At 37.6% G+C, this 117,442-nt stretch overlaps 3 protein-coding genes across 6 annotated transcripts; 2 read left to right on the top strand and 1 right to left on the bottom strand.

Moving 5' to 3' along the window:
• The first annotated feature begins 4,487 nt into the window (after window positions 1–4,487).
• On the top strand, window positions 4,488–8,712 carry LOC148084281 (NXPE family member 3-like). The gene is made up of 6 exons (XM_087786067.1): window positions 4,488–4,577; window positions 5,464–5,790; window positions 5,864–6,162; window positions 7,119–7,189; window positions 7,895–8,101; window positions 8,165–8,712. The coding sequence occupies exons 1-6, from the start codon at window positions 4,488–4,490 to the stop codon at window positions 8,710–8,712; spliced, it is 1,542 nt and encodes a 513-aa protein (XP_087642193.1).
• A 3,218-nt stretch (window positions 8,713–11,930) lies between these two features.
• rergla (RERG/RAS-like a) lies at window positions 11,931–15,274 on the top strand. Of its 3 annotated transcripts, none has more exons than XM_087787377.1 (5): window positions 11,931–12,063; window positions 12,129–12,203; window positions 13,157–13,230; window positions 14,630–14,740; window positions 14,839–15,274. In XM_087787377.1, the coding sequence occupies exons 1-5, from the start codon at window positions 11,967–11,969 to the stop codon at window positions 15,031–15,033; spliced, it is 552 nt and encodes a 183-aa protein (XP_087643503.1). In that variant the 5' UTR covers window positions 11,931–11,966; the 3' UTR covers window positions 15,034–15,274. The 3 variants fall into 3 exon arrangements, with proteins under 3 accessions (XP_087643503.1, XP_087643501.1, XP_087643502.1); XM_087787375.1 differs by having other exon boundaries at window positions 14,630–14,772; XM_087787376.1 differs by having other exon boundaries at window positions 11,932–12,063; window positions 12,147–12,203; window positions 14,630–14,772.
• A 5,472-nt stretch (window positions 15,275–20,746) lies between these two features.
• arhgef39 (Rho guanine nucleotide exchange factor 39) lies at window positions 20,747–65,736 on the bottom strand. Of its 2 annotated transcripts, none has more exons than XM_087787370.1 (12): window positions 65,706–65,736; window positions 63,163–63,334; window positions 61,185–61,279; window positions 55,517–55,637; window positions 52,699–52,817; window positions 45,518–45,588; window positions 37,700–37,828; window positions 29,323–29,552; window positions 25,023–25,108; window positions 22,766–22,892; window positions 21,913–21,992; window positions 20,747–21,797 (listed from the first exon to the last, which is right to left on the bottom strand). In XM_087787370.1, exons 2-12 carry the CDS (start codon window positions 63,307–63,309, stop codon window positions 21,758–21,760), a joined length of 1,245 nt encoding a protein of 414 aa, XP_087643496.1. In that variant the 5' UTR covers window positions 63,310–63,334; window positions 65,706–65,736; the 3' UTR covers window positions 20,747–21,757. The 2 variants fall into 2 exon arrangements, with proteins under 2 accessions (XP_087643496.1, XP_087643497.1); XM_087787371.1 differs by having other exon boundaries at window positions 20,747–21,794.
• Between the last annotated feature and the right edge of the window lie 51,706 nt (window positions 65,737–117,442).

Here is a 117,442-nt window from a genome sequence, read left to right as displayed (position 1 = left end):
AGTGTGACAGAGGAAAAGTGTGGGCCTTTGTGACCCAACCCTGGATGAAGTGGAAAATGACGAGGGTCAGTTTATCTTCTTCAAATATTATTACAACGTTACATTCTTCTTGGTTTTATAAGTATACACATATATCTAGATGGATGTGTGTGTGTGTGTGTGTAGGTGTGTGTCTATGAACTTTTCACTCAAGTCCTGTTCATCAGTGACATGTTGTGAGGCAACTTTAGAATCAGATTTTCAAATATAGAACCCAAGAAACGTAGTTTTTTCAATGAGTTTAGCTAATTAACTAGTGGTTGCGTCATAGCTCAGCAGCATTCTTCACACAGACACACGTAAGAAACGGAAAAATAAGAAAAATAATGTTTGCACACTGTTCTAGTCACACATTACCAGGTGCTCATTTGTAACGGCTGGAGAAACTTGACAACTTGAAACATATAACTAAACATAGCTCCACCCTTTATTTAACGTCTCAACAACATGACTTCGATCGTTCGTCTCAGTGACCGGGTCGCTCAACATTAGAGTTACAATTGCACAAAGACAGGTGAGGCTCAGCTCGTCGCTGCCTCGCCTCTGGTTTAAACTCGGGAAAATCACATCAGTTACAAATATTACATTTACATTAGTGGATATCAAAAGTAGTGATGGGATGATGAAGCTTCATGAAGCAGTGTCATGTTGTTTAGAGGTCAGTAGGTGGCGCCATCAGTTTAAAAATTATGTTTCATTAGAACAGTTGTTCAAAACAAAGGCAAAAAGAGAAGAGACCGCCATCTAGTGGACTCTGAGAATAATGACACTGCTTCATGAAGCTTCATTGGATCATCACTAATTAAAACACACTAGCAAACCGTAAACAATTGTTTATGCATCTACAAATATTTATGTGAAAATATAAGCCCAAAGTAAAAAAGTAAGACAAAATTGTTAATTTAATTCTGAAATATTGTTCCTACGACATAAACTTGTACAGAGATGGAGCCTAAATGATGAAAGTAATAAAAGGAGACAGTCAGAGTATAAAAGAAAATTAATAAAACAACTAACAGCTCAAGAGTCTTTTATTTTACATTATCACTTTTTTTCCTGGAGAATAAAGTTGCGTTTTTTAAACAACCCATTCATTTATGAAGTATTTTACTTCACAATTATTTGGAAAGTAAATATTCATCTCTGTAACAACATTATGGTCTGTAATAGTTCTGTGTAAATATTCTGACGTTTAATAAAATACAATGTTAGATCTCTTTCTAGTCCAACAAATCGTAGAAAGGGAGGTAGTACATTTCCTAATAATGTATTTTATTGTGGCTAATATCAAAATATATAAATATATTTAAAAAATCATTTGTCATTTTAGTCACCAATCATTTTTTTGTTACCATGCCATTCACAACTAGTTCAATATTTTTTGGCCCCTTATCACCCCCGTGAGCAGACTCAATGTTAAAAGAATCATTTCATCACGATTGTTTGCATTTAACCCGGAACTCTGTTAGTCAGTGATGTCACTGGATTAAGTGAGAGACGCACTAGACTGGCAGGAGGTTTGATGCTGGAGGCTACAGACGAGTTCTCTCAGACTTTCTTAGGTAAGTGAAACAATTTCATCCGACGTATGTTATGGCAGCATTGATCATTTATCAGTATTTGTTGGTGATTTTTTGGTTAAATTATATATTTGATTATGACGTCATTATCAGTGCCAGTTAAACATAACATCAAACAAGAAGAAAAATGGCAGAAAATGTGTCAATAAAAAAAAAAGAAAGTTGAACAGACAGAGTGTTAGTAAGAAGAGAGAAAGAAAGATAAGGAGACCAATAATGAATATAATATAGTGGGAGATTCAGAGGAAAAGGTGGAAGAGCTGCAGGTTTCATATGATGAAAATATTGATATGCTTCAGTGTGTTATTTTGTTTCTTTTTTATTATTATTTGTAAAACTGTTGGATGGATATTTCGGATATTTCTTTCATATTTAAATAAATTGCAGTAAACCTATTGATGTTACATGATTTTTTTTTTTAATTAAATAAATATGTGGCCTTTCATTCTATATGCTACAAAGATGTCAGCACGTCCAGAAATGGTTCAGGTTAATGGAAACGGAGTTTAAGGTCATCCAGGGCTGGAATATTCTGCCATTGACTCCACCCGTGGTTTTGAATGAATGAATAAAGTAAATGTTACGTCATTCACAATAAATGTTTTAATCATTAAAGCTTTATTGTTTTAATATCATTTTTTACTTGCGTTCAAACTAGTCTAAAACTGCCTCAGGAGGAGATTAGAAAATATCGCTCACACATGTTTGTTATTCACTTGAAATTGTTCAAAGGCGGTGCATAAGTTGTCATGGATATAAATATACTAGTAATATATGAATTTTAACAATAATAGTAAGTAAGTAATAAGTAGTAATTAGTAAAGCGCCTTTCTTGACCAGGAGACATTGAGACATTGAGCAGTGGGGGCAGAACTAGGTAAGCTTTTCGCTTCTCCCGCTTTCCCTTTCAGACATGTACTGTATTATTTGAACCAAGATGAAATGTGATTATGATGTTATAAACTTATACACGTTTATTCTGCTCGTTTTTACATCGATTCCTTTGTTCAAGATCAGTAAAAGTTGTTACTTAACACATTGTTAAGAAAATGATTACCTACAATTTTTAAATCCTTAAAAAAAAAATAAAGATTTAATCATGTGTACTTCGTTACCTCTTCAAAATTGTGCTGGTCCTTCATATGCAATATGTAGTTTAAGAGGTATCTTGATGAGTGGTTATTAGAAACATACAACAACTTCTTCTCTGTTCTTCTTTAAGGCAGAAGAACCTGAAGAACCTTGAATCATGAAGAAATACATGATCGCTTGCATGAACGGGGTCATATTCTTGATTTTCCTGAGGATCGGGTTTTGGATTCTGTTGTCACTGAACCAAGAAAGCAACAAGGTAAATGTCACAAAACATGTTTTGATTATATTGATTGAATGAAATGATATTGTTAACAATATAAGGAGGAACCTTCGTTGGCGTGCTAGGATCCGAAAGTAGGCGAACCCCTCTAGCATCCCATATAGGAGAGCTTGTAATCTTTTTTCAAAGTCTATGGATTCTCCATCATCAATACCGGGAGTCTCCACCTCCAAGGGACTCGTTCTATAAACAATGCGGGGCGTAATTACAGCTGGCTGGATTTCAGACGAGGGATAACTTCATAAAGTAATAAGTTCAAAGCATGGTCATGATGAGGGACTCACTGCATCTGGGGGAGGAGAGCTAACCCTTGTGTTGTCTCTGGGTCGATGTGACCCGATGGCCCGAAAACAAATGTGTCATCCTTGACCCAGAGAGAACACAAAGGTTCAGGGTAAGATTTTGGCCTCGGCGCAATAAAATAATTTTCAGTTTAGAGTGTAGTGTTACGTTAGCAGTTGGTAGTATCACAGGACAGAACTCTCTTATCTGTCTTCTCAAGCTAGGGTGTATTCCTCCGCACACCCTGGTTTCCTACCGAACTCGCTAGATTTTAATCTGTGCATGACCAGTTCATCTACATTTGTGCCGCGCTACAGGCTGGCCTCCTGTCCAGGGTGTCCTCCAACTCTTGCCCGAGATAAGCCAGGATGGCTCCCGTCATGTGTCGAAATGCACAGTTCATCCCGAGGACAGGCTGGAGAACATGTTCAGTGGCTCGCAATAGTATTCTTGAACTTTTCCACATTTTGTCACATTGCACGCCACGAACATGAATATATCTTATTAGAATTTAATGTGAAAGACCAAAACAAGGTGACACACAATTATGAATTACAAAGAAAATTATACGTGATTTAAAAAATGTTCACAAATACAAAACTGAAGTGCAGTGCAGTGTGCAAAAGTATTCAGCCATTACTTTGTGGAGCCGTCTTTTGCTGCAAATAAAGCTGCAAATCTTTTGGTGTATGTCTCTACCAGATTTGCACATCCAGAGACTGAGATTTTTGCCCATGCTTCTTTGCAAAACAACTCAAGAATAGAGATCAGATTAGATAGAGAGCGTTTTTATGAAATGGTAGTTTTCAGATCTTGCCACAGATTCTCGATGGGATTTAGGTCTGGACTTTGACTGGGTTCATTCTAACACATGAAGATGTTTGGTTTTAAACCATTCCATCGTAGCCCTGGCTTTATGTTGAGGGTCGTTGTCCTGCTGGAAGGTGAACCTCTGGTTTTCTTCCAAGACTGCCCTGTATTTGGCTCCATCCATCTTCCCATCAACTCTGACCAACTGTCCCTGCTGAAGAGAAGCCACCCCAGAGCATCTTGCTACCACCACCATACTTGACAGTGTTCACATACATAACATTTTGCATTTAGGCCAAAAAGTTTAATTTTGGTCTCATCTGACCAGAGCACCTTCTTCCACATGTTTGCTGTGTGCTTCACATGGTTTCTGGCAAACCGTTAAAGGTTTTCTTTTAACAATGGCTTGCTTCTTGTCACTCTTCCATGAAGGCCAGATTTGTGGGGTGCACCTGAGTTGTGGATCTCTGCAGTTGGTCCAGGGTCACCACGTAAGTTCAGGTGGACGGCCGTGTCTTGGTAGCTTTGCAGTCGTGCCAGACTCTTTCCATTCCCAGATCATGGATTAAACAGTTGCTCTGTGAGATGTTCAAAGCTTGGAAAAATGTTTTTTATAGCCTAACCCTGCTTTAAACATCTCCACAACTTAATCTCTGATCTATCTGGTGTGTTCCTTGGACTTCATGGTCCTGTATGCTCCCAAATATTCTCTCAATAAACCTCTGAGGCCGTCACAGAACCGCTTTATTTGTACTGAGAGATTACTGAGTAATTAGGTTAGATTACACAAGGGTGGATCTATTCAGCCATTAGGTCAACATTCTGTCATTCAGTCATCAACGCCTGAAGGCAATTATTTGCACTGGATTACTTCTGCACTTATTAGTTTTTTCATTTGTGAAAACAAATTATATAATTATAATTATCCTTGTAATTCACAATTGTGTGACACCTTGTTTTGGTCTTTCACATTAAATTACATATATAAGATATATTAATGTTCGTGGCTTGTAATGTGATAAAATGTGGAAAAGTTCAAGGGGTACGACTACTTTTGCAAGCCACTGTATATTCAGGGAAGTAGTCTCATTTAAGTGGTCGAGGATGGATGGAAGTAGCTACATGACGCAATGAATCAATATTCAAAATGAATTGCAACTCGGTCGATATATTGTTTCAAAGGTGAATTACCTCCATTTTTCTCTTGTCAAGAGTAAAAAAAAAATCTAATCTCCACATTTATTTTTCTTTTAGGGACAGAATTTTGCAAACCCACTGACAACAAAGAATAAAACCAAAAATATTGTTCTTCCCAAAAATACTCATAATACAACAGGAAATGTTGGTTCTTGCACATTTTCACTTTCCTCTGCCCAGTATTCCCTCAAAGAGCAACTCATTTTGGACTCAATAGCTTGGCCTCAAACACCTCTCACGCTCGGCAATAAGTCCACTGACGCTCTTGCCAGTAGTTTTACTATCGACAGAGGAAGTCAAGGGTGGCGTGTTGGGGACGAGCTGGCGGTGAGAATTACGATGATGAACTCTCCGGGCGACCCTAAGAAGACGGGAGGTGATGTCATAGTAGCCCGGATGTTGAACAAGAATCTCAAGGCTGGTGTAGCCGGACACGTCATCGATCATGAAAACGGCTCCTACACAGCCTCGCTTCCTCTACTCTGGGCCGGCAGTGCCTACATCGAGGTGAGGCCATGAAAACCTCTTTAACTTGAGCGTGAAAGTCTTCGATCTGTGTTTAATCTTTCGGTTCCGACAGGTGATTCTTCTCCACCCCAGCGAGGCGGTCGCGGTCTTAAGACGACTGAACCAGGACAATCCAGACAGAGTTTACTTCAAAAGTATTTTCCGCCTGAAATCCGTCTCCGAAAAGACGACGTGCAACTACTGCCTGCGACCCGCCAACATGCCAGTGTGCGACTTCACCGACGTCCACAAAGGGGAGCCGTGGTTCTGCTACAAGCCAAAACATCTGGGCTGTGAAACCAGAATCAGCCATTCTTCAGGAGGATTTCTGTTTATAAGTTTACACACTGGTGAAAATAATCTTTTCAAAAAGTGAGCTTGGATATCTGTGTTACGATACACATTTTCAATCTACAGCAGGGGTGGGCAATTAAAATTCTTCAAGGGCCACATTCAATTATGTGAATGTTGTTAGGGGCCGTCAAGCAAAAAGAAAGAAGAGAAAATCCATTAAAAAAAAAGGACATTCGTCATAAGGCTGTGACTTTTATTAAGCTAAATAAGCTGCAATTTTATTCTTGTATATATAGCTTTTTTTTTTTAAAACATTTCTTCAACTAACTTTAAAAACATATTTTGAGGGATTAATATATACTTAAAAAAATTACACGCAAAAAGGAGGGGAAAAGTACATTAGTGTTGTAATGTGAAAATGTTAATCTATAATAAATACAAAAAACATTTTTTAATGCATTAGAACAATTTGTACATGATCATACTTTTATATTACGAGGGCCGCATAAATACAGTCAAAGGGCCACACTTTGCCCGGGTCTGATCTACAATAATGTATGAACACAACTTTCATGACTCAGCAACTTCACAAACGGGGTGTTGTTTTGGTCACCAATTAAAAAATAAATAAACATTTTTAGTTAAATATTAAATCTCATCTGATCAAGTATTATTTAACCCTCGTGTTATCTCTGGGTCAAGGTGACCCGAAAGCCGAAAAAAAATGTGTTTGTGGTATCCCTTGTGTTGCCGGAGAGGTCGTTCACCTTGACCCAGAGACAACACAAGGGATACCACAAACACTTTTGTTTTTCGGGCCGTTGGGTCTTTTCAAACGTATTTGATTTTGTCGATATATCCGTCACAGTGCCACCCCTCAGAATTCCCTGCACATTCTTTATACCCCGAATTTTTTTTTTAGCATAAAACACATTTTTCCACAAAATTTCCCTTAGACCTTGTTTATACTTGATTTACATTCAGCATATATATATATATTGATACATTTCCTGATCCGTGTGTAATGGTTTCAGCGACGTCACCATGAAAGTGAGACTCAGCTCTGAAGGACCAGCGTTTGTGAACGTGTCGCCACAAGAGAAAGGTAACTGGAGTGGAAATGATTTAACACTGGTGATGGTCTGATGAAGCGTCATGAAGCAGTGTCACGTTGTTTACAAATGATGTGATGTTTCATTAGAACAGATGAAAATAGTGCAGAGACCGCTATCTAGTGGACTCTGAAAATAATGATACTGCTTCATGAAGCTTCATCAGACCAGCACTAGTTAACGCAGCTATGCTGATGACACACAGCTTTACATAGACATTGTTATTTTACTGGTTTTCAAACACCTTCATGGTATTCCTTTGTATCTCATTGGCTTTGACCAACAGACTCTTCAGGTCTTTTGACTGTTTTTTCCCAACAATATATATATGACGAGTCATCATTTCACGGTTATGTCAATCGTCTTTGGAACAGTCCAAGCGTAGAAAGTGCGGCAACGACTGTTACATATCTTTTAAATCTGGCTTTTAGCTGATTTAACCCGTGTACTCTTGTTCCAGAAGTACTTTCCTAATACCTCATGTGAAGTAGTCTCTATTATTGATTGGTTGAAATTCAATTAGAGTTTTTTTTATTGCTTTTATTGTGTTTTTACTGGTTTAATCTTAGGTCCGAAATATTTCATTCAAGGTATGTTCTGCTTATGCTATTTTTAATAAATTATATAAATATAAAATCTATCATGAGTTTGATTGTCACATAGATATTTTAACCATCTAATTAAATGTTCTTCTTTAGGTCGATCACAACTACACAAAACCAGCGACAACTTTGGACATTCTGGGTTTTACGTCAACGACGAGTGGCGGGCCCTGGAGGGGACCACAGTTCAGCATTTTAACAACTCGTCTGCCATGGGTGAATGTCTACATGGAAAGAAGATCTACATGTACGGAGATTCCACCATCAGGCAGTGGTACAGTTACCTCGTTGCTCAGCTACCAGGTACTTCACCATTTATAAAATGTGACGACAAACATTGTTTCTTAATGTTTCATTTTATTTAAGGTCTCCTAAACTTTAACTTCCACAACGGCCCGAAGACTGGACCTTACATGGCGACTGACTATGGAAACAACATCATAGTGAACTATCGCCCTCATGGCGTTCCCATTCGTATCGATAGTATCTCGGTCAGAGAGGTTCCTTATATTGCGAATGAGCTCGACGCCCTTGAGGGGGGACCGAACACAGTCGTCATTTTGGGGATCTGGGCTCACTTTGGTTCGTTTCCCGATATAGTGTACCTCAGACGCCTGCACAGCATTCGCAAGGCAGTCGTAGAACTGCTGAGCAGGTCCCCGAGCACCCTGGTTGTAATCCGGAATGGGAATATAAAAGAACTGTCCGTGCATAAAGCAGTTTTCAACAGCGACTGGACCACTATGCAGCATAATAAGATACTTCAGGCCGTCTTCCGAGGCGTGAATGTTCGTTGGGTGGACGCCTGGGAGATGGCGTTGGCACACAGTGCGACTTTTCAGCTTCATCCTTTACCGCCTATAGTCAAGAACATGGTTGACGTGGTCTTGTCCTACATCTGTCCTGTAAAGTGACAGTAGGTGTTTCTGATTGACTCTGTTTGGTTGAGCATTGGTACAGAAATATTGCTTTTGTTTTACGGAGAACTGTTTTTTCATAGTTTGGCCGGGGGTGCGACTTATACTCTGGAGCGACTTATGTGTGAAATTATCAACACATTATTACCGGTATATCATTTCACATGTTATTTTCCCACTAAACCGCAAGAGGGCGCTCTAGGCCTGTGTTGATAATTTCGACATAGAAGAGGAAGCGCCGCGTCTTCTACCTCCGGAATTAGCGGAGTTGTTTAAACGTGACACTGATGATGAAGATTTCATTGGATTTTAATCATTTGGAGTTATGGATGGTTACGGATGGTTTGGTAAACTTCTTAGCATGTTATTTATGCTAGAGTTATCTGAATAACTCTTAATATGTTATGTTAATACCAGGCACGTTCTCAGTTGTGTCATGTAACGTAAGCATACCGTACAATTATTCAGCCTGTTGTTGCCTCTATTCAATTTTTTATTTTAAATTGCCTTTCAAGATGACATGTCTGTTCTTGGTGTTGGTGGTAGTCAAATAAATTTCCCCAAAAAATGCGACTTATATGTGTTTTTTCCTTCTTTATTATGCATTTTATGGCTGGAGCGACTTGTACTCCGGAGCGACTTATAGTGCGGAAAATACGGTATGTAAGTTGAATATTTACTCTCCATCCATCCATCCATCCATCCATCCATCCATCCATCCATCCATCCATCCATCCATCCATCCATCCATCCATCCATCCATCCATCCATCCATCCATCCATCCATCCATCCATCCATCCATCCATCCATCCATCCATCCATCCATCCATCCATCCATCCATCCATCCATCCATCCATCCATCCATCCATCCATCCATCCATCCATCCATCCATCCATCCATCCATCCATCCATCCATCCATCCATCTATCCATCCATCTATCTATTTCAAATTCTAAGGAGAAAGTCTTGCAGGGGTTTACTACAGTAGGATGAGTTTTTTTTTACTTATTATTCTATATTTATTTAACTGTGTGTGTCACCATTTGATAAAATATATATATATATTTGGCTTTATAACCAATAGCTGTCAAGTCTAACATTTCTTTAAAACTATTTTAAGATAGTTTCCATCAACAGCAGTCTGGCATCACCCGTCAGAGTTGGAGACTTCTGGCCTCTGAGGCTAAATATCGCAGCCGAGAGCTTCTTCCGGTTAACAGAGACTAAAGTGCTTTTAGCACCAAAGTACAAACACAACTTGTATGTTTCATGGAAAAGATTGAGATAAAGCAGGGAATTACATAACTGTCGGACCAGCTGATCCCAAGTCTGATATCAGTGGTATAAACAGCCTCCTTTCTCATGTTTGTAGAAGGCGATAAAGCGAGCGGAGGAAATAGTTTTCTTAAAATAATGTCTGATAAAGAGGAAAAATGTATGATTTTACGGCTGACGTTGCCTCCTCACACGAGAAGCAAATGAAAGCCTGTTCAGAGTAGAACAGAAGGAAAGAGAAGACAAGCTCAGAAGAATATGCCAACGGTGTACTGATAAGACGTGCTGTACGTTTTTAAATAAAACATTTTTTTCTCAAGTGTTTTCATAGTCAAGATAAACTGCCACAGAAATACCTCCCACTGAAGCGCTTTCATAGCAGTGGGTGGGTGACGGTGGTTTTACTCATTTCCATCAGACCAATTTTTTGAATACTTTACAAACAAAACATGACACACCTAGCAAATATGGAGGAAATTAATTGTTCTAATACGTTCAGTTAGACACAATATATAATATATGAAACAATGTTGTTTATCATTCAAAAAGTCAGGAAGAAACCTCCAAAAATGTACTTTCTTAGTTGGTCTTTGTTTTCTCACTCAAATTTTGCGGAGCAATACCTGACAATGACGGTCTCGCATATTATGGTGTGTAAAAAATAGTGACCGGTGTTATTTTTTCAGTCTTCCCTGAGAAAGCTTAACAAAGTCACAGTGCGTTATGAGCCGCCTTAAGGAAGTCGATTGCCTGCTCCTGACGATACAGTCCAACCAAAACCAGACCAAGTAGGTGAGAAACTAAGCAAAAACAAGTCGTTCATCATTAAACCAACCTTTGTGATTATACTTCGAATCCAAAGGGTGGAAGACGAGGTGTACACGTGTGACCAAATCTACTTAAGATTATCCACAGTATGAAGTCACGATCGGTTCATTGCTTTTCTTCTAGCCGTCTATTTCACCGCTGGTTTCACGGTGGTTGAGTCTGTCCCAGCTTCTCAGGGTGAGAGGCAGGAGAACCCAGCAGTGTCTGAAGAACTTCATAAGGCGTGAAAAGATAGACCATCATTCGCACTGAACAAATGAGAATCAGTAATTCAGTGGGAGGAAACCAGAGTCCTCGGTCAAATCCACACATGGGAAACACAACACATGGTGAAAATCTGTCTGAGGATCACGAAGCTCTGGGACTGAAGTTTGCATTTCGACGCTCAGTTCTCTGTTGACGTCTCAGTTCCTCACATCAAGAGTGTCTGGGGTTCCATCTGTTGGTACCGACGTCCAAACTCAGACTTTAACAGAGCGAGTGGGCGACCAATGACGCTCGACTCAAGTGACTCATCCAACTGTGAAAACAACAAACAGCATGATTTGGGATGATGGGAATTATTTGTCCCCTTACACCAAGTACATAAAAATTGTCATAATCAAAATTATTTGACGGTGTTGTTAATTCTCTCTGTCGAATTGCCATTTAGATGCTTTTAGAGGCAACAACACCTACATTTTTAATACTGTTAAGTGTTTTACTGTCTTGTTTTTATCGTCTTTAGCTTGTTTTTGTCTATATCCCGTGACATTTTTATTCCTGCAGGCTTTTCCTGGATTTTTTTTGGAACTCCTGTGTTGTTCTCGGCGTTATCTTGATCTTTTAAGTCTATATTTTATTGAGTATTATTTTGATTGTTGAAGCACTTTCTGAGCCTTGTCTAGAAAAACCCTCTTTAAATATAATTTACTTACTTACTTAAAACTGTAGCAACTTAAGATTTGTTGACCAAATGTAAAGTTCAATACAAATAAAATGTATTACTATCATTAATTTCCTCTTCATTTCAGTGCGACGTTATAAAATAAACATGAGTGGAAGGACACGCCCCCCCGCCCCGCGGATGCTGACCCTCGGGTCCGCTCGTGCATCCTCGGCAGTGCTCGTGCGGCTCCTGCTCTGACTGAGGGCTCAGAGATAACATGACGTTCCACAGACATCTGCGCTCGCATCGCACCGTCGACGACACGATCGAGACGAAGATCGCGGTGCTGGGCAGTGCAGGGGTCGGTAAATCAGGTAGGAGGGTCGAGGGTTCGAATGCTTTATGGAGAAGTTTATTTTCGTCCTTCATTGTTGAGAAGAAAGTTCGTGTGTTGCAGCTCTGATCGTTCGCTTCTTGACCAGGAGGTTCATCGGCGAGTATTCTTCTTCTGCAGGTAACTCGTTGTGTGTCAGTCTTTTAACACGTGCATGACTTGAAGAGAACATATGAATATTTACATTTAAATTAATTTAAAAGACAATCCGGGTGTTCTGACATAAATAATTTGGGGGTTAAAATATCTGTTAATGTACTGTCATGACTGCAATATATCCGTTTTCTTTGTGCATATAAATCCAAAACATTTCACATTTAATCTGAATTTATATATTGAAAATCAGTAATAATATGCATTTTACTTTAGAATATTTATTCTGAGCTTTACTGCATTTGCTGCTTCCAATGAAAAATCTTATATTTTATGAATCGATTTTTAAACTGTACCAAAGTTCAATTTGATCAGAGAAGCAATACTTTAACTGAAGTAAAATATTTAAGAAACCACTCTTTTGGCCAAAGACTACAAAAAACAAACATGCAACTTCTATTTTTAATAGTTTTAATTTGAAATAATATTACACACATAGTATTCCGTTTCTGAATAAAAACCGGCTCAGTTATTCATTATATTCCAGGTGAAAGTTGTATTGAATTGTTGCTATGGAAACGGATGAGCAAACGACTATGGATATATATTTTGTAGGTTCTAACACGAGGTCTCAGTGCAGATATCACCCATCTCTTGTTCAGGGAACAGTTACGACTCCTTTACCCGTAACAGTGATTTTACTTTCAGAGCTCAATAGAGCTTTGTTCAAGTAATCTTGCGTTCATCTCCACATTCAGGTTCAGTGACTAAATGATGCATTTTCTCTTCGACCTTGGTCACATGAATGGATCCCTTTGTCCCCCCGAAAACACACCACTGATCCCGGTGATGTTGAACTCGCTGACATCAGGGGTTCATTTCTGACATGAAGAAAGCAAGGATCAGTTTTACTGCTGGTGCTCCTCACGTCTTGTCCACTTCTTCTCCTGACCTTTGTTTGTTTTCTCTCCGCACGGCAGAATGTATTTACAGGAAGCGTCTGGCAGTGGACGGGAGGCAAATGAACCTAGAACTCTATGAGCCCTGTTCTCAGGTCAGTTCCACTGAAAAAATATGTCCTTCATAAACTGACGGCCTTAAAATGCAGCTAATGTTAAAACCCAACTCTTTGACTCACTAACATGTTTCAAATGTTGAAGTCTTCGTCTCCAAGATGTAGTGAGTCCTTCATCATGACCATGTCTTGAAGTTAGTACTTTATAAAGTACTCCCCCGTCACAAATCTTGGCAAACGAGAGGTTACGAGTGGAGTCCATTATGACATAATAATAAGCTAAGTCACTTGGACAAACCTCGATGTTTGACCAATCACAGCAGAGTGGGCGCGGTTATGAAATAATAATAATGAAATCATTTATTTCGGTTACGGTACAAAAAACACATAAATTAAATGTTCTCATCACAAATGGTAAACAAGATTTAATCTCCAGAAAAACAGTTTCGGTGGGCGGGGCTTAAGCACATTTTCTAATGTAAATATTTCAATAAAAACAGAGTTTTGTAGAAATCAGACGCATACGGATGATACAATAGAGTCCAACATCTATTAAAGACACACTTTAATCAACACATTAATTGAACTTTAAATTTTTCAAGATAAAAGCGAATGCAATAAAAAAATTTTAACATGAAACATGAGGGGTCTAAATGAAAGTTTCCTTTTTATCAATTTCCCCATTTATCTTCCTGGTAAAATACTTGACATACTTTAGTCATGATGGAAATTAATAAAATCGCCGTCTCCCACTCACTGCCATTATAGTGATTCAGTCACATGACCCACTAAAGTCTTGCAGTAAAAATAAACCCTTGATGGAACCGCTGGTGCGCCATTTTGTGAGTCGAGCCTATTCTTTACTTTGACTTACATTTGCCGTTTTTATTTATTTCCCGTTTCATGCGTCATATCAAGCAGTAGTGATAAAAAGAAAACATCGACGTGAAACTTTTTTAAGGTTTATGGTTCACAGACAGAAAGATACTTTGTTTTAATTCAAGCAGATATGCTTACAATGCTAGTATTAGCCTAACATTAATAAAATGCTAACTGGAGATGCAAACTTCTTTATGTATTCTTTCTATTTGAGCTTATTTTCCTCATACTGGCCGAAACGAAACTGAATTACTACACTTGATTTACATACATGTTGCTATGCTGACTAGTGATGGTCTGATGAAGCTTCCGGAAGCAGTGTCATGTTGTTTAGAGGTCAGTAGGTGGCGCCATCAGTTTAAAAATTATCTGATGTTCCATTAGAACAGTTGTTCAAAATTAGGAAAATAGTGCAGAGACCGCCATCTAGTGGACAAAATAATGACACTGTTTTATGAAGCTTCATCAGACCAGCCCTAGTGCTAACTGAGGCTAGCTAGCCATGACAGAATACTTCCCCCACATTCATTTTTACTGTTTGTCTGGGCTTCTGTTTCAGTCCAGTAAGTTCTCCCCGGGCGACCTGATCCACTGGGCCGACGGTTTCATTGTGGTCTACGACATCAGCGACCGCTCGTCCTTCCTCGCCGCCAAAGCCGCCGTCCACCAGGTCAGACAACTTCACCTGAAGTTTACCAAAAGGTAAATTCAATCTTAGAAACACGACCTCACAACACCAAGACTGAGTATTTCTCTTCTCACCTCCAGGGACTCGGAGTGCGTCGTCTTCCTGGTGGGCAACAAGCAGGACTTGGGTCACGTCAGGGAGGTCACGAGGGAGGAGGGTCAGTGTCTCGGCAACGAACTTCGCTGCCAGTTCTACGAGCTGTCAGCGGCGGAGCAGTACCAGGAGGTGGCGCTCATCTTCTCCAAGATGGTGCACGGCACCGGTGCCGGCGGTAGAGCTAAGGAGTGCAGGAGACGCCCCAGCGGGTCCAAGTCCATGGCCAAACTCATCAACAACGTGTTCGGCAAGAGGAGGAAGTCGGTGTGAGACGACTTTGTGTTTAATGTTAGGATCCTGTGTTTACTTCTGTAACACAAACTGTACTTTCACTGTGACTCCTTTGTTTCTTTGACTCTTCTTTGACGTGTTCGCTCAGAGCTGCTCTATGAGCTCCACCCTGTGCATTATAAATACAGTTTTTTTACCAAACATTCCAAACTATCATTGTATTCGGATTTCACAAGGTCAGGTCGAGGGGGCAGCTGCTGAAGCTAAGAAGCTCATAGATGCACTTATGCTTGAAATTTTGAAATTGCATTGGAAATAAAAGGTTGACCAAAATTAAAAGTAATGAAGAGGGACAATATCACGTAATAAATCAATTAAAAGAGTGTAATATAATAATTAAAAAAGAGTTGTATAAAAATGAAAATCAACTTCCATGACAAGCTGACCATAAAACAACAGTAAAGGTGTTTTTTTTGATTATTTTTAAAAAAAATACAAAGTAATAAGAAATATTTTATAACAAATAAAAAAAGCTTTTTTAATGTTAAAGGATAAACCAAAAAAAAAGTGATGAAAAAATGTATTCATTACAAAAACATGACAAGGATCATAAAAAAGATGACTATGTATAAAAATATATAATAATAATAATAATAATAATACATATATATATATATTTGCAAAACAAAATCCAAAAATAATTAACACTTAAAAAAGTTCCATAAGTCTAAGGGAGAAAAATAGTTATTTGAAAATGTTAAATAAAACGAAGCAGACTTTATAAAAAACACTTGCAAGGGTTCGTGATTATGGACATTCGATCGCCAGCTGCTGTAAAACTTGCTGAATTGATGGAGGGATTCGAGCGTTACTTGATCCTGCCGCGACCTTTACCTCCGACCTCCTGAATATGAATTCTGTCTTGACTTGCTTTAGAGAAAACTAGTGAACTTCAATAGATGAAAAACACAATTGCAATCACGCTCCGTCCATATGATAACTAGTGATGGTTTTATGAAGCTTCATGAAGCAGTGTAATTATTTTCAGAGTCCACTAGATGGCGTTCTCTGCACTATTTTTCTTTTACTTGAACAACTGTTCTAAAGAAACATCATTTTTAAACTGATGGCGCCACCTACTGACCTCTAAACGACATGACACTGCTTCATGAACCCATCACTAGTTAAAATTGAATTCTTCGTATCTGCACAAATTCTCAACATTTTAAACAGATAGTGTTGCTGGAAGATTTGAAAATCCATTTCTACAGTCACCGTGTGTGTTAATCCTGAAGTTAAATGATAAAGATCGACGATGGTCGTGAAAAGAAAACAGCAACAAACTCTTGACAATCAAATCAAGTAGAAGACGACAAACATTTAACACACATTATCTTAAACTTCAAGATACACATTTATTTTCTCACAAACATTTGAATGTGTCCGCTCATTATTATTAAATTGATTAAAATATCTTTCCTCATCTGAGATGAGGAAAAAAAACATCAATTCAACAAAGGATTTTCTTTGTTTTTTGCCCTATAATCCATGGTTAAGAATTTTCAAATAAGTAACATAATACCGTCGGAGATGTTTGGTTCCTTAAACCCAGGAAGACGAAGGTCTCTCTGACCCACATGTGGTTCTGGTCAGACCCTGATGAGTCCGGCCTCAAAGTACGACTTCCCCGAGTCTTTAAAGCTGCCGGATCTGCATCCTAATCCTCTCAAAATCCCTCCATCCTGCTTCAACTAGTTCTGATCCGAATCAAGATCCAGCAGAAGCTTCAGGACTGATTCCTCAACACCTGTGCGGGTCAGGTATGATGAGGATGAAGACGGATGGATGATTTGACGAACATTCTTAGGCTTTATCTTCTCAACTCGAATCACGAATACACGCTCATCAATAACTGCAGGAATGTTTCATCCAATCACTGATCTTTCATGTCTCTGACTCCATGATTAACCCACGGATCTATGACATCATCTATGACATCATCTGACCAGGACCTCTGATCTGACGTCCGACTTGGTTTAATCTGAGACAACGCGACGAGATGGACACCATGGCAGGTCAAATACACATACATACGAGGCATTCACATGTTCTTCAGATGTTGAACTCATTCAGCAGCTGGTGGTTCATAAGCCTTCTGACAGAATTATGACCGGGTCGAGGGGGCAGCTGCTGGAGTGAAGAGGCCGAGACTTGCGTCTTCCTAGAACCCTTCATCAACACTCTATAGATGCACTTATGTTTGATTTTGAAATTCCATTAAAAATCAAACAAGGTTGAATATCACAAAGAGAGACAGTATCAAGTACGTCAATTAATTAAAACAGGATTAAATAATATATTTATTTTTAAAAGTGTAATTTGAAAGGAAAAACAATAATCAAATTTATTTTTCACCGTAGACATTTAAGACATATATTTTTTAATTATTCTTTTTAATGCACAAATCATTTTTAACATTACTTTTATTATAAGAAAAAATACACTTATATATATTTTTTTCAATTTATTTCTTCGTTATTTTTTTCTCATATTTTATCCAATCATAATTTTCAATTTTGTTTTATTTTTGAATTCGGAAAATATGCAGTATGTATTTAACAAATAATACCAGTTTTATCTTAAATGTATAATACAATACCAAAATATACATTTTTTTCTTCTTAAAATCACTTATTTTACTCCAGTATTATTGTATTTATATCTATATTTGATTTTCTTTGACATGAAATATACAAGTCGTCGTCTTTTTACTGTAGCAAAAAAATAACGCATTAAGCAAATGAAAAAGATCAATTTATCTTTCTCTGCGTTTTAATGTAACACAAATGTAACAAAGGTCACTTCCTCTGTAACCGCTCGTGTGACGAAGACATGTTCAAGTATTAACGTATCCCAGCCGTGACTCACGTCAGTTCAGAGGCTAAACATGAGTGAGTGAGTCTGAATACATTGACTGAGTTAACGCTGATGTTAGGAGCAGCGAGGACGTGCTGTCACAGTGGAGCAGTGGAGAAACATTTGAGACCAAAAGTAAATAAGTAAGAGTGAGTAACTGAGTGAGTAACTGACTGAGTGAGTGAGTGACTGAGTGAGTGACTGAGTGAGTGACGGAGTGAGTGAGTGAGTAACTGACTGAGTGAGTGAGTGAGTGACTGAGTAACTGACTGAGTGATTGAGTGACTGAGTAACTGACTGAGTAACTGAGTGAGTAACTGACTGAGTGACTGAGTGATTGAGTGAGTAACTGACTGAGTGAGTGAGTGAGTGACTGAGTAACTGACTGAGTGAGTGAGTGAGTGACTGAGTAACTGACTGAGTGAGTGAGTGAGTGACTGAGTAACTGAGTGAGTGAGTGAGTGAGTGAGTGAGTAACTGACTGAGTAACTGAGTGAGTGACTGAGTGAGTGAGTGAGTGAGTGAGTGAGTGAGTGAGTGAGTGAGTGAGTGAGTGAGTGAGTGAGTGAGTGAGTGAGTGAGTGAGTGAGTGAGTGAGTGAGTGAGTGAGTAACTGACTGAGTGAGTGAGTGAGTGACTGAGTAACTGACTGAGTGATTGAGTGACTGAGTAACTGACTGAGTAACTGAGTGAGTAACTGAGTGAGTAACTGACTGAGTGACTGAGTGATTGAGTGAGTAACTGACTGAGTGACTGAGTAACTGAGTGAGTGAGTGAGTGAGTAACTGACTGAGTAACTGAGTGAGTAACTGAGTGAGTGACTGAGTGAGTGAGTGAGTGAGTGAGTGAGTGAGTGAGTGAGTGAGTGAGTGAGTGAGTGAGTGAGTGAGTGAGTGAGTGAGTGAGTGAGTGAGTGAGTGAGTCAGTGAGTCAGTGAGTGAGTGAGTGAGTAACTGAGTGAGTGACTGAGTGACTGAGTGAGTAACTGAGTGAGTAACTGAGTGAGTGACTGAGTGAGTGAGTGAGTGAGTAACTGAGTGACTGACTGAGTGGGTGAGTGAGTAACTGACTGAGTTAGTGAGTGAGTGACTGAGTAACTGAGTGAGTAACTGAGTGAGTGACTGAGTGAGTGAGTGAGTGAGTAACTGAGTGAGTAACTGAGTGAGTGACTGAGTGAGTGACTGAGTGAGTGAGTAACTGAGTGAGTAACTGACTGAGTAACTGAGTGAGTGACTGAGTGACTGAGTGAGTAACTGAGTGACTGAGTGACTGAGTGAGTGACTGAGTGAGTAACTGACTGAGTGAATAACTGAGTGAGTGAGTGACTGAGTGAGTGACTGAGTGAGTAACTGACTGAGTGAATAACTGAGTGAGTGAGTGAGTGAGTGAGTGAGTGACTGAGTAACTGAGTGAGTGACTGAATGAGTGACGGAGTAACTGAGTGAGTGACTGAGTGAGTGACTGAGTAACTGAGTGAGTAACTGAGTGAGTGAGTGAGTGAATAACTGAGTGAGTGAGTGAATAACTGAGTGACTGAGTAACTGACTGAGTGAGTGAGTGAATAACTGAGTGAATAACTGAGTGAGTGACTGAGTGAGTAACTGAGTGAGTGACTGAGTAACTGAGTGAGTAACTGACTGAGTGAGTGAGTGAGTGAGTGAGTGAGTGAGTGAGTGAGTGAGTGAGTGAGTGAGTGAGTGAGTGAGTGAGTGAGTGAGTGAGTGAGTGTGAAAACAAAACAGCAACAAGTGACTGAAGCTGCAGTGAGATGTTCTGAACACTAGGAGAGCACAGAGGAACAAACAGTCATGTTTCCAGAAGCAGTAACAACTTCTAACATGACTGTCGCTCAGAGAAAAAACCTCTTTCACTCTGGTTACACCTTTATCAAATATTTCATCAGAGAAGAAAGTAAACAAGATTGATAGTTAATAAAATAGTTATTCTACTACATGAGTCAATACTGTTCAAAATTAAACCAACCATTACAGGAAATATGAATAAAATAGTGTAAAAATGTGATGAAGCACTGCTTTAATAATTCCTTGTAAACCACATTTGGAAATGCGACGAAAAGGAAATTTGGCGGGTTGCTAAAACACAATATTTCATTTTTAGGACTTTAAGAATTTGACTTAAGACATTTTAATGCCAATTAAAACCTTATTTTTAGATGAATGGAATGACTTTCAAGATTTTTGTTAAGGATCAGTGGGAACCCTGTTTGATAGCAATAGTCTGGGTTCCATGACAGTCTTCTTTACAAAATAAAAGTGAGTTTTCTGACCACAGTTAAAAACCCATGTAAGGTTTCAATAGAATAGCTCTTCAAAGCAATGGATGACAGAGGAGAGAGTGCCATCTAGTGGGCTCTGAAAATAGACACATAATTATAATTTGGCCGCAAATTTTGTTTGATCCAATTCTGAAAGGTTTTCAATATTTCACTGCCTCTTTCATCAAACAACAGTGACACAGACGGAATAAACCTTGTTTAAGTTTTAACTTTAAAGGCATTGGACATTTGACAAATATTTCATTTTTGTGAACAATAACTGTCGTAAATAAAGACAATAAAGTCAACAATGAGTAAATCATGAAGAACTCGCTAATGAAAGTTAGGGAGGTCAAAAAAACAACATTTAGAATCCTTAATAATAGAAGACACGGTTGCAGCGTACCTCTTCAAAATCAAACGTTCTTTGTCGACATCTTGTGGAAACAAAAGGAAACACTTCAAAAGAAAAGATTTGATATTTTATTCTGAGGTCATGTGATCAGAGTAACAGTTTCAGTCACGGACAGGATGTGAGGATTAGTTGAATTCAACATTCAGATTCAAATACAGATATATTTAAGTGTGTGTTTAGTTAAGATACATTTAAGTGAGTGATAAAATAATAAAGTCACTGAAAGCTGACTTTATGATAACAAAACAGTTTTTTTTACGAGGTAAATATATGAAAATGGTTTAGAAAAGTATAATGCGACATGTTGAAAAAACGTCTAATTTAAAGTCACAATGCCCAGTGTTAGTAAGCAGCACATATGTTCTTGATAAAGTCAAACTAATATTCTTGTCTTTTAGACAAACTTAATGACAAAGATAATTCATTTTCCCCGGATTCAGTGTAACTTCCCTTTCAAGATAAAAAGCAAATCCTTTGACTATTACTCATCTTGTTTAATAGATGCTCAGGCCCGTGAATCAAACACATCAATTATTGCCACTTGTGAAACTCGCTGTTCACGAGATTTACTGTTAATAAAAAAGCCCGGGTTGAGATTTCAGGTTTTATTTGCTACAAGAGAAACACTGACCACTTGTGGCTGATGTGGGTATAACTCGTTGATATTGATTCACAGAAATCTAAAACTAGTCAATTAATGAATATTAAAAAAAAGATATATATATATTGTAATCAACTTTAATCAATTACATTAAAAACATATTCCTCATTCAAAAATGATTTAAAGCCTGAGAGGAATCCTGAGCAATGTTTATAAAGCCCAATAGAATCAAAACTAATTATTAAATCTCCCTTTAAATATTTGTACTAGAGGATTTTGTCACTATAAAGCACATTCATTCAGATTTTTAAAATGCCATGTTTGGTTTGGAAGCAGCTGAAAGATAAATATAGGTATTGCACAGAAGAGGTAAAAGGTTAAAACATAGGAATACATGTGTGACATTCGTCATATTCTGAAGTGAAACTCTCAGAAAGACTAAAGGCTGAGAGTGAAAGTGATCCTTCAGAGGATAACACAGCTGGAGGTGGACGCCTCTGAACTGCTGGACACACATTCAAAGAGATGATCAAAACCAATGTGATACAAAACATTCAGTCAAGAATGAATAACTGCAGAGCTTCATTTAGAGTCGCTATGTTCGGGTTCCATGAGCTCACCTGGACTGTGCAGTGTCAGGCTTCATCCTCTTTGGGGCGCTGCTCTCACTTTGAGGAGCAACACTGGCCTCCACACTCACCTGGAACAAGAAGGAAATGCATCATCAAAGAGGAAACTGTCACTCAAAACCACATGTGTACAAAAAAATAAAATATATATATTTCTAATATTATAAAAAGAATATTTAATATGTAGGTTTCTCATCAACTACCTAAGGGGAATACAATACGTTTGTGAACAATTTTGAGTACAGATATTTAAATAAATAAATAAATATATATATATATATATATATATATATATATATACTTTATTGAGTAGAAACAAATAAAATAAAGATCATTTTGAAAAATACCAAAAAATAAATACTATATATAACAAATATAACCACATCACAAAAGTTAAAACACAGTTAACAAAATACTAATAATTCTTTTTTGCTATTTAAGCACTTCTATATATCGCTTTAAATTTGTAGTTTTGGTTCATATGAGTAACTAAATAAGAAAGTAAATGCAATGTTAATTCAATTTAGTAAAAAAATCTATTACTACATTATAAACATGCTTGCCATGGTTGAGGCCAATTATCTTGAGCTAACAACAAATCATTCTGCCATGCTAATGATTTATAATTGACTTTTTGTACTTTTACATAATCCATATTTTATATAAGGATCATACCAATGTTGATTCAATTTTCATTTAATGCTTTAAACTACTCAAAATTACTTCCACTATTTTTGACAAATTCATCTTTCCTAAGCTTAAAACAAAGTTAAAGAGCAGTTTATTATTATAAACACATACAATATCTTAATATTCGTCAGTATGTCGAGGTGAGACCACATACCATGTTCCTCTTTCTACTCGGGTTGTTGCTGCCGTTTGGTGCCTCCAAGTTTTCAACTGCTGAGTCAAAGTTTTGTGCGCTGAACTCCTCTCTTCGGTGGATCACAGTCTGCTTGGACTGCAACTTCCTGCAATACACGTGAATAAAGTTATTGTAGTATTAACAGTCTCATCATAGTCTTGACCACTAGGCCACCAGTGACCATAGTGAGGTAGGATTCCTGAGTTCTCAGAATGAAGGTGTATATTTAGCCACCCCAAAACAGTCACGTTGATATAATAAAGAAACATTTTTGTGCGTTATTACAAACTCAGCACAAGCACAAGCCATACATGTGACTGTGCCTTGAAACCTTTGTTTCTTCTGTTATTTAAAACAAATTCGTTTTGTGAGTTATTTTGTATGTGATGTTCATGTAACCGTCTTTTAGAGGTAGTGTAATAAAACCCCTTTTTGTATTTTTACACTTCCGTCTCTAAGCATATAAATCAGCATAACATAAAGAGAAGGGAAAATCCAAATATTAGAAGAGATAAAGTAATGAATATTTGAACAGAGGAAAAATTGTGACAACTTCATTAAGTCTTTTTTTTATTAAATAAACCATTTTGTTGCCGAGGCCTGGTGATGACAGCAAGATAACATCACTGCAAGACCTTTTCAATAATTAAAAAAAGCTTTAAACTGACGGAAATCAAACAACGGAACATTCTAATACATGTTAGACCGACAGATTGAAGGTCACAAAAATACTGGTCCAGTCTGGTCCCCGGATCTTTGGTTTAAGTCTTGGATCCGTACGTCAGATGGTCTCACATCAGGGTTGTGGATGCGGTCGACGTCGCAAACATAAAGGTTAGTTTGAGTTTAATTGTGTTACGATCCTCTTCTCTCCTCATTGTTCAACTAGTGTGGAAGAGAATTGACCTGGTTGCTAAAGAAGTCGCTCGCTGAGGAGGGAAAATAAGGGTCTATTTGAATGTAAAAGTAATAGCAGTAGTAATAATTAAATAAAAAATACTTTGAGTTGAAGACTGACTAATGAACGCAAGGTGCCAAATGAGCCGACAACCATGAATGAATCATCTAAGACTGTCAGTGCTGGACTTGTGTAGTCTTTGTTGAATCAATAATTCAACTTGGTCTGGACACACACCCTTCAGCCCTGCTCTCCCCGGTGGTGCCCGCCCTGCTGACCCCTGCTCTCCTCCGCCTCGTCCTCTCCTCGGCCCTCCACTGCTGCTAATTACACTCCCCGGAGTTCCCCGACGCTCGGCTCGCAGCTGCCCCGTCTGCCGGGTGGTCTTTGACAAGCTCTGCTCTCTGACAAACTGATGAACTAATCAGCCCGGTCGGGGACGTGGGGTCGAGGCCCTCGGCGTTGTTGGTCCCCTCCAAACTAGCGTTTTTTTTTTTAACCAGGATCTTCCTCCAGGAGGCGAGACAGATTCCTGAAGTCTGACTGATCAATGTTGAGGAGAGAGTGACGCCCGAGAGACGGGGAGTCCTGAGGTGCACGGAATCGTACACCATCAAGCTCTCCGGACCACATTCGGACAAAACATACACTCTTTATCATTTCTCGTTATTTTGGAATTGGCAATTGTTAGAGGGTAGTATCGAAAACTAACTTTGCCATAACAAGTTCCTAACCTTAAACCTTCTTTCAAGGTCAAGGTGACCCAGAGGCCTGAAGTATGTTTGTGGTATCCCTTGTGTTGTCTCTGGGTCAATATGAACGACCTCCCTGGCTTCCATAAATACACATGCCGTGGTGGAGGTCGTTGGGTCACCTCGACCCTGAGAGAACACAAGGGTTAAAGTAGCAATAAATGAGGTTAAAATATTGTTTCTGGCGCCCCCAGTGTCAGAACAGTGTAACTGCAATCATGATAGAAAATATTAAAATGTGAATAATAACTTTGCTTTAACTTTATCTCTGGTGTGAGAAAATTGCTTTAAATGTAATTTAATTAGTTTAATATTTTATTTTTTTGTTTTAATAATCTATCTATCCATCAATCCATCCATCTATCCGTTTATACAGAGTTGTAGTTAGGATTTGCATCTACAGTAAAACATTTAGTTTAAAAAATGTAAACCTTATATAGGACCAATTATAATAAAAGCATATTCAGTTATGCTTATGTGATACTATTTAACAGAAAATCATCTGTAGAGAGCAGTTTATTATTTTACAACTTCCTTTTAAATTCTTAAAGAAAACGTTGTGGTCGCACGTATGACTGGTACTTACTTGATGGCAGAGCTCAGGCTTTGGTGCCAATCATTCAAATCTTCTTGGTTCGACATCAACATAAGTTTGGCTTTGGGGAAAGTCAGCTGCAGGAAAGAAGTGAGAACATGTTTGAGCTTGAATATTGGAATTCATATTTTGGAGTGTAATACTGTAATCTAATCCATCCAGTCATCTTGACCAGGAAGAAGCTCACTTTGGCTTCTAAACTACCTAAAATGCTGTGTAGAAGAGCAGGACATTTCCCTTGACTTTACAACTATTTAACATTTGTTAAAAATATGCATTAGACAAAATCTAGAAGACTTGCTTGTCTTCTATTGAATTTCAGGGTTTAGTTGTTTTTTCCAGTCTTTTCCATTAGGATTTAATAGCACAGACATAAGGCATGAAGGGTTTTGACCCTCTGTGTAACCACTGACAGGCTGGTGTCCGGTTAACAGTGTTCACGCGACCCCAATAAGGGACCATCGGGGGCTTGTTGATTTAAATCAAGATAATGCAGTACTATATCTGACCAGTAGGAGTCAGGCTTCACCAACAAAAACACAGTGACATGGTCTGTCAGAGAAGACTACTGGTGCACTCAGCGGGTACTAACAGCTAACATTTGGGAGGAAAAATGACATTTATGTATATTTAAAAAAAAAAGATATATATATTAATCTAATGTGGAATAAATTCATCTTAACGTTGGCTATTTGTTGAGGTAGCCACTGGTGTTGCTGGGAAGGCAAATGTTTAAACTCTGATGTCCTTTAAGGTCAAGAAAACAACAAGAAGCCACGTGTAAACAAGGATTACCACTCAGCTTGTGCTCACGTTGCTAAAAACAGCCTCAGACTGTACATGTCAAACACGGCGAACAAACACCGCGGCGTAATTGCACCAGAAAAGCTCTTAAGGAAGCTCAAAAACAGGGTCTTTGCTATATTAAATGACCTCTCACATTTACCTGGGGCTGTGGTTTGTGCACAACTAAGTCGATCGGTACCAAAGTTTGCGACTGCGCACAGCAGGATCATCTTAGATAACTTATCACTTCCACGGAGGGCGGGGGGTGGAGAGTGGGGGCAGTCTTATTAAAAAGATTAAGATTTCAAATGTACCATCATCAAAAGAATTATCTAATTAAAGAGTTCAGTGAATGGGGCCGAATTTCATGATATTAGGCGCTCGCCACTCGCGGCTGATTTATGCACAAATAGATTCTATTCCAGCGCGGTAATTAGGGATTTGTCAGGAAATCTGACCCTCTTAGGTAGAAATTACTTTGTATAATAAGGACGACAGCGCACCGAGACTCATCCCGGCACATAATTTAGCTTGATTATTTATACATCAAAGAGAATCTGTCAAGGATGTGGGAAGAGATTCAAGGAGCGAGGCTGCAGACGAAGAGAGGGAAGACAGATAGAAGAAAAGGAAGACAAATAAACAGGCGGCAAGAGGGCGGGAATTGTGGAAATTTTAATAAAAGCTTTTTTTTTTTTTTTTAAACTTTGCATATAGATTGCCATGGCATTTACAGCTGTCAAATTTAATTTGGCTTTAATTCTTCATGGCTGTGGATGAGGAGGGCCCTGGAGTGCTGACAGCCCTTTTCCTTGAGCTCAGGTAGGAGCGCGGGATCAATAATGTGTCCTTATGAGAAATTACACGTAATACTATTGAGTATGCACCGGGGCCTCGGCGGGATAAGAGGCTAATGAAATGCCATTTCTGCCATTAGATAACGTGCGGAGGGGCCGGCGCAGGGCAGCGACAGGCTTGAGGAAGATGTATTTACTGGAGTGGCCGGAAGAGATGGATCTGCAGCTTAATCTGATCCAGTGAAGGAGAGCTTCTCCTCAAGTGGTTGGCTGGCGACACATGGCTGCCCATTAACTGTCAACTTAAATGTGAAGATCATTTGTCCGGCAGAAAAATAAAAGGCAAATGAAGTAATCTTTGGCTGTTCACCTTTTTTTTTTAAGGTTTCGTGATTTATCAGACAGCCAAGAGAGACCGATGCTCAAGATTAAGGGAAGTATTTGGACTACGTTTAGAAAAGAGCAAAAATCATTTTAATTGGAAAGACAATCTTGTTGAAATAAATACTTTAACTTATCCTGGAGGGGTCAAGAAGGGTACTTAATCCAACATTCTGCCTGACTGTATACCGGACAATATAATCTATTTGTATTTGAACTTCATTATAACTTTTTAAAACATTAAAAAACCTTCAAGATTTATTGATTTCCTTTTACAATTATATTGATGCCAATTTATACTGAAAGTATCTTCGTGAAGGTTAACATGTTGAAATATTATTAAGCAATATAAGTTATTTATGAAATAAAACAATATTACTATATATTTATTGTCATTTAGCTTTTTTTTTTTTTTTAATCTGTTGTTGTAAATTATACTATTACCGAACTTACATTTTAAAATATACAAAAGATGTCCACACTCTTTTTTTTTTATTTTAAGTTATTTTACAACCTCTCATGTCGAATTATTCTTATCATATTCCCTTAAGTCCCTTTGTTAATGGATAAATAAAAGTCTAGTCTCTTTTCAATAGTCAAAGTAAGGGATACGCCATAAACAACTCTTTATAAAATAAAAATAAAAATAAATGAAATTGAAAATTAAAGTCTAACCAAAATGTAATAATTCTCTCTCTTTTAAATCTAAGATACTCAATTTTCTTATCACATATCTCTTTGGGTTAGTGTCTGATTAAATACATTTATTCTTTATCAAAACTGATATGGCGCATTTCCACGGGAGAGACTCTGGATTTCCCCCTCATAGCACATTTAATTTTCTTTATAATTGTTTTCTGTTTTACTACTCTGTTGTACAGTGTTTTACTCTTTAAGTAAAAGTACTTAACTCTTGTGTTATCTCTGGGTCAAGGTGACCCGGAGGCCTGAAAACGAATGTGTTTGTGGTATCCCTTGTGTTGTCTCTGGATCAAGGTGACACACACAAGACGGGTGACCAACGTGTCACCTTGACCCAGAGATAACACAAGGTTTAAATCACTTGCAAGACACTAAGAATGACTTGGAGAGCTGGGCTGCACATTGTAAATCCTTTAGAAGTGATTTTCACAATGTCCAGTAATGGTCAAAGTGTCACGGGTGAGACCAAACAGCACAGAGAACAGTAAAGCCATGAAAAACTCATCTCTGTGCATCACAGCGCAGCACATTAGCAGCGGAACATAAAGAGCTCTATTTCAGCTGGAGCATCAGTCCGGATGAATATTGATACCAGGCAGCACTGGCACTAAACACTCGCTGCATAAACGCTTTGGTTACTTGCTCAATGACGCGCGACTCGTTCCTTTGAATGTTTCATGACAGCAACTACATCATTTAGAGACAATTTGTCAGCCAGCAGCTGTACTCAGACCTGGGAGACGGATCAGACGGAGAGGAAAGTCGCATTAAAAGTTTGACTTTTGGGCTACTTCAACAAAACGTGATCGGGGAGACGAGGAACCGGGGAGTACGGGTTTGTTGTCTGACAAGCCGACATAAATGCCATTAACATTTGGCAGATGTGGAAGGAAAACCATCCAACAGATTTTACGTCACTTCTTAAACTGCAGAACATCAGGGCCAGAACTAAGACAAATCAAAGCAACGTGCATCAAAAGTGGAGAATTAAATAATGCTGGTGCTAAAAGCTCACTCATGTGTGTATTCAAATCTATGAGCAGATGTTTGTCCACCTGCTGTGCAGCACACACACAAGACATTTTGTTCTTCAATTAAGTTTTTATAGAATATTCCATATAATAACACAAGTTTAATTTACTAACATCTGTTCCAAACTACTTCCACTATTAGGAACAACACTAACAAACAGACCAGGGAGCTGAAGCTGCACCTGTGTAGATCAAATGAACAACAAAGTTTTCAACTTCAAACCACATTTTCCCCTCACTTTTCGAAACGGACGATTATAGAGTGTTCGCCTTGTTTTTTAATCTTTAAATATATTTTATTCTTTTAAGCAAAATATTTTTCTTATACTGCTAGAAATCAACTTTGATTTTATCATACATTTTAGGAATTTAAACAATTAATTGTATTATCTATAATGTTATTATAGGAGTATTTTTGTAAGTAGTTAAAAGTTGTCTTTATAAACTGGAAATGATAAACAAAGTGAGAATATATCACCTCAAGGTTTATACTTATACTACAAGGTTTATGTGGTAACAAATAGGACTTAAAGTTTAGTTTTACTCAAAGAAAACTAGTGAAACAAGGTTTTGAAATTGTTTTTGAACACTCACACTGAGAAGTCCACCCTTACTCCTGGTGTGGCCAAAGACCTTTTCCAGAGTGCACTCTTTCAGAGGGAAAGCCTGCTGTCCGATGAACTTGTCGCCGTCGGTGGGATGTAAAGAGCTGCAGCGCTTGGCCTGCAAGAGCACGTCCGAGAAGAGGAAGAACATCTTTGGCTTGACTTCGGCGCCTTTAGTTGGGACCACTTTGAGCCAGCCTTCACGGATATACCATCTTCCTGCAAAAAAACAAAGAAACAACAATCATGACTAAATATGTAGTGATATCTCTTAATCCTGAAAAATATAAACCGTGAGAATGATCCGAAGTCTATACATTCACATTACATTTATCTAGAAGATCATACTAAGCGAACACAACTGAGTGAATCACTATAAAAGGTGTCAACATCTACATGTGTTTATTGTACTTATACAGGGTATAAAATGTTTCTTAAATAACAAAAAACAGTGCAGCTTTGCATGCGTGCGCAAGTACCTATAGTCAGGGTGGCGGAGTTATACTACGAGAATTGCGGAGTAATACTAAAATGACTCGTGGTACTGCTTTGTAGGTTTTGTAAGTGCCGTGTACAAGATCAAGATCAATGAATACATTAGGCTTATATGGTGCGCTGTCATTTCTTTTTATTTAACTATTTTAAATATTTAAAATGGGTCAACAATTAAATAAAAAATATATTTTCTGATAACTACTGGAAAGGCCTTTCTGTTATTGGTTTAGGAGTTGTTTAAATGGGGTCATACCCTTTAGCAATTATGTTTCGCAACTGTGTAGAAAGATGGCGTATCGGAGACTATAAATCACATAACCTGTTACGCGACAGTTAGAAGCTTTGGTTAAACGTGTGTTATTGTTGAAACCAAATTACTATGGAGCCGTTCAAGGATATTTTATTAGTCAAATATTTCAGATATGACGTGGATTGCTTACAGGCTAACTCTTCGGTTGTGTAGTGGTAACCATGGCTGAAAACAAGAGGGAAAGTTGCTTCCAACATGTGGAATTGGATTGGCTTTTCCACAAATGACAAACACAGAAGCGTCCATTTGCAAAGTTTGCGCAGAATGAGTTCCGCAGTTCCGAGATGCCAACACAATAGACCTGGTGAAAAGCACTTTGCAGCCTAAGCTAAGAGCTAGCATCAAACCAAAGCAAACCCCTTCAAGCTCCGGATAAGGATGTTTGAATAAAACCAAAATATGAGAAAGACTGATCACCGTGATGACAATAAACTCAACATTATCACATTATAAACTGCGAAACCCTAATTAGCGTCAGTCGCGTTCATCTTGGAGAAAAGAAGAAAATAACTCCAGTTTGTCAAATATACACACTAATTAAAGAAAGACACACCTTCATCTCGAGAAATGTGCTGCTCATTCAAAACTTCTCAAACATGGCTTTAATGCATCTCTAATATGCAGAAAATCCACTTATTGGAGAAACATACTTGAGGGAAAAAAAAAAGGCACATGTCAGTAGATCTCACTCCACCAATCAAGGTTTCACATCCGCAGCCGCTCGTCTCATTTCCACGCTTGTGGTGGGAGTCTAAATTAATTAGGCTGACACCGTTCCTGCTTAGATCTTCTACTTTTAACTATTTTTAAACTTTGGCTCCTGAACCCAACCTCCGCTTACGACTCCCTGTAAGCAGATTTGAATTTCATGAAGGCAACTTTTGACTGAAACGAGGGAGATTAATTCGCCGGGATTGACCACCGACGCAGGTTTTCTCGGAGTAAAAGAGGTAATTAGTATCATCTCCTCGGCATCGAATTACAGAAGTCAGACAACAAAAATAATGAGACTCAGCCGCTCTGAAGTGAAGAGATAAATGAGGGCTGTTTGAAGGGAGTAAAGAAGATGACAGGAAATCTAAGACAGACTCGGCGGGGGGTCGGAGTGGAGGTGTGGCTGCTGATGAAAGCTCTCATCTCCTCGCCCGTGATTGGCAGCAGCCTGATGATAGCTAATAAGTAAGAGGCTGACATTTGGCTAGATAAGATGAAAATTCTACTTGGGTCTGGGGTGTTTTTGTAATTACCCCCAGCCAGTGGCCTGTGATTACAGGTGGCCTGATGGCTGGAGCTGTGCCTCTGGGGCTGGCACAGGACATTTTCAGCAACAGACGAGCTCAGCGAGATTAAGTGGTGGGGCCAGATGGGGGTCAAATTGCTTTTGAAATGCCATGGGTCCCAACCGGAAAAATAGTCTCGAGACATGCCACCACTTTCTTATAGTTGCTTTATAAAGGGTGGGGGAGCTGTTGTGAAAATATTAATATAATACCCAGCATTCCTGCATGACAGGAAGATATAACTAATTCAATTCATTTGAAAATGTCCCTCTTATGCTATTTATATATATTTTTGAGAATTTTAAAGCGATAGTTCACCCAAAATTCAAGCTTCAAGAAAAAATAGTGTGTATTATATAGCTTGTGTTTGACATCTTAGTGCAAGAAAAACGATAACCTCTGTATTGTGTGTTGTATTACTTGTTTAAAAGTTTGAGGTTAGCTATAGACTGAGGTTACTAGCGAGTAGTATGTGTTAGAAAAATGATAATTCGTAATTGTATTGTTTGAGATTTTGAAGCTTACCCATAGAAGTTCAGATTCCACGTCTGTATATGTAGATTCTGAATAATATAATGGTTTGTAAAAATATTGTTGTTCCCTTTACTTTCACACCATATCATGAAAATAAATTTGAGTCATGTGACAATCTGCAATGGTCCAAATGAATAAGGTCTAGGACCTGGACCAGACGGCTGTCCCCATGGTTACAATGTGTATTAACAGAGGGGTTATCAAATATCTATAACATGAAGTATTCACCTAAAATAGTAATGGTGAATGTAGGCTTACCTTCGCTGAAATTGTAGGTATTAAATGATTCAGTCTATTTTCCAAAACATTTTGATGCAATCCGAATTAGTGCCATTGAACTGGAGATTGTCCTGGTAGAATTCCAATCTCTCCTAGTAGAGTTCCGGACTCTACTGGATTCCAGTCTCTACTGTGACATATGTCCAGCTTACTGACACTGGCTATATGTTTCAATTGGGATACACCTTTAGCTGTGCTGTGTTAGCTTATTTAAGTTTTTTGCAGACAATTTCTCATGTCGAGGCTTCACAAGATGGACGGACGTTACAGACGAGCACCAACAAGGTATTTGGATGTTTTAAGTGTCTCTTTGGATGAAGATCAAGACAAAGACAACCAAGCTCCAGACGCCACCGCAACAGCATGGATTTACATCTTTGTCCGACATGAAAATGGATTACTCTGAAAATCCCAACACTTAGTCGACATAAGGGTGAGTAGAAATTGATTGAAATTGGAATTTTGGGTGAACTAAACCTTTTACTGTTGGAAATTCAACACAAACACCAGTATAGTTAATATGATATTAACCATTAAATCAAACAAGCTAATCAATATTAACATTATATTAATGACATTGAGTTGTTTCTACAACAGAAAAAGTTATGTTACTTCTAATTTTGATAGACTAGTTCATCTAATTTGTCACGCAACTGGTGGTAACATATGGTGATACTATAATTGGTCCCAACCCCCTTAATAAGGTAATAAATTCCATTAAGTAACCCTGAAAAGACAACGTAACGTAAAAAAATTTTCAGGTGACTATATTTTGAAGGTCATCAAAAGAATGCCAAAAGTCTATGTAGCAGTCATCTGAGAAAAGGGTGGTTACCTTGAAGAAAGGAAGTTTTTAGTTATTTCACACTTTTTTGTTGAGTTCATAATTCCACATGTGTTCATTCATAGTTCTGATGCATTTAGTGAGACTTTATTGACTAAATCATGATAAAACATCATCCTTGCTTAAGACAGATTGTATTTGTTTTTGATTATTTCATTGATTGTTAACTTTTTTTGAATTGTTTACTCACAACACTCAACCTTACACAGGCCTCTGCACTGGGTAAATGCATTTTTTAAACATTCTCTAATAATTACTTTGAGCGTAACAAGTGACTTAATGTAACTGAGTTAGTTTTGAAAAGAAGTAACTGAGTTGGTTTTGAAAAGAAGTAACTGAGTTAGTTTTGAAAAGAAGTAACTGAGTTACTTTTGAAAAGAAGTAACTCAGTTACTTTTGAAAAGAAGTAACCGGGCTAGTTTTGAAAGAAGTAACTGAGTTACTTTTGAAAAGAAGTAACCGGGCTAGTTTTGAAAGAAGTAACTGAGTTACTTTTGAAAAGAAGTAACTGAGTTACTTTTGAAAAGAAGTAACTGAGTTACTTTTGAAAAGAAGTAACTGAGTTACTTTTGAAAAGAAGTAACTGAGTTACTTTTGAAAAGAAGTAACCGAGTTAGTTTTGAAAGAAGTAACTGAGTTACTTTTGAAAAGAAGTAACTGAGTTACTTTTGAAAATAAGTAACTCAGTTACTTTTGAAAAGAAGTAACCGGGCTAGTTTTGAAAGAAGTAACTGAGTTACTTTTGAAAAGAAGTAACCGGGCTAGTTTTGAAAAGAAGTAACCGGGTTAGTTGTGAAAGAAGTAACTGAGTTACTTTTGAAAAGAAGTAACCGAGTTAGTTTTGAAAAGAAGTAACAGTTAGTTTTGAAAGAAGTAACTGAGTTTCTTTTGAAAAGAAGTAACCGAGTTACTTTTGAAAAGAAGTAACCGAGTTACTTTTGAAAAGAAGTAACCGAGTTAGTTTTGAAAAGAAGTAACCGAGTTAGTTTGGAAAAGAAGTAACTGAGTAACTTTTGAAAGAAGTAACTGAGTTACTTTTGAAAAGAAGTAAGCAGTAACTCAGTTGTTTAATTATTTTATGTAATTCCAGCTTAAGATATTAAACAAATAAACGTTCTGTAACCAACCTCTGATCATCTGTATTTAACTTATTTATATTTGAGAATTCAAGAAACGAAAAACATGGTCACAATCTGGATACGACAAACTAGAATTAAATGTGGTAGCAGACTTAGGAAAGTAAACTACTTGGATGTTGACAGCATATACAGTATTTACTTTAGATGACGACAGCTTGCAAGTACTAACTTTTCTGGTAAAAACATGAAACAACAATGTGTTATCTTCTGCGATTCATGCTTGAGCGATAATGTGCTGCATGTTTGCTGAAGCGTCCGAACGCTGCCAGTGTCCAGTGTGCTGAAACTGTCACATTCCAGTAAACATCAAGTGAGCTGACGGTTCAGACGTGAGCGGAGATCTCCTTATGCTCTTTTCACAAGTGAAAATAACTCTTGACTAACAGTCTCACTGATTGAAGATTTGCATATGTAAAAAGTGAGCTTAAATGTTTCAGGAAATGTAATTGAATACGAGAAAAGAAACTGTGATTATTAGTTCATAAAAGTAGTTTTGGAATATTTTGTCTGATTATATATCTAAGTAAATGACTGACAATAATATAAAAATGCATTATGCATATGCTTTTGTTATTTTCTATTTTCATTTATCCATTTTACCCAATCTCCCTGTCTGTAAGTGGAAGAAATCTAGAATTTAACATTGCCTATTTCACTTGTAAATTTCATAAGAGAAATTAATTGAGATAAGAATATTTAAGTGTCTCTTAAATTGATCATGGACCTCTATTTTACTAATCAGTATATGCCTTATACTGTACGTTTGTTAAAATATTTGAATGAAAATATTTACATTAGAAAATGTGCTTAAGCCCCGCACACTGAAAACTTTTATTTACTGGAGCTAAACTATTGTGTACCATAACGATGGCCATTCTACTGTGATGGTGAAGCATCAAGGGTTGTCACTGTGGGTCATAAATCCCGGAAGTTTCCACCTCAAAGGAACTCGTTGTATGAACAAACCGGGACGTGATTACAGCTGGTTGGAGGAGGAGTGAAGACCATTATTACGTCTCGTAACCTTTCGTTCGCCGAGATTTCTGATGAGAAAGACTTTATAAAGTAATAACTTCAAAACTTTATCACGATGAGGGACTAACTGCATCCTTGAGAGGAATAATTGAACATTTGAAACATGTGAGTGAGTCAGGAAAATTGGAATTTCACATTAGTTGTCCTATAAGTATTTATTACCCTATTCTACCATTTCAATTCTATCAATTTTACTAATCAAGAGAACTATAAAACCTGAGGTGTTGTTGGCGTTACCTGCTGAAGGGGGTTCTCTGTATGGAACCCCGAGGCCCCCTGCTCACATCTGACCATCCCTGATGCTTTGAGGCTACGGTGGGTTCAAAGTGCAGGAAGTTCCAAGCACTCATCTCCATGTCCACGCTTTTAAGTTTACCTTGTCAAAGAGCACCTCTGCTCCACTACAAAGTCTTTTGGGCTCGGCCAGGTTGGGGGGTTAGAAACGCGGTGCAGGAAAAAAAGGGAAGAGCTTGATCTACAAAGGGGTGCTGCTCCTCTGAACTCCACATGAATAACGACAGTTGAGTGACAGTCGTGGCAGAATGAGGGCAGGTCAGAATTTGGATGTGAGTGACAGCTATATTTAAAAAATGTTCATGGGAATTGTTAAACGTGTAATTATATCAAATCATAGATTGATTGGGTCAATAATAAAGATGTAAAAAACAGTTTCTATAAGGTCAAAGAAAAGTTAACTGAAAATGAATGAATGAACTTATGGAACCAGGGGGAGAATTAACTCCACAATTAATGGACTGACTAGGAAAAACAAGTCCCTGACATCTAAATATATATATACATTTCTGTTTCCTGGACATTCAATGGTTCTTGAAATCTGGGGCCACACTGTGTCTAAATGAAATTCAACTAAATCCGGGAAAGCATTTCAAAATAACTCTTCTGTTGGCAATGCAGTAGTCTTGTTCACTAATTAAATGACAATCAATAGAACAAAAGTCAAATTCAAAATACTTGCTGTAACAGGGACGAGTAGGCCACAAGCTTAAACAAATATTTTACAGGCCAATTCCATTAATAGTTATTCTCTAAAACTAAATAAATATTTGGCAGGTTAGTTTGTTGGTAAATTCACTTTTTCTTCCCCACTTCGGAACCTTTAGTATTTCATCGACAAAATAAAATAAAAGTTGTCAATGTTGCACAGTGCTGCGTGCCTTTAAAATCGAAATTCCTTCCAATTGTCTTCGCTAGAGACGCATGTTGATGCATGTGTCATTGAATGTGTTCTAGAGAAATCAGATTGTGAAGCAGAAAACAAACGTGAATACCATTAAACAAGGTCTCAAATGTGTCGTCATGATACTCTTTACCAAGGGTTGAAACATTACTGGCCGATGTTAGAAAGCTAACGATATGGGTCTGTTGTGTTTCTGGGATAATTGAGACATAGATGGCGTCAAGACACATGTCTGGCAAATTACGTCTAAACAGAATATCTAGAAGGGTAAGACAGGAAGTTATAAATCTGTTGCCTCTGAGGGGAAACACAGGCGGACTGTCTGCTGTATCGATGTCCCATTGATTCAGGCTTTGTGTCTCACGGACGCCCCCACCCTTCCATCTCCTATGGAGCTACTTAATATGTTTGAGGGGCTGTGGCGCTTCTCATCTGTAAAAGGCAAAGCTTTTCCTTTACCCACATTAGAGGTGATGCTGGTGGGGAGGAAGCGGAATGGGTCGGCGTGGGGCTCTGCGCAGCTCTGAAGTGAGCCTGGTGGGACCGGAGCTTTATTGGCTAGAAAGGGAGCCGAGCAGAGTTGCGAGGGGCCTGAGAACTTGGATGAGAGGAGCTTTTGAAACTTCCCACATCGGCATTAGAGAGATGAGTTGCTATCCCGCGCTCAATCCCGGCTACAGCAACACATCCGCACGCGCACGTATAAAGCACCGCGCCTGCATATCCAAGAAAACAAACACACACTCGCGCCTTCACGCGCACACACACACATCGGCTCATAACTAGACAACACACACAAACAGTCTTTGGCTGCCTTTTTATCTGCGGGTCTGCGAGATGAGACTGGGCGCTAATTGGTCCTAGGGGAGATTGGCAGGGCGAGAGGAGCAACATGGAGGCCAGAATCTCAAGAGACAAACAACAGGAGGGGGAGTGGCAGAAAGAAAAGGGCCACCGCTCTACAAGTAGAGAGAGAGAACCACAGGGAAGAAGAGGAATAATTGAGCGGGGGTGAAAAACTGTCAATAAGGAGCAAGTGTTTGATATTTTTGCAAAGTTGATGTAAAACAAAACAAAATCTATAGATTAAAAGTTATCTACAAAGGGGCCTTCACACGGTATTCAAATGATTTCTCTACCAGACCTCACCGCTACCCCAAGCGTCCCACAGGACGCCACAATAGATGCAGGAAAAGGGTGGTTGCCGGTCCTCGTCGGAGGAGATAAAAGGAATATGTGATCAGAGACAGACCTGCAGCCAACACCTTGGTCTTTCGCCCTTTCAGCAGTTTCTGCACCCGACACAGCTGCAGGTGGTTTTCATGGCGCCGGGTGTTTTCCTGAATGCGCTGAAACACTTCGTCCACAGCAGTCACGGCCCCTGAAGCGAGCACAAACATTTGCATGAGGGCAGAATTTATTTGATAAAAACGCTCATTGATCTCAGTTACATCATCATAACACTTTCCTAACAAGCCGTTTGATCATTACATCCTCAAACCACTACCCGAGCTGTGGCCGACAAACAGAAAAATAGAAGGCTTTTATTGTCACCTCAACATACAGTTAGTCAGTATAAGTCATACCTTTTGAGCATTTGAAAAATTCGTATTAAGTGTGAGTTAAATAGAGCATGTGAGAGTAATGTTCCTGAACTCTCTTGTACAACAAACAACAGGTGAGATTGACCGCTAAAACCTCTACTTAGCTAACGCAGGGAGCGACAAAACTTAAGTTGAATTGCGGAACCCGATTGTAATGCAGAACACCAGATTTCTACATAACAATGTACTTAACTGGACACCTAATGCTCTACCTGTTAACATGCCCACATCATCCAGATCCTCATGTTCCCAGGCAAACAAATATGATAAAGTTGTTGTTATCACCAATTCTTTGGAGTGATAATTTGCGTGCCTAGGCGCCCAAGTCAAGGTCCACTTGTTTATTGGATACAGGCATTTATAAGAGGCAGGTCTCACAGGACATAATTATGTTTTTGAACCTCTGATCCCTCACCAGCCTTTGAGCAGGTGAAGATCCTGAGGCGCCGCTCATTTGTTTCTTTGTGTCCTGAAAAACAGCCGCAGACAGCTGGGCTCGAGCCATCAGCACTGACCCTTCGACTGTAATAGAGTTATCATTCATATCTTCCCCTACAATTCATTTATTTATTGGTGCCAGAGAAATATGTTTGGAAGGTTTCTTTATATACATTATAGTGTGTGAACACTTTACAATTTAAAACTCTTTGGGATTTATGGTCCCTCTTTTTTTGTCACTCAAATGACAAATAAAAAAGAGAATAGATTTATGTAGGAAATAAGTTTGCTACAAGAGTGAAAAATGAGCAGGCAAACAAGAAATGAACATTTTCTACCCGCACGAGGACAAATACAAATAGCAAGCATATGTATGCAGAGATACACACATCATTAGTTAGACTACCGACTGAATGCATTAGTCCACGGAGAGTCGAGAAGCTGTTTGCGATGTAATATGGATGGACCTGAAGCAGAATCGCTAGGGAATTGTAGTCTTCTGTCGATGTGTGGAAGTGTGTTTGTCATTTATCCTCCTTCCACTGAAACGCTGAAAAGTTGTCACATGTCAGAGAAAACACAAGCATGACAGTCAGCTTATGGTTTCCTGATAACTGGAATTGAAACGAGCTTGATACTGCAGAAACAACCATTTATCTTGAATGGACTTCATAAAATGAGAAAAATGAAGTTAGAAATGTTATATAAATAACCTGTTTTTATATAAGGTCCAATTGATTTGTACCTATTAAAAGTCAGGAAAACTTTTTTAAACAATAAAAGTATTGCAACTCTGCATTATAGAAACTAGCGCCGTTTATTGGCAAGAATTTGGCAATACGATAAGTGTCACGATACAAGGGCAAACATACGATATATTGCAATACTGTACAAGAACGAGATAGTTGTACTTGCCCAAGTACGTTACTCTGTATAATTTACAGACCACATGACTCTTGACGAAGTCGTAACTGCTTTTGGTTGTTTTGAAACTAAAATATGTCCAAACATTAGCTTTAAAAGCTACTTGAGTCAACTGTATCCTCTCGTCCTCATTCACTCAGCTCTCACTGGATTTCGGTGTTCATTTAGCTGCGGAGGACAGAATGACTGCTGCCAGCGAGCGGCTGGAAGTTCAATTGCAACAGAATAATGACCAAACGTAGAGAATATTTGCATTTTAATTTTTAAAAAATTGAATTATTTTATTTTACACGCATATAATTGAACTAAAAACCATTAAAAAATATATGGTAAACCATAAAATGCTAACATCCAAGCAAACAAAGACTACACAATAATATATATAAAAATTATAATAATTATAATCAATACAATGCTGTCGAATATCGATACAGTATTGTGGAAAATAATATATATTCAATATTTTATAAAACAACACAACCATAGGAGAAACTTATTATTTTAAAAAGAAGAATTATAAACGGTGTGGATAGCTCGATTAATGTTATTTAATGTTTTGACACATGTTGTCCACTGGAATAAACACAGAAATACAACTTTGTTTTGTGCCTTATCACACAAAAATAGACATATATGCCTCATTAACGCCAAGATGGGACATTATAGTAGCAAAAAGAAATAGATGGTGAGGTAAAGGTAAATAAAGCAGGAATATAACAAGAGTTTAGGAGAACAACCTGAAGAACTACATGAAGAGTTTAATGTAAAATTAGAAGGTAGTTAAATTGGATGGCTTTATTATGCATCTGTTACACAGGTGAACTAGTTTGTGGCATATAATCAGGATGGAAACTTTGGGAAGGAAATCTGGGGCAGCGATGGTGAATTATAACAATCGAAATAAAATACAAACTGTGCTAACCTTTTATCGCAGCTCCTATTATTTTGATATCACACAGCCCCGGATAACAACTTTGAAAGAAACCGATCTAAACCCACACATTCATCTGTATCTGTGTCTTTTAAAACACAAAGCTTTAAAATCTTTGACCTAGATAAAATGGGCAAATCATCAAAACAGACAGAGGCATCCAATTACTTTGCGCCAGCCGCATTAATCGCTGCAAACATTTAGAACGACATCATTAACGCATCCAAAATAACTGCAAACAGCTGGATTGTGATTTCAAGATCAACTTTCCTTCTTTTGTTTTGAGCACTTAGCGGATCCTCGGGGCGACTTGTCGGCACTAAAATAATCGCAGCCTAATTGGCTCGCTTAACTTCACAACAATTACGATGTAAACCAAACAAGGCAAACGGTGTAGACTTTCTCTCCTTTGTTGTACATGTTTGGAATATTTTCCTATGCCTGCTAGAGGAAAACAACAACTTCTAATTACAGAATTCACAGGATGAGTTCTGGCCGAGGCATTAATAATACATCTAGCCCATTAGACAATCTGAGGACGTCTTCTTCATGAAAGTCTTTACAGCACTACAGAGTTTAGACTTCAACGCTTTAACAGTTGCTTCTTAAAGGGCAATGTGTTGATTTAAGTGTCTTAAATAGATGTTGGACCTCTATTGTACTCATCAGTATGTGTCTGTTTGTACAAAACTCTTTTATCATTTAAATTTATATTAGAAAAAATGTACTAAAGCCCACAGAAAACTTTTAGTTTTTCTGGTGATTGAATGTCGTTTACCATGACCACACCCACTCTGCTGAGATTTCCAGGATCAAGGTTTATCAATCAAAGAAGTCTCCAACTCCAAGGGACTCATTGTATAAACAAAGTGGGGCGTGATTACAGCTGGCTGGAGGAGGAGTGAAGCCGTTATTACGTCGTAATGTACTCTGGTAACCTCTCGTTCGCTGAGATTTCAGACGAGTGAGAACTTAATAAAGTAATAAGTTCAAAACATGGTCATGATGATGGACTTACTGCATCTTGGAGAGGAAGACTTCAACATTTCAACAAATGTCAAGTCAGGAGAGTTCAATTAAATTAAATTCTTTTAAAGTTTCATAACATAAAAAAAGTTATCTCAAGACACATTACGTAAGACTATACCTACCTTGGAGAAAAGTTGGGTTTTCACATTAGTTGCCCTTTAACAGCAATTCAAACCTGTTCAAGTAGGTGTGTTTTTGTTAGAGCCCGAAGTAGCAAAACATTTCTCTGCTGTCTACACACACCGGTGTGTTTAATTACTGTACATATGTCACATTTGTATTAACCCCTCTGTTACACCAAGGTCATTTTAGTCTTTAGAAGTAAAAGTAAAATACTGTACAGCCTTGAACTGGCCATATAAATAATTGCTTGTATTGTGCACCAAAAATGTGCACTGATCATTGAATGATAGTGTCAACTGAACAATCCACTTGTAACACGCCTCTGCTGGGACACGTTGCTAGGTGGACATCTCGGTGACACTTCGTCACATGATAGTCACAGACACTTTCGGGAGAGCCGAGACACCAAGGCAACAAATTGTTGCTTTACATCAGCATAAAGTGCGTCTGCCGAGATCCTCTGATCGATGCCAGGATGCATGGAGTGGTTCTTGAAAGAGACAGTTGGGAAAAGGGACAAGTGTGAACTCTCTGTCACTTTGGTGTCGGTATCATGTAAATCCAGAACTATTTGATCACAGTGTTGCGTTTCAGCCGCTTTGTCTCCCTCCAGTAGCAACCCCTTCCCTTTTTCCCTACAAGAATCAGATCCGCAGACACAGGAACAGCAGCTGGTGTAGCTACTAGATCGACTTGGCCTGTTTGATCGGCTCACAAGGTTGCATGTTCGTTCCCAGGTTGGGAGGTGGGTACCTTGTGACATTTCTATGTGGAGTATGTGTGTTCTTCCCGTGTTGCGTGGGTTTACTCCGAGCACCCCGGTTTCCTCCCACATTCCAAAAACATTCAGAGGTTGATTGGGAACTTGGGGATATTCTCCAAAGGTATGAGTATGAATGGTTGTTTGAGTTTGCAATTGTGCAAGTCCTGTTTAGAGTGTCCCCTGCCTTTTGCCCCTAAGAAGCCGAGCTAGGCTTTAGCGCCCTGCTACTCACCATTATAATGAAAATGTCTATTTGCAGCAATCATCGGAACAACCCTGGCAAAGAAACGTATGCAAGCCGCCTCGTGGAAAAACACAATTTAGCCCCAAAACAAAATAACAGACATAGCAAAGTAGGGAAAATAACCTTACACATAACTATACTTTTTTTTTTTAATTACTTAAGTACACTTTTGGGCACAGTTGGGGCACCATTTAAAAAGTAACAGTTTGGATAAAACCTGTAATTGAACAATCCATTGTGACATTGGTCCCTAGTGATTTTCTGATGAAGCCTAATGAAGCAGTGTCATGTTGTAGGCGGTCAGCTTAAAAATTATGTTTCTTTAGAACAGTTGTTCAAAACAAAGGGAAATGGTGCAGAGACCGCCATCTAGTGGATTCTGAAAATAATGACATTGCTTCATGAAGCTTCATCAGTGGTTCCCAACCCCTGGTCCAGTCAGTGAGGCATTGGTACAGAAATTATTCTTCAGAAAATAAATGTCTGTTCTATTGATTATTACTGTCTGAAACATGTTTACTTTTAATTTTTTTTTTTTTTATCTTAAGTAACATTAACCTGTGCCTCATGTTTGTTTCAGACAAGTTTACTAAAACAATAAACCTGTAAACAAGTGAAAATGAGTAAAGAAAAAACTCCTAATTAATAAATCATATATCATAGTTAACATCCTTGAATCTTAAAGTTATGTCTTTTGGCCTGTGAAAGTTAATAAAAAAAAAGTCCTGGCGTCTTTGGCTATTGTTTTCTTTTGCTGTGTAAAGCAGCAAAAGGTTGATGGTTGAATAAAGTACAACACAGCCACAGAAAAGAGTTGAGCAGTGTCAAAGGAGGTTCTACCCTGAACCATAAAGTTGTTTTCTCTGGATACTTTTTTGAAGATTATGCAGGATTGACGGATATTCCCACAAGTTTAAGTTAAAGTTCAAGGCAACTTATTAATAACCAGAAAGGAATGAATAGATGCATTAGTAGTTATGGCACACAGCAAAAGGCTTGAATTCTAAACGTCTGAAGCTTCTGGGCAAGTAAGACTTGGTTACAACTATTGCACCATAGCCCAGCTTCACTTGATGAAAAACACCAGTGAAGCAATTTTAACAATTAAATCTTGCGTCGATGCAATGCCAGGGAAAAAAACAACAACACAGAAGCCCTGGGAAGAAAATAAATAAAACAGACACAGAGCAGCACAAGACAAAACAACAACAATAAAGCCTCTTGTGATTCTATCTACTAGTTTGCTTAATCAGACACAATGCGATTTGTCTGGTGTTTCTTTTTTAAATAATTCCCTTTTCAATACAACCCGGCTGACTTTAGGATGTTTTTTTTCCACACATACACGCACACACCCGACCCTCCATGAAAAAGAAAGCAGTTTAAAAAAAGGATCACTAATGAGAGGAGGAAGAGGAGATGGTGGTGCACATTTAGATATGTACCTTCATCTTAGAGTCAGAGACTGTTTTAATTTGTAAGCAAAGGCAGCAACCCAGCAATGAGATTTTAATTGATACACATAAATAATTCCTTGTGTATATTCGCACTTGAGTCATATTTGGTGTGTTTATTTGACGATTTGAAATGAGTCATTATCGTGATACGCTGGGATGTTGAAGGTTTTATTTATTAATAAAGCTTTCCGCTAAATATCCTCTGATCCATTCCCGGTTAATTATGTCAAAATCCACATCAAACTGCAGCGGAATGTTGAGCTTCGCCTCGCTTTCATTTCTCAGATAGTTGAGTGCTTCTGCAACATTGACAGTAAATGAGGAGTGAAAGTGAAAAAGATCATTTTCCTTTGTTGCCCAAGTGGAGATAATAATCAACACTGTCTTAAGTTATGACAGTTACTGATTGTGCAGGGAACGTCTTCTTATTGGTTATCATAGTTTTAGAATATTTGGAGGTCCATCCACTGATCTGTTACCATGCAGCTTTTCGTGACTCCATCAGTATGAGACGCATCTGACATATTCTTAAAACAGATGAGTCATCCTGGGTGGGTGTTGGTCTTGGGTGCCATAGCAACGAAAATAGTGCTTGATGCAAAGCCATTTTTAACTTTTAATGACTTAAGCATTTGAACAACTTTGAGGGCCTTGATTAAAAAAATTATTAATGATCTTGTTAGTTTACCTTCACATACCAGAAAAAAAATTCAGTTCATCATTTCAAAAGTCTATAGGATCTTCATTTCCAACATTCCCCTCCATTACCCTGCCTGCATTTTATTCTTTACCCCCGATAATTTCTAGAGATTAAAGAACCCCAGTTAACTCTAAAGTTGTTGCTACAGTTCTTAAGCCGGAAAAAGAAAAAAAATCATATACCAAGTCTCGTAAAGCTCATTAAGTAAGATTTTAAATAAATCTTAAATCCCTAAAAAATGGTTATTTTTCATTCATGACTTATATCACATGTGACACTCAAGGCATGGAGGCCAAATCTGGTCTGCAAAGTAGTTCTATGCATCTGACAAGAGCTTGAAAAACACATGGTTACAGTTCACTTAGAATTTAAATACTGTTTTCAAGGAAGATTATACATTTGGAAATATCTACAATATTGATGCAGCTTGAAGTAAAATCTATGAAATATAGGTGTGGCTATACATTTGAATAAAACAAGGTGTGTTGAACAAAATCTATGCTTGATTGTTAATTTGTCTTCAAGAATTCAGACGCATTGCAAAACTGTTCTGTTCAATTTAAAGAAGTGTTGTTTGGTTAATGACTTGGACTGCGTTTTAAATGTTGGTGTTATGCGTCTGTTTCTGGCTGATATCTTGTTACAAAAGAGAGCTCCTCAACAAGCACTGTTAAAAAAAAAACTAATATACAGAGTAACTGTTAAAATATCACGATTCTTGAGTAGATTTAAAGACTAGTAAATGTGAATGAATTGAAAACCACAGCAGATTTTCAAGAGTTTTCCCACCTCAATGTGTGAGTTCGAAACCTAAAAGATGGTCAAATATACAGACAAAGAAAATATTTTTAACTTACTGGAAAGCTGTTGGAATTCTGGGTGTTCCGGGCTTGTGTTGGCAGTTAGATCCTGGAGGAAGTGCATATACCTGTAAAAAAAAAAAAAAAAAAGGTTAACAATGTGAAATAAACACAACTGCAGAAGAAAGGAACATGAGAAACAGAATCAAAAAAATCTGGTCATACATCTGGTCAGACAAAATGTTTCTCCAAAGACGTGAAGAAAGGCGATTGATTTAAGCTGCTGACTGAAGCAGATGAAGGCATCATGCTTCGCTTTTGAAGTCTTCATGATGGTGACAACCTCTGACAGATACAGATGTACCGCGCTCACATAAAGTTCCGCTCCTGATTTCAGTTTTCCAAGTGAGAAGCAGAGCAAGCAGCTAGGTGATGATGAATGATAAGTGACTTAAAAAAAGAAGTACCTCAATTGCATGATTAGTTATTTAGTTTATTTTCATCCATCTTGTGGCAGATGCTACTGAAAGATCTACTCTTTGAACAACCTAACAGATATTTTATCTTACTTTCAAAAAGTTGATCCAAATAATGTTAAATCCTCATAAATCATAATTATAAATATTACATTCATTTCATTCTTTATGTTTCATCTTAATAACCAGTTCTACAGCAGCTCCTCGCAGCACTAGCTTAGGGCTTTTTTCCTATTTGAACCGGGATGACGTGACCTTGGAGAGCATTGACAACGGCCATTGATTTCCTCTGTGTCTGTCTCACAGCCGTGTCTTTGTGCAGTCTGGACATGTTGTAGCGACACAGCGGTGCCATTGAGAGCAGCCATTAGTGATGATCCCGGATCACCTGCCGCACACCACACAACACATCACCATTCCAGGTGTGAGTGCGGGAGTGCTCTTTGGAGAGTGAGTGAGAGTGATCTGATGCCGTAAATGCTCCAGTTAAAAACTATATACATATAAGACACAACATGAATATGCATGATAACTTAATAATTTTTATAATCATACAAAGATTTCTGCATAAAAAGAGTCTAACCACAATTGTTTAACAGGCCCCGATATACATTTGTTGTCAGTATTATTGTTGCAAACTTGAAAAGTAGAATTAAATAACGCTCTTCTTGAATCACATTGTTTAAAAAACACACTGCTTCAAATCACTTTGTGGGTCTGTGTGCGGAAACAAGGAGGTGGAGGGCAGCGCTCTTTACTCCATTACTGATAGGAAACGAAGCGAAAGCATAACCGGCTCCAATTAAGCCTCCTCCAATTAACACTTAAAAAGAGGAATAACATTACTTCCTTCTCTTTGTGTTTCATCTTGTAATAACAAATACATTACAGGCATTATTAGCGGCTGGATGCCCCGTTCCTTATTAAGGAGCAGAGTGGAAAGTCTAATTAAAGAAGCTGTGTAACGTAAAAAAAGAAGGGAGCGGTATAATGAGCATTATTGAGGCACGTTTCTAATAATGTAAATGGAACGCACTCGTTTAGCTGCCCTGCCACGCTCATTAGCGGCAAAGCAAAGAAAAGATAATGATACAATAACTGAACAATATTTATAACAGTTCAGATGTTTGAATGGAGATCGCAGCCAGAGAAGGAGGAGAAGGAACCCAAGCAGACGTAAGCGTGGAGAGGGGTTTCATCCCACCCGCCCCGTCGCAGGCTTGTCAGGTCATGTGAACGTTAGCGCTGATGCCAATGAGGAACAAGACGGAGGGAAATTTCTGGCTAATTATTTTCTTCCCAGACATGAAGTAAATGGGAGAAAATGGGCACCGGCAGGCTTCATGGGTCCGTGAACATGGTGAAGGGCTTGTGGGTAATTACTTTAATATCTTAAATGGAAGGAAATGCACCTCCTTAAAAATACTCTGTGGTGGAAACGTATGCAATTAAAATGTAATAGAAAGGGAATTGAGCAGCGTCTTATCTTTCTTTAAAAGGGCGACAAAGAGGGAATTAAATGAGAACCTATTTAAAGTGTTGCATCAGTCCAGGAGAAAAGTTGTCCGAGTGTGGAAATTGGTGCTGCTTGCGAGGTTAAAGGAAAATATTGCGTGAACTGTACACAAAAAACCCTATAGAATAGGTTCATTTATGTTGATCCATTTTCTTACTTATGTGGATTACTCAGATTTCCGAATGGGTTCAGTTAACAATTACTTTAGAATTGCAAAAGAAACCTATTCAAGGTATTTAAATATTGTAAATTACTTCAAAAGTTTTCGACAGCATCACTCCAATTTATCCTAATAGGGCTTCTAGCAGTTGCGATGGCTATTGTTGAGGGTTTTATTAAATCAGAGACCGAAAGCTGTACTTTTAAATGTTATCGTGGATTGAACTGTAGAATGATGCTTAAATAATAAAGGCAAAATTTAAAGTGAAGTGCAAAAATGACAATTTGGTGCAGCAGATTCAGCAGGCTAAAAAAATAGTTAGAGTTGCTCAACAAATATGTTTTGAAAGACAATTTACTGGTTTACCGACAACAATCCAAATCTTTTGACCCAGGAAAATGTATGTTGGATAGCAAGGACAGGAAACCTGCTGTTTTTTCTATTTGCCAAGCGAAGAGATAACAGATATTGTGCTGCCATGACCCATGATCCCTTGTCGAAACCTCAACTTGAACTTTGCCACGGTTATAAAGACTCAATTGAAGCTTTTGACCAAGAGACCTTCTGAGAAAGTAGTTTTGGAATCAATCTGGGTATCATAGGTTTTACTTGTCATAATAAAAAAGTGTTTTACAGAAGTAATTATTAATTCATACTACATTCACAGTGATGGTGGTTGTAGTTCTATATGGTTGTCGTTCTTTACTATCTCTGTAGTTCAATGGTTCCCAAAGTAGTCTGTGCACCCCACTGAGGGTGTGTGGCGCAATGATAAAAAAAAGAAGAAAAGCAAAAAGGATGAAATACTATATAATAAGTAAAATTTTTTTTTAGAGTGTATCCCTTTTAGTTTTACTTTACATTTTCTGGGAAATGTATAATTATTTTTTTTTTTGAGTAAAAGGCCATTTAAAATGTCTTGAGAGGACAGCAAAAAATGTTTGGATACAACTGATGAAGCCACAGCTGCCCAGGGAAAGTGGCTTCCAATGTGCACAAGACAGCCCTGCCAACAACCGCCATTAACATTCAGACGCATTCATACAGTCAAGGTGGGTCAGGAGCCTTGCCCAAGGACATTATGACAGCAGGAGAAAAAGATTTGCCCTGAATCTCTAAGGTCAAATATAGTTTTTAAAGCTCATGAAATGACCAAGAGCCTTACTGGGTGAAATTTGCATTGAAAAAGTCCACAAAACAATTTAACATTCTCTCTAGCAGACTTAATGTACAAGTCAGGCCTACTTACGAAATAATCGATTCCAATTGCGAAATTCCTTTGTATAACTTTCCTCAAACTTCAACCTTTTTCTTTTCTTTCTTTCTAGACCAGACGATGGAAACATCTCGGCACATAATGCCGTCAATTTAAAACCCAACATCGTGGAATAAAACTACAAACTCGAACATGTTCCGTACAACACACAGGTACACGCTTTTCATTGCTTAGCAAACACGATATTCACCCGGAGACCTTGGGAGTTGAAAAGCCTTTACATGGAGCGAGTGACCCCCTCGACAGGCAACCGACCACTGGGTCATTCTCTTGTTCCGCTAAATGGTGCTCAGCTCAGAGCCGATATATTCCAAGGCCTCCAATTGCTGCCATCTCAATGAAGGCTGAAACTCCATTATTGACATAAAAACGGGCAATACAGGCCGAGATGGCTGCTATTCACTGCCACAATCAACTTGAGACCCCATTACTGTCATAATAGTGAACTCAGAGGGGAGGATGCCGACAACTGCTCCAGTCGGCTCTGGTGAATGCCACTTAATAAAGGCGATGATTTTATTCGTCCCCGAGTAACAACATAAGTATCGGCGCTACAGGCCTTGCTCACCATCCATCATCCTTGAATGGTGATAAGTGACAACAATTTCCGTCTATTTCAAGCCACAGAGCCAGACCAGAGGGAGAGGAGCCAGCCACGGATGATTATCCACCCATGCCACTTAAAATCATCATACAATTAATGACATCCCTGGAGTCTCCTCAGTTTTGCAGTGAACGACGGGCAAATCAATGAGGATGATGATGGGAAGTACATTGAAAAATAAGGGACAGGCTGAAGAGGAAGACGCTGCATCATTGTCAGTGCTACCTGCTGCAACATCCATGCTCCTTATTGTTTCAATTAAATGTTTGTTCATCCGTTTAAATTTTTTTTTTTAACTTTGATATTTTTTTAGAATCACATTTTCTAGTAATAATCACTTTTACTCCCACAAATTTTGGTTTTCTATACCTCATTTAATGTGTATTCACACCATTTTCAAGGTTTCCAACAAAAATGTACAACTGATCACACAAGATATTTATGATTCACAGATGACTATCTCAGACACACGTGGCCTAGCTCTGCACACGCATAGCAAACCCATAATATATACCTATGGAATATGCTTTTTATTTGGAGCCAGCATTGATCATGTGTTTCGCCTTTTTTGGTAATAAACTTTAAAGGTGGGCTGTGTCTTGACAAGAATTTCTGATCAGATGTTTTTTTTAGTATTACACGCAAAGCCAATGTATGTCCAAACATCAGCCTTAAACGCTGCTGAAGTGGACTGGATCCTCTTGTCCTCAGTCACCAGTGGGTTTGAGGGATTTCACTGTTTAATTTCAAAGGTTTAATTGCAACAAACAAAAGAAAAAAAAATTGAACAAGTGCTGTTGATTAACAGCACTTGTCACAGCGTTGATTAACTGTATCGAAGACAATTTTCTGGCGATATATCGTAGCTAAATTTTCTCACACCCCTATTTAAAAGTACCTTTTACAGTACATGTCTCCTGGTTCTGTGTGGCTGAACCCCTCAACCCACTGCACTTTTCTCTGCTAACACAAGCCATCATAGGGCATAAAAATATAAGGTTTGTGTGATCAATTATCTGTGTAATTTTGTTTCTTAAATTCTTACATGGGTGATGTATATGCTGACGTACTCAAAGTCTCTGGTAAATGATCAAGTTTTGAGAGATTTTGGTCAACTTTGAGATTCTTTAGCATTTGCATAAAATATATATTTAGTTTTAGTTTGGATGCATATTGCTATCCTTATCAATTAAAGTCAAATATAGACCATATATGGTCCAAAGCCCAACTTCATTCATATTGTACTGATATTGAAATAAATAAATAAATAAAATGGGGGGAGCAATTAAACATTCCTGTGATTAAATGTTCATTTTTTAATTTGTTACCATCAAGTACTTTTAAAATGGTGTAAAGACGGTGCATACATAAAAAGGCGCTCCATTATTATTCAAGAATATTGTCATAAATATAATTATTTCCTATAAAAATATGTTGCATGAGGATCTTTTGATGGTAATGTTTCTTCAGGAACGTTGTTGAAGAGTTAATGATGAGATGCATCATTAACTCAAAATAAAGCAGCCAACAGAAAGTTTCTATAGAAAACAACAACAACAAAAAAAAAACATTACTTTGAGAGATGGCAGCAAGAAAGCGGAACATAAACAAGATTTGTGGTGAGAAAACTGTCTTAAGATATGAAGGTGAAGGTCGGCTCGTCTAACACACAACTTCTCTTAGCTGATAGATGGAGGCAACATCTCCAGCGCTTGATTGTACATCTGGTGGGATGAGAAGATGAGAGGGGCCTAATTAAGATACAACTAGCAGCTTGATAAACCGGTGTCATGATATCCGCAGCATCGGAAACCACGTTTGCAGACAACTTCTTCCCTTGTTCTGCTAATTAACAAGAGGGATCAAGACCGCATGAAATTACAGCCAACACAAAAAGTGGTGATAAACAAGGGATTTTGACAGTTTCTGGACAGCCCGAGTGCGGAGATGGGTGGTGCATCAAATAATAATAATTACATCTGTCGCCGGGCCTATAGAGTGTAGGTGAAGAAGGTGGCCTGTGGAAGACGAAAACCGCTAAAGCAACTCAGGCGTGAGAAGCAGATGACAGACAGCACCCTCTTAACAAACAGCTTCTTTTTTTTTTTTTTGGCCTTTGCTACAAATAAGATTAGCTTGTAAAAGACCTGATACATCCTTTACCAACATACACTTACTTTGTGTATTTTTATGAAATCAATCCAAATATCCACAATCCAGAAAAACACACTATTGGACCAACTACATTTGCTAAACTTGCTCAGTTGGTTCATTATATTACCGTTTAGAATATTGAATTTAGTGTGTTTTGTCAGGGTTGTTGTTTAACTCGGCTAATAAACAAAAACTATTTTTATTCCATTCACATGCATGATGAAGAAGCTGCTAAACATACACAGCTGCATTGAGTTATTTGAGATGAAGCAAGACAATTAGGAGTTGTGAAAATAGAAAATGTGCCAGAAAGAGATAGTGAAGGAGTGTTTAATGCTTTGAATACTCAGAAATGCGAACGGTGAGTTAAGCACCAAGGCTGCCCAGTTGTACCACACTAGATGAAAACACCTGTACAGAGAAAACTGAATGATAGAAAGTTTATTTTTGTTTTAATTTTGTTGTCATGACAGTCCACAGAATCCATAAAATGTTAGAAATTTTAAATCTAATTGGAGTTGTAAACTCACAGGAATGTTGAATACTGGTTACAATACCTATACATGTACATCTGTTCCTGAACAATAATTTGTTTGATACCAATACTAAAAAAAAACTATAAAATTTACAAATAGAAAAAACAACAACTTTTTTTTTAATTCTGAAAGAAAAAATAAACAATTTCCATTATATACATATAATGAATTTCAAATTTAATTTAGCGTTTCAGTAGTGCACTTTGTAAATTATCACTTTAAGCTGGGTTCTTGGTACCAAAGAAAGGAGCATGTTTCGATACTTGGTACTACCAAAGCCTTTCAGTAGGTTCCACAGCCACACAATCTAAAGAAGGTATAAATAATGTATAAATGTGAATAATGTAATTTAGACTACCTAGAGTGATGAATGGTAGTAGAAGGAATTAGAATAACAATATGTTTTATTCCTTCTGGGATTCAACACGATTTATATGAGAAAGAGAAGTAAATACATTTGAAATAAGTGAAGGATATAAAGATGTACAAATTGATAAGAAAAAGTTCAAGCCTTACTCATCAATCCGCTTGATTGGAAGATCAAGAAATTCCTCCAACTTCTGGTAGTTGAACTCTGGCCTCGACTCCTGCAGTTTCTTAAAACGTCGGAACGCCTTGTTTTTCTTCAGCTGGAGCTGAATTAAAAAAAACACAAACAAAAGAACAACAACAAGTTTAGTTCAATCTCTAGTGTGTGCTCTCCTCTGGCAGATTGTGAGTTAGGAACATTGTTCATCACTGTGTTTGCAATTGTAAGGTGTCTTCAGGCATTAGTCAAGATGTACTTCATAGATCATTGCATCCTGTGTATAAAAATAACCCTCAAAAACGTCAACTTAAAAATAATCTGATACAAGATCTAATGAGGAAGACTTTACAGTTGACAACGTATTCTATTGTGGTTCTACAGCTACATTCACATTTCTTCAGCATTATTCCGCTCACATGGTGCCCATTATTCTAATGAGACACCAGCAGGCTGCTGCACTCCATTCAAACTACCTGCCACAGGTGGAATAGTCCCCTCAAGAAAGCAAATTTAATTGTTTCCTTGGAGTTGAAATTACTTTTCTGAGAATAACTCCACAGACCCACATAAACCAGATGTTGACCTCAACGCGTGTCGACACAAGCCACTCTTTGATAAATACAGGTTCATAATTGCGGAAGCCTGATTCGAGGTGACAAGCAGAAGCCTCGAAATCAACCCAAACACAGCTCTTCAAATTCAACCACTGTTTTTATGATGTGATGATTGGCATGAGCTTGTCTCTCCGACACATCCGTGCCGACATGATGTGCAAATGTATATTTAATGACATCTTCCGCCGCAATTCTCAGCCACTGTGGAGCCGCGCGACGACTGACAAGGATATGATTTGGGGAGGTCTGTCAGACCAAGGGAGCTCATGATTTAGGGGTTGTCATTGGAGATGTCATGTCAGTTGTGGTTCGACACGCTGCATGTTTTGTTATTGCTGGAAGAAAAACGGGAATAGAAAAGGTGCAGAGACCTACCCACGTAGTTAGGTTGAAAAAAGAGAGATGTTTTCTGGACATTGGACCACTGACAACCCTTATACGTATATTTTTACTAAGGTCTCCATGAGGATTTACTGCTCACTTCCAGTTCCAAGCCATCGGTTGTGACAGTATTTAACTTTATCGAGCAAGACAAGTTTCAGTGCCACGTCCTTCTTGTCAGTGGCAAAGACAAAAGTCCTGGTCAACCGTTATTACAGCCAACCTCCTGAGACAATCCTGGTCATTCTATGGCCTACTTCTCTTTCATTGCCGACCAATAAAGCTCTTCCTACTCCAGCAATCTACTTAAACCATATAATAGTATTCAATCACATAAGTATGCCTGCAAATGCATGGTGTTTTTGTGATTCAATTAACCCTTGTGTTGTCTCTGGGTCAAGGCGACCCGAAGGCCAGAAAAACAAACATGTTTTTGGTATCCATTGTGCGGCCACCGGGTCACCTTGACCCAGAGATAACACAAGGGTTAAAAGGTTAGATCTGAGTATATTGAGAAGGTTATTGGAAAGAAGGTTCTACTGTGATGTTGTACTGTGATAGTGGCAGAGTAAAAGTTAGGTCTTAAGGCGCTAACAGAAGGATGAACAAAGAATGATCAATATATGAAACACCTTAGTCTGGGTACTGACCAAAATGTTTCAGTAATATCAAGTTCATTTAAAATGTGTTGTTTTCTTTATTGCACTTTACATTTTTAGTAGCAAATAAAAAAAATTAAAATGTTATTAACAAACTTTGACTTGATTTCAAATTAAATATATATATATATATATATATATATATATATTAAATTGTTTTATTATTATTTCCTTGAGAAAACAGCATTATATGATTTTTTAATTACAATTCTCTTTGGTTAGTATTGGTTTAAAAAAAAGTATTGTTCAGAAACCGGAACTGAAGTTTGTATTAGTAGCAGTATAAAAAATTGTATATTGATAGACAGACCTAGAACCACCGATATTAACGTCTATTATTTTTAATAGAATAAGACTACATTTAAGTGGTCAGATCTGGGTCAGCAAGTATCCACCCTAATTAGGATGGTAGCGACTCCTTTCCTGGACTGATCATCCGAGTTAACCAGCACACCCGAGAGTACAACACGCTCCGCTGTACCATCGTTTAACAAAGGTGTCGATGTGGAAGAGAATCAATTCACACCATCCATCCGCTTCGTCCATAATCAATGCACTTCATCAATGTTCTGCAGACACTTCCTTTCGCTTAATTAAGAAAATATTATCTTAGCAGCGTCCGTGCACCGCTGGAGGGGAGAGACATGGAGGGCGAGGGGAACATAAAATATCCGGCACTGGCCTCCACAGGTTAGCGCATTATTAAAAGTTGAATTAATGGGCTTGCAGTAAGCAAGTGATATTTTATTGAAGGGACCCATGAACAGGTAGACATTTTCGGGCTCTTGATATTAAAAAATGTAACTCATAGTAATGAATTAATCTAAAAACATTCTATTATAGGGAGAATATACAGGTTTTATATTATCAAAGAAAGTCCATGCTATTTTTCTATGTAAGAGAAAAAGAAAAACAAGGAAAAAGAGAAATTGTATCTCACAAAGAAAGAAATGTTTTAGAAAAACAATAATGTATGGATTTGGTTAAATTACTGCTTAGAAAAAGCAGTGAAATAAGTAATAGGTTTATATGGTCAAATAACTGTATGACAATATGACAAAAAACAGCCTTTTTTCTTAAAACTAGCTAAATTAAATTTGAACAAAAAAGGAATAAAGAAAAAAACTATCATGTTTAATCTGAGCTCTTACCGCGAGAACTTTCCTGGCATTGTAGATGTTATCGGCATACGTAGTGTAGACTTTTAACTTAGGACAGAATAGATCGAAACCTCTTCCGTAGTAGCCATTCTCCAAGTGGACAAGCAGAGATCTGAAAAATAATAAAACAGAAAACACATGAACTGAATGATTTGGGAAAAATTATTGCAATTTTCTGATACATAGTTACATTTCGGTAGGTACTCTGATCAACATCAGTAGGCAGTGACAAATTCCTCAAAAGGTTTCTGAAACTATAGTAGAAAAGGAAGATTCTATCTTGATCGACTGCAAGCAGATCACGTAAACACTACTGCGACCCATAATTACAATCGACCTTTCATTATTTGTGGATTATATGGGTAAAATTAAAATGTAACAATAATGTTAATAATGAGTGGCTTGATAAAGTATGTGCTTTTCTAGCTGGAGGAAAGTTTATATTTAGTCTAATTGAATTCAAAGTTAAATTAACCCACATGAGAAGAGGTGAAACAAATGCTCATATGATTTGAGCATTCAGTTATAAAACATAACCATTAAGCTATTTCTGTTTAATACTGTCATGCGTGGCTAGTTTGTTAGTGAGGATAAACATCTGCTCTAAATGTTCTAATGTGTAAACATAATGAAGTTAGTAGAGCAGTTATAAAAGTTAGTAAATCAAGTGTTTAAAAACATAGTCAGGTTTAAGGCAATAAATAAAGGAACACATCGCAGTCGCTAGAGAATGTTGATGCTTTAAAGCTATAGCATTAATGTTGTTTCCATGTGGCTTTAAATGTCAAATATATACTACGAACTCCAACGCTTGGTGCAAACCGGTGACACCACCCGCGCATAACTCACTGTCAATCACTTCTATAGCCTGCAAACAAGCAGGCAGCAGACTCACGACAGCTCACTTCCTCCATCACAGGACATGGCGGAAGTAACGATCTCAATATGCGGCACATATTTTTGTGCATCACAGACCTTTGACACGTTCCTCTCAAAGTGCTCCCCCAGTGCGCATTTAGCCTCCAGTCAAAGCACATTGGACTTTGAGTTAGTGTGCATTACTGCCGCTGTTCTGCATCACTGGGAACGGAGCTCAAATAAAGCGAGATGACATCTGAGGGATCATTTTCAGCAAAAGGCACACATGTTTAGAGGATGTGCGGAGGTTGAGCAAAGTGTAAAGAACTGCCTCCCCGGTAATGGGAGCTTTAGTGGAGGAGGAGGCTCTGTAGTGTCATTTGTAGCCCTCTCCCCGGTGGGTGACAGATTTACCGGGACGCCGGCAGTGGGTCTACCTTCAGGGCACCCAGTCCCACTTTCTTGTGAGAACATGCCTGCCGAACTTGGGAACAAAACACTTGGATCAAGGCGGAGGCAAAGCAGTCGTTCAGCCTGTCAGGCACATTACAGTAACACGGACGCAATTGGTTGGGGGTGTTGACACTTGTGAAGGAGCTTGTTATCCAAACTTGGAGACACACACACACACACACACACACACACTCACACACACACTCGACACTCTAATGATGTTCCCTGAGACTTCTGTTCGTACACGCCCGTAAGAAGGAGCACTTTGCCGTTGAAGTTGATTTAAATAGATTTTAATGAAGTTGCACGCCAAGGTAGCCTCTGTTCATAATCAGGAGATGCAGGAGCAGCAGAGAGAGTTCTAACGAGGGCAAAGGGCGGGAAAAACTGTGTTTCCGCTCCCCCCCCCCCACGCCACCACCACTCTTACTGCCAGAGGCTATTATGATAAATATGAAATTATGGATTACATTTTTCATACTTTTTTTTTTTTTTCCTTCTTCTGCGGGGCAATTAAATTGTCTGGCCATCAGCGGTGCGAGGGAGATAACATTAGCATTCCGCGCGCGTCACGTTAATCCACATTAATTCCGAGCAGTTGCGACATCTGCGCTGGATACAACCTCGACCAAACAATTCTGGCAGCGGCGCGTTCATTTGCCGAGGAATACTAAGCAACTAATTACGACAATGAGTAAACAAACACACCTACGAGTACTAAGTAACAACCGGGAACGACATTTATTCCGTTGATCACAGATCGGCTCGGGTTACTCCACGTCTGATCCACTTTTATGCTATACCTATTTTTTTCCCACCTCCTGACCCCCTCCCCCTCACTTTCAGAACCAATGTCTCTCTACCGGGTCGGCTGACAGGCCTTTCAAGTCTTCTTGTTTGTCATACCAGCAGCCGGGGATAATTGGTTGCTTCCTTCTGCTGCTTGTTTCACATTAACCATCAGAAGAATGAGCTTTACTGCACATCAAGACACTCGTGTGTTGGAGTCTCTCATATAGGATAGTTAATGAAAGTTGCACTTTATACACCACCCACCCTATATATTGTAGTGAGGAACAGAGGGATTTAAATAGGACAAGTTCAAAAATAAATGTTAAACTAGAAAAAAGCATTATACTGTATAAACAAATCACTAAAGAACCATGAAACAAGAAATGTGTTGGCTAATGGCTCACTTTAGGTTAGTGGACTGAGAATCAAAGTCACATGGAATTGAGAAAAGTGTAGTTTCATGAATACGAAGACAGTGAGGATATTATGACTCAGCATTAAAAAATTATTTGACGGTAGACCATTTAATTTCATACAAATATAAATATATTGTATATTACATTATACCTTATTGGTGTTTTTTATTTCGAGGAAAAATACAAAAAGGCCAAACGCAAAAAAATTGAATTGTTGTATTTTTAATTTAACCAGCTCAAAACATAGAAAATAAAATGTTTAACTTTTTAACGATTTTACGTAGGAATCATGAGGGCCGCATAAATTTAGTATAAGGGCTGGATCGCCCAAGTCTACACAATGCCGGTTCACATTCATATACTGCATTCTGTAGATGTTCAATAAAGGTTGGTTTATTGGAATGATTGAATTGGATGTTGTGTTTTATTAAAAGTTTAGTTATTTATCTTTTAAAGAAGCTGGACATGTGAGCAGCAGCTGTGAGAAGAAAACGTTGGGCGCTACGCTTTTTTTTGGTGCCATGGAATGGCCACCTTGGTGCTTGGTTCTGTTTTACCATTTCTTATTGTGAGTATTATCATAATATAATTTAATTTTTTCGTTTTGTACTACCACCGCAAACTTTTTATGTTGTGTTTACAACCCTGGAAAAAAAAATTGATACTAGTGAAGAAATGGAGGTAGAGGTAAATTTAAAAAAACATAACATAATATACTATTTTTTTAGATGAAGATTCGAAATATGAATTAATAAAAGTCAACTATTGGGAAATGACATCATAAAAACTATTTCTTTTTCCAAGTCAATACTGGTATAACTTGGAGGTCATAAAACTAATCAAAACTGGTTATTTTAGATCAACCTCTGCCTTAAAAACCTTCTGCATCGGACACACAGACCTTTACTTTTTTTTTAACAATACGGCTCATTAGATTTCAGCACACCACACAAGCTCTAAACTTCTAGCTTAAGTTGCTGAAAAAAAAGGCAGACACCAGAGCGGAAAGTAATTCAAAACTAATTAGAATATAAAAAGAAATGATGAGCCATAATGTAAATCACACCTGCGAAATGGAAGAAAGGAAAAAAAGACTATAAGACAATACACAATCAATCACTCCAAAGTGATAAATCAGCCCGGCAATAACGTGGACTCTCCGAGGACCATTTTCAGAAATGGAGTACTTGCCATTATGTTTCAACCATTGATTCAATAACAGCCTCATAATGAAGATGTATGGGAACTGCATAACCATTTATCCGATACATCAGACTGTGTAATTCATACTTCAGTCTTCATTGTAGCACTCTCAACAAGGAAACGTGTCACTCTGGGGAGGAGGAACGCTCAGGGGAGCCCACAGCACTCATTATTTAACCAGGCAACGATATTTCCCATCAAAACACAGAGTCTCTTTGTCACATGCTGTCGTTTGAATCACAAATGTTTGCAATAACATAAACACTGTAGCTTCCTGCACTCTAACAACCTGAACATCTTCTTTTGCATTTTTGAAAGGACTGATAAATCATGCATTTAAAAATCGAATCGTTGAATATTAAAGGAGTTTTCAAGTATTGTGAAGATCCCAACAATACATTTCTTTAAAAATAAACATGCATTATTGAAAACATATTTACAGAAACTGAGGTTTGGATATCTACAAACATTACTGTGTTATTTATTTTTCAAACGTACATGTCAGACTGTAAAAGACAAACTGAATTATAATAAATAATATTTTTCATTCTTTGTGGCCCAGTAGCAAAGGCCCGGTGTTTAGGGACCACTAACGCAAAGTATACAGAGCTTGTTTACCATAACATGTGCCAAGACAATCAGTTCAGGATCAGCGAACACAACTGCCCACGACAAACGCTGTAAAGTTCGATGTTGTAAATGTGAAGAGACTACAAAGCTTAATCGTCTGCAGAGTTACAAGACCAGTACGACACCTAAGATGTCAAAAAAGGTGCATATCATGTGTCAGAATTCTCATCTGAATAAATAAATTCTCTCTTGTATTTATACAGATAATCAAAAACACAAAATGTTATTTATAAAAACCTTTACAAATCCAAATATTGCACTTCTATTTCCAGAGTACAAATACAAACTGAATAAACATAGAAATAACTTTAAATATCTCTTTACATCTATTCCATCCAAGTCATTTGACAACTTTTTTAGCTTTTGAAATATTGTAGTTTGGAAACAACGTAATTGGAACAGCAGGTGGCAGCAGCATTACAGAGCTTGACCACACAACATACACAATAGACACCAAACTAAGTGAAGGATGATCAATGATAGATGCTGATTCTGAATACAACATGCATTTAAATGACTTAAAGGTAGAAATACTTACCAACATGCACATCTTTCCCCTACCTTAAATAGGTCATATAGCTAAACTGGCAGGTGTTGGTGGATCCCAAAGAACCATTAACACTTTTTTATGAATTTTTCATTTTGAATTTCTAAATTGCATAAGTGATCCAATTCATTGTGACAAACACAAATAATTGCCAAAGAATATGTATGATACGTATACCTCAATATTGTACCACATTGTAAGAAGACATCATGACCTTATCTGTGGAGCATCTTTCATAAACACAAAGCAATATCAGCCTTTGAATTATTGCTTAATATATTAACTCACTATTTTTTGGAGTGCATTTCATGATGTGTTCAAACAGGGACAGAAGACCCAAAATGCTAAAACTTCCTGCATATTTTACACACCATTGCACATATTAAATATAGATTCATTTGGATCTGTGGCGTCTCCAGAGTGGGATCAATCTGCCGTCTAGATATCAGGAGACTCTCAGCGCCTATGAGATCCTCAATAGCAGCTTAAATGAGACATGAGTAGTCATTCGTTTCCCATCCCTGGGATAATGTTCGACACTTATCACCGATATCACCTGGAGTAATTATTGCTGATAAACGCTCATGATCGCTCGCACCTCAACTGCTACATGGCGTCAATGACTCTTCCTAATGGCGAAGATAAGGACTGCACTTTAATAAACTTTATCATGTTCTTACGCAACACCCAAACAGATAGTCCTCATCTCGCCTCGCTTCCTCTTCAAAGCATATTCCTAAATTATTCAGAGGATACTTACTGGTTTACAGAATGAATGGCTTTAATTGAACTGAAGATGCTTTCGCTAATGTTCTGCTTCAGGGTTTCTTTCGCCTTCAAGATCTCCACAAAGTACTGGAAGAGAAAGAGAAAAGAGTTGCTTTAGCCACCAACATTCTTAATAGTGTGCTTAACAAAAAGAAGAAAAGTGCAGCACAAACGATGGGCCAGCACAAACATCTATGAGACACAAAATGACGCAACCTCTTGCAAGCTGGTTTTACTTACACAAAAAGCACAATTGAACAACAAGAAAATGTTTGGTTCAATAGAGTCGGAGGTGAGAGAGATGCGCTATTATAGTTCTGGTACATTCCTGTTTGAATGAAGACAGAAAACCAAGTCACAACTCTGACTGAAAAGTGTGAGTAAACTCAATAACTTGTTAACAGACATCCAAGCACCTGCTATACCTAAACTATTAATTGAAAGTATATAAGATAAATATAATATATAATATTTAAGTGATTGTTACCTGGTAGTCCCACTTGCTAACTGTGTGTGTTTGTATGTGAGGAGGAGGGTTTGGGGTGTTAGAGAAAGTAGGCGGAAGAAAACCAGGGCAGCCACAGAATATTGCACTCGATCATTAACATTTTAATATCATATGAACACAAGACACCAGCGGCATGTCATTGCAAGTTCACATTGATTGGTACTAGGGTTGTCAAAAGTATCAATACTCAGTAAAGTATAGATACTTAAATGTAATGGTGGAAATGATTATTGTATACACAATCATATTAGAGTGAAGAAAGTGCAAACCACAACAGCCAATCCAATGACAATAACATTATCGCCTCAATAAGGGAACAATTTGGAAAAAAATAAATAAATAAAACCCATTCATTTGTATCATTAAAGCCTTCATCGAGAGCGTCAAGCGTGACCCAGCACTATATTTAAACCTTTATTATCCATTTTGTGGAGCAGTCTTGGTTTAGGTACGTCTACAAGGCTCACAAGACACAGAAGGATGTTGTGGCTCCAATAAAGCAACAGCTGCGCCGGTCTCAAGTCATTTGAAGTGAAAATGGGATTAGCAAATTGAATGTGCATTAAGCCTAAAATGACTCCTAATTGGAGTAAAGGGGCGGCGGGTGAGTAATTGTGTAGAAATGAGGCAACACTGGTGGGTGGTAAAGACTCGTTCTCTCCACAGGAAGGAGGAGGACAGTCAACGCCACCTTGAGTCTGTTAATAAGCGGAACAGTAAGCGAGCACTTTACCGCTTTTAATGGAGCAAAGAAAGGTATTATTACAAACAAGCATTTAGCTTTTTGAATTTCTTTGTCCACAGTCTGGGTTTTTCTTTTTTCATTTACCTGGACTTCAGTTAAGTTATGGCTCTTAATGGAAAACAAACATTTATATTTAACCTTATCCACTTTCAAACCATTCTTGATTTATTAGATTTTCACATATGGAAAATGACATTTTAAAATCAGGCTTTGTTATATATTGAAGACTCTTGCAAGGTTACATATTCAACGTTTTTAATATATTTATGTGAGCAAATACATTTGCAGAATAACTATAAGATGTTCCAAAGATTTACATATAAATAAGATTTTCATTTAAAGCGAGATATTTTATGATTCAACAAGTTATAGTACACATTTGGACTTTGACTATGGTGCATAATAAAAAAGGATCTATATTTCTGTCAAAAATATCACTGTATTCATCTTTTTTTAATTTTTGGAAAAAGTTAAAAAAAAATGTCAAATCTTGTTTAAAAAATATAAATAAATTCCAGTACACAATATATTTCCAATACAAGGATCATATTGGCTACAGAAAGAATGAAAAAAAAAACTAAAATTATGTTGAAAATAATTACATGAATCATTTTATAGTCTTTGTACCTGTTTTTTGTATACAGTGAGGACACAAACAATTGAAGAAACACAAGATTAAATCCTTCACTGTGTGGCACAGGACTTTTGTCTACTCACAGTGACAACAAGCTCAAGCTGTTGACAATAGCGTTGTTCCGTCTGCACCAACTCTTTAGCTGTTCGGCTGCGTTTCCTCTCCCAGCGATCTCTCTGCTCGTGGATGCTACTGCGCACCAGAGGATCACTTTGCGGGGAGAAACTCATGCTGGTGGTAGGACAGAAGATAATCCTTAAGACAACAAAGACACGAGATGGAGGTTAGTTTAAAAAGACACTGACGTCATTTTAAAAATGTAAAGTACTATTGAGTATTAAAACTCCAAAAAAAATGTTTAATTTAACTACAAATTGAAAAAAATAATCGTGTAATATAACACACAAATACACAGCAAAACAATGCAAAAGGTTAAAATATCTTCACAAATAAACATATATCGATATAATTGCCACCATCTAGTAATCTTTTCAGCTTTCAAAGCTGTATTTTTTTTTTAAGATTTAACACCCTAACTCTTCTTCCTGCAGTTCCTCATTAGTGTCATCTCTCCGGTACAGAAGCTTTAGCAGCAATTAACCCTTGTATTGTCCCGGAGGAGTCAGGACACTGTAAACAAGAAGACTTGATCAATATCAACCAGGGGACACAGCTGCCTATAGGAGGTGAACACAGCTGTGGCTAATAGTAGAACTCTGGTCAGACAGAAAAACCTTCTAATATCTTTGGAAAACATCTCCCACCATTTACAGTGGGGAAAAGTTAAACTGAACCTTCCATTTATTATATGTTTTTTACTGTACATTTTATTCATTCAATGTTTAGTAATAATAATAAATTAAAATAGAACAATACTATTCAGGATAAATATTCTACTCAGTTGAGAATTTGACACAAAAGTAACAAAACTAGTTTCCATCTGTGATTCCTTTGAATCTTGCATGATTTCTGTAGGGCAATTAATGAAAGATTTTAATTATTGCTAACGATTCCGATACGGTTCCTGATCAACACTTTTTTCGATACCAAATGTATAAGATCCATTCTAACAAAAAGGAACATTACAAGAAATCGGCTTGAGTTTAATTTATCAGCTTTAGTTAATTTCCACTCAAAGCTGTTTTCTTAGGAAAACATAAATAAAAAATTCTAGGGCAAAAGAACACTTGCTAACAAGTGATTCAACTTTGATCAAGCTTGGGTACCAAAACATGGCACCGTAAGACAAAGGAGGTTTCGATACTGTACTGCCGAAGCACACAAAAAAAAACACAATTGAATTTCAGTAGACAAGCGTGTATCGCATATATTGTAAATGACATGGAATATATGTATACTAGTGTCAACTGATAACATAATATTGAAATAAACAACAAATATAACACAAAATATAGTGACTAATAAACTTATAAATAACATGAATCCCTTGTCTCTGAAAATGAGTCCAAAAAAAAATTGAAAATAATTCCAAGATGGCGTCGCATAGTAATTTAGCTCCCCGGTTGACAGCAAATAACAGCATGATTATAGATTATTCTGAAACAATGTTTTTGGACAGTTTTAACATGAAATACAACTGCGCTCAACTGGTTAATTTTTAAGGTCTATTCCAGAGGTGTGAACTAAAGATGGCCGACTGACTCTGTGACATCGTCATATAGTCGTTCAGCATGGAGATGAAAGACAACATTGTAGGTACATTGAAGGCTTAAAAGATCATCGCACAAGGACACAAAAGAAAGGCAAGAGGGCTGTTTTGCTAGGGAAGTTAAAGTAAGTAAGTAAGTAATTTATATTTAAGAGCACTTTCCCAGACCAGGGTCACAAAGCGCTTAAACAATCAAAACAATACTCAATAAAATATATACTTCATGATATCAGACGCCCAAGCACCATCCCTAGCAAACACCTGACCCTTCAACAAATAACTGGTTTAACAACAACATGCCAGACTCAAGCTTCCAGATCTTCTGTGTGGACTCACTTCAATCTACCATCATGCTCCATGTTTCTGTATACGATTCATATTGTATGATGTGCTGTTTACTGCTGTCATACTCTAGGCCTTAGAAACTAATGCCTTGCTTTCACTCATTGAATGGTATGACGTTCCTTCAAAAAAATGTTTTACCCTCACCCCTTGACCTCCAGCTGGAGCCTGGGGACTTAAACTTAAATTACTGTTAATACCAATCTGAATAATTGTATTATTAAGGAAGCACAGTAGGAATATCATAGGGATGACAACTTGATAATAAAGGCTTAAGTAAAATTCACAGGACAACCTTTAGAGTATGTTCTCCACCCCAAAACAATTTAAATCCTTGCAAGTTTGTGAATATAATATAAGGTTGAGTTGAGATTTAAACTAAGGTTATTCGATTTACTTTGCTTTATTTACTTATTATCGACTGTTGGTCATGTCAACGCTCTTTTATGTCTGACCGAAACTGAGTCAGCAGAATATGAGGCAGAACGTCTAGCATTTTTAAATTATTTTTGGGCTCAATTGTATAGTTTCACGTCAGACAAATACTCGCAAGAGATTTATTTAGCAACATAGCCCAGATAAGAGAGTTTAAGAAACTGTTTTGAGGAAACTCACCTCGACGTATCGATTCAAATTTCAATAAAGGCGCTCTTTTCCAGCTGGACTTCCTTCTTCCGCATTGCTGTGTTGACGTGCGCGCTGATTGGCTTGAGCGCTACGAGATGAATTATGCCGCGAATTATTTCTGTCAGAGAATTCCTCCGAAGTCATGGATCAGAAGTTATGTTCTAAACCAGTGGACAGTAGCTATATTTCTATTTAAGCTGCATCTTATGCAAGGTGAAGGGTCGTTTCATAATCATTCAAAGTGAAAAAAAAACACATCATGATGAGGTATTGGTAAAACAAAAAAAAATGCAAGAGTCTTAAGAAAACAAAGCTTAAAAAAGAAGAAATTCAAATAAATCTCAGCAAAAAAGATTAAACGAAATTAATTTAATGTGAAACAACATATTATATATAAACTATATATTATATATTAGATAATATAAATATACAACATGTAAACTATTATTTATTATGATAAAGTAGACCTATTTTTGATTGTTATAGCGCTTTGTGACCCTGGTCTAGAAAAGCACTTTAGAAATAACCATTACTTACTTACTTACCATTAAGATCATTTTAAAAGAGCAATATTGCAACACATTTAATAAAATAAAATACTAGGGTTTATATTACATTATTTTAATTCAGTTATAAAATGCACTAAAGAAAACCAAAAGGATAAAAAATTAAATTAAAACGAATCCAAGCAACAAAAAAAAGTTACTAATTTAACTCAATTTAAAAATCAAATTAAACTATATTTTATTTCGATCAAGTAGATCTATAAGACCTCATTATTTTACGAGTTCAACATTGTTGACAAAATAAATTAAAAACATAAAATATAAAAATAAAGGTCAATCACATGTTTGATTGACATCCATAAATGAACAATAACATAATACTTTATAGACTTGATTTTACTAAAAAAAAAATAAAGAAAAAATCTTCAAATAAATAGAAGTAAAATAACAAAAATGTAATACATTAACAGCTGGAATGCTTTGGATACTAATACTATTGCTCTGCTCTGTAAACAAAAGATTTAACAAAAATAATCAAGAATCAATCATTTCAAACATGATGTGAGAAAAGAAACAGTTCAGTCTTAATCTTATGCATTCCAACATTATCCAGAACCTGCTCAATAAAACCTTCAGCTCAGATGAATCTAGCAACTTCAAAATCAGATTAAAAGTGACATGTGAAGGTCACAGTCGATGCTCTTAACAGCCATCTGTTCATAAATTTGGGTTTTAAAAGGATATATTCCAGCTTTTTACTCTTCATGTCATTGAATGAAAGGTAAACTGTTAACTCAACAACCTGGCAACAAGTGGTGAGAGAAGCTTCAGTGATGATGTGAGAGCTCGTGCAGAAAAGGCTGCTCAGCACTTTCCAGCTCATTACCAGATAAAAGTGATGCCCTCAGTAATTAGGCCGAGATGCAGGAGCTGGAGCTGAAATCCACCAGGACTGAGGACTTTCAAGTGAAAAAAATGAGATGCTTTTTTTTTTTTTTTCTTCTATCTCTTCCTTATATTCTGGTTCATAAGCGAGGCTCGTGGCGCCTGCAGGTCTGCGGGAGCAGCGAGAACACTGACACCTAGTGCTGAGAGAAGCAAGTCAACATCTTTCAGGAGCTCAGGTGAGGTGAGAGTGACGGATGGTTCTTCTGCTGACGCTTCTCGGCATCTGTGCGTGACACGTGAAACAATAATGTACAAATTACTAGAAATAAATAAATAATTCAAATACAATTATAGATTGTATTTAATTGTAAAAATGAGTTCCACAAATCCACATTTCCACTTCCAACAGCCAATCTGTTGCCTGGATCAACATTAAATATGATTTTCTTGCATGTTAACACATTAAAATAGTACAGTACTTCCATTAAAAAACACTGATAGTATTTAATAAAAAACTGTATTTACCAATATTAACTCATATTATTACAGATTAATTTAGCATTGAAAGATTAAATATAACAATTAAGAAAGAGCATATGAAAATACGAAATTGCTATAGAAGAAAAAAAGCATTAAATTGGACAAACAATCTTAAATACGTTAAGCTCGAAAAAAAAAACAAATAACAATAAAACAAATAAACAAAAAACAATAATTAGATGAATATAAAATTCAAATAAAATAGATTCCAGGTCTGCACTTGATTGATGTTTGATTCCATCAAAAAGAATATTTTATATCATTATAAATAAAAACTGTATTTACTCATATAAACTCTAATAGTGATAAAATATTAATATCGATACATTTAAAATTTAAAGATTTTGAGATAAAATATAAAGATTATGAGATAGAAATTTACAAAAATTAGATAAAAGGAAATAATAAGTATAGACAAACATAGCAGAAAATCTGATAGTGTACTGGTTTAATTTTCTAATAAAAATAATAATAATAATAATAAAGACCCCCTTGAAACCACCAATCAGTTGCAGAGTCATTTTAAAAAGTGAAGTAAATTGGTTTAAATATATTTTCATAAAAAACATATTTACTTTTGTACATTAATATGATTAAAAATTATCAAAAATGTTTGGGAAAATACATTTTTGGGGGGGGTCTGATTTCTGTGTATTTATTTCAAGCCCATCTACTGATGTTTGCAACCACCAATCTTTTGCCGGATCAGAGAGAACACATGTTAGACACACACACACACACACTTACAGCCGATTTAATTGGTTTAAGTTACTCATCACAAGCATTTTTTAAATATGTTGCTACACAACAACACGTCTTCGGCAGACATGACTCTAAACACAGTAGGACTGAAACGACAAGCTCCCAGCAGCCCTTGCACACCAGGACGCACACGAAGGAGAGTGAGGTGAACCTCAACAAATTGCTGAGGAGATCAAATGCATCTTCAATAAGAGGATTGTTAAAATGCACAATATCGGTGGGCCGGCTCTTTATTGTTTTCAGCACGTATTGTGTCTCGGCTACATTTGGTATTATAATAATTGGCCCCGAAACAGCCCGCTGCAAATTAGACCTCTTTTGCCCGCAGGCGTTGGAGGCACAATCGTTGCAGGAGACCACCGACAAAGAGGGTTTTTTTTCCTCTCCTTTTCTACCTGAGGATAAACCAAAAAAAGTGTCAATAATCTACACAAGTGGAGAAAGTCTCCAAGGTTTCGTGGCACTTAGGTATATTATTCATGCCAACTACCGCCAGAGGACTCGTAATTGACCCCTGCACTTTGCAACAAAACTTCATGTGATGAAAGAAAGTGATGTTTTGTAATTCAACTTTTGAGTCCCCCACTCCCAAATCCAATAGTATTGGATTGCCAGCCATGAATAATTCAGCGCGTAGGAGGCAAGGCTATCTTAGCCTTAGAAGATATGAAACAAGGTTGCAGGTCCGTGAGATATCAAATGAGTTGTCTCTGAAAACACACAGCAACAGTTGCATCAAAATGAATAGCGGCGCTGCTGGACAGCACTCTCTTAGACAAACACAAGGGTTCTCTCGCTATTAAAAAGCTCTTTTTCCTCCTCACTTGTGGAGTTGAATCTCATCACACACGGTTGCTTCACTGGGGCAAAGGCTTGATTTGTGTTTGGGTGCTTCAACGTGTGCGATATAATTAAAATGTTTATGTCGAATGGTAATCGCCGAATCAAGTGTTGACACTTGAGTCGAGCTTTTACGCTCCTGACAAGCACATAATTGTATTGTTGGACTTCAGAGGGAAAAAAGGAAAGTGGAACGTGCTCGAGATGAGTTGTCGAGATGAGGAGTCGTCAGAGTCGATCTACGGTTGTTGTGCGAGAGAAACAGTGTGACGTGAGCTAGTAACACAAATACTTAACTTGTAAATATCTTTGTACTGACAACAACACAAGCACACCATCATGTCTACACATTCACACACACAACAGATGCATCTAAACAAAGAAACAGACACGCACATTGACACACACACATCCAACCGTACACACACATACTCAGAGACACACACGATATACAAATGCTCGAAAAAAAAACTTACAGAGATGAATAAAAAAACACGCACACAAACACATGCAAAAACACACAGATAGTCACAGACACACATACACACAAATACTCTCTCTCACACATAAATACATACACTCACAGACACACACACACACACTAACACTCACAGACACACACTCACGCTCACAAACGCTTATACTCAGAGACACACACGCACAAACTCAAATACTCACACTCACAAACGCTAATACTCACAGACACACACACACACACACGCACACACACACGCACACACAAATACTCACACTCAAAAACACTAATACTCACAGACACACACTCAAATACTCACACTCCCAAAGGCTAATACTCACAGACACACACACACACTCAAGTTCTCACAGACACAAAAACACAAGCATGCATACTCAGAAACACACAACACACACACTCTCACACACACAAATCCATGTTTTTTAATTTAATTAATTAATGAATTAATTGTAATCCATGCGTTTGTTTCTTCTCGTCTGGACTACTGCAACAGTTTATTTCCATGTCTTAACAAGAAGGAGCTGTCTCGCCTGCAGTTGATTCAGAACTCTGCAGCGAGAATTCTGACCCGCTCTAGTAGAAGAACTCACATTTCTCCTTAAAACTCTTCACTGGCTTCCAGTTTCTTTCAGGATCAACTGTAAAATTCTGGTTCTTACTTTAGGAGCTATTCATGGTCAGGCTCCTCCTTACATCACTGATCTGATCGGGCCTTACACCCCAGCTCGGGCTCTGAGGTCTGTGGATCAGAATCTACTTATGGTTCCACGCACACGGCTCAGGACCAGAGGAGAGAAATCTTTTTAGGCTGTTGCTCCTAAGCTTTGGAACGATCTTCCTCTCTCTTTGCGCTTGATGGAGTCTACTGACTCCTTTAAGGAACACCTTAAGACGTTTCTATTTGTTCAGGCTTTTCCTTGAATTTCTCGAACTCCTGTGTTGTTCTCAGTATTATCTTGATCTTTAAAGTATGTACTTTTTTGAGTATTGTTTTGATTGTCTAAGCGCTTTGTGACCCTGGTCTCGAAAAGCGCTATATAAATAAATATTACTTACTTACTTACTTACAAATACTCACACATACAAATATTCTATCACAATGGACCCAAATACTCACACATACACACATACAAGCACGCATACTAACAATAACTCAACACACACACACTCTTACACACACAACACACACACACACTAAAACACACAAATAATCACACATTCAAATACTCTCTCACACAGGACATAATACTCAGACATATACACATAGAATCATGCATACTAACAGACACTCAACACACACACATTCTCACACACACAACAACACGCTCAATTCAGACACACAAACACACAAAAATACTGAGCAACTTTATCTAGAGGACATGTGGTGAGTTTATTTTGAGTCTCTCCTGGGTGGTGGAGCTTCCACTCAATTTCCTAAATTTCGAGGGTTAAAAAAAGACGTTTTGAAACAAATTAATTGAGATCAGAGTCTATATGTGTTTGATCGTCACACATTTGATTGACATCCATGATTCTGCATCGAGCTAAAGTCAACTGTGTTTTACCTGCGACCGCCTCAGCAGAGACGATCAAGGTGATCATTTTTGGTCATTTGGACGTAAATCAAACCTAACAGGAACAAACAAAGCAGGGGAGACTCTTGAGTGCTGCGGGACGTTCGGAGGAGCCACATCTTTTCATGGATAATGATAAACTGTCAACCTGGCAATTACCGAGAGCTCTGGGTGGCGCGTCGTTCTTTGTGAGCGTGCACGAGGTCTGCTCCTAATGGACGGTCAGGGACACCGACTCACTCAAAAGCTGTCGCTCCGGCCTCAAGAGTGCAAAGTGGGGCCTCATTGAATCGTCAGGCCGACGAGGTTTAAAGGTGCGTGAGCGGCGACAGGTTATTATGGGACTCCGAACGGGGGCTCTCTTTGTACTCGGCTCCTTTAAATCTGCACTTGATAAGCACTTTCAAGTTCACAGGCGAGTGCGTCTGTGTCTCCGGCAGATGTGCCAGGGCTAAAGATGTAATCCTAAACAGCTGAACAAATGAAAAGGATCGTTCTCTCGACGATATTCAGAGCTAATAAACCTATGTTTGTGAGGGAACAAAAACAAGATAATAGCCACCCAGAGGGTTGGTAGTGAAAGGAAGACCAGCTTTACTCTTTTTTTTTTTTAATAAAATGGATACTCAAATGAATGTGTGTGCTATTAGCTCGTTCAGTGTGAAGAATATGTAGCTTTAAAAAAAAGAGACTTTTACATCCTTTATTTTCAATGACTCAAGTCACTGGGATTAACTCAAAAATCATATAATAATATAATAAATATATATTTGAAAAAACAATGGATGCAATTTTTAAAAAACACTTTTGTTACATATATTAAAAAGTAAAATGATACTGTGATGAGATTGATGCGAACCAGAACATCTTTTTTACCTTGATCATAGATATTGTTTAATTACATTTCATGTATTTTATTGTATTTTTTAAATCAATTGTTTCATATTTATTTACATGCCATTTTATGGTTATGTCTCTTATTTAATTTAATTTAATTTAATTTAATTTAATTTAATTTAATTTAATTTAATTTAATTTAATTTAATTTAATTTAAAATAGAATGTCTAGAATTGTTTTTATTTAATTTTTTATTTGAATTATAGAATTTCGGACTGTTTTGAGATTCTCCTTTGTGTGTACGATTCAGAAAATTGCAAGGAAGGCTGGTCCACAGATTGCGGGTTATTCACCAAGACTGTGTGTGCAGTGTTGGTTTACGCCGATTTAAATTGGCGAGCATGTTCTATGGTTTGAGGCTGAACGAGTTAAGAGAGGTGCAAGTGTCATTTTGTCGTCACTTAACATAATACGTTGTGTATGAATGCGTTTAAAAAAAAAACTGATTTGCACATTGTTCATTGTTTTAATGTGAGCGATCAGGATTGCACCGTTTTGACTGTTAATCAGCTCCAAAACAGGTGAAAAATATCCCTTGGAATTTTAAGTTGGTAGAGATTCATTCCTGGTGTATTTTGATGTTTACAGAGAAGCTGAATACTCCAGCCAAGGAGCTTGTTTTAAAACAACCTTCAAGATTCAAGACAATTGTCGGCTCACGGTCAAAAACGTTCCTCCTGGAGTTTAACTAGAACTTTAAGGGTTCTACGCAGATCTTAACCACTTCACAACTACTTGGTTATTTGGAGAATCTGATTTGTGTTATTCTTTTCTTCTTTTTGATAGTTGTTAACAGAGCTGGACTCGAGCAGCAGCAGTGATCAGCCATACAAGTGAATGAGGAATTATTTAAGCGATTCCATGGTAACATAAGAGGAGTTGACAGGGTAAAAATACAGGAACCAAAAATGCTCAAACATTTTTGAGGGGAGAAAAGTGAAAACCTTAAAATAAGAGTGTGCAGACTTCTAGGAAACATCTTCTTGGAACTCTACACAGTCCAGTTGACACTTGGATAACCAAGACCTCTATGAATAAAAACCTACACAGACACAATAAACAATTGTGTAGCGATTTTTCAGTCCAACTCCTCCTACCTCCACCTGAACCCCCCTGTTATGATCAGTGTTAGTTGAACGTGCTCCTAAAGTCCTCAACTATCTCTTTGGTTTTCGTGGTGACGCAAACAGGTTTCACACTCTTTTTGTTTGTTTAGTCTTCTTGCTTCTCGTCACCGCCTTTGATGAGTATTATTGAAACAATAAAAAAGTTTACTTCCAGTCGGACGTGGTTGACCATGAGAAAAGCAAGTGGATCAAAACGTTGCCTCAGCGGGCTTAGCAAGTGAGTGATCGCTCACCGGTTTATCACTGCAGGTTTGTATGAAGTGAAAAGAAAGGAGAGAAATACTTTTTTCATCCATTAAAGATGGCAATATTTCATGTGGATCTTAAGAAACCCACTAAAGCCAGCCTAATAATAGAGATTTATAACAAACCTCTTCATAGCAACCTTATTTTTAGTGCTCTTTTATCTCATTTTAATTGGTTTGTTCTCCCGAGGTACTTTTTTATTTTCACATCCGATCCTGCCTTTATTCCTCTCTTCACAAAGGGAGCCAGAGATATTCCTCACTTCCTCCCAACAGACGGCCCTTAATGAATCTATTGTAACTTTCAGCTGGCAACAGATTTATTAAAACACTTTTAACACGGTGTTGTTTCAATAAAGCCTTTGTGTAGTTGACATTTTAGTGACATTAGAAAAAGATTTTGCAAACCTCTATCAGATGCTGGAAGATTTTTTTAAATTATGAATTAAATATCAAGTGGGTATTTTATTTTGAAACAATAAAGGGTAAATTAGAAGCCAAATTGCTTATATTCACCAATTTTGTCACTGTTATATCCAATAATACTGCCCAAAATGTATTTGTGTGTACTATACTGGCGTTGCCCGGGCATTTTTATAACATAAAAAAAACAAGAAAAATATTTTAAATTAATAATGTAATAGCTATGTAATTTAGTTTGAAATATTTATTCGTCCCTTTAACATGCTTGCATTGAGTAAAAGGTTACAAGCATAATCTCTCGGCCGAAAGTGACAAATTACGATAAATGACGCAGAAGCTGCTAACTGATTAGCGACTTTTAAAGAGCTCTAACTTGCTTAACTCTTGTGTTATCTCAGGGTCAAGGTGACCCGAAGGCCAGACATTAAATATGTTGTAACATTTGAGCTAAAGGGCTCGAATTCAACTCAATATGAGACGAAGTAATTAGTAAATATTCAGGGTATTGTAGCACTAATAACAAGAGAGTAGTTAGCATACGCCCTTTTTAACCTTAGCAGAGGAACAGGGACAAAAATGCAAAATCAAGCTTATTCCAGACACAGAGCAGTTCACGGCCGTTATTTTGAGCCTAAGAAGAGGTTGCTATAAGGGTTGGGTATTGGTAATAATCCGGCGATGCGATACATTTATGATATCGGGATAATGAGCCAATATGTATCGCAATACTGTAGGAACAAGTAAATATTTGTGGTATTGTCCGAGTACTTTACTCTGGTGTTGAAGAACTTACAGACCACATGACTCTTGACAAAGTTGTAACTGCTTTTATTTAGTTTTAAACCAAAATACATAGCTGGAGGTGACTGTATCCTCTCGTCCTCTGTCATGTCGCAGGGTTTGATTGCTGCCTTAGCTGCGGAGGACGTGACGACCGCTGCCATGCGGTGTCCAGAAGTTTAATTGCATCACAAGAATATACAGACGCCTAACTATGGTTAAAAAATGAAATGTTATTTGAAAGCCGAATTTTCCAAGACCCCCAGTTGTTACCAGCATTAAGGTTACTACAACTATTATGGTCCATTTATTTGAACTGAAGGATCAACTGACAAAGCGAAGAGGCCAATTTCTTCCGGGATATGAAGTATACATTGATGAATTTATGGTGGTCTTTTGGACCAAGATGGCTCATGACTTGTTCAATCTACACTTTAGTTGAATCAACTCTTTCTACATGGACATCGGTTTGTCAACTTGGCCTAAGATCTTGACTCGGGAACATCCGTTAGCTGGTTGGACACACCTGAACTCCATAAAAGATGAGACGACTGCAGCTACTATAGTCTGAGCCTTTCCCGAACAACCAAGCTTAAAGCTTCATGCAGACACCATCCATCCTACTGAAGAAACCCACATCTGTGATCAAGATCTTCCCATTACCACCAATGTCTCGGCCAACAACTGACCCTGAACCATCTTCGGCACTTCCTCCTAAAAGAAATGCTTGACACATCAAGTGTGATGAGATCTGAGGGCGCGTACAGAAGCTTGTCAGGTCACCGCTGACAGCTTGTTTGCATCATAAAATGCTCCCACTTCTTCTAATGATTCCTCCCAGCTTCACAGTATCTCCCCAAAGTCCAATCCCCAAACGGGCGTGCTGCCTTTAAAGTCAGCAGAAAACCTATTTACCCGCAAATTAAAGCGCGGCAGTGGTGTGGCACAGGAATCTGTACTTGCTGAAAAACAGGGCAATTACTTGGAAAGTGTGAGCTCTGGGAATAAGATTCATCCAGAGAGTAGGTGCGGCAGTGGCGAGCGCTCAAACTTTGTGTTGCGAGCGGGGAAAGGAGGCGGGATGTTGGTGGGAGAGATGGAAACCATGGAAGATATTGAAGCTTGGATGAGAAATTGTCTAAATGAACAAAGTGCTGATGACACTTAAATCAGATACAGTATAGTAGGATTTGAGGATGTTTATATATATATATATATATAAATAAAAAGTGTTTCTATGCTTTGTGTATGTGTCAGCCTTATCTCAACATCTTATAAACCCAACACAATAGTTGAAAACTGTAGAAATATGTCGACTCCTAACCTCTCGGTGACAGTGTTTGTTGGAGGGCAACTCGATAAATTCAACGGAAAGGGTCATAATAAGGAGCTCTGCCATATTAAATCCTGTTTCTTTCACTAAACATCAGAAATATGAAATATGAGATATGTAAAAAATTCAAACAAACATTAATATAAATTATTAAAAATTTGTGTTCACATTTTTCATTTATTTATAAGTATTTGGGCTGCATTTGACCTTGAAAAAAAAATTCAGTTTATCACCACTGTTCTAATGTGACTAAAACATAATATTATTTTATTGATCTCATTTAATTATTTTTATTTGTACTGTTGTCACCATAAAGAATTCCTGTGTTCCAACACTAGCAATCAACGTTTTTCTATACTTATAACCAGATATTTAATGAAGAAAATATACATATTTGAAATGTGAGGTGTAGGTAGCAGGACAACCTCATAGAAAGGTTGCTGGTTTAGTTCGTAGGTGGAAGATCATCAGCAATGTGGCCTTTTTTTCATTTCATTTTCTGTTCCGCTTTATCCCTTATCGGGGGCAGGGGGATCTTTCCCAGTTTCATTTGGTGAGAGGCGAGTGACACCCTGGAAAGGACACCAGTTTCTCACAGGGTACACAAAGACATACAACCATACACACACACATTCACACCTAATTATCAACCTGTGTATGTTTTTGGACTGTGGGAGGAAAACGGAGTAAACCCACGGGGGTGAACATACAAACTCCACACGGAAAGGTCACAAGTTGACTCTCTCCCAACCTGGAAGCGAACCAGCACTAACCACTGTGCCACCGTGCGCCCACAAATGTGGACTTCGTCCCCAAATTTACAGATAAAGACAGCTTATGCATGGCTAAAGGATCTGGTAGACGAAGAGAAGGTTGAGAAAATCTTCCAAATATTTATATTTTCCAAGAAGAAAAGTTACTTCTCTTCAGGAGGGACATGTCTGTCTCGACCTCAAAAAAAATATAAAAGTCAAATTAAAAGTGATAATATCGATCTGTTTCAATTAATTGAAAATATGTGGTTATTTCAACAAGAAAAGGAAAATTTACGTCACATTTCTTTGGACACAGTCTCTTAATTCCCATTGCTGTTTTGACAGAAAACACTGGGTTTAATAGAATAATCATGTTTTATATTTAAAGTAATGTGCGCTACAAACCAATTTATGAAAACTTTGAAACTCTTCAAGTCAAGTTATTTTGTCAACTAAGTGAAAATACAATTAACCACAAGATAAGAACTTAGAAGACAATTATAATTTGCTGAGTTGATCAAGTGTTTTCCTGTTAGAGAACTCATGCATAGGGAGAAAAAAACAGTTAATCTTTCAATACATAATTTAACACAAAGCTTTATCGTCATGTTTGACACTATTTTTCACGAGACTGGTGGAGAACAAAAAAATCATTGTGTGTACAACAAACCTTCAGATCTTTCTTTTCACCAAATATGTTTCTATTTCATTGTCACTGGAAACCTTCCTATAAACAATCTTTAAACCATGTTGAGCTGTGTTGACCTGAGTAGTGTTGCTGTTTAACACACACGAACCCCAAAGCCTTTATTGAAAAACTTGTTGGTACAAACAATCGTACCCCTTGAACAATCCCCAAATATCTGTCGAGATTCCAAAAGCCTTGCTGGTTCATGACATCATGAGCAGTTGAGAGGCAGAGAGTAGGAAGCGTTAGTTTGTGTTGGTGTGTGTGTGTGTGTGTGTGTGTGTGTGTGTGTGTGTGTTGGCCGCTCTCCAGGGAGGATTTCTTTTGTTGTGTGTGCTCAGAAGGGAGTTCCACCAGGTGTTTGTTGCTGCGCATGTGTGGGTCTTCAGAAGGAGGAATCTTCACCAGGAACTTTTTCATTGCATCCCCGAACTCACCAGCGCTGCTCCCTTATTCAACGTTTCACCTTTTCAACATGTTTTTCCAAATGTGCAGGGAAAAAAAAAAAAACATGTTGGAGGGAACGCATCTTCCCTTTGGAGGTGTTTACCCGGAGGAAACATTCTAACTCGGAGGCGTCGACGAGGGAAACCGGTCGCGGAGGGAGGCGAGAACTGACTGTACTTACTGCGGAACGACGGCGTTTGATTCGCTCGTTTCTGAGGATGTAGCTCCGGGACTGAATTACAGGGCGACTGCTGGGTTCATCAGGTATATCTCTGAGAGAGATAAGAGAATCAAACAAAAGTTGGTTTTAAAAACGTGTGTCAAAATGTTGAAGACATGACTGTAATCTAATTTCATATCTCAAATGTACTGTCTTTACTTTTAGCTCGATGGCGCCATCAGTTTAAAAATAATGTGATGTTTCATTAGAACAGTTGTTCAAAACAAAGGAAAATAGTGCAGAGACCGCTATCTAGTGGACTCTGAAAATAATGACACTGCTTAATGAAGCTTCATCAGACTAGCACTACTTTTTAGATCCTGTATATGTCCCTAAGACTGCATATATGTGTCCCCTGTGAAGTTCTTATGGACTAAAACTATGGAACTGAATATAGTTGAGTTCTAAAATGAATATGTCACAACTGTTGGTTAAGAACTTTTTATCATTCACTATATGTATATGTATATGTATATGTACTTTTTATATTAATTTTATGTATACCTTTATATGTATACTTTTTAAAAATAATATTCCACTTCTTTTTTGATATTTTAATAGAAAAGGTCTCATTCAATGAAGAGAATGAAACGAAAAAAAAATGCAGTTTGTTAATCATTTTTTTCTAGTAAGACACCATTCCCCTCAACATAAAACACATTAAATATATTTTTTATTTTATTTTATTAAATCTCTATTTCTGATCATTCACTTCTTTCACTATTTCATGTCTCTTGGAATAAGTTAAATACTATTAAATTAAATACGTTATTTATTTATGTATATACATGTTATTCAACTGTCCCTTCAAGGTTTAATTTTGAATTATAGTTATTATTAAATAAAAAGTAGAATGTTCATAATACCGTAGTGTAATAATACATGGTTTCCTTCAACATAAAAAACATTTGATATTTTTTTTTTTTTAAATATTATTTTATTAAAGATTATTTTTCTTCTACCCATTTTTTCTTTTGGTTTGATGGCCCCTTACTTCAGTGGCCCCTTAGGAAATGAAATATCTTAACCCTGTGTCAAGTGAAAATGGAGTTTTTTTCTTTCCTCCGACAGCCCAAAAATATTTAAAGGTAAATAAGTGAACCGAGTGGAGGTCTGTCCAGGGTTCCCCCCAACTCTTACCCCATGTAGCTGGGATACAGTGAACACATTAAAAAAAAGAAGAAACAAATAAAAGATTAATTTACTGCTTATGCTGAATATGAATTCACTTAACACTCACAAACATCTTGTAATGCTCGCTGGTGGTGAAGTGGTTGTCCAGGTTTGAGAGTCTCTTCCTCTTCAGAGAACATTGAGGATTGTCCTTGAGAAAGACACTGAGCCCACAATTACGTCTGTCAGCAGGTCTGAGTGTGCATGACAACATGCAGGTGTGAATGGGTTTGTGGTTCTTCAAATGATTCTCTATAGCATGAGCTCCTCTGTACGAGTGTCTCTAACAAAGTAGCTGAAATATCTAGAAATAGACGGCTTTCCACTCACGAAACTAGTGTTGGATTCACTCATATGTTCCATTGCCTGTTTTGTTTTTGAAATATAAGATAAAAGATGGACAAAAGAAGAACATCAGAATGTAGATCAGTGGGTTTAACTCAACACATTTATGGTGAGCGATGAGGTACGCTATTGAAGATTTCATACAAACCATGTATTTTGTTATTCAATCAAATAAATCCATCTTAATATCAAAACAAATATTTAAAATATATTTTTTATTTAGTTTTTCTAAAGTGGTTAAAATCCAATCAAGTTTATTATATAAGGCACCAGAACCTGTTTTGCTTTATCGACCAGTTTAAAGTTGGTATTTCTTCACACATAAAAAACATAAACAAATATTTTTCTGCTGGAACAGCAGGAGTCTTGGGCTTGTTTTAAAGCCCTATGAACATATTTTTACTCATCTATTATTAAACAAGATTTTTATATTTTTTTATTTAAATTCAATCGAAACAAGTGTCTTAATGTTAGTGATGGTCCAATGAAGCTTCATGAAGCAGTGTCATTATTTTCAGAGTCCACAAGATGGCGTTCTCCACCATTTCCCTTTGTTTTGAACAACTGTTCTAATGAAACATCTCATCATTTTTAAACTGATGGCGCCACCTACGGACTTCTAAACAACATGACACTGCTTCATGAAACTTCATCAGACCATCACTACTTAATGTGTCAAGTTGAGTTACAGGCTTATATAACTTTGGAGAAAATACACTCTTAAAAAATATAACATACACATGTGTATTGTGAATTTGCTTCGGTACAATTGTGCAACATTAAACATGAAACAATCTTAAAGATAAATAAAAAACATTTAAAACTATTTGCATAGTGCAGGTTAAAAATGTGTGGACAGTTTAATTAATTTTTCACAATTAACTTTCCCTGCACGGTGGTTTAGGACCTCTGGTAAAAATAACTAAGACATGAAGACTTACTGCAACAATGTTCATCTTCTTGTCTTCGCTAGCAAAACGTAAAAAGTGTGTCACTTCAACTCATCAAAGCTCACTTGCAACAGTTCACATCATTTTTCTTTCAACCCACGACGAGCTGGAACGTACGCGACTGTACAGCGTCTCCTCTGAAGAGGTAGCAAGGGACAAATGTTTGGCTCTCGCATCAGTGATCCTTCCTTCCTGCTCGCTGCTCCTGCATTGACTGAGATTACACGTCTGCGATCCTCGCCCCCCCCCCCCCCTGTAATAAATTGCCGGCTGAATTGTGGCTTCATAAATGGCTCTTAAATGGAGATCAGACATTAGTGTGATGATGTTTTAATTGTAACTCGCGGAATGTATTAGCCGTGACCTACAGGCTTTTTGTGGCAGCTTCCATTCAATATGTATGTGCAATCCAGCACCTTGAGTTGAGAAAGGTTAATTAACCTCTGGTGGAGGACCTTTCCTTCGCACTTAACTTGCTCCGTGTCCTGATAGTGCCATTAACCCGCGCCCTAGCCTCTTAACCTCCTCTATCATTACCTACGTAAAACCCATTAAAACTTCCTATTGATTCTCCCTTTCAGACGCACCACTTCTTTATTTCCTGTTGCACATGCTCAACTTTCCTCTGTCGCGCCGGCGAGCTTGTCACTGGCCGATCTCATAAGTAGATGCAAAGTAGATCAAGGTAATCTGAGTTATTAGCATGAATTAAACATGTTTTTGAACTCAGGTGTTTATCATAATAGAGATGTCAGGTGCAAAATAAGTGCAATAAAGAGATGAAGAACGGGTGAAGACTGTTCGTACGAAGGGTTTTGATTTTTACACTAAAACTAAAAGACATGTTTGCACTCCATAAATAAGGTGCAGAAAGCTTTATTACCAAGACATCATGCATCAACTTTTTTTAGTACATATATTTTAATTGTATGTGCAAACTTTGGACATGTTGAGTTCATTTTAACATAGCAACTGGAGCTCACAAATCCACACTTCCAAACATAGTACCTCCACATTTCCACCAGAAGCGAGAACTTCCAGAGCACACACAGTCTACTGTCTATACTGGAACTTCTGGAGTACTTCCTGTTTAAAGGGCTTGCTACTGTTTAAACGTCTGCCACAAAATAAGCGTGAAATCCAGAGGGATATTTTGACCGAAATTCAAATTCACTCATTTTCTACTCACACTCATGTTGACTAAGGGTTAGGATTATTTTCATTAAAAATGTATATTCATTTTAATGTAGTGACTGGAGCTCAGTTGTCTTCATCTTCATCTTCTTCCAAAAAGACACATTTAAAAACATCCAAATACCTTAATGCTGATCCTTTGTATTGTCTTGTATTGAAGCCTCCACATGAGGAAGGAACGTTAGTAACAACATCTACCAATACAACGCACAATACTCAATATACTGGGTTATTTAGGTGCATACAATACACGACAAACTTAAGGAAAGGTAGGCTTTTTGCAGATAATAACGTTTTAAAACACTCGGAGAGACAAGGTGAGGCTATTTAAAAGTTTTATGGAGTTGATTCCAGGACCATGAAATAAAGTATGTCACAAAAAAACTCTGTTAAGGTTCTTTGCAAAGTCCAAACTACTGCGCTGAATAGAATGGTTTGTCAAATTCCTATCGTGTCTTTAAACAACACATTTTGAATGTTATTAATGTAATAAAATTTCGCCAACATCTTGCGATTGTTTTTATTTGCTACTGCAATCAGTGGTTAAGCCCACAGTTGTGCTATTTAGCAAACACAAACATGAATCTTAGTAAATCCGCCCCTTACTTAAGTTCTACTAAATAAGTCATCACATTAAAATTTTAACTTATCATTACAGAAAACAAGAAAATAATTGCTGCTCTAAGGAAACATACTTTCTGTATTTTGAAATCTGTCATGCAAAATATAATAAATCTGTCTTTTAAAACTTACACTTACTGACTTCAGTGATACATCACCGGTGATCACTGTTTGCAATTATTTATCAGTTATGTTCTCGATAACTATTAATATATTTTGCTAATTTCATCCCTTTTAATTGGTATAAAATGATCTGGTATGGACCTCAGTATATGGTCTTTAATGCTCACAAAGACAGGAGGTTAAGAAACTAACCAAAATAAGTATAAAAGCAAAGATAGCAGCATGTAAACACACATAATTGTATAGAAATACAACAAATATAACTAATCACTGGTTAAGATAGGGAAGATTATTGTTCTCTCTAACACATTTTTACTATATTTCATAGGATGCCATTTTCATGCTGATTAAAAATTTGATTACAATAATATTAGTTAAATTCTGTCAAAACTTTGGTATGTATTAGGTAGTGACGTGTCAATCAAATTCAAATCTGGGAACGCTCTGAATAGAGATGGTTGTTCCAGTAAATGTTTTGAAAAAAGTCTCTAACTCTACCTTCACTTCTCGAAGAAAGGAAGTAAAGTTTTAGATTTTAAACATTCTTCTCAGGTAAAACTCAACTTTTCCTTTTCGACACAATACAAAATCAAAGCCGTCTTTCACCACCACGTTCAAACCTCCACAGCTGGGGCGAGGAGACACTCGCCTCTAAACCGTGGCACTGGTTCTCTCTAGACGAACAATGAAGCCCAATTAAACAAGGCCTCCGCCATGCTGCTTGCGCTGTTGTCACGGCAACAGCATTGATTAACACTTCGGCGGGTGCCAAATTAACAAAACACAAGCGTCCATAAACACCTTAAAAAAGAGCCGCAGGTGCCGGGGCTGGGATTTGAATTTCGACACGAAACGTGTCAACGTTCAAGAGGACGAACTTGAATCGACTGAATTAAAGGAGAATTCATTATAATTTCAGTTGGGAATGTACATTCATCATCTTTGACATCAGGTCCCGGAGATTTCTGGATGTCGGTTTTATAGTTGAGAAAAAAACCATCCATATGGAGCCACATGATTGGCCGCTGCATGTGTGCTGCGTCGCTCTGCAGCAGGTACACCAGCTTTGTTACAACCGACAGAGAGACTCCGCAGGACTAATGACTCGCAACCTTTTGCTTACATGCAGACTCGCGGAGTGACCTCTCTGTCGTGTTGCTTCGGCCGCACGACTTCCTCATTTAGCTTGATTAAATGTTCGCCCGAGAGGACGGAGGAGAGAGAGGGGGGTGGGGGTGGGGGGGTGGTCTTGTCGGGGGTCAGCGTGGAGGCAGTTAGAGGGTCACAGGCTGGCTGGTTTTACAAGGGAGGTTACAGGTTTGTGCGCCGCCACTCGTGGGTTTTTTACGTGTCACACAAACCTTGTTTCTTTTCTGGGCCTCCCATGTTGAGGCTAGCAGACTGTGAGGATCTTCAAAGGTGAATGAAAAAAGTCACCCATGTGGAGCAGCGGGATGAAAAAACCCGAAAAACACACAATTATTTTAAAGTGAGAAACATTTTATTACAATAACATGCATTTTTTTTTACTGTGACTTGAGGATTCTGATACGGAAATGTCTTAAAATGCGCAAAAATATATTGTTATGAATAACACAATGTATATAATTATCAGCAGTATATATTATTAGTTAATATCTTAACCAATCATTTCTTCATTAAAATTATGTTTTAAAAAATAAATATATAATTTAGTGTGTTTTTTTTAGTGACATCAAAGATAGATTACTGAAAGGGTCTCGAGTAGCAAAATACTTTAATATTTTAAACGTGAAAGCGGCACCGCGGAAGATTGAGCAAATTTGTTTCTAGCCCCCCCTGCTGTTTAAATAATGTAAGTGCAGCCTCATAGAATTCAATGAGAACTCATGTGTATTTCTTTACTATTCTTCGAAGCTTAAAGGTCAACTAATGTGTAGTGTGTCTTAAATAGATGTTGGACTTTATTGTTCTCATCAATATGTGTCTGTTTGTACAAAACATTCATAGAAATATTTACATTACAAAATGTGCTTAAGCCCCGCCCACTGAAAACACTTCTCGTTTACCATAACCACACCCACACTGCTGTGATTGGTCAAACATCAAGGTTGTCACACGATTGTTTTGAACAACTGTTCTAATGAAACTTCAAATCATTTTTAAACTGATGGCGCCACCTATTGACCTCTAAACAACATGACACTGTTTCATGAAGCTTCATCAGCCGATTACTACGAGTCAGAAGATGACATTAAACAAGAAAAACATTTTGAATAACCTCTCAAACGTTGTAGAAAACTTTTTTTCCGATGTTTTTTATGGATATTCTTCCTCAATTCCATGTCATATTGACCAGTTGACGTAATACACAAGGACAAGGAAAATATCCTTTTTAAGGTATCAAAATATACCTGCAATTTTCGACTTTTCCTGCAGCTAAGACTCATGGGATATAAGATTCTATAGGAGTAGGAGCCTTGAGTGGAAGTACATTCAATTAATTTGTCACAATTTCTTATTTTTAACTTAACTTTTATTAAAAAACAAAAGAAAAACCAGCAATAAAGAACAGTAAACAAGAGAATAGAAAGATAGTTATCAGAGATTAAAATGACCACTGAAAAATGACGACAACATATTTGGATATTATGTCATCCCGATGAATTCCCAGAGGAGACAAAGAGGAAGCACTCAGAGGAGATGGGGCGAGCTGGCGGGGTGACGCTCGGAGGGAGGAGGGTAATTATTGTGAAGGGTATTAAGCCATCAGATTTACTTTCATCTTGATTGCATTGTGGAAGTTGTGCATAATTGATGTGAGTGGAGTGTGGGGGGGCTGCTTATTAGGAAAAGATGATTAGGCAAATTACACAGGTGTCGGCTGCATTTTTCATGATGGATTTTGTCAGGACAATCCCCAAATTTCCATCTGTTCTGGTGCCATCAGAGTGTCACTTCGGGCTAAATTAATACGACACAATAAAAGCCGAGCGGAGGGGCGGGTAAGTGGAGAGAATACAAAAGTATAAATAAGACTGAAGGGCTGAAATAAACATAAGTAGGGAATTGTTGCTCGGAGATACGGCGTTCGGCAGCTGCAAGGTTTTGGGCAACTGGGAGACAATAACAGGTTCATTTGAATGAAAACTGGGAATAACATTTTTAGGATTGTGTCGACGGAACACTAAGAAAGCCATAAAAAAAAGGGACAAATGGAACTTTTTTAAGTACTTTTTTTTATTGCCTGTCTGATGAGTATCAGAAAATCATTTCAGAAGTAAACATTCTTCTTTTCTTGGATTCATCCGAGAGTTTTCCTCGTCGCTATCCAAGAATAAACCGGTTACAGCAAGTTTTCTTTCCAGTAAACTTTTAGAAATGCAAATTTAGGACTCTCTTTAGGACTCGATTTTTTTTGGTAGAATTACAAATGAACTCCCAACTCATTGTAATAAATAAACATAATGTTTAAAAACACAAGTTTTTCTTTGTGTAGTCATTAAAACGACCACAAACACCTTCACATCATACTCTTATGATTTAAAATATGTCACATATGTTCAAATCGAATGAATGTGCATGTGCTTTTAAATTCTGCCTCAAAATTAAATATATATATTTAAATCTTTAACCCGTTAATGATTATAAATCTGACTGGAATAGATATGTGGTAGATTTAGTCCATTCTTCTTCCTAAATTCCATGATTCAAAAATACAGTTTGTCAGGCACACAAACATGACTTTCTTTACAAGGTAACTGTGCATACATTTTATTTTGGTTATTATATGTCTGAGAGGCCCAGAGTTCACTCTCTCTAGCAACCTCCTCAACCTTTTTCTTGTGTTCTAGGAACGCCCCAGGGCCTCCTCCCAGTTGCTAACACAGCGGGGAGGAGACATGAAGATTGACACTTTAAGTGGCTTCAAGGAGCTAAGGCTCTACTTTGAGTCTCTCCTAGATATCTGATCTTAAAGGGAAACTAATGTGAAACTCCAACTCTCCTGACTCACTCAGATGTTTCAAATGTTGAAGTCTTCCTCTCCAAGATGCAGTAAGTTCCTCATCATGACGATGTTTTGATCTTAATACTTTATAAAGTTCTCCCGTCTAAAATCTGGGCGAACTAGAGGTTACGAGAGCCAAATTATGGTGCAATAATGCCCAGCTGTAATCACGCCCCACTTTGTTTAACAACAAGTCCCTTGGAGGTGGAGAATTCCGAGATTAATGACAGGTTGTGACAAACCTCGATGCTCACAGCTGTGAAAGCTGACACTAGGTGCTTGTATCAACAATCTTCCTTCTTTAGTCACTATTCGAGATGACAGCTTTTCGAAAGAAAGATTTAAAAGTGTGTTGGTGTTTGAGAGAATATCTTGTGTTTGAGATTCATCACTTGCAGCTTCTATCAAACAACGCTCGTGGTTTAATATCCGTCCAAAGCAAAGCAAGAGATTAAACAATTATAATTATTCATGCTGATTCTCTTTCAGCATCCTCGCCTCCTACATTATTGAGAAGCAACAACTCGTATTTTCGGGCCAACTGCGACCACCCTGTCTTTTTACTTGGCTCGTTCCCCTCCTGTCAGCCTTTACTGGGCGTCCCTCAGGAGCACTTCAAGGCCCCCTCAGATCATTAGGCTCTCGGGCGGTTGGGCTTTGGCCCCACACACCTGTGAACTCTGCTCATAAATCCCATCCTCTGCCTCCAACAAGCAAATCAGCCATGCTGTTTGTGTCGCTTTCATCCTGAGCGCATTGGCCACGGCAGGGAAAACAAGTCACTGGAAAAGAGTTTTTGTTTGGACGCCGTGTCGCTGATTTCTCCCAGAGTTCACCGGAATGTTATTTAACTTGTAAATTCTTATTTTAAAAAAATATAAGGGAAACATTTTATTTGTCGGTTGAACAAAGTTTCCGTTGCTTCAGAGGGGTGACACGTTGTGTTGTAAGGACGACTCCAAAGGCCTCGGACTAACCGAGGCTGAGAAAGAAAATCAGAATTAAGAAAATTAATCTGAAACCAAAACATGATATTTTGGGTCTTCTGTAACACTTTCTGTCCCTTAACACCATAATATAGATAACATATACAGAACTTACTTAGTATTTAATATATATGATTTCAATTTCATCCGAATTTGACATGGTATAATTTTTCATGGGGGTCTTTTGCCCCTTGTGCCCCCTTAACCTGACCTCATTAAGTTGCTATCCCCCCAAAGCCTTCAATGAGAGGTCACTAGTCTACAAGTAAAAGCTTGGAGTTGTAAAACAGGTTACGATTAAAAGGACGTGTTGACTACACTGCTAGATACTTTATTGATTAGGTTAAATAATACTATATTATATTAAAATACCTTCTTTCTTGAATAAAAGTAGACTCAAATATTATCAATTATTGTTAAAATTAAATTACACAGGGAAATAACAAGATCATGAACTAAACAGGTACAGAAAGTGTAGAGTGATGAGTTCAAACCCCCTAAGTTATGATTGGATCTTCCAAAAAACCTTGTTGATGTGTTAATGAAACTCTTAAAAAAGGTTTGGGCCACAATTTACATTCTTATTTTAACCAAAAAAAAATATTTTCCAGTCTTCAGTCACTTTTGTCACTTCCTAGTTTTAACGACACGTCATGATTGGCTGTCATGTGCCGGTCAATAGTTTCCCATGAGTCAGTACTGACTTCTCAGACAAGTATTCACTACAAAAAATACTGTTTCCAACATCAAATAATTTCAGTTATGATTTTGATTTTCAACCTACAGGAATATTTTCTGGGGTTCTATAACAACATCACCGATCGGCTGAACCGTAGTACATTGTACCACAATTTTGTTCATTTTTTTTAAATACATCTCTAATGACCATTTAACTATAAAGAAGGTGCAAAATGATCAGATACATTTTTTTTTGCTGTAAATGTTTCATATGTAGTCGAAAGGTTAGAACTTAACAATAAAAATACATACAATTGTACTTGCACGGTAGTTAAGAACACTGTATTTTCTGTGAAATGATCATAAATGGTGAGCGTGTGCTTTAGTGTGTATCATTAAGAGTCACTTTTTAGGGAACAAAGCGCTTGAAACTTGTAACATGGGAAAGGATGCATCCAAACACTTTGTTTGAAGGAATAATGGACTGTTTTTGTATTCATTATAGTACTTGGTCAACTGTACTAGACTAAAAAAAAGCACATGGACATTAAAATAAGTTTTGTCCTACAATAACAACAACAAAAAAACATCATCATGTGACACTGCACACCTGATGAATCCAACATTTTCAACTTGAGCTTAAGTGCAGGACCGGCTCTCTTGAGAGAAACAGGTTCCATATGTGATTGTTCTTGTAAGCATGTGAAAGTGTTGTAAAGATGACAGGAAAGCCTGTTTGTTCCGGCAGGTGGTCGTCCAGAACCAACGCGTTTGAGGAGGCTGATGAAGAGGCGGTTGACAGACAGCGGCGTGTTTTTGAAGGATGGCTGAACGGACAGACGTGGAACCTGAAAGGAGAAATTGGATTTGGCTCCTGTCTCTTGGCACTTAGCAGCGAAAGGTGACGACAAGCACAGACCGACACCCACGCCTTCGTCTTTACTCCATTTCATTTTCCTCAAAGCATGAAATTAAAGCTATTTATAACCCAGATGATAATTACATTATATTTATTTCCATCATGATTAGTTCTGGTTTTACGATACAAAGTCACAGTTTTAATTAAAAAGCGTTACAGGCGGCTTTGCACGACGCGCCGCCGTTCATTATTCAACATCAGTGGTATGACCACCTGACGACACCCTCAAACACACGCACATCACCTGCCATTAGCTGGAAATTATTTGTAATTTGACATGGACGTTTACCCAATTTAATAGTCTGCTTTAATGCAGCACATCTGAATAATACTCTTTTTCACTCCAGTGGCCGCGGCTCATTATTAATTGTTGTTATATCGACTGTAAAATACTAATCCCTCCGAGGGATGAGCTTTCCTGCATGACTGAGGAAGACGTCACCTCCTGGTGGTCAGACTGGAGTTTAATATCCTTTTTTAGGATCAACGATAGACCCAGATTACAAGGAAAATATAGTTATAAATATTGAAGATTAATACATATAAACATGGTTTATTGGAAAAGATTCGAGTTTGACCTTTAGGACCATGTTAGGACCATGTTGGAGATTAAAAATTAGAACCAGGATTAAGAATGATACTTAAACAAACAGTACAAGTTTTAATAGGATAATGCATTGTCTGGTTTAAGAACAGAGATTATGATTATGGCATGGATTGGGGAGTAAGGGTATTGTTATTATTATATGTTATTATTTGTGATAAGACTGAGATGATCAGGGTCATTAGAAGACTTGTCAAATCAAAGATTAGGACTATTTCATGTATTATATTCAAAGTACAAATAGGTGATCATTTGTGTACTGGTTAATGTTTTTTTGAGCATTTAAAATTATATTTAGATTCGGAATCAGATTTATTTCATTAGGATAATTCTGTGATACATTTCAGGTCAAATATTAGGATAACAGTATGCAATCATTTCAAAAGTAAAATAGTATGTCCATTCTGGTGTTCTGGTTTATGTTTTTTAAAGAAATTTAGATTCAATTTAAATTTTTTATCATGATAATTTCATTAAGATTGTTTTGTAATAATTTTCAGGTCAAAGATTAGGATTAAGGCACGTTGTCAGTTCGGTTTAGAGAAGTTTAAATGACAGTTAGAAGAATGATTTTGTCAAAATAGTAAATGTAGGTTAAGGTTAAAGATTAGAGCATGTAAATGTAATATTGGTGTCCATTAGTGTTTTGTTTATTGCTTTACATTTTGGTTTAGACTGAGATTAGAACAATATTTCAGTGATTAAAATGATGTCATTGATAAGATTGACACGTGTATAACAAATACTTTTCTCTAGTTAACATCAAAATTCCATTGTTGGCTTTAAAGAAAAAAAACAACATGAAATACTTGAGCGAAGTCTGATCCGGATTAGATTCAGGTTCAAGATTAGACACACTCGATTTTATTAATAAAGGATCAATTTGGGGATACATTTAAATCTTTAATGACATAAATTAAGATTTTCTGACCAGGTGATGAGTCAAGCAAGTACTGGTTAGTGAAAAAGACTCAGATTAAATCACTTGGATACAGATAAGGAACCCTAACAAAGGGATAAAAGGTAAATGTCGTAGAATATATTGAGTCTATTACGTCAAAGATTAAGATTTAATGTATTGAATGTGGTGGAAAATTCTCTCATCGTATCCGAAGCCAACATGACGTCGATGAATCACGCAGCCGGTAAAACGTGTCAGTGTTTTCTGAGAGACTAATTACTTGACCAAGGCAAAAATCCAGTAGAGAGTCCACTGTCACCTTGGAGGAAAATAATGTTTGAATTATGAGCCTCGCAGAAGAGCATAAGAGAGGCTGAGATCTGATGCTCGTACAAGGGGAAAGAAAAAAAAAATGAATTTGAAAATCTGCCCTGCAGGATTTGCGGACCAAACTTACAGGTAAGACAGAAGAAGTTAGTGAATTATTTACCGGGGATATATACTCAATAATAAATAGCCATAAATAAAATATACAAGCTTGATTAAGGTGTGTGTATTCCCCTCCCTGGACGCCAACGGGCCTTTGATTCACGTAGCTGTGTTTGTGCAGTCCTCCTTCCTCCTCATATTCAACATTTCCACTTTGTGCAACACACTTGAAAAGGCTTTTGGGTTCTTGGCTGGAGGGATGTTGTGTAGAAGGGAGCCAGAGGAACGCCTTGCCTGTGGCACTGGCTCAAGGCAAAGTTAGACCACCCTGGATGCTCATTCATGTTTTATCGTGAGGGGTGGGGTGGAGACGAGCGTGTGTCCCACTTGAGTGAGTTGTGGATATGGCAACAAGAAATCATGCTCACCAGTAATTAATACCTTGTGGATATTGCTCGTTTCTTTTCTCTGTTGATCGATTAAATCATGCAAAACACTCCTAATTATAAGACTCCCCACAGGACGGTTTGTGTCTCGGCGCCGACTGCAAATGTCACGGAAGAGTGTTTGTGGCACCGGCGTTGACTTCCGCCCTGCTGGAGACAGATGGGAATGAACTTTCCAGAGCCTTCACGGATGTGGATGAATACCTTCGTTGAGCACAAGACTGTGTTTTATGTACGTATGCCTGATTCTACATCGGTGTCTGGTGGATATTGAGCAGTAATGCTGGAAGTGGTATCGAAACCATCCATAGTAACACACTCTGCCTATCTTCGTGATCGCACCTTTTTAGGTTTTCATTCATTGGATCTCTTTTTTTAAGTTCATAACATTCTTATTTCAGATGTTTTTTTGGATCAAAATGACCACCGTTAACTGCTCTGTGTCTGCAATAAGTAAGTAAGTAAAGTTTATTTGTAAATTTCTAGACCAGGGTCATATAGCGCTTTAACAATCAAAAACAATACACATTTAAAAAATACCTTCCAATATAAAAACTCTAAAAAGTCAAGACATTAGACAAACACAGGAGTCCCAGAAAATCATGGAAAAGCCAGGACACTCCAGTTTCCTCCCACAGTCCAAAAACATACAGAAGTTGATTAATAACTTGTCTGTAGTTATGAGTGTGTGTGTGAATGGTTGTGTGTCTTTGTGTGCCCTGCAACAGACTAGTGTCCGGTCCAGAAAATGAATTATTTTAAAGAAGACTTATAAAAGTCACAAGTCCTTCAAAATTCTCCTTTAACGTTTTGTATCTTATAGTAATCTCAGGGCAACGCCGGGTGCTTCACCTTATATCATTATAATATAATATATACAAAAAACACAAAGGAAATACTTCATACGTCACAGGTTTCTTCTTCCGTAGATAAAGTAGTACAAGTGGACAGAGGGAGAGAAGGTTTTGAATATCGAACATTCTTATAGCTTGTCTAAAAACAAAACTATTTGCTCAAAATCTTAATTTGTAAAAGAAAAATCCGGTTTTGAGCTCCTCTTCCCCTCCCAAACCAACTGGTCATGCCAACTACAGTGGATGGTCAGTCTGTGGTCGTGACTTGTTTGTTGTAATCTGACGTTAAGAATATAAAAATACATAATTATCAAAAAGTCACTGTTTGAAAAATCCAAGATACAAACCCAGAGGAAATCACTGCGTGACTCCTGTTAAAGCTGCTTTAGTAATAAACTACCATAATTGTGAAATCTGCTATTTAACAGAAATAAATCTCCCATTAACTGACCTGCCATGATTAAAAGAACCCGTCCTGTTGCAGGAATGTAGTAAAATATTTGGTGGCTGAGAGTAATTGTAGATTCACATTGTCACCAAATATAATTGCATCAGCCATCCGGAGTGGAACACAGACGAGCGGCAGCGAATGGTTTCTTTATTAAATCCCTCCGGAGCAAGGTAAGTCCTTGTTAATGGGGTCCACGTTGTACTGCCTGACAAATGATGTGCTTATTAGGCAGATGATTGACAGGTGACACCATCAGAGTGCGCCTTGATGTTCCCCTCCATCACTGCTGGGATATAAATACATACAGAGGCACATTTGTATTGCATTTTGCAGAACATGTCGTCGGGAAAAAATTAATTTGGATTTCTGCCTCGGAAAAAATGTGGACGTTGAGTCTTTCATTGGACACTTTCAGTGACGATGGTGCAGTTTTGCTGAAGTTTCTACCCGGTTGTTCAAAGTGTCGCTGTAGGAGAAGAACTACATCTGAGGTTTAAATGTGTGACACCTTAATTGATAGGTTTTTTGGGGGGGATTCTGTTGCTATATTTGGGTCTAGACTCAACCCGAGCTCATTATAGATGATACACTTTAAGGCTTCTAATATTTTACCTGCTGAGAAAGGGAAACCTAAGAAAGTTTTGGGTCCATCATTAATTGATTTTAGACAAGAAGAACAGAATATTTGAGATAAATTATTTTTAAAAAGATTGACAAAATCTTACAAAACAATCAATCAATACATCTATAAATCAATTAATAAATTGTGTCAGTTACTCAATATACTAAATCATCCAAGCAGACATTCTCCATTTGTTTATAAGTGAAATCTGTTTACTATTTTTCAGGTAAACAATAACAGTAACAACAAGTAAAGTGTTCATTTAGAAGGTGTTTATTAGTGATGGACGGATGAAGATTCATGAAGCAGTGTCATGTTGTTTAGAGGTCAGTAGGTGGCACCATCAGTTTAAAAATTATGTTTGGTTAGAACAGTTGTTCAAAACAAAGGAAAATAGTTCAGAGACTGCCATCTAGTGGACTCTGCACATAATGACACTGCTTCATGAAGCCTCACCAGACCATCACGAGTGTTTATGGCACCTGGACCTTTAGTGCAGCTGAACCTACTGGTTTAATGGAGTTTATGACTAATTTTCACTAGTTTACAGGTTTATTTTTGGAGTAAACTTGACGGAAGCATATGTCTTCGCTTGTCAAGAGTCACAGTCTGATGTTACTTTTGAGATAAAGACAGCCAATGCTTAAAAAAAAGAAAAGAAAAGGATATTTTAGAGTGTATTTCCTTACTTGTATTTACTTTTCAACATTTCATATTTGTTAAATATTTCAGGCAATCAAGGTCTAGTTTCTGTTTGCTGCAAAGCCATACTTGATTTTTCGGAATTTTAAAATGACCATGAGATCTTAGCTTTTTAGCAACCGACTCTTTGACAGCAAAACTCTTATATTTGTCTTGTACTGTCAGAAATCTTTCCATTTCCTGCTCTTATATTATTACATCTTATAGCCTAGCGCCCTCTGGTAACCCCTTTTAAGAAAACCACTGGTTATGGAATCAACGCTTTAGACCTTATTGTTTTTTCAAAGAGTGACAAGTACCTTATTATACAACATTTACGGATGAAAGACAACTTCACGCCTCTTCACTGGACCATCAAAGTCAATATTCATCTGATCACATCCCTTGAATTCAGATTAATGTTATCATTATCAGAATGTTGCTCAAATATTTCATGTAACAACACATTTATATTCTTCCTCGAATCCCATTTTTGTTTTGGAAACACATTCTACAAGCTAGCTAGCTTCCATGCTAACTCTAGGCTCTTCTGATAATGTCCTGTTATTCTGCAAATGTCCTTAAAAAATGCATTTAGGAAGACATATTAACAAGTGATCAAACTCTATTTCAGAAGAATGTCCGATCAGAAAATGGCAAATAATGACACGGTGAACTCTGATTGGCCAGAGTAACAGTCTCACTGTTGTTGAAGTTAATGGTTCAAACGTTAGCAGAGATGAAAGTTTGCAGTGGAACAGGTTGACAAAACGCCACCTTTACCTAGATCTTGACTTGAGGGAAATAATTCATCCACTGTTACAGTAAAGTAGAATATATGTATTGACGACGTTGTGACTTTGAAGCCATGTATAACATGCTCTTGAATTGTTGGAATGACTTCTTAGGTCAAGTGTTTTAAAAAAGTCTATAATAAAATCTTGATGATGGATATAATGATGTGTTTCACTTCTGTGTTGCAATTTTAGCCTATTTTCTGCACATATATTTCGTTTTTTTACTGCAACGTGCCATGTTTATGCTTAAGCTTCTGTCTTACTTTTAGATAAAGACAAATTGTCGCTTTAGAATTTGGAAGTAAACACGGTTAGTGTTGATGTGTTTCTTGAGGTCAAATCTATCCCCTTCAAAATAAAATCATATCACTTTTTGCCCATGCACAGACGCTCAATTTACTGGCTTTTATTTGTACTGTCATCGATAAAGTGAAAGTCTGAGAGAAATCCCATCATCTTCTGTCAAACTTTGATGCTACACGTCTGAAACCTGCTGCCCAGTGAGCTCCTGTGATGCATTCGGATCAACGAAATGAATCCTCGCTCCATCTATGTCGTACAACAGGAACATGGTTAAGTACTTCAAAGGAATTCACATCTTGGAGAGTAAAAAAGTATCTGTTGTCTTCGAACAACAAACAAAGATGTTGCTCTTTTGTAGTTTAAACGGCTATTTCTGTGCAGTGAGCTACTTTTAGATCACAAATGCTCCCGCCCACCTCCTCGCGTGACTACCTGCACTTTACTGGCAACTTGGGAGAGTTAAAATCCGCTTCCAGATGCTTCTCTCGCTTGCTTTGATCTAAATTTGGTTCAGAATTCTCTCACACGGGTGAATTAATCCGGAATCATTTACATACTTGTTTTTGTCTTTTGTTTGTTTCTCAGATCGTTGAATCCACCGATCGTTCTCACAGAAATGTTCGACAGCAACGACTGCGGCTTCTCTTCACCCACTTAAGAAGAAGCAAATACTTTCCCTTTGCAACTGAATATTCGCTCAAAGATCTAATTAAAGCGAAAAGCTTTAAACAAAAGTGAGACTAATTATGTTGCTCTGGTTCGACTGACTCATTCTGCAGGTTTTGACGGATAACAAACACTCATTATATTCCGCTTTCTTTAACTAATTAAGAGAATCATTTTCATCTGAGAGTTTAAATATATATAGAGTTTCATCTGAGAATTTAAATATATAGAGTTTCATCTGAGAATTTAAATATATATAGTTTCATCTGAGAGTTTCTGTTAATCGTATATTTATAAAGGAAATTTGATATAACAGGAAAATAATCTGAATCTATGTTATAAATAAAAACAAGTTTGTGTTTATAATGATTTTGGAATCTTTATTTTAAAAACTTAAGGTATTATTATTTAACACTGACTTAAACATATATTTAATTAAAAAAATAAAGTTTAAAGTTACCGCTACATCAAAAAAAATATTTTGCTTGTATTTCAATGGGATTTTAAAGTGCATTTTTAAAATACATCCTTTTTGGATCATTTATTAGCTCAGATATTTACAACGTATGATTTTTTTTAAAATGGAAAAATAGGTTAGATTTGTATTTTGGTTAATTTTAAAATATGTATTTTTCCACCCCCGTTTCAAAACAATGGAAATACAGAGCAATATGTGAATCTGAACAATTTAAACAGTCCAATGAGTAGAGGAATAAAAATGTGATGATTGAAGCCAAACTAATAAAACTATATAGAGAGAAAGATCTCACTGACTCAGAAGCTACAACTAAGTTTTCAGAAGTAGTTTTGTAATCGTCATAATAGATTATCATTGGATAATTAACACACACTCAGGAGGTCTCCACACATTTAGATCTGTTCTAATAGAGTGAAGTCAAGTGTTATTTTGTAGGTACCGGCACTCACAATTGATATGATTGACGTGTAGAGGAATATGATATAAATATACGCTCAAAACCAAAATTAAATAAAAAGAACTCGGAGTCAGATATTCGTCTCATCAACATTAGTTATTAGCAAATACAGGATATAACAGCAAATAAACAGACAAAATGAATATCTTCTCAATAAAAAACTTAAAAAACCCACCAATGCCTATAAATAAATAAAAGCTTAAGTAACACTCAAAGCTTAACTAATGCTTAAAAATGAAATAAAAACACAAAACGTTTCAGAGCTACAAGGGATTTTTGTGTTCCAAACTTACATTTTTATTGTTAACTTAATCAATATTTATTATTCAAAAAATGCTTTATCATTATGGTTAAACAAAATTTGTTCGAGAAGAAATAACCTTATTTCATCAAAAAAAGCTCTTAAAATTGAATTCACATCTCAAATTCTCTTGAATAACCTTCTACAGCGTGCACTTGATGTTGTAAACTTGAGCTAAACAAAAATAAGCAAAAGACTTAACTGGGCGTTTGTATTTTCTCTTTTTAATGACAGTTATTTCTTACGATCCTGACCCTCCACGGCCTCATTACTCGCTTCAGAGACCGTTTATAGTGACACCATTTCAAAATAAAACCCCACTTTATCGCAGCATTTAATGGCGGAGAAAGTTCTTTTAAACAAGACTTTTCAATGCAAGCCGCTCAAAGTGCTCTTGATATTCCGCTCACGCCGGCGAGCGAGCAGTCAGGAAACTCAATGGTAAATGTAAAGAGTAAATAGTACACATGGCCTTTAAAACAATGTAAAGGTGAACGCGGTGATGCTCCTCAAGGCTGGGACACTAAAGGTTGCACACCTCTGTGTTGGCAGAGCCTTCTTACTTCTGACAGTCCCTCAACACGATGCTCTCCCAGTGGCGAAGCAAAACATTGCAAAGGGTTTGGCAAAGTGCTACGTTTGACCTTTTCCCATCGACTCAGATACTTGTGTGTGTGTGTGTGTGTGCTTTGATGTTGATTGTTGGCTCAGGGTCATAAGTACAAGTTTAAGAGTCAACGGTCCTCTGAGGTGATGCTTTGTTGGCAATGTTCTCTCGCTCCACACGCTGGGGGTTAATTATCAAGTGTGGCTGTCTGACCTTCTCGTGAGTGTTGGAGATGTTTGCCGAGTGACCAGGAGGCCTGTGGGCGCTTCAACTGTGGTCCGCGCGCAACTGGTTTCAGCGAGCAACACAAAGCGCTCCAAGGGTTGAAAAAACATCCACAAAAAAAGGAAAAAGGGAAAGTGAATTCTCCGCCAGGCTATTTCATCTTTCAAAAATGTAAACAGGACTTGGAGTCGTGACATGAGTTCACAGGCTAAACTTGATGCTTTGTTTGAATAATGATGTTTCTTTGTATAACTTTTATGATGCAGTTAAACAACTTTTATTCGAAACCTGAACATGTTATTACCAGACAGAAATGCATCTCCATTCAAATACTTCAAACATGTTTTTCAACTTTAACAATCTCTAAGGGTTTTTTCTTTTGGAAATACAGGAAGATGGGACTATGTCCTTTTCCACGCCTATACTCTATTTTCTACTGAAAATGATGCAGTACACATGCCAGACCTTTGTTTGGCAATGTATTCCACTAAAGGAGTGACGCGATAAAGAGAAACCAAAGCTATACAAGAAAACTACATGGAGATGTAGGCGTGTATCGACGAGTTGAGATCACGCCAATGGTAACGTTTACTGCTCATTATAATGACAGACACGCCCAAGAGTATGTCAAAATATTTCCATTAAAGGCAAACTACCGTCTTAATAGAAGTGTGTCTTAAATATATGTTGGACTCTATTGTACTCATCAGTATGTGTCTGTTTGTACAAAACTCTCTTTTCATTGAAAGATTTACATTAGAAAATGAAATGCCCCACCCACTGAAAACACCTTGTTTTTGTTTTTTAGATCAAATCTTGTTTACAATAACCAAACCCACTCCGCTGTGATTGGATAAAAAAACTTGAGGTTTGTCACTGCGTGTCATCAATCCTGGAACTCATAATACACATTAGGTACAATTCTGCCTCCCTGGTCAACCATTTTGACTTTCTACTAATGCTAGACTTCACCAGCAAGACAGCAACGTTTTTAGTTTAATTTTGTCGCCTCAAACTAAAGATAACTTGGGAGCTGTTGGTTTGAATTAAGAGAATTACCAGCATTCCTCTCCTACACATTTCTTAGGAGAACCACATGTAATACTTTTTTTGCCAGAAAACTTGAAAATATTTGTTCAAAGGACAAATACATTTAAAAACCAGCGACTCATAAGTAGGTTGTGACCCAGTGGTGGAACGCAAGAAACTGGTGTTTGGTACGACGACATCTTTAGTCACTTAGTTGACCTGAAAAGATTCATTCTCAGAAGCACCTGGTGGAGGTTTCTGGGTAAAAGTGTGAGCCTCTGTACTTCGCTTGACTTTGGAAAAGAATGGATTAACATTTTGAAAACCCTGTGAATACAAGAAACTCACTATCGCAGCTCCTCCACACTTTTCAAATCTTCAGAGCTCCGTACGCGCTGCTGTCACAAGTGCATTAAAGCATGTTCAGTTTCTATCATTTCCTTCTTTGTACTCAAAGAAAAACAGCCAATCGCACAACCTGCTGGATTCAGAACCGCTGCAGGTTTTAAAAGCGTCTAACTTTACTTTCATTAGTGAATATACCGCAACCTCTCGCCACAGCGGCTCCTTTCATTGTGCCGTCCGCCATTCAACTTTGATTTGGCGCCGCGGCCCGAGACAATGGAGCAATCCTGCAGCACACAGGTAATCTTTATGGAAAAGCCAGGAAACAATGGGAACCGGGGGAGTTCACGTAGCAATAAGTGGACCGACCTGGTAGCGATTAACTCTGTTGTAATCCCATTGAGCTGAATCAAAGCCAGGAAGTAGCACTTTCTAGAAGAAAAAGAAGAATACGGTATGAAAAAAAGAATTGGATGACTTTTGGGTGCAGCAGCTTCGGGGAAACGGATGCAGGGTGAAACCTCAACAAATGGATTTTAATCAGCCTCACTCCAACTGCAGGGGTAGAAACAGTTTGACTCAAGATTGAAGTACCACTCGGTACCTGGAAAAAAAATTAATTTCAATCGCCGATGTGTTGATGATAACTTTCACCAGGCCTTAGTGCTTCAATATTAACTACATATATAGTAAGTCATTTATATTCTTCTACTAGAGCAGGTCAGAATTCAAACAGTCATTTTTCAAAATAATCTTTTGATTTCACAATGAAGGTTTTCTACAAAATTGACAATGAAAAGAGAACACAGGACAGAAACGAACATCCTGTGTTCTGAATTTTATGGAATCAAGAAAGAACAATATTTTTCATTATTGTTTGAATTCAAATAGAGGGGGAGATATGTATTAGTTCTGTTCTATTTCTAGTTTCTTCTTCAACATCAATCAATAGATTATCAATAGATTATTTATTTAAACTAATATTTGTCATGTTTGTCAGCAGCTCCTGCACTTCTGTACCCACATTTAACTGTGTTTTTATTTATTTTTTGTGCCTCTCAATGGGACATTGCCATTTTGATTTAAAACACATTTGATTTATGTTCTTTTGATTTATATTATATTACTCTGTTTTGTTTTTCTATACTATGTCTGTGTCTAAGGCAGTGGTATCAAAATATTTCTCGAAGCAGACATGATTTGATGGAGTGAAAACAAACAACCCAACACCTCATTTAAAAGTTGAAAATATAACATGCTTTTATTAAGAACCAGTCCAATTGAGAACTTTATCAAGGACAAACAGGAACATTTTCAGTATTTAGGAATAATCGCTACATTTAGCCGCTTCACTTTGTGATATTTTTATTCGACTCATGATCCTGTCATTAAAAGCTTATGGCATTCAAAGTATTTATTTGTATTACTACGATTTATTTAGTTCAATAATACATTACAAAGCTTATTAATGAGGGTCTAGGCTCAGTTAGTTCATCTCAAGGGCCGCAAATGGCTCCGTGCCCGACTTTGTTTGAGTATTGTTTCAGGAGAGTTTCCTGTGTTAAAAAAAAAATCGGATAATTTACTATAATGATACTATAATGTTCGCCACAGTGCAAAAAAGAGATGGAAAAGAAACCACCGTCAAACTTCTGATGAAACATCGCCTTTAAAAAGACTGAAACCAGGAAGTGAAAGATAGACGTTCAGACGTATCGGTGTTCGATAATCTTTTTCGTAAAAAAATATGCACCGTTGGGACAATTTAAACGACAATCAATATCATATTGTTTGCCGTCAAACGCGTGATAGATGTTTAATCAATGGAAAGGCTTTCCGACTTCCAGAAAACTGGTCGTCGTTGCCGTCAGACATTAAGTTCGAGCCAGAAGGAGCTCGCCACTTCAGCAGTAACGTGTCACCCGAGACAGTCATGTTCAGATATTCTCAGTTTTCCCAACACTGTAGAAATCCAAATCCAGTTATGGATTTAGCGCTGACCGAAATGAGATGCTTACAAGAATATTTGAATATGTGTCCGGCACCTGTCATATAAAGCATTCCCATAAGGGGAGGGGTCAATAGGTAGTGATTGAGTCGAGCGATACGTTGAGAACATGATATATCGACCGGGGAGGAGGGCTCTGCCGCGACGACACGGATATAATGAGAAATCAAAGTGCTCAAAGGCATTTATTGTCTCTGACGCGGACGCCGGAGTGATCCGGAAATCAATAGGAATCAAAAGGATTGATCGGAGCCGTATTGAAAACACTTGCTCTGCAGGATTAACAATGGAAAACATGTATATCAAGAATTTATAAGGAATGGATCAATTACAAAGCATGTTAACATTGTTGTTATAACTGATTGACACGTCAAATGTATCAGCTGGAGAAAGTAAATAACACATGCAGTAAATAAGAATGAATTACAAGTTTTACATGTAATCACATATATTCCAGAATGTATTCAATTTAAAAATGCGTTGTTTTTGGAAATTTACGTTTTTAAACTGAACCAACTAAATACGCAACATGCTGACTGAAATTGAAAAAAAATATATATATTATATTTCATATTTGGATGATGCATTTTTATTATCTTGTGAAATGATTTTCTCTCCGTCTCACACAAAAGTTGACACCAAATGAATACTGACAGAACACAGTCTGTTAACCAACACATTTACAACTTGGTTCCAAAATAGTCTCGAGTAATAAACAGTTATGTCACTATTGACAAAAATGTACAGGGATTGTTTCCACCATTTTACTTTTTCATTAGTTTACAATAGATTTTAGACTTTTTTATGTTACACAGTTTTAAAGAATCCATCAATCAACATTATATATACTGGAATAGTGTTGGCAGAGACAAAAAAACATGGTGGGCTTATCTGAAGCCTCCACCCTACAATAAATTAATATACGAGTTGAATCAACAAACGCACAAGATAACATGAAAAATGTACTGCAATAATAAAGAGAAAAACTAAATATAACACCAGAAAAAATCAAGCGTGTGAATGTATCTCATTAGCTATAAGAAGAATAATGAGAATGGAATAGAGAATAAACTACAGTTAAATTATCCTAAGAAAATATTTCAAAGAAGAACAACTTGTTACCAAATGTGAGAATATGTATAGTATGAAAAATAATCTTGATAATGTCAGGTTAGTAAAATTAAAACTCAATTTAAGTCACAGGTATTTTACTTGTACAAGGAGAGATCAAACACACACAGGCTCAGAAATTTTCTGCCTGAGAAGTTGAAAAAATGCTCAACATTTAAGCAAAATGTGTTTGTTTTTTTCTCTCCAAACACAGCATTTGTCATTTAATATATCATTTTCTGAGAAGAATATTTATCCCTTACGTTATAAATGTTGTTTAAGTTAACTCATCATTTTGTTAACGTGCACCTATAAAGTTATAATTTTTGTTGGATTACCTTCTTGCAAATGATGCTTGGATGCTGCAGTTGTGTGAAGGCACTTGTGGCTCAGACTGCCTCGTGCCTTCTAAAGTAAGTCAGGAAGAAGTGCAGGAAAGTGTGGGGAAGGACAGAGACGGAGGAACAAGGTTACCAGGCCAGAGGCGACAGCATCGCGGCGCGGCCATAGAGCAGATGGTATTGATAATATGGGAAATGTGATCACCTTTAGTCTGCACTTTTTCATTTGGGCAAGAGAAGCTAAGTGAGATAGAGAAAGCGGGTAAATGGGAGTGTAAGAGATCCCGCCAGCGTCTGCCTGGATCCCCGACCAGTCTGCCGCTTCCAATCGGTGCTGCAGCGACAGCCATCCTGTCTTAGAGCTGCTTGGCTGCCACTCCACCGCCTATCGATGGAAGTTTAGGGGCGACTCAGCCGGGCACTTTGTGCCACCGGAGTCGGGGCGTCTGTCCAGTTCATACTCAAAATCAGGACCTGAGAGGAGAGAGACGCCTGGATTTAAGTATCATATCCTCTAATGACTCGACCGCCGGCCGGACGAGAAAAATAACACCGGCGCCTTCTCATCTGATAACACGCGGCGGCTTTAAAACTAAATATTACTTTTGGTATGTTTTGAGATTTAATTATTAAAACTACTTTTAATGAAAGCAAACAAAATAGATATTATTATTATAAGTAAAAAATAATAAAAGACAAAATAAACAGATGTAGATAAAAATGGAGGAAAAAAATCCACCAGAAAAGACATTTTATTTATTTATTTTATAGCTGATAAAAGTGTTTTTTTTTCGCAACCTCTTGGAATGAAAATACATTATTTGTATTCAAAATTAAAAACGGCAAGAAAATACATTTTACTTTTTACAGTTTAGAAGAATGACGATAATATTGTGCAACTTAAAGGGTTTTTGCTACAATTTACAAATTAAATAAGTCGTTTTTATTGTTTAACTGGAAAGAAAAAACTGTTAAATAAAAAGTAAAAGTTGATGGGGATTTACTAAAGTTAGATTAATATATAACCCATTTATATAATACATAACTAATATATAACACTCAGTGGACATATATGTAGTTCCACAGTCTTGTATAGTGGACTTAACTTGACTAAGACCTGCAGACCTAAGTAAAGTGTGGCTTGTGGGCCACCTGCGATCCTTTTGTGTTTTTATACTGCCCTCATGATATAGTACAATAATAAAACTAAAATGTAGAAATGCTACTGACAATTAAAATTTGAATTTTTCTTCAGTAGTATTCATCACTAGTGCGAGACTCTCCTTCTTGTACATGTTTAACCCTTTTCTAAATAATATGTCTCCCAAAGAAAACTCTAAAAAGTCAAATAAAATTAAATATTAATATTATTAAATATAAATAACATAAGATGGATAAAATAAGATGTTCTGACTTGTTTTTAGTTGTTTTTGTTAAGAATTAAGTTATTATTTTTAACAAAAAAAAACATCATTGACAAGCTTATTTAATTGAAATTATGCCATAATGGTTTTTTTTAAACTTTTTAATATCTTACTTTTCAACGTTTTCAAAGGCTGATTGTTTACCAGACTGTTGGTCGTTCTTTGTTAGCACCCTTCTGCTTTAAGTTGACAAAGACTCCGGAGGTCACAGCGCCACCCACTGTCAGGGAGGAGAAATCACCAAAAAGTATGAAGTTTAGTGGCTTAATGGAATGATTGCCTTAAACCGACAATCCTCTTCATGTAAATGAGGTCACTGGGGACGCTGCTCCACCACGAGAGATCCTTCCTTCGCTGGGAATCTCAGCCAGATAGACCTTCCTCGAGGCAAGACTCCAGTTGACATTACAAGGAAGATGAAAGTACAGTGTCAACTCAGGATCAGCTGTTATCATGGTACAGGTTAAAATATGTTTGCTTTGGAGGGAAATTGTTCAAAGTCACTGACAAATAAAAAATAAAAAAATGTAAAAAATATATAAAAAAAAAAATAAACTGTTACCTCATGGAAAATTCAAGGCAATATCAAAAGAAAGAGAACACTGGTGTGTTCCTGCAACTGCTTTGGACTTAGCTTAAAAAAACAACAACATTTCTTTCAGATCCTGTGGTCAAATGACAGCATTGGTAATGTCCTTTTTTTCACACCGTAACTCCTCAGAAGTTGTTCCAGAGAACATAATTATTATTATTGTATTTACCAATACTTCTGCTTAAGGTCGATCCAAACAGAGACCAGATTCACCAGAGTTTAAACAGTCTTCTTAGTACAATCACTGCTGATTGGTCGACGCGATAATAAAAAAAAACTTTATTTATAACAGTTGAACTCCGCACACACAGCTGAGTTCGCTGAGAGGGAGCGAGGACAAAAAGAGAGTGATGTTGAACAACTAGTTAAGAGTGAGTTATAAAGAGTTTATTGAGTTAGTGAGTCTTTAGTTAGTGAGTGATTTTAATTTTAGTATGAAAACTGTTTTTTGTGTCTAAGTTGCCTTACTCAAAAACATGAAATAAGAATTTAATTGCAGGAATTGTTTCAAGACCATGGACATTGACTTGTCAGGAGGCAGATACAACTGAACAATAAAAGTTTAAAGCTGAAAGTTTGTTACAGTAAATATGTCAGTTTTAATTATTTATATGTGTTTAGAATTACTACCATGTTGATAAGTTGATTTAAACTAAAAACACACAGAAACACAGATTTTCTGAGCATATTCTCTGACAATCCTTTGGATCTTAAATGAAAATAAATCAAATAAAGAGGACACTATAATTGGCATGACTGCAGTTCTAAAGCTTTGTGATCTGTTGATGAGAACTTTTTTTGTTTTTACCGTAGAACTGTATCGCTCAGTCGAGATAGTGGAGTCAGTTATTTCACACAGCTCGCTCCGATTCCTCTCCACTATTTATTATTTCGGGGCCCGAGGTCCGCAGCTGCCTCACGAAGCCGGACAATCGGAGGGTCCGTCTCTCTCCACACACACACACACACACACACACACACACACACACACACACACACACACACACACACACACACACACACACACACACACACACACACACACACTTAACCTTATTCCAACACATTCGGACTAAAGCTCAGGTAATGAGGCCCAATTTGACTCAATTAGGCCGTGTTTGTGTTGATGGTTATTGAGTGTGTGTGTGTGTGTGTGTGTGTGTGTGTGTGTGTTGTCGGACTCGCCGGGCCGTTCCCTCTGGGACTCCCCGAGGCCACAGTGCGGGTAATTAGAGTTCATGTGAGAGGGTAAACCCACCTCAGTGGGCACGGGAGAGCAGGACGGCTCACCGCTGCACCTTTGCGTTTGAAGTCTGGCCGGCGTTCTCTCCCCACCATCTACCTGAATGTCAACCAATTGGGACAGTGCCTGACATTATATCTGCAGGTTATCATTATGTGTATTTTTTTTTTTTTTACCCCCCCCTCTCACCTGATCGATCGGCTCTGGTCTGCAGTGGTGCTTGTGGGGGCAACTGTCACCGCTAGTTAGGGATTGACCAGTGGGTATCATTAAGAAGGAGAGCGCCTGCTTGGGGGAGGCTTTGTTGCGGGGAGGGGGGCTGTGAAGAAGAAGCCATGCCTTTTCTCTTTTAGCCTCCTGGACTTAGTTGACCTTTCACTTAGGGAGCAGCTGGAGCCGAGAGATATTTAATTGAATGGAGTCTTCAGATGTATTTTGGAGAGAGAGAGACTCGCAAGATACCGCCGGCTCAAGACCAGGCAAGAGTACGAGGCGGAGGGGAGAGGGAGGAGAGTTTGCTTGACCTTCAAAGCCTAATTGATAGGCTTTTCATAGACCTTGTTTGAGATGTGCGTAGTCCCTGTTGTTCGGCAGACCCCTTTACAACTCCTGCAGAAGTACAAAGTCAACCGCAGGTAAGGGAGCCCCCCAGTGGCCCCGCCGCAATCAATAGCAGCCGGTTCAGCTAACGAGAGCTGCAGTCACTCCGGCGTTCACGGGGCCCCCATTAACAAGCAACCGTACCCCGGCCTTAATTCCACAAGCCCGCACTCATTAATGCGAAAGGAATAACGGGGCAACAGCAACATTACGAAACAGCCTGGAGATTAACCGCGGCTCCGAAAAAATCGGCGAAAAAAGGAGTCAAAACAGAGCGGGCGGAGTGATGTGTCGGGCTCCTGATTGATTAGGAGAAAGCCGAGTTAACAAACCAGGGGATACATCAAAACAACAGCAGCCTGGCGGAGCCTCGCCGCTCCAGAGAAAGTATTTCTCTCCTCCATTTCTTTTTCTGTTTATTTGAGCGTGCTGAATTTTGATAATGCACACACCTGTGCAAGGAGGGGCGAGAAAAGGCCAACAGATTAATGATAATTCAATTTTCCCAGAGAGTTAAAAAACGCCCGAGAGCGACAGGGGACGACGAAAGAAGCTCCGGCCTTATTGTCTTTGGAAAGTGATTTAATTAGAGCCCCCGACTCCCCTCCTCTTCTTCGTCCCCCCCATCTCTGCGCTCTATCTGCAGCCGGCAGGGAAACAAGGATCTAGCAAAAGGCGGCAGCCAGAAGATTTCTGAAGGATCATGTACGGAGATCAACCGATAAGCAGCTAATTTTGTGTACTTATGGGAGCAAACGATTGCACCCCCACTCTTCCCTCTGCCGGAATTCCTCCAGCCGAGAGGATGAAAGCGCCGTGCGGAGCCCAGATCTGAGGCTGTTTCGGCCATTAATGCTGATCTCCAAAATTAAAGATTTATACCACTTGATAGAGCGCCGACGCACACACACACCGATAAAGAAGATCGGGGCGGAGGGGAGGGGGGTTTATCCTTTAAGGCTTTCTTTAAAGTATTTGAATGGGAAAGTGGGGGTTCGGTGGGAAAAACACAATCACGGAGAACCACTTTTCGGCTAATTGGAATCTTTTGGAATAAGTTACCAGTGAATGCTGTTTAATTTGGGAAGCGAGTGATCTTCCCGACACTTTGATGGGAAATGAAAGCAGATAGGACTCATCAAGTTTGCCCCGGAATCCGTTGTGGTTGCCGATTGATTCCACATACCTCACGGCCAGTGGCGGGGCAGACGGCCCACCAAAAAAACACACTTTATTTGGAAACAGATGGAGAGATATAGAGATCCTAATCTCCGTCCACTTAACAGCACCTAACAACACGTACGACGCCGGCGTATCTGTGATTAGGAAGTAGAAGAATGAAGATAATATCTTGTAAAATCCCCCCTTTTCATTTCTTTTACCCAGACAGCTTTGTATCGCGCTCTTATTTGTACGTTCTGTTATTCCAAAGACCTTGTGCCTGATCGATTGGAAGGGTCTGAGGGAGAACTGGCACTTGCTAAGAATAAGTTCATGAATGCGATTATTGCTATGTTGCGATACAAGCTTGGTTTTATCAGAAAATCAGAAATTATGTACGAATGCTATTGTTGTTTAGTCTTTAAAATGGCAGGAAAAGACATTTTCATATCTTTAGTATTGTTTTTTCAGAGCAAACTGTTCATGTGACAGTAAAAAATGAATTGCCGAAAATTTGAAAAAATGAAAATTTTGACCATTAGTAAAATTTTGGTTGGAAAGTTGGTCCATTTTATCAATGCTCAGACATTATCAATCATCCAAGTTACTGTAGACCCTTTCTGATGGTTGGGTTTCCTGTTTTCAATTGTTTTTCTTCAGTGGATAATGATAGAATCCCAGAAAATGGATGAAGAATAAAACCACACAGAAGCATCAATAATATCAATAATGATATAATAAAAAGCCACTCGAAATAGCACTAAAAAATGCAGCTGCTTTAGAAAAGGACATCCTTACTGGTCCTTGAGCCATTTGATTGAAACACGGTCTATGTTATTGGATTTCAAAGGTGGGCTTTAATGGGGGCCTCAAAAAATTGGAGGAAAGAATGCAATTTAATGAAATCTGATAAGAAAAATGTTTTAAGCAATTTTCATAGAAAAAAACAAAACACAAACTGAGTGATCTTGGGATTCTCAAGTTTGCAATTGCATTTCACCACACAACATGTGACAATGTCATATTCTGTGTCAACCAGGATGTTTGTGGCCATTTAATTTAGGAAAAAATCTAATCATTCCATGTGTCCGGGTGAAACGTCTTTTTCAATATACACAGATGGGAATCACAATGGAAAAGATGATTGGTGTGGATGACGTTGATCTTGAGCTGTTTTGACATCAACAACAAAATATACAAAGATGTTAGAGAGCGTCCATGGAGCTGTTGAGCATTTCTGGTCTGGTTCTCCTTTCAATGGCGGAAAAAAGCTTTTCAGGTATTATTCAGTCAAATTTATTTTTGATTCTTGTTGAGAAAATAGGCATAAAAACTCCAACTCTCCTGACTCACATGTTTAAAATGTTGAAGTCTTCCTCTCCAAGATGCAGTAAGTCCCTCATCATGACCATGTTTTTAAGTTATTACTTTATAAAGTTCTACCCTGTCTGAAATCTCAACGAACGAGAGGTTACGAGAGCGGAGTCCATTATTACGCACCATTTTTATTTTAGACTTTGAATACGTTTTGTATTGTTTCTTATTTTTTACAGAGTTATTATTTTTAATTAGACTTTTTTTTGTGTGTTTAGGCTTCTAAGGGGAACTTTTATTATTGGTATAGTCCTGTTGAGGTGTTCAAAACATCAGCCACACATCACACCCCCAATTTGATTTGTTTATTTCATTTATTTGTGAAGATTTATTAAACAAAAGACCCATGTTCGGAAGAAGAAGAACAACAACAAAAACAACAGCAAAGGTAACGATAAAATACACGGTTTAATCACAAAGTACAAACAACAAAAGTCCACAAAATAAAAAAAGGGCTCATGGGTCCGTTTTCTCAGTTCATAAACAAAGGTCCGTGAAGTCCAACAAAATGTCCAAAGGAAAGAGAGAGACAGTTCTGGGCTGGAACACAAGATCCACTAGGGGAGAGGAGAAACAAAATTAGTAAAATTAGCAGAAACAAAAGGTGGTCAGGATAACAATTCGAGGAACGAGTACAGAGTTGGTATGCACAAGGTCTGGCAGGAGCAAGATTTACCGGGGAATCTGAACCTGACTCTGGACTGTCGGGTGTGTCCGGGCTTTAGCCCTCATGGTTGATTGTCTGATTGTCAGCAGCTGTGGATCTCGTGAAGTGCAGCCCAGGAAACTGTCAAGAGATAGAGGGAGCAGGGCAGGGACCGGAAACACTAATACAAAGTAAACGTCCCCGTAACTGAGTAACTTTTGTAACAGTTTATTTTTGTGTCTAAACAAGAAGGAGGTGTCTCGCTTGCAGTCAATACAAAACTCTGCAGCGAGAATTGTGACCTGCTCTAGTAGAAGAACTCACATTTCTATGATCATTAAAACTCTTCACTGGCTGCCAGTTTCTTGGTTTCCTGCCAAGATCAAATTTAAAATTCTGGTTCTTACTTTCAGAGCTATTCAAGGTCAGGCTCCACCATACATCAGTTTTGAAACGATCTTCCTCTCCCTCTGTGTTTGATGATCTACTGTCTCCTTTAAGAAACATCTTAAGACATTTTTATTTGTGCAGGCTTTTCCCTGATTTTCTTGGACTCCTGTGTTTGTGTTTAACTATGTGTCTTTTCCTTTTATAGTCTATAGTTTTAACTGTGTATTGTTTTTTGATTGTCAAAGTGCTTTGTGAACCTGGTCTAGAAAGGCGCTTTAGGGATAACCATACTTACTTACTTTTAAAATTAGTAACTAGTAACTTTAGCTAAACGTTTAAGTATCTTTCCCAACACTGCTCACAACTGCAGTAGGTTAACTTACGTCACCATTAGACTTAGTTATAAACACTTCCCGGAGTCAAACCCTCAACTCTTGCCGGCAGTTGTTAAAACATGATCACGATGTTATGGTTTATTTGTGCTGATGTAGTTTAAGGAGTCAGGAAGTGAACAGATCCAGTCCAGTAATCACAAACAGGCACGAGGAGAACTCGAGACTCCAACAAATTTGTCGCATTATTCCAGACCTAATTTCACTTCTTTCATTTGCTGCTTTACAAAGTCTGTCACTCTCTTCTTCCTGGAGGGCTCGCCAATCACGGTGACACCATTGTGCATATCAAACAAACAGGGAAGAAATAACTAAATTACCCATGAAGCAATTCTTTGTGCTCATTCTTTTATTCATATCCTCGTTTTTTTTTTTTTTTCCGCCTCAAGTTTGAGCACGGGCGCTATCAAGGGACATCACAGCGGATCCACGACAAACATGAATCACAGCATCTTATTAGGGAGAGACCCCTTATGTTGGGTTGAGCCTGTCAATCAACTGACAGTCGCCGCCCATGTTTGCTCATTAACCGCGAAGGCAGGAAGGCGTCTCAGCGTTTCCACCGTTGGAAGTCATCAAAGGTTGCTGCAGTCAATAATGGGAGGTTAATTCCAGACAGAGGGCTCGGCGACCACGGAGGCTGGACACTGGCGGTCGGGGGGAGGGGTCTCGAGGGAGGCGGTCGTGAAGGGCGATTCTTCAATCTTTAATCAAAGATCTGACGTCTGCTTCGATTTATTCGCACATGCATCTCTTTTATTTTAGAAGCGTGCATTGTTTAAAAAGTTCAAGACGCAATGTAAATATTGTCGTTTCAGCTGAAATATTCTCTTTTATTTAGATTTCAATAAAGAAAGTCTAATATATTGATACATTAAATGAAATGTTTAACATGACAAATGAAAAGAGATGTAAGATTTAAGGGGACTTGTCATGATATTAAATACTATTCCAACAGTTCTGAGGATACATGATGAAGTAAATAAAGGAATAAATCATTTGAATAGATAAACAACATATCATGAATATAAAAAATAAAACAGTTATTTTTTGGGTTAATACCAGTCAAAAAAGGTTGGAGTTTTAGTTTTTTAGTATTTTAGTCAATATTACTGTAATGTTATTTTTAAATGTTTTACCCTTAGAGTGATTTTCTAACGACCAAGTATGAATATATATCAAACAATAAAGAGGACACAAATGTTAACGAACGTTAACATGGTTTAATGGTGGAATCAAAACAGTGTATATGTCAAAAATAAAGTCATACATAAGGAAGAAACACAATAATGGATGAAAATATGTTCAAATTAATGACTTTCAAAATAGGCTGATTTAAAATGGAAAAAAAAGAAAACAAATTTTGATATTGCACAAAAAATTCAATAAAAAAGATTGAAATAGTGGCATTGTTTGAAAGAAGTTGATATAAACTGAATTTAAAAGGAAGGTGTTATCGAAATCGTTTTTGTTTTGTTTTTTTTTCTTTACATTAATTGGAGTTAATGAAAAGCTCAAAACTTGTAAATAAACTAAAATAATAACATTAAACTTCAAATAAGTAAAAAAAAAATGCAATGACAAAAAAGTAAAGAAACAAACGATTAAAGTAAATCAATACACATTTTTTACACAAGTTTTAAATATCCAGTGAAGCACATTTATGACTGTTGTTGAGAAGAACTGTATGGCATCATTTTGGCATAAAATAATGTTTGCAACCATATAAGTTTAAAATATGCATCCAGGGTGTAACACGCTAGTTGGTCATAAGTATATTGACTTCACTCCGAGGATATCCGTGAGTTAAAAGCTCAGAAAAACACTGCAAAGAAAGTCAAGCGGGAAAAAGTCGGTGACTCGTAACAGCCGTCCTAATCACTTCACTGATCCGAGAGCTGTGTAATTTATTTCAATTGCTTTTTGACATTTGCCGAACAGTCTCTGCAGCAAATGCGTCGGAGCGCTTTGGTCAGCAATTATTCAATTACACAAGCTAATTGACACTCTGTGTTGTCTTTTATAGGTTGATTTATTGGGCAATTTGGTCACCTCTACACAGAAGGCCAGTTCAGAGGCGCGGCTGAAAGTTCGGCGTAAGCGGCGTTCTTACCCACTACAGTGACTTCATTGTGTTTTTCAATGTGTTCCAGGGTGTTTTTCTTCCCTGAAAGAGCGCTTAGGTGTACTTCACACCCGCTGTGCTCGCTGATTGGCCTTTTAAAGAAGCGTGGAGAACACCCACACACAAGTGTGTCATTTAGAATTGAACAAAGAGCTTAACAATACAGGACTCTCCACTGGTGACGACCTTGTGGGCTCTGACTCGTCAAGTTGTTTCTGTTTGGTCAAAACTTTTCAAAGTGTTTCTGTGGATTCCTATAGATTATCAGCAGATTGCAGGGCAAACATCGGGACTATTTGGTTTATGAAACTGACCTGGTTTGGTTAAAGACCTATTCTTCCTTCCTAGAACCGTGGTCCAACTTATCTTTGGTAACCAGAGGTCACCCAAAACTGATGTTATCAGCCCAGTGAAATGGATGGTTAGCCAGGAATAGGCTCCTACTGAGCCTCCCGGTTAGTTCAGAACGGAAGGCTGTCATCACCCTTTCTCGGGCCAGAATCCTACTGTAATGACACTGCTTTCGATCTGTGGAGGTGAGGACCTACAAAGATGCACCGAAAAAACCTAAGGAGGAGCATCACAGAGGCAAAGCAACACTTGGCAGGTATAAAACCTTGATTGGATATAAGGGCGACCATACTCTCACATACTCCTACAGGCAGCTCCTTCGTGGAACCAGTTCTTTGCTAGCTTTAACAGTTGAAACAGTGGCACAAACACCCAGGTAATACTACCAGAGAAAGACATCCCCATCCAGCTTCACCAACACTAGGTCAGAGCCACTCTGCGTAGAGTCAATGCAAGGAAAGCAACTGGCCCTGATGGTATCCGTAAACGACTATTAAAGGCCAGCGCTGACCAGCCAGCAGAGGTATCCAACCACCCTCTTCAACCACTCACTGCTACAGTCTGTTGTTCCCACCTGTCTCATGTCGGCCATCATTGTACTAGTTCCCAAAAAGGACACTGAGAACTGCCCGTTTCCTGTAATGTGGGTCATATTTTGTTATGTTCCTTCCTGTTCTTTTTTGTTATTTGTTTCCCTGTAGACAGAGAAATGCAGGTGTGATCAAATTGCAGCTTTTCTCCCTTCTTAACCAAGAAGAAGCCGCCACATTATTGACCAACCTCGTTTTCCGATTGTGATCTAGTTCTCTGCTTCTGTGGGTTTTTACTTTGGTCTAATCTTTGATGCTGTAACTGTTTTTTTTACTCACATAAATTGTTGTTTTTATATTTGGCAAGTGTGAGTCTCCTCCGCTGATACCACCCCTGGAAGTAGTTATAGCAGGAAGGTAGTGGCCCAAATCAATAGTTGATAGAACCCATAACAATGACCATTGATTGGACTGATTACAACTATTTTGACTTTGAAAACCAAGTGAGACCCTGGGCCTTTACACAATGGACAAAAAACGAATTTAGATTTTACTTTGGCCCTAAAAAATGTTTTGCACATTTTCCTTCCTTTTATGTTTTTGGTTTTTAATGAATATATCATTCAATAAAAGTTAAATATTTAAACTATCTAGCATAAAATGTCTTATTGAGAACTGGACAGTTTCTTGTTGATGAATCAAACAGTCGATGATGCACCACAATGTTATAGTGTATTTTGTCTTTTAATTTCTGTATTTAGACCTTTAAGGAACATTTTCATAGATACATTATTATGGTCAATATTCAATACTAGTAGAAATCTAACTATGATTAAAGATTGTTTGGCATGTTTTCAGGAGAGATGTTGAAGATTAAGAAATAAACCAATGAGTTTCCTGGATGTAAAGGCGTAAATGAAGAGATAGAATGTACAACATCGAGGTGTTAGGTGCACCATCACCACATCCAGGATCTGTCCATAAGTCCGTCTTTAACTTCCCAGCCTTATATATTTGTACTCACAGTTGTACATGTGTTATAGATCACAGGCCTTCGTCCAAACACACTCATGAATCCGTGTATGGCATTTAGCTAGCGGCTGCTCTTTGTTCCAGATGAGTGCTGCGATGAAAACGTTCAACCTAATTGGCCCTGACAACTGCTTCACCATTATATTTGTTGTTTTACTCGCTGCACTGGTGAGGACACAAAGTGATTTGCAGAGTAAAAGCTTTGGCGTGTTTGTTTTCGACTGTAGAGATGCTACCAACACTCCCCGTGAAATCAAACCACTCACCATCAACACTACCAACACATTGTTTTTTAAATCAGGAGACCACTATTCATCTTTTTCATTCTTAGAATAACACTATTACTATTGTTATTATTATTACAGGGATTTCTTTCCAATATTACTTTTAATTTGATAAAATAAAACCAAACTATAACATAATGCTGATTAAGACTGTCAGACAAAAATAATTCTGAAGAAGGGATGCAATGAAAGATCGCCAAAACAGGTTTCTTTGATGACGCAAAACTGCACATGTCAATCAACACAGGCTTCACCAAGATCCTACGCATTTCATTGTGATTGTACTGTATTGTGATGGAAAGAAAGACTCTGAGCAACACAGAAAACGTGTTAACTTTCACACTTGCACACTGCACTGATGAATTCATTGACATCAGGATTTCTTTGGAGCATTCAAGTGTAGGATTTATTGCAATGAAATGTAAAACACTTTAACTGAAAGCCATTCATTTCTATGAACAAACTAACACAGAGGAAATATTTTTGGCTTGATTTCTTAATTTTCAGTTTCGACCAAGCATTTTATTACCCTGCATCCAGATTTCAAAAATGAAAAACAGGCTTAATATGATAGAAAAACACATAAAAATATATACAGTACTTGTTGCCTCAACTAGAATCTATTCCTGGAATATGGAAATATGTACATATAATGACATCATACTTAAAAAAAACCTCCTTTCAAAAATATATATTTATATATATTTATTTTTTGCCATGAAAAGAGGACAAAAAAGCCCCTGAAGGTAAATCTTACATGATATATTTTGATTCAAACTGTTAATATATGATAAGTATAAACAGTTTATTAGCTTAGAAACACATCGTGTTTACATTTACCTCATGAGGGCGACCCCTGAGCCACACAACAACAAAACCTTAAACAGCAAGTGTTTTTTTTTTAAACTTACCCCAACATCTATTATACCACACCAACCTCAGGTGTCAATCTGAAGGGAGATATCTGCCCACCAAGTTTGTCTTATTTTTTCCGCAGAATAAGTTAAATCCTTGTCCAAAGTGGACCAAAAACTAGATAAACTCCAAAGCATGCCATTATTCTGCCTCACAAAAGCTCCAGTTTTTCTGGTTTACCGTTCAAAAGTTTTGGGTTTAAACTTGAAATTCCTGTAAAAGAAGCACCAGTTACTCAAAGAAAATGTTGGCTCTTTATGTGATTGAGTTTGACAGCCTTGCTCTGTGAAACTACTTTTATATATTTTTTTATAATTCTGCAATTTTAGCTATTTTCCCTGCTATTCCTTTCATACAATAATAAAAGAGCAAAAACCGTGTTGATATTTCAGCTATTTATGAGTACTATTATAGACAGGAAGTGTAAAAGCAATAATAAACATCACTATTAAAACAAATCCTAACATACATGTGGTTATTAAAACGCCTTATGATACGTGTGCTCTGGTCGTCATTGTAAAAACCCTTTATTTCCCCATCATTGATTAGAGGGACCTTTGCAGCAGCTCCTCCACCCTCGGGGTGAAGCTGACCACTGCTTATTTGAAATGCTGCAGCCAGACAAGAAAGAGAAAATTTGATCACATTGCACCACTGCTCAGATCTCGGCCTGACTTCCTTTTTTCATTTTTTTTTTCTCCCTCGGAATTTATTAGAAAGTCGTGTGTCCAGTCCATCTATAATCCAGATCTAATCAGAGCTCGCAGGTCGACGGCGAGTTGTTCGGCCGAGTTTGGCTATTTAACGCTCGCTGAATAGTGGCCAGTTTTAGATTTTAATCTCAGCCATCGGGTCTTAGCTTTGATGGAGTTCCACAAATCACAAAAGATCCAGAAGCAAATGCTAAATATACTTTGTTGAATGGATTATAAAGGGGTTTTTGACCTCTTATTTTAGTCTATTTTTGACAAAAACAATCCTAGATACAAAAGTAAGTAGGAAGAAAATACATTAGAATTTATAGGGTCCATATTAAACTAAAACTGACACATTGTTCTGGAAGTTTGGATGGATGGACGTTTAGACTATGAAATAAAATTGTCCATACATGTTTAAGTTAGACATACATTTTTGAAAGACCTACTCTGTCAATTGTGTTGCGGCATCATTCATATGTAGGGAGGTGAACTACCAAAAAATAACTTTCCTTTTTTAATAAAAAGGACTTAATCTGATGCTCCTAAAAAGTATTTGACATCTGGTTGGTTCGGTGAATATGGAATATTTTTCTTTTTGCCACATTCGGACCAAAAAGGCATAGAAATAATACGTGATGGGTGTGAGACTATGTTAAGGAGTTCCTAAAAATAAAAGCTTATTTTATAGAATGAAAATTTGCCAGCTCATCTAGTGGAAATTAAGACCAAATAGTCAAAATGTCTTTATAAATTTGACATTTTGGAGTTAAATGTGATAAAAACAGAATGTTTTCCCAGGTACATGTACCATTTT

The sequence above is a fragment of the Callionymus lyra genome, chromosome 3, assembly GCF_982586985.1.
Source record: "Callionymus lyra chromosome 3, fCalLyr1.hap1.1, whole genome shotgun sequence".
Classification (NCBI taxonomy): Eukaryota; Metazoa; Chordata; class Actinopteri; order Syngnathiformes; family Callionymidae; genus Callionymus; species Callionymus lyra.
Note: the sequence above shows the minus strand (reverse complement) of the source record. Positions and strands in the feature narration are given on the sequence as shown.

Coding starts and splice junctions, on each gene's coding strand:
- LOC148084281 (XM_087786067.1), top strand. CDS start 4,488: ATGGCTTGCTTCTTGTCACTCTTCCATGAAGGCCAGATTTGTGGGGTG. Junction 5,791..5,863: donor CCGGCAGTGCCTACATCGAG/GTGAGGCCATGA, acceptor CGGTTCCGACAG/GTGATTCTTCTCCACCCCAG. Junction 8,102..8,164: donor CCTCGTTGCTCAGCTACCAG/GTACTTCACCAT, acceptor ATTTTATTTAAG/GTCTCCTAAACTTTAACTTC.
- rergla (XM_087787375.1), top strand. CDS start 11,967: ATGACGTTCCACAGACATCTGCGCTCGCATCGCACCGTCGACGACACG. Junction 12,064..12,128: donor TGCAGGGGTCGGTAAATCAG/GTAGGAGGGTCG, acceptor ATTGTTGAGAAG/AAAGTTCGTGTGTTGCAGCT. Junction 14,773..14,838: donor CACCTGAAGTTTACCAAAAG/GTAAATTCAATC, acceptor TCTCACCTCCAG/GGACTCGGAGTGCGTCGTCT.
- arhgef39 (XM_087787370.1), bottom strand. CDS start 63,309: ATGAGTTTCTCCCCGCAAAGTGATCCTCTGGTGCGCAGTAGCATCCAC. Junction 45,589..52,698: donor CCAATCAAGCGGATTGATGA/GTAAGGCTTGAA, acceptor TTTTTTTTACAG/GTATATGCACTTCCTCCAGG. Junction 21,993..22,765: donor CGAGTAGAAAGAGGAACATG/GTATGTGGTCTC, acceptor TTCTTGTTCCAG/GTGAGTGTGGAGGCCAGTGT.